General features: G+C 35.3%; 2 protein-coding genes across 13 annotated transcripts in view; both read right to left on the reverse strand.

Moving 5' to 3' along the window:
- Nucleotides 1-9,423: 9,423 nt before the first annotated feature.
- On the reverse strand, nucleotides 9,424-78,530 carry LOC101901100 (homeobox protein vnd). Its single transcript, XM_011296270.3, has 3 exons — nucleotides 78,128-78,530; nucleotides 14,745-15,295; nucleotides 9,424-10,535 (listed from the first exon to the last, which is right to left on the reverse strand). Exons 1-3 carry the CDS (start codon nucleotides 78,364-78,366, stop codon nucleotides 9,703-9,705), a joined length of 1,623 nt encoding a protein of 540 aa, XP_011294572.1. The 5' UTR covers nucleotides 78,367-78,530; the 3' UTR covers nucleotides 9,424-9,702.
- Nucleotides 78,531-124,840: 46,310 nt separating this feature from the next.
- LOC101892137 (amyloid-beta-like protein) overlaps nucleotides 124,841-144,179 on the reverse strand; it is a 331,812-nt gene continuing 312,473 nt past the window's right edge. For 4 of the 12 annotated variants that reach the window (XM_020039921.2, XM_020039924.2, XM_020039919.2 and 1 more), the window contains 6 exons: nucleotides 142,378-142,883; nucleotides 142,152-142,304; nucleotides 137,728-137,877; nucleotides 136,739-137,557; nucleotides 136,490-136,678; nucleotides 124,841-132,967 (listed from right to left, as the gene is read on the reverse strand). In XM_020039921.2, coding sequence (XP_019895480.1) covers nucleotides 132,860-132,967; nucleotides 136,490-136,678; nucleotides 136,739-137,557; nucleotides 137,728-137,877; nucleotides 142,152-142,304; nucleotides 142,378-142,883 — 1,925 coding nt within the window. In that variant the 3' untranslated portion in view covers nucleotides 124,841-132,859. Of the gene's footprint in view, nucleotides 132,968-136,489; nucleotides 136,679-136,738; nucleotides 137,558-137,727; nucleotides 137,878-142,151; nucleotides 142,305-142,365; nucleotides 142,884-144,179 lie in introns of all 12 variants that reach the window. The other 8 variants (XM_011297897.3, XM_011297894.3, XM_020039926.2 and 5 more) reach the window with 5 other exon arrangements.

Consider the following 144,179-nt stretch of genomic DNA (forward strand, 5'->3'; position numbering starts at 1 on the left):
TTAGTTCAACAAAAAACTGGAAAAAAAAGTAATCAGATTCTTCACTCCCGCAGCGATAAGAATACCATTCAGCCCCCAGGCATTGAAATCGCATTACGTATATTGGTCGCTGTGCTAAATTTGGGCGCTTCTATCAGCCGATGGCATCTATCCAATGCTTAATATCGATTTCTTTCATTGTTTTGAATATTGTTGTTCGTAATTGCACTCTGTCGTAAATATTCCGCTACCCCCGACTCCCCAGCCCGGGATTACTTTGTACAAAATATATTAGTTTTATGATATGCTTTATTTTTCGATTGTTTAATTCTGATAAATCAGTAAAATATTTATGGCACTTGAATTTTCTATGGTTTGTTAAAAACAGGTAGCTTTATGGCCCCCTCGATCAGATACTGGCTTGAATTTAAATGAAATTCCATTTTTATTGTAGAGCAAGAATAGATTTTCAAAACATGCATAACATGTTTATATTGGAGGCAATATAAAATACGTCAGAAGGTCGAATTGGTCGCCGGATACATTTTTCAGCTGTTGTTTCAGAGTTTGAAACTATTCAATGTTCCAACTACTGGTTTGATAAAAAATTAAAATTTTAGAGGACTATAACGATGTATACAGTTTGGATCTCATGATTGAGCCCATTTATTTTGAATCAGGAATAAATATGGCTTTCGTATTATTTTACCTCATTGTGTTAGGAACCAATGACAATAGAACAATCTCCGTCTCTTTGTCTGTCAATCGGTTAAAATCATTATAGATCCGTGCAACTGGGAGGTACTATTCTAGGGGCATACTAAAATATGACCCTAAAATTTTTCTAAAAGATGGTTCTTTACCTCTAAAGTTGCCTTAACACGTATTTTTAGCCAAATGGAAGATGTGATCAACTACCTTGAAATAGGTAAAATCAGGAGGTACCTATATGTGGGTGCTACTCCATAGCATTGATCCAAATTAAATATTTTCTATGAAGAGGTTTTCTTTTTCTTTAGAAGCTAAGATGAAAACGATTGAAAAATGAGACCAAAACACCGGAAATAGCTTAAATCAGGTGATACCTTCATAGAGAGATACTCATAATTTGTTGACAGGATGTTTTCTTCTTTCTAAAAACCCAAATAACTAAAACTCAATAACTAAAAAATACTTGAAATCGTGTTATACTCTTTATGGGGGCTATACCAAAACGCAGGCATTTTGGTGAGAATTTTCCAGAAAAAAAGTTATTCGTGATGAAATTCAAGCGTGATTGTGCGATTTCTTTATATTTGTCTGGAGTGGCTATCATTAGAGCACTCCAGCATTTAAATATGAATAAATCTTTTGTGTCTCGTACCATCGCTCGTTACCGTGATACTGGAGCATAGCCCGACGTCAAGGAAGTGGACGTAAGAAAATAGCAAAATCAGCATAAAAAGTTCGAAAAGTAAAGAAGCGTCTTACACCACAACAGAAAAAAATAAACTCAAAAGAGCTGAAAAGTTGCTTTGTTTGGCCGAAAGTGGTGAACTGCTGAATTTGGTTTTCTCGGACAACATTCGTTGTTCAGCAATTTGTAAACAAAATGATCGTGTTTACTTGCAAAGAAGTCAGCTGAAAATGTACACCATCGGTTGGCCACCATAACAACCGATGATCGCTCTCCGCTCGTATTAATCGACCGTGGCATCAGAATAAATGCCGAATATTATAGCGAAAATATTCTGGAGTGTGTATTAAAGCCTTGGGCATGCAAACATTTTGGCCGCAGACCTTTGACATTCCAACAGGACTCAGCACCATCGCACTCAGCACGCGCCACCCAAGAATGGTTTACAAAATGAGGTTCCTCGCTTCATTTTCACCGCACAATGACCACTAAAATCTCTGGATAAAATCCATTGGACTATTGTGTCTGGAGTATTTGGCACTAAAAAATACCAAAGTGTCGATCACCTCAAGCAAGTCGGGAATGGGCCAAAATATCACAGAGCAGCGGGAAGCGAGTGACGGTTTCTTTGGCCGTTTGAAGGCCATATTTCATGCCAAAGGACTAATTCGAACAAATCTAAACTTATTCTAAAAGTTGATGCTATTTCCGACATTTTTTGCTTTCATTCAATAAAATTTAAACAAAAATACATATAAAAATTATGGTGTTTGACTTTGTTGCAGTTTTTTTTTATCGCACCCTGTAACGGGCACAAAGGATATATACAAATAATTTGATACGACCTAAATGTGCCCCATGGAAGTACTGATTTTATACCCTAGATCTTTTTGAACAAAACCAGTTTCAGAACATTTGGAGTAGATCTAGCGATGTCCGTCTATCTTTCCGATTTTGTCCCTATTTGGAACATCGTAATATATCGAAGAAACTTAGATCGAGACAGATGACATTAGCCCATTCTGTTCAGTACCTCACAAAAGAAATCAACTTATTCTGAGAAAATAATTTATCTTCCAAAACGAAAAAAAAAATATCAGTTTTTTGCACATTTTTGTATTTGAAACAACCTTAAGTGAGGACTAAATTGGTTCATCCCTCTTGATACCTTCTCCATAAAGGTTAAAATCAATAAATTTGATCTATGTTTATAAAATGTTGTAGTGAAGGTCGCTGTCCACAAACAAATCAAGCCAAATGCCAAATATTATCGCGAAAATATTCTGGAGGGTGTATTAAAGCGTTGGGCACGCAAACATTTTGTCCGCAGACCTTGGGCATTCCAATAGGACCCAGCACCATCGCACTCAGGATGCGTTACCCAAGAATTGTTACAAAATGAGGTTCCTCGCTTCATTTCCAGCGCAAAATTGCCACCAAAATCTCCGGATACGAATCCGTTGGACTATTGTGTCTGGAGTATTTTGGAAAGCAAGGTTGACACTAAAAAATACCAAAGTGTCGATCACCTCAAGAAAGGGCTTCGCCAGGATTGGACCAAAATACGGCAGAGCAACATTCGGGCAGCGTGTGACGGTTTCATTGGCCGTTTGAAGGCCATAATTCGTTCCAAAGGTGAACAATTCGAACAAATCTAAACTCATTCTAAAATTTAATACTATTTCTGACATTTTTTGTTTTTATTCAATAAAATTCAAAAAATTTAAAAATTATGGCGTTTGACTTTGTTGCAGTTTTTTTATCTCACCCTGTATTGTTCAGAGACAGCTGGCACGACAAGACTACCTAATTTACCTTGGTCTCACCTTCAGATTGTCACCAGATTGTCTGGTATTCTGTCTTTTTAAATAGATGTTGGAAATCATATGATATCCCCTTTTTGATGTTATTCAATATTTTTGCATATCGAAATTTCTTAATTTTTTTTCAGAAAAAGAAATGTCATTTTCATTTGCGAAAAAAAAACTTGGAATAGCGAATTGCCTCGAGGCCATGGCCATTTAAATGTGTTTTACTACGTTTTGGTAAATAAAAAAAAAATACCAACATTTCAAAATTCAATTTTAGTTGGGTTAAGGTTTCAAGTACCCCTGATCGGGACGGACATTCATACAATTCCACAAGTGTTTTTGGTTGTCTTTTTAACTTTCCTGGGCTGTTATGGCGATGATGAGTAATTGAAGTTGGAGTAAAAAATCCAATTGAATTCCATGTGAGTGCAAATATTCCACACAAATAAAAACAACAACCACAACACTACCAGGGGTAGAGGTGTACTACTTTTTTTCTGTGTGGAGCCCCCTGGCATTTGCGCCGACGATGGTGCTGGTGATGATGATGATGGGTTTCCCCCATTAGAATGCTTTATTGTGTGTGTGTGTGCGTGTCTTATTTTCAACACTTGTCACTGCATGCCCTGTTTCACCTCATTGGACTACCTACCCGGCGAGCTGCGTTACGTTGTGACGCTGAAGTACCGATGAGGCGAGGTGACACTTCAAAAATCACAAGAGTTTTGATTTGTATTACCACATAATTTGTCAAGAGTTTCAAGCATTTTGAAGCGTTTCTGTTTTTTTTTTCTAATTTATGGCGGCCACTTGTATTTGTAAAACTCTTCTAAATTGTTTTCCAATTTTTGTTTCTTTGCTTGACTTGTTGATGGATGATGACGCAGCTGCTGTTCGTCCTATCATTGACTGGCTATTAGTTACAATCAAATCGCTGAGTGGGAAAGCGCCATTGTCGTCGTAGTTACTGTTATTAATTTTTAATTTTATTTATTTTTTTTTGTTCACTTCTCAATAAAACATTGTTTTCTGTGCAACATTCAAGCACAGACGCTTGTTCTCATCAGTGATTGATCGATCGATGAGTTGTTATTGATAGCTTTTAGGTTCTCGAAAATGGCTGATTTGCACACATGGATGGGTGGAATATTTTACCGACGGCAGTTGCGTATTTGAGTGCTCAAGTGCCGTCGGTAGAACAAAATATTGATGTCAGAATGTCGATTAAATTTTTGTCTTCGAATTTCAGCTACGGATATTAAAAAAGTGTAAAATGTTATGAATCTAAGCTCAGAGTTTATTAATCTGACGATAATTGCTACATTCAAAGTCTCACGGCTTTGCAGTTGGGAGACCCGGCAAAGTGTTGACTAGATCCGAAAGTGTGTGAATGAATCAGTACATCACCAACGTACAGGGTACGTTTTTTCAGTCCTGTACTTATTTCTAGTATGAATTCCGTCGGATGTGCAAAAATTCAGTCCATTTGGGCTGATATTAGCCATTTGGTGCCCAATAAACCTGAAATCGGAAAAAATATATATAGGAGCTATATTCAAATCTAAACTGATCTGGACAAAATTTTAGGCACTTATTTCTAAGCTGTATCTGATATCTGTTACCAAAAAGCATTGATGTGGAGTGAATATTCCGCATGTGAAGGACTTAAAATGCCAAATCCGATGAAACATATATATGGGAACTATAGCTATATCCCAACCGATTTTCATTAAATTTGAAGCTCTTGTTTCTAGGATGAATTCAGTCGGAATCGCCAAGATTCAGTTCAGGCTGATATTTGCCATTCTGTGCACAATAAACCTGATATTGGAGATATGAGAGCTATATCCAAATCTGAACCGATCTAGAAAAATTCGACAGAGGAATTTCTGGCCTATATCTGATATCTGATACCAAATATCATTCTTGTGGAGTGAATATTAAGAATGTGGGGGACTTAAACACCAAATCGGATGAAACACTTAAATGGGAGCTATAGCTATACCCGATTTTCTCCAAGTTTTATGCACTTGCTTCTAGAATGAATTCGGTCGGATGTGCTAGGTCATTTAGACTGATATTGGCCACTTGGTGCACAATTAATCCGAAATCGGATGAATATACATATGGGAGCTATATCTAAATTTGAATCGATTACCATCAATAGGGTTTCAATAGGGTTCGCCCTTGGGTCAAACAAATATTGTTCATGGTAGAATAAATTCTTGGAAATTCGAACTAGTGTTCTAGTGTACTTAAATTTGGAGTAAGGGTCACTGATGGAGTGTATGAGGGATGTACCAAAAGGTTTTTGAAATCCACATTATAAGTGCGAATGTGTACTACATATGGTACAATTTCGATTTGGTCGAACCGACAGAGCTGGAATTCTGAAATTTAGAAATAAGATTACGATTGCATTGTAGGATTGGCGTATTTACGAAGTGTATGAAATTCGTTATTATTTCGAATTCGTTATAATTTAAATTTTGGGAGATCCGACAGAGTTGGAGTCCTGAAATGTGGAGGTAAGACTACTACTGCATCGTAGGACAGAATTTTGGAAATTCGTACTTACAGGGTGAGATAAAAAAACTGCAACAAAGTCAAAGGCCATAATTTTTACATTTTCTTTTAAATTTTATTGAATGAAGGCAAAAAAAGTCGGAAATAGCATCGGATTTTAGAATAAGATTAGATTTGTTCGAATTAGTCACCTTTGGCACGAATTATGGCCATCAAACGGACAATAAAACTGTCACACGCTGTCCGAATGTTGCTCTGCGGTATTTTGACCCATTCCCGGCGCAGCCCTTGAGGTGATCGACACTTTGGTATTTTTTAGTGCCAACCTTGCTTCCCAAAATACTCCACACACAATAGTCCAACGGATTGGTATCCGGAGATTTTGGTGGCCATTGTGCGCAGGAAATGAAGCGAGGTTCCTCCTTTTGTAACCTTTCATGGGTGACACGTGATGAGTGCGATGGTGCTGAGTCCTTTTGAAATGTCCTAGGTCTGCGGCCAAAATGTTTGCGTGCCCAAGGCTTTAATACACCTTCTAGAATATTTTCGCGATAATATTCGGCATTTATTCTGATGCCACGGTCGATTAATACGAGCGGAGAGCGACCATCGGCTGTTATGGCGGCCCACATCATCACCATGGCCGGCGCTTGTGCTTGAGTTATGGTTTAGAAGGCTTCGGAAATATAGAACACATCTGTCAGAAAAGTTACGAAGGGTACCATATTTGGAATTAGGTGGAAGGATGGAGATAAAATTCTAAAATTTGGTATTCAGATTCCTGTTGGTATCTGTGCTTGAGATTTGGCGGTGGTTTAGAAATGTGTACTATAGTTGTACGAAAATTACTACGTAGTACTAAATTTGGTATTGTGTGAAGAAACATTTCTGAAATTGTGAAATTTGATGTAGATGTCACTGTTTCTGTCTGTGGTTAAGATATGGAGGTGGTTTTGGCAATGTGTTCCATAACTGCTCGGAAAGTATTAATTACTACTAAATTGGATAATGGGCGAAGGGATAAAGCTGCAATACGGAAATTTGATTTTAATGTCACTGTTGGTATCTGTGGTTGAGATATTGAGATTTTTTGGAAAATACCTACAGTAATTGTTCGAATAGTACTAAATAGTCCTAAATTTGGTATTGGTTGAAGGAATAGAGTTGTAATCTTGAAATTTGATGTGGATGTCACTGTTGGTTTCTGTGGTTGAGAAAAGAGGTTGCTTTTGGATATGCGTACTATAATTGTACCAAATATTACTAAATTTGGTAATGAGGTTTCCCTCATATTTAGTAATATTTGAGTTGAAATCCCGTAATTAGATATTAAGGTCACTGTTGGTATCTGAAGGTTGAGATATGGAGATTTTTTTAAAATGCGTACTTTAACTCTGTGAAATGATCTAAATGCTACTAAATTTGATATTGGGTAAAGGGATAGAATAGAAGGGATAGAAGTTAAATTTGATATGGAAGACATTGTAGCCATATATTTCCACAGAATTGTATTAAATATGGGATTTAGGGTTCAAAATGACTTAATTTCCCTCTGTGGGAGAGGATCTTGCTTAAATTTTCCCCTTCCTGACCTATGTGTGATATATGTGTTACGATGTCCAAAATTTGGACAAAATCGTAAACTCTGTTAGCCTTTTATCCCATTTAGTATTTAGAAAATATAAAAATTTTGTGGCGGACAGAAGGTGTTACAAATCCAAATCTTACTCAAATACGTTTGAGAAAAGATTAGACTGATATTGCCCGCCTGGACTAAAGCTCGACACAGTTTTGACAACATTTCTCAACTTTGTGCTTGTTGTATATCTTTTCATAGGCCCATATATACAGGGTGAGATGAAAAAACTGCAATCAACTTCTGAAATTTCTAATCCACTCATTCGACAGCTATTAAAATTATTCCAGTCACGGATCATTATATGGTTTATAAGCGTACAAAAGCATTTTGGTGAAAGATTTTCAGAAAAAAAGTTATTCGTGATGGAATTCAAGCGTGATAGTGTGATTTCTTTATATTTGGCTGGAAAAACCACAAGTGGCTATTGTTAGAGCACTCCGACATTTTAATGTGAATAAATATTTTGTGTATCCTACCATCTCTCGTTACCGTGATACTGGTAGCGTAGCCCGACGTTAAGAAAGTGGACGGAAGAAAACAGCAACATCAGCAGAAATGGTTCGAAAAGTAAAGAAGCGACTTGATCGAAACCCGCATCGCTGTGGCCGAAAATGGCTCGTGAGCTGAACATATCGCAATCTTCCATTCGTCAAATATTGACAAATGAGCACGTGGTAAAACAATTGAAATTCCAAAAAGTGCAAGAACTTACACCGCATCAGAAAGAAAATAGACTCAAAAGAGCTAATGAGTTGCTTCGCTTGGCCGAAAGTGGTGAGCTGCCGAATTTGGTTTTCTCCGATGAGAAAACATTCGTTGTCCAGCAGTTTGTAAACAAACAAAATGATCGTGTTTACTTGCCAAAGAAGTCAGCTGAAAATGTGCACCTTCGGTTGGCCACTAGAACTCAAGCACCGGCCATGGTGATGATGTGGGCCGCCAAAACAGCCGATGTTCGCTCTCCGCTCGTATTAATCGACCGTGACATCAGAATAAATGCCGAATATTATCGCGAAATTATTCTGGAGGGTGTATTAAGCATGCAAAAATTTTGGCCGCAGACCTTGGACATTCCTACAGGACTCCATCACTCTCAGCACGCGTCACCCAAGAATGGTTACAAAATGAGGTTCCTCGCTTCATTTCCAGCTCACAATGGCCACCAAAATCTCCGGATACCAATCCGTTGGATTATTGTGTCTGGAGTATTTTGGAAAGCAGGGATGGCACTAAAAAATACCGAAGTGTCGATCACCTCAAGCAAGCGCTTCGCCGGGAATGGGCCAAAATACCGCAACATTCGGACAGAGGGTGACGGTTTCATTGTCCGTGTGAAGGCCAAATTTCGTGCCAAAGGTGACCAATTCGAACAAATCTAAACTTATTCTAACATTTGATACTATCTCCGACATTTTTGCTTTCATTCAATAAAAGTGAAAAAAAATTTAAAAATTATGGCAGTTTTTTATGTCACCCTGTATATTCTCTTAGTAAAAAACCATTGTTATTTATTTTTTTTAATAATTGTTTTATTTTTGTTATTTATTAACTAAATTAATTAACATTTTCTTAATAAAGTTTTATTGATTTGTTTTCCTAAAAATTAATAACTAAAATTATTATATTACAATAGAATATTACACAATTCATTTTTCATATTGGGCTTTGCGTGTTTTTTTTTTTTTTTTTGTTCTCTAAAATCTATAAATTCCGAAAAGAGTCACTTAAAACTAGGGGAGAAAGAAACAAATGGAAAAGAGGGGAAATTAAAATAATTTCCTGGAAATTTTTTTCTGATTTTTTCTTATTTTTTCGATTTCAAATATTTACACACTTTTTTTAATTTTCTATTTTCAATTTAAGGAAACATTTACAGTTTTTTAAACTTTAATAAAAGTTTTATGATTTTTGGGGGAAGGAAATGGGGTTGTTTTTGTTTTTCCTAAATATGTACAATTTTCATTGGGGGGAGGGGTAGTGCCCCATGGTTTTTGTGCCCTAATTTGTGGCAGAAATGTTTTTTTTTATAAAAATTGTTTTGCCAATGCGAAGGTTTTTTGTTTTGTTTTTAATTTGTTGTTGGTTATTGTCCAATGGTTATTCGAGTCGCTTCTAGATGGCGCTTCATATTGCTTGTATTTGGTTTCCTATACCAAGTGGCATGAATTTTTCAAATTCACCACTCGTTGTGTTAACGCGGGGCCCTCTAACAAATGCGTGTTCATTTCTTTTGGCGTTGACGACAAAATGGCCACCCAGCAGCATTTTTTCCAGTTCAACTCAGTTGCTTTTCATTTCTAACGATAAATAGCCTATAATTCCACTATTAAGATAGTTTGATGATGACGGATCTAGTGCCACCAGGCCCTTTGATGGGCATGGGCAGCATGCATACCAGCTGCGGCCGCCGCTGCTGCATGCTGATAGGCAGCACCATTGGCCAGCACCAAATGATGAGCTGCTGCGGCGTTTTGCATTTGGGCTGCCACACAATCCTGAGGCAATTTCGTGCCATCACTTAGGCAAGGTTTGCCATTACGTACCAGCACTGGTACCGCAACACGACGTGGCGAAGGCAAAGCAGATGGATGATGCGGATGTCCATGTAGGGCAGGATGTTGATCGTACACACCCTTTTCACTTTGGGCCCGTTTGGTCTTGTAGCGATGATTTTGGAACCAAATTTTCACCTGTGTCGGTGTCAGCCGTATGAGACTGGCTAAATGTTCTCGCTCGGGAGCCGAGAGATATCGTTGCTGGCGAAAACGTCTTTCCAATTCAAAGGTCTGGGCCTTGGTGAAGAGGACACGACGTTTGCGTTTTTTGCCGGGCATGCCATCGGCACCGGACCCTGTATTGCTGCCATCCTGATCATTTTCATCATCGATTTCTTCTTCAATGCCATCTTCAATGAGGCTGTCATCGTGTGGATTGGATGAGTTGCCACCGGCGCTGTTGTCATTGGAATTCTTCAGACCATGGCCATTGGCTGCATGTTGGAGATGATGAAGATTGGAGCTATCGCCACCACCCACAGACAAGGCATCACTGTCGGCTGAGCGGCTGTAGGTTTTGTAATCACCCGATAGGGCGGGTGATGTTTGGCAATTTGAACCAATATAGGTGTAGGAGACTTCTGAATTGACGGGTGAAGTGCTGTCCGGACTGGCGGGTTGTTGGACACCTGGAAGGAGACAAGAAGAAGGAGAGGAAAGTTAGTAAATTATTATAAAAGAAAAGGGAAGAAGTAGTAAAAAATGAAATTAGGGAGACTAATTCCAGATTCATTTCAGTTATAAAGACTTTTGTAAATGGCGCCCAACGTGGGATTTTGATGTGGTTCCTGCAACGAAGAAAAGTCCATGGTACAAAAATTTGAAGGTGGACAATCACTTCGTACTCAATGGTTCTTAAAACTGGAAACAATTGCGAATGGCGCCCAACGTGAGTTTGTTATAATGCCTCAGTATAAAAAGTAAGACATTTATGATGGTTTAAAACGTCTGTTACAAAACTGAGGAGTTTTTTTAAGGAATATTTTTTCAAACCACGAATAATTGACAAATGGCGCCCAATGTGGGGCCGCTTCTTAATGGAGGAACATTTTTAGTTGGAAATTTAAAAAAATGCTAACAATGAGAAGACATTTTTAAAAAAAACCTTAACTCAATTCAAATCAATTAACTCAATTCAAATCAATTGCAAATGGCGCCCAACATGGAATATTTCAGATTTAACTTATTATTAATAATTGTCAAGTGGCGCCCAACGTGGGGTTCTCATATTGCACTACCAGACAATAGTTCTTTTCTAAGATTCTAAAAAAATCTCTAGTAAGAGGTAAGGGGCATCCTCATCACCCACCGTAATTGGCCCAATTAATAACAATTTTTTATGTTTAGAAACCTTATGAAAATTAATTTAAGAAAGTGTCAGAGAGAGCGATCGCTCTTCCATATAAAAGGACAAATCATTCGAGAGAAGGCCAGTCATGAAAATATGTTTTCTTTTAAATTTTTTTGTTTTTAGGGGAAATTTGAATTCAAACATCCCTAGATCCAGACATCAAGGGAATTCTGTTTTAATTCCGTAATAAAATTATTCTAACAAAAGGACATTTGAGTCTTTTCTCCACCGTTGTTGTTTTTTTTTTATTTGAATGACAATGTCGCACAAAACCAATATTACAAACCGGAAGGATGGTCCATTAGATCACACCTCTATTTGAGGTTTTCCATTGTTGGGATGTCAGTTTTTGGCTTTTGATTTCTAACGAACAACAACAACAGCAGAAACATCAAACAGAAACAAGAGTACAGCCAGCCAGCCAGTCAGTCATGCAGGCGGTAACCCAGTGAGATAGTGATAGTACGCCTGAACAGGGGAAATTGATGTAAATAACCCACCCTTGGCAGTGGCAATGAAGGTCAGCCTTTAGCCGAGCGGAGGAAGTAACAATTGTTGTTTTATGGCATCACAGAGAACTGGGATTTGAAACAATTGGCTCTTTTGTGTATCGGAACACCCGTAGAGTTATTGAATTGTGTTTATGAATGAACGGCAAGCGAACCAGGTAGTTTGTAGTTCCTGTTAAAATCGAATGAATGGCTAAGAGGAAGAGTTTGTTGTGTGGCAGTCATATATTATTATTAAATGTCTAAGGATTAATTGAGATTCGATTTTCTCTTCTCTCTGGGTCTCTGATTTCCCTGAGGTTGGTTTTCGGGGCTTTGTTGAACAAAGATTGATGGTGTGACTTTTGCCAGCGGTCGCAGAGATGGAGTGAGCGGGAATCAACCCTCGCATGTATGTATAAAATATCCCCCCGCTCTCTTTGATTTTATAACCGTGCTATTATCCTGTTAAAATTTGTTGTCTATGTAAATAACCATGAATTGAGGTTTTGTTTTTGTTGTTGTCGTTGCTGCATGGCATGTATGCGGCTAGGTCATGGGGTGTGTCTCTTGTATTTTATTGATCTTGGCAAAGATGTTTGTTATATTTGTACAAATTAGGCAGCAATTTTCCAGTTTATTTGTTCATCATTTGAGAGAATGATGGAGATTGGGAGAGGGATTCTTCTTGGCTTGTCACTAATTGTAAGTTAAAAAGTTATTTAAGGACATATTTCTCTCAATGGTAGCATTGTTATTAACCTAGTCACTCACTTGAGATGGGTGGCCCATACCCTTGTTGTCTTTACTTCTGTTTTTTTTTGGCAAAAAGGCAGATGTTTTTTTACCGAGTCCTGTTTGTAACGTTCGTTTTTTTTTTTTGGTTTTTGATAGTTAGTGTTTTGTTTATTATTTTCATAAAATAACCACCCCTTAATATGTTGTTTTTTGGGATTCACATTTGCCTGTCGTTGAAGTTTTTTTTTTTTTTTTGTTTTTAATCTTGACTAATAGTCCTTCCTGTATGGGTGCTTCACACTTAAGGATTATTTTGTTAGAGTTTTATATTAGTTGCCATACCATGAATGCTTATTTTTGGCACGCACTTCCTTTTTTCATTTTCTATGCCAGCTAACGAAGGATCTCAACAATATGGGAATTTGTACAGCTGTTTGAACGCGAATAACTGCAGTCAATGAAGCAAGTTATTAACCCCCCTCCCCCACTTCGAAGCAGTATGAATGAGTTTTGTTGTTATTAAGTTATTTATTAATTGGATAAAACAAAATTAGCGGGGTTTTTCGATTTTCGGTTGGCAGGGAAACGAGGAATTAATCATAAAAAATAAAACAATAGGGATATTGAATTTTAAAATACCAAGAATATTGGAGAAGAAAATTAACAAAATGTTGGACAAAAAATGCAAATATTTAAACTAAGGTATGGGAAATATTGGAGAAAAGTCATGCGGCGGCCTTTTTCATTTTGGCAACAGATCCTAGTTAAAAAAATTAACACAGTCAAGCAATCACATTAAAAACAAAAAAACTAACACTAAAAAAGAAAAAAATAAATGGCGCCCAACGTGGGGTTATTGTCCGAGGTTAATTTAAAAAGGAATTTGAAATTATCAATATTTCTCATCGATTAGTAGACATACTCTGGCAATTTTTTAAATTTGAGAAACGGCGCCCAAACAGGGAATTATATTCTTTGTTATTCAAGACTCACTTGTGTTTCAAAAAATTCTGATTATGGAAGATACACTAAAGTCCTAGATTTGGACACAGTTGGGAATTTTTTTTTTGATACAGTTGTGGCGCCCAATGGGAGCCTCACTATTGATGGAAGGAATAGGGAAATAATCCAAATATCACACATTAGTTAAGTTGTAAGAATAATTCGAATAATTGGAAAATGGCGCCCAACATGTGAAATTATCAATATCTCCCATCGATTAGTAGACATAATCTGGCAAATTCTTAAATTTGAGAAACGGCACCCGAACAGGGAATTTTAATTTTTGTTATTCGAGCCTCACATGCTATTGACAATCTTTCAAGAATTTCTGAATATGGGAGACACACTAAAGTGCTAGATTTGGACATAGTTGAGATCAAAGATAAGCTATGTTGATATATAGTGGTGGCGCCCAATGGGAGCCTCACTATTGATGGATGGAATAGGGAAATAATCCAAATATCACACATTAGTTAAGTTATAAGAATAATTCGAATAATTGGAAAATGGCGCCCAACAGCAGCGATAAGTTAGTCAGAAAACACTTCACTTTAGATTATTCAAAAATGTATAACCAGTTGGCAGTAATTTGTATTCCAACTCAGCTTAATTAAGTTAGTCGTTTCAAAAGAAAAAAAATGGCACCCAATGGGAGGCCGTAATGGATAGAGTAGGAAATACATAAATTTTCTTAAAAATATCACATGTGACTCAAATGCTTCTAAAAAGTTCGTTGATATTAAAAAGGCGCCCAACGCAAAAAAAATATTTATTAAAAATCTTGGAAAGCTTAAAAATTATTCTCGCAATTATTTTAAATTGGTTAGTTTTTGGATTTTAAGAAGAATAGACAATCTATGTGTCACTATCCTAAAATTCAAATTTATTAGAGTGCCAATGATTCTTTCAGGGCTAAGGACATCTAAAGATCACCAAAATGCATTTCTTTTACAAATGGCGCCCAACGCGAATATAGAACACCAAGATTTCTATTGGTAATCACAATATCACATTCACCAAAATTACTTTAAAATCTAATAATAACTGGCAAATGGCGCCCAACGTAATTACGAATCAAATTTCATAGCTAAAGAATCTCTGAGTAGAACACAAATTATCATTGGCTACTGGAATCTTAATTATTTTGAACCACAAAAAAGACTGAGAGCTCGTGCGAATCGCTTTAAAAAGACTCGACTCGCCAAAATTTTACAGAAAACGTGTAAAAAAAGATTTCCAAGTCGAACATTTTAACTTACCATACAATTCATTCTCCTTCATCCATGCGGCCCGACCCGTATGCGTCAACATGGTATGGGCCATATGATGATACGACGACATATCATCGTTGAAACCATTCGGAAAACCTTTGGGCAAATATTGTCCAGCAGCTGCCACAGCAGCGGCGGCATTATGATGACTAGCCAAAAGATGGGCAGCCGCCTGGGCTTGAGTAACGGCCGCTGCAGCGGCTGATGTTGCAACATCGCCGCCGTGATGGGCCAAAGGATTGTGCGTTTGGGCCGAAGCTATGTGAGCATTATGATGATGTTGATCTCCAAGCGATTCATTTGATGTTGTGGGCGGTAGAGTGGTACTGGCTGATGTCAGATGATTGCTATTGGCATCGGTAGAGGGCGGGACAGAAATATCATTGGCATGAGCGGCGGCCGCGGCGGCGGCGGCATGAGGATGTTGATGATGATGGACTAGACCATTTTTTAGTTCAGCTGATTGTTCTAGGTTTAATATGTCCGATATGTGGAAACCGGAAGATCTTTGCGATGAGGGTACCTTGGCATCAAAAAGGCTAGAAGAGAGAAAAAGAGAGACAAAATTAATTTCAGATTTAAAATAAATGCGTGATTGGTTTATTGTTCCATGACAAAATTGCTAGTTAGGGCCTGTTTATGGCCCAATTAGGGAAAAGTTAATGTTTTATATAGCTGAGAGAGGCAACAATGTACCTAGGCATGTAATTTAGGGAAATCCTGTTTTAAATACAGGTAAAACGAAACATTTGAAAATGATGCAATGGAAATTGACTTATAAGAGAGAAAGAGAGAGAGAGAGAGAGAGAGAGAGGATAGAATGGCTAGTTTAATTTTTAATTATTTCAAAAAATATATATTTTTGTTTTTATTTATTGTATTTTATCGCATTTCTGAGAGAGGAAGTATATAATTGGTTGTCTCCTTCTTTATTATTTTTAAATATTTTCCTGATTTTATTTCTCGTCTTAAATTTCTTCTTTGCACCTCCCTGAGGTTTTGAAAAAATCGTATTTTTTGTTTATTTCAAAATGTGTCAAAGATTATTTCATTTCACTTCCCAAATTCGCAGATTATTCACACATTTTTCCCGTCTTGCTCACGTCTTTGTATCGGAATAATATAATCCAGTCCTCGCGGCCAACCTAGTTGCTTTGAAATTGAGTCAATGTTAAAACCTCAAAGTTAAACTATTGCCAGTTAATCTTGAAGTAGAGGAAAATTGATTTTCCTTAATTTAATACCATCAACAATTAACGAAAAGCCCTGCTTAAGCCTTACTTTAATTTACAGCATAGGCACGCTTCAGTTTTCCCTCGTCTCGTCGCATCTACCTGTTTGCCCTGTCTGTCCGGTAATTTAGTAAAACCACAAAAGTGTTGTTAATACAAAACACATGTGATTGAGTAAAATTGGGTTTTCCGGTAAACGAAATTTCCCCCGACGACGACGACGAGGAAAAAACCGAAATGATTTTCGCAATTTATTGAAAATTCCCACGCCCCGGACAGGCCACCTACTTAGCTGCAAACACGCAGCACAAATTTAACACCTCAAATGATGATGATCAACTTGGCAGCTTGGTATTTACCTTTTGCCTAGACACACAGGATCAATATCCTGTGGCACACAACGGCGAGAGAAAGAGAGCTAGTTAGACAGGAAATTCCTCTTGTTGCTGCAAGGAATCCCCCGTGTCTGCCAGCACAGACTTTATGTCGTCGTTGTCGTCCTGGACATTTTGCTGTGAACGTCTGGTCAACACATGTTTGAAATTAAAGAAATTTTCTTATGGTTTTTCCTAGCTCACCTGGGGGATTTTTTTGGCTGGCAAATGAAAATTCCATCAATGTTTTTTATGTAACTGTTTATAAGCTGGAAAAATATTTAATCCCAATTTTTGATTGGTAATTCCCCTGCTGTAGAGAGGGGAATTCTATCGCTGTGGGTTTATCATAACACAGTGTGGAAATTACGTGAACATTTTCCTCACATGATTTAAACAATTCGCAGGATTTTCGTGGCCGACGTTGTGTGTGAGGGTAATGGGGGAACTATCAAGAGGACTCGTGAGAGGGATCTAATTAAAGTTGTAGGCAAGGTAATGTGATTAGGAACCTTCCACTTGGTCGCATAGAATGGGGATTTTGTACCTCAATTTGTCTTGGCTAAGATAGCGGGACAAAACTGATTCGATTGGTAACTTTTAATTGTTTCCAATAACAATTTTGTGATCCGCCTTCCGGATTAATTTAGCAAGACAGAATTGTTTTATTTCGTGTTCTTTTAATAAAATAAATATCTGGCAAAGGGCGCCCAACGGGGAGTTCAAAGTGAGGAAAATTGTTCAATTGGTAAGCATATATCATATATGTTTCAAAAAATAAAAATAATGATTTTGTGCAATTGGCGCCCAATGTGGGGTCCTAAATTTGTGTCTGGTTGATAGCTGTATTTGACGTAATTTGGTTTGAAGGGAATACAAGGAAACAGACAAGGATTACAAAGCAGATTGGAAAGCTGCACCTAGAAACATGTCAAATTTTAGTTGGCGCCCAATATGGGGTTCCAAAAGTATGTTCAATTGATTTTTGATTGATTGATTTTTGATTTATTGATTTTTCTGGCATAGTGTAGAATGGAAAACAATCAGTACTATGTATTTACGATTGGAAAGTAAATTAACATATCGGTTTCTAAAAATAATGATGCATTTTAATGGCGCCCAAAAGAGGGGGGGGGGGGCACTTTAGCAGGCAGACAACAATTCTAAACTATTATTATTAAGACATTGACATGAACGATAAACTTTGGAACATTTGAAAAATTATTGGTAAAAAATATTAAAATCTTCCATAATTGACAAGTGGCGCCCAACGTGGGGTAAAATAATGTTTTAAGGGGCTTTCATAAATAAATTCAATTTTTATCCATTTTATGAAGATTAGCATTTTCCAATGTGATTTAAGATATTTTTTGGGATATTTTACATATTTTATGGCCATTGGTGTGGGAAATTTCAGGGGATAAACCATAGACTAGAGACAATCAGGTAGGATGGTGTTGCAATATAATTATGGATTGATTGAGTTTGAACAGAATTCCGATTTATAATTGATATATATCAATTTTGAGGTAAGTCTAATAAAAACGTTAATCTAGCGCAAATTTTTGGAATGTAAACCAGAAAGGAACATAGATAAAATATGATTTGTGGAAATTATGGGAAATTGAGAAGTTTGAGGAGATTCGTGTGGAAACATATCAGTCGGAGTGTCCCAGGCTCGAATTGCCTAAAGTTCAGTTGTAAAATAATTACAAAAATGTTTGGATTTTTAAATTTTCTGCAAAAATTTGTAGTTATAAATTTTTTATGAAAAATATTGACGTATCTGTAACGTACGCGTAAACTTAACGTATCTCGTATTTTATAAATACATAACCACGAAAGCCATTTAAATAAATTTCCCCATATGATTTATGGGTGTTAGGGGAAATTTTTGATTTTATGGCCTTTGGTGTGGGAAAATATCACAGGACTTGTCTGGGGATAAACCACAGTTTACAATAAGCCGAAGGTTAGCAGGTATATTTTTCCTGATATGAATATTAATTTATTATTTTTTATAAAAACAAAAATGAAACGTGATTTTTATTTAATTATAAAAAATACGTTTCAGTAACAGGACCGCAAAGTACATATTACGTAAATGTAAAGTGAAGGTAACATATATTTTTAAATTATATAGCTATACATATTATTTGGTCATAGCTATATTAATTCGAAAATTATAAAAATTCAGAATTTTCGAAATCCAAAAAATTATATCTCCTTTTGGATTTCCCCCTAATGTAGAAATCCCCATTTAGTCCATCAATTTGTATGAGCTATGTACATTCTAAGCTCTCTTTGCAGGTATGTCTCACTTTTAAGGAGTATAGACTCCTTTATAAATATAACACCAAATACAGGATAAACCCTTTGCTAGACTTCAATTTATATCCAACCCCATCTTTAGACTTGAAAACTATATAATTCTCAATTTTGGCGTCCTCCATCTGGGACCCTCCCCATAACGCCAAACTGAGTTTTCATAATATCCCCAATTTCAAACCCAGTTCAATTGGAGATATAACTTCATATCTGAACCCAAACTTTGAATAGCGATTTTCGAGTCTTTTTTTAATTGAAAAGCATTTTCAAATCCTTACCCTGGTAGAGCGTTACGCAAAGCCGCCGGATAGAAAGCCGCTGGCAGCAGGGCATGACCCCATGGCGGCAGCAACATTGGCGACCAGGGCAAAAACGGTGCCGCCGCCACAGCAGCAGCTGCCGCCGAGGGTACCATCAAACTGCTCATGTTGTGCAACGAAGGAAATCCACTGAAACCCGTCGCTCCTGTGGGTATTCTCAGATGATCCTGTTGACCCAATGTGGCACTATTTGTGGGAACGGTTGTGGTGCTCGTTGTTTTGACCGGTTCACGTTTGATGTCGTTGGCGGTGCGCGTTGTGGGTGTAGAGGTGCGTGGTGGAGGCGAGGGTGAACGTGATCGTGATCGGGCCTGACGTTGCCGGGGTGTGGCCGGTGAACACACCGATATATCTGAATCCTTGTGTGGCGAGGCCGCAGGCGAATTACTTTTCTGGCTGTCAGGCGGCGATGTGGATTCACAGGATTTGCGTCGCGTAGGCGAACAACGACCCGCTGAGGGTGAGGGGGAACGTTTCCTTTTTTCAGCCACTTTGAAGCCGGTATTTGAACGTTTAACAGAAAAAGTTATGTCTTCAACAATTTTAAATAATTTGCACTTTTTTGGGATTATCCTTGTTTGTAATATAAATATCCTTTTTCAAAAATGAATATCCTTGTTAATTTGGGGTTTTCTATTTTTCTTTACACTTGTCAATTTATTTTGTTAAAATTTCCTTAATTTTTTTATAAAATTCCCCGTTTGTTTAAATTTCTGTGATGGGTGTTTTGGAGGATTGTTTGGGTTTTTTTTTGTTTTTGCTGTTACACTTTAGTGGGTACTTTCAAACGGATACGTTTTTAAGGACGCGTCTTTATGATGATGCTGATGCTTACAATTTGAAGTGTCATCGACAACTAACTTGTAAACAAGAACTCAACATAATTCCAACCAAATTTCAGCAGTTCGTTGCCGGTGGTTGGCTGAAAATTCCGTGTGTTGACATAGAATTTCCCAACTACCACCACCAGTGCCATCATCATCTTTTGGGCAGAGCAGTCGAGCAACATGCCAATATGACGGCCAAGTCTACAACGGTGAAAAACCCAAACAAATCCACTTTCACCTCTGGCCAACAAACGAAAAACCCATTCAACATCTATAAAATCCCATGGGCTGGTGTATGAGTATGAGAGTGTGTGTGTGTGTGCGCGCGAGCTAAGTGGGCTCTCATATCCTTTTAAGCCGTAAGCACCACTCTCTCTCTCACTTGGTTGTATGGCGGCGACAGTTAGAACGACTGCAGACATCATTAACTTACATGCCCACTTACCCACACACACTCACACATATTTACTCTTCTTCTCAGTGTACAGAGAAGAACCCTTGAGGCCCTCATCAACACCAATTGCCGTCGAGCAGGCATATCCTTGTTTTTGTAAAAAACCCAACAAGTGAGAGCAGTGGCAACGAGAAAAACCCCTAAACGGTTTGTCTCTTTTCCTCTCACAATGGAAATTCTTTGCAATGGCGCGCACACTCTCCAAACAAAATCTGTGCATGAGTAGAGGACACTTGAAAGATGAGAGCTAGAGAACATTCTCATCATTTGAGTAGAGTAGAGTAGAGTAGAGGGAGAGTTATTGTGGCCGTTTAAAAAAAGGGAAATCCTTGTTAGTGCCTCTTCTTATGAGCTGTTACTTCCTTTCTTAATGTATGGCATTGCTGTTGTTGTTGTATTCCTTTTTATAACACATTCATTCATCTACTGGTGTCTCCACAAAAAGCCAGCCAGCCATCCAACCAACCAAACGAACGTAAGCATTCGTAAAACTTGTACGTGTCGTGTCTGGTCGTAGTTTATGTGATTGGGTTATGCTCACCCTGTTTTTTTGTATTTATAGCTGCTGCTGCTGTTGTTGTTCTCCTTCTTCGTCTGTTCTCGCTCTCGATTTGAAGCATTTTTCACTTGTATGTTAAGTACTCGGGCTTTTCAATGCACTCGTAGCAGAGTTGTTGTCCTTATTTCGGTTTTGTTCTGTTTGTGTGTGTTTCTAGGACCCTCCTTTCACATAATGGAGGACCCCATTCTCTTAGCATGTTTTAGTTTGTTTTTTTTTTCTGTTTTGTTATGGTTTTTAATACAGCACGCTTGACCTCTCATCCATTTGAAATATCTACATACTTTGTGCTGTCATCATCATTCTCATCATCAGCAGTTTCTTCTTCTCGGGGAGCTTTGCTGGCTCGTTTTTGTTCCTGTGGTGTTTTATGATTGTATGTATATGGGCCTGCAGATTACGTTTTTTCATTTAGATTGGCTGGCATACCCCACACAGGGTTAATATGGCAGTACGCTGGCCCGACTGTTTTATGTTCTGCCATCCGTTTTATGCCATTATTAAATAGGATTTATATGCAATTTAGTTGAACAGCGAAACAGTGGCTCAAAAATATGTTATTTAAAAATTGTTTTTTTTTATTAAATGATAAAAATTTGGCAAGAATCTAGATAATTCTTACCTTATTGTGTTATGGTGCTTTTTAAGAACAAGGATTTTGTATTGATTTAAAGGGTAATATATTGCAAATAGGTAAATGTTGCTAGAACCTTTCAAATACCTTTAATCGAACGATCGTTTTATGCTAGCTGAAACAAATTTGTAATCACGTAAACCATTGCCAATAAACCCATATCGCTCATTCACTCAAAGGGTAAGGCATCTAAAAAAATGGAGCTTAGAGAAAAATGCATTTTGAGTTATCGAAAGGAGTCACCAGATATTGTTCCTGAAATCTTGCACATACATCAAGCATGGTTTGAAGTATGTAAGACCTTCATTATGTCAATTTACAAGTAAAAATGCTGTAACTCCTTGAGCTCTTCAGATATCAGAAAACGTAAAAAGCAGCCATTTTGAAGAAATTGAAAAACTTCAAACAATTCCGAAAACCGTTTTAACGAAAACTGATTTTTTTGAGTTATCACACTCTTTGAGAATACTATTGATGTATCATTCCAAAATACAGGGTGAGATAAAAAAAACTGCAACAAAGTCAAACTCCATAATTTTTGCTTTTTTAATTTTTATTGAATGAAAGCAAAAAATGTTGGAAATAGCATCAATTTTTAGAATAAGTTGCGATTTGTTCGAATTGGTCACCTTTGGCACGAATTATGGCCTTCAAACGGCCAATGAATCCGTCACACTTTGCCCAAATGTTGATCTGCGGTATTTTGGCCCATTTCCCGGCGAAGCGCTTGCTTGAGGTTATCGACACTTTGGTATAACATCAACGTTGATGCTTAAAACATCAAAATTATTTAACTGGGATGTATCCATACATGGGGATTGTGTGTTTTTTACACATATCTTGAAATTTATTTTGGTTTCTATTTCTGGAATACATTGTCTAGCTTGGCTTGGCCTTTTGTTCGATTATTGCATTGAAGATTTTTCTAACTGAAAAATGACCTTTACAATTAAAAAAACCCCACTAAGAAATAAACTAAACCAGGTTTAGATACCTAAAAACACGTTAAAATGTTAAATTTTGTATGACGAGTGGCGAGTATGTATGACATGTATCCTTAAATGGGGGCTATACCGAAAGTGGAACCTACATTCATATTTCTTTTTGCACGATGTTTAGCTCCCTTCTACAAACTTCAAATATCTGGAATTGGAATGTACTTACACATTTGAGGTTATAGGAAACGTAGACTGTATGATACCCTACACCACTATGCAGATTTAGTAGAGATAATCGTGACGATTACGAAACTTTTTGAATGCGTACTATGGCTTTCGAGAAGATATAATATAGATTCAGAGATGTGGGAGGCATATCCAATGCTGAATCGATTTCCATTAAATTTGACGGAGACATTTATTCCTTTCGCATCAAAAAATATTGCTATAGAGTGCATGGAATGACTTAGGGAAAAATTTTATTAAAAAAATATATATAGGAACAGAATATCGTATTTGCTTCCAAGGATAAATAAATGCGAACTATATATATATTTATACCCTACACCACAAGGTGGTCAGGGTATTATGTCTTTGTGCATTTGTTTGTAACAGGCAAAAGGAAACGAGATAGACCCAAAGTTCCTTTTGATGATCTGTCCGTCTGTCCATGTATTTTTGTAAACAAAATACAGTTCGCATTTATTGTCCTTCCCAGATGAAATTTTGCATAAATCATTTGTTTGGCCCAAGGACGAACCCTATTGAAATTGGAGAAAATCGGTCAAAATTTAGATATAGCTCCCATATATATCTTCGTCCGATTTGTCTTTTATTGTGCACCAAACGTCTAATATTTGTCCAAATAGGATGGAATTTGGCACTTACGACCGAATTGAGTCTAGAAGCTAGTATGTCAAATTTGGTGAAGATCGGTTCAGATATAGCTATAGCTATATATATACTCTCCATCCGATTCAACCGATTCAGTCCTTTGAACTTTAAATTATAATCATAGCGTGTATGAACTTTTAATTGTTATGCGGAGCTCTACTAAATTAGCAAAGTGGTGTGGTTATCATAAAGTCGGCCCCGCCCAACTTTAAGACTTTCCCTACTTTTTTTTTTTTTTGTTTTTGCAAAAATACGTGGGCATACGGACTTGAATGAATCGACCCAACATGTGATTGTTTGGAGATTAGACAAAAGGAACTATGGATCTATTTAATTTACTTCCTGTACCACAGTATGGCATAGGGTATAATAAAAAATGTAAATTCTAGCTCAATTCGTTCAAAAGGTAGAGTGACAGGCGGTCGAATATCTTAAAATTTCATGTTGGAACGCAAGCAATTTTTCGACGCAAAGAATCTAGCGAAAATTGTTTAAGTTAATGTTAAGAGAAGGACCAGAGGAACGAGACATGACAAAAGAAGGAAATTAACCACTTCAACTAAAGAGCTGGATAAGGATCTCATCGCACCCATCAAAGTTCATAAGTAAGATCGATCGTCGTAGGTCCCATAAAGTACAGGGTGAGATGAAAAAACTGCAACCAACTTCAGAATGCTTTCATTTCTAAGCCTCTCGTCCGACAGCTGTTAAAATTATTCCAGTGACAGATCGTTATATTGTTTACAAGCGTACAAAAACATTTGGTGAGAATTTTCCAGAAAAAAAGTTATTCGTGATATAATTCAAGCGTGATAGTGTGATTTCTTCATATTTGGCTGGAAAGCCACAAGTGGCTATCGTTAGAGCATCCCAGCACTTAAATGTGAATAAATCTTTTGTGTCTCGTACCATCGCTCGTTACCGTGATACTGCTAGCGTAGCCCGACGTCAAGGAAGAAGCAACGTCAGCAGAAATGGTACGAAAAATAAAGAAACGATTTGATCGAAACCCGCGTTGCAGTGACCGAAAAATGGCTCGTGAGCTAAACAAATCGCAATATTCCATTCGGCAAATATTGAAAAAAATGAGCTCGGGGTAAAGCCATTGAAATTCCCAAAAGTGCAAGAACTTACACCGCAACAGAAAGAAAATAGACTCAAAATAGCTAAAGAGTTGCTTCGCTTGGCCGAAAGTGGTGAACTGCCGAATTTGGTTTTCTCCGATGAGAAAACATTCATTGTCCTGCAGTTTGTAAACAAAAAAAAAAAAAATGATAGTGTTTACTTTCCAAAGAGGTCAGCTGAAAACGTCCACCTTCGGTTGGCCACCAGAACTCAAGCACCGGCCATGGTGATGGCGTGGGCCGTCATAACAGCCGTTGGTCGCTCTCCACTCGTATTAATCGACCGTGGCATCAGAATAAATTCGGAATATTATCGAAAATATTTAGGAAGATGTGTTAAAGCCTTGGTCACGCAAACATTTTGGCTGCAGACCTTGAACATTCCCACAGGACTCAGCATCATCGCAGTCAGCACGCGCCACCCAAGAATGGTTTCAAAATGAGGTTCCTCGCTTCATTTCCAGTGCACAATGGCCACCAAAATCTACGGATACCAATCCGTTGGACTATTGTGTCTGGAGTATTTCGGAAAGCAAGGTTGGCACTAAAAATTACCAAAGTGTCGATCATCTCAAGCAAGCGCTTCGCCGGGAATGGGCCAAAATACGGCAGAGTAACATTCGGGCAGTGTGTGACGGTTTCATTGGCCGTTTAAAGGCCATAATTCGTGTCAAAGGTGACCAATTCGAACAAATCTAAACTTATTCTAAAATTTGTTGCTATTTCCGACATTTTTGGCTTACATTCAATAAAATTTAAAAAAAATATAAAAATTATGGCGTTTGACTTTGTTGCATTTTTTTTAATCTCATCCTGTATATTGGCCTACGTTTTAGCATAGCACCCAAATAACACCACACCGAAATATAAGGTATTTCCAGGATTTTCACGACATTATTCACCGGAATTGTGTCAAATTTCGTATTTGAAGTTCGCAATGGGCCTATTATTCTACTACTATAATATACTTATCCCGCACCACGCCTTCGTATAGCCCTCATATAAAGGTTTTTATTTGAGAAGTATTTTTCGGCGGATTTTTTTTAATTTTTCAAATTCCTTTCAAATGTTTGAGGGTGTTTGGCCCGACCTTTGTAATTACTTTCTTTTCACATTTTCATAGATCGAGAAGTCAGACCCATAAATATCAGGAACTAACAATATTGGAAGCATTGTTGCCATGCAGGGTTGCGATTAAAAAATCATTTTGCAAAATCACACTATAAGTTTGTGTTATGTTTATAGATGTCACAAAAGAAAATTAATGCAAACGAAAAACGCCATTTCTATGTGAGTTTTTTCAAATTTTGATTTTTATACCCTACACCACATAGTAGTAAGGGTATTATGTCTTTGTACATTTGTTTGTAACATGGAGAAGGAAGCAAGATAGACCCATAGTTACTTTTGAGGATCTCCATAGAATCACTTTCTGAGTTGATTTATGCATGTCCGTCCGTCTGTCCATGTATATTTTTAAACAAAGTACAGTTCGCATTTATTGCCCTATCCAGATGAAATTTTGCACAAATCATTTGTTTGGCCCAAGGACGTACCCTATTGAAATTGGAGATAATCGGTAAAAATTTAGATATAGCTCCCATATATATCTTCGTCCGATTTGTTTTTTATTGTGCACCAAACGTGTAATATCAGTCCGAATTGTATGGAATTTTGCACGTACGATCAGATTGGACCTGATAATAAGTATGCCACATTTGATCGAAATCGGTTCAGATATAGCTATAGCTCCCATATATATTGTTCATCCGATTTGTTATTTTTGTCCTACGCAGCCGTAATATGCACCCTGTAACAACAATATTTGGGGAAATATATCAAATACACCTCCGAAATACATTTGCTACATTTTATCGAGATCGGTTCAGATTTGAATATAGCTCCCATATATAACTTCGTCCAATTTACCTTTGATTGTGCACCAAACGTCTAATATTTGTCCAAATGGTATGGAATTTGGCACAAGCGACCGAATTGAGTCTAGAAGCTAGTATGCCAAATGTGGTAAAGATCGGTTCAGATATAGCTATAGCTCCCATATATATTGTTCATCCGATTTTTTGTATTTTTTTTTTACCCACAGCCGTAATATGCACTCCGTAACAACGATATTCAGGCAAATATATCAAATGCAGCTCAGAAATATCTTTGCCAAATTTTACCGAGATCGGTTCAGATTTGGATATAGCTCCCATATATATCTTTATTAGATTTCAAATTAATTTTTGCACCAAATGAGCAATACAAACCCGAATTTAAAAGATACAAATGCTTCGACATATTTAGTCCTTTGAATTTTAAATTATAATTATAATCATTGCGTGTATGATTGAATTCTCCGATAAAAACTTTTAATTGTTATGTGGATCTCTACTATTAATTATCTACTACTAATTAGCAAAGTGGTGTAGGGTATCAAAAAGTCGGCTCCGCCCGACTTTAGGACTTTCTTTACTGGTTTGCTTTAATTTAATAAAATTTAAAAAAATGTAAAAAATATGGCGTTTGACTTTGTTGCATTTTAGCATAGCACCCATATAACACCACATCGAGATATTAGGTATTTCCAGGATTTTCACGATATTATTCACCGGAATTGCATCAATCAATGGGCCTATTAAAAATATATACTTATCCAGCCCCACGTCTTCGTATAGCCCCCATATAAATGTTTTTATTTCGGCCCGACCGAACTTAGCTGCTTTTTACTTGTTTTCTTTATAATTACTTTCTTTTCACATTTTCATAGATCGATAAGTGAGACCCAGGAACTAACAAAATTGGAAAAATTGTTGCTTTGCAGGGTTGCGATTAAAAAATTATTTTGCAAAATCATACTCTAAGTTTGTGACAGGTATGAGGCTTTGGAAATAGAAATGCTAGAGGTATGTTGATATATGTCACAAAAGAAAATGAATGCAAACGAAAATCGCCATTTCTATATGTGTTTTTTCAAATTTTGATTTTTATTCAAATAAACTCAAATTTAAAATTCTAGAAACACACATAGAATTTTTTCGTTCACAAACCTTTTTTCGACATTTATAAACAGCCCCTAAATTTTACTCTATGCCATTAATGGACCAAATAATTCTCAAATCGTGGAAACATTTATTTATTATTTTTTTTTTTTTGACGTATGGACAATGCAATTGGAAGTTAACGTCCCTTGCATCTACTAAATCCGGTATACTGTAAATATACTATTATGAAAGATCTCGGCATGCTTGAAATAAGCTCATTCCGCTGTTTTCAGTTTGCTTAGGGCATGTTATTTAATAACCATGATCGGTTACATTTCTTTCTGTTGTAACTAATTTCTTGAGGTGAGAATAAGAAACATTCGAAGAACTTTTGAACTTTGGGTGTGAACAATTAAAACTAACAGGAAAAAATAAAGATTTCCTCCTAAATCTGCTAACTCATCATTGGGTGGCACGGGTCATTGCTTCCTATAAAAATATTCTTACATCTTAAATTCTCATTTCCTAAAAATTCTACACAAAATTGTCTTTCTTAACTTTCCCAAAAAATAATTTATTTTTCTTAAATTTGTTCTTATTAAAAGACAAGAAAATTAGCGTCGTCATTCTCATTACCTATTTCACTGTGTCATATTTTCCAACTCATGGGGGTTTCTATATTATAACCTCTCTCACACATGCACACACATTCGAACTCATGGTATTGAACGCCAAAGAGGAAATTCTTTCATATAACAGCAATACTTCCGTTTAATATTAAAACGGAAAAATGTCGGCAATGAAAGAGAATGGAATAAAATGAAATCAAATCAAATAAACGCTGATACCGTGTAATGTGATTAAGGTTTTTTTGTTCATTGAATTGAATTGAAACGATGGAGAGGGTAGTACAGACGATACAATTTATGAACGATTAGCTTAATGTTAAACATTTTTATGTATCTATTTTACAGGGCCGGAAGAAAGAGTTTAAATTTAGCCCAGGGGAAAGTCTCCTCAAACCTTCGACTTGGCCAGGAAATCTGTGAATTTACCTTGCCACGCACATCGCAGGAATGCGAAGTGATTGGGATTTTTACAGACTTGTTAGAGGAATTCCCTTGGCCAATACGCTGCTGATGGCCAACATGTGTGGCACACATGTGCTCAACTCAAAAAACGATGACCTGCTACCATGCTCACAGCGCGCGCTCTCTCTCTCCCTCTGGGAAAAACCTCTAAATTTTGCCAAAATATACCAAAAAAATTCCCGGCTAAAGAAACCATTGGTAATCAAGGATTTTTGCTAAGTGCAAAATCTTGGATTTTGCTAAATTGATTTAGAGAAAATCCAATGCTTTGATTGTTAATTCTCCAATTACCAAAGTAATGTGTTTAAGGAGTTTAGAGAGGGCTCTCCATACTTGCCTACTTCAGTTGTGAGAGTGTGAAAAACTTGTTATGTTATTCTCAATGTAAGCTGGACTTGAGAGGATTATGATAAAGAAATGCTATTGTGGAATTAGGAGATTTTTGTTATTTTTTTATTTGTTTAGTTAATTAATTTACATTTCTTTAAATACATAAATTTAATTTGTAGTTCCAAACTTAAAATATTTGAATTTATTTTAATGCAAACTTTTTTAATGGTATTTAAATAGGAAATTTTACTCTAAAGTCCTTCTATAGACATCTCTTGAAATATTATGCTACAATGTTTTGGATTCTGAGAAATGAAAATTTTATTATGTCCTTATCAGCCTTGATTGCCTTTGTATTTTGACTCAAAAAACCTTTAGACAATTAGAGTATGCATACAAAATGTGCAATTTCCGCACCCTGTATATGCCTGAAAGTCATGTATCCCAACATTACCAAATTGAGGACTAATTCTCAATATTTGTTTATTTCGGTACAAATGTACCAATAACGATTTTGTACATTATATTTATACCCTCCACCATACTATGGAGGGTATATTAAGTTTGTCATTCCGTTTTTTTGTCCTCGAAATACTCATGTCAGACCTGGACATATGGATGTGGTGTCAGAAATATGTACTAGAATTGTTCGAAAAGTATTGCAGAGTACTATACTTGGTATTCAATGAAGGGATAGGATAAGATTTTGAAATTTAATATTTACATTCCTAATGGTATCTGTGTTTAAGATGTGGAAGTGGTTTTTGTTGTAGGTTTGTGAAAAAGAGGTGGTTTCGGAAATAAGTACTATAATTGTACAAAAAATACTGAATGACACTATATTTGGTATTGGGTGAAGGGATGGAGCTGAATTTCTGAAATTTGATATTGAGGTCTCTGTTGGTATATAGAGATGTGTATTTGTACTATAATTGTACGAAAAGTACGAGTTGTTGAGAGAAGGGTCTGGTTTTGGATTTGCGTAATATAATTGTACTAAATTTGGTAACGGGCGAAATTTAAAGTTGAATTTCTGAAATTTGATATTGAGGTCACTGTAGGTACTAAATGCTACTATATTTGGAATTCTGTGACCTGGAATCCCAAAATTTGACATTAAGGTCAATATTTGTAACTCAGGTTGAGGTATGGGGACTGTTTTGAATTATGTGAAGAGATAGAGCTGACATTCTAAAATTTTCAATGGTTTTACTAATACGAGTATTCTCCTCGGTAAATTTGAAAATGGACGATTTTAAAGAATTTCTATTGCAAAAGCTACACATTTCCCCATTATTCTTTCCAAAAATAGAAGAACTTGAATACTACAGGGTGAGATAAAAAACTGCAACAATCTCAAATGCCATAATTTAATTTTTTTTTAAATTTTATTGAATGAAAGCAAAAAATTCGGAAATAGCATCAAATTTTACAATAAGTTTACATTTGTTCGAATTGGTCACCTCCGGCACGAATTATGGCCTTCAAACGGCCAATGAAACCATCACAGGCTGCCCGAATTTTGCTCTGCAGTATTTTGGCCCGTTACCGGCGAAGCGCTTTCTTGAGGCGATCGACATTTTGGTATTTCTTAGTGCCAAACTTGATTTCAAAAAAACTCCAGACACAATAGTCCAACGGATTGGTATCCGGAGATTTTGATGGCCATTATGCGCTGGAAATGAAGCGAGGAACCACATTTTGTAATCATTCTTGGGTGGTGCGAGCTGAGTGCGATGGTGCCTAGTCCTGTTGGAATGTCCAAGGTCTGCGGCCAACTTTTTGCGTGCCCAAGGCTTTAATACACCCTCCAGAACATTTTCGCGATAATATTCAGCATTTATTCTGATGCCACGGTCGATTAATATGAGCGGAGCGACCATCGGCTGTTATGGCAGACCACACCATCACCATGGCCGGCGCTTAACGTCTGGTGGCCAACCGAAGGTGCACATTTTCAGCTGACCTCTTTGGTAATTAAACACGATCATTTTGTTTTTTTACAAACGGCTGGACAACGAATGTTTTCTCATCGGAGAAAACCAAATTCGGCAGTTCACCACTTTCGGCGAAGCGCAACAACTCCATAGCTCTTTTGAGTTTATTTTCTTCCAGTTGCGGTGTAAGTTCTTGCACTTTGCAATGGCTTTACCCCGAGCTGATTTTTCAATAATTGCCGAATGGAATATTGCGATATGTTCGGCCTACGAGCTATTTTTCGGCCACTGCGACCCGGGTTTCCATCAAGTTGACTTTTTTACTTTTCAAACCATTTCTGTTGATGTTGCTGTTTTCTTCCGTCCACTTCCTTGACGTCGGGCTACGCTGCCAGTATCACGGTAACGAGCGATGGTACGAGACACAAAAGTTTTATGCACATTTAAATGCTGGAGTGCTCTAACGATAGCCACTTGTGGCTTTCCAGCCAAATATAAAGAAATCACACTATCACGCTTGAATTCCATCACGAATTACTTTTTTTTGTGAGTACTTTAAAATTTAAACACCTGTCGGGCGAGTGGCTTAAAAATTGCAGTTTTCCATCTCACCCTGTATTCTAATTTACACACAAATTTTCAGACCAATAGCTCTATACGGACGGCTTAACTACTCAACTACTTTTTGTTGCTCTTAAGCTGTGCTATCCAAACACCCGGTAATGTCCTAATTTCAAGAGCAGGAGTGGTCCTCATATCAATTTTTGTATTTGTAGGATTTTTTTTCGATTTGTGTTAATATACTATAAATATTTAGAACATATTGGGACTTTTCATACTATTCTAGTCCGATTTCCCAAAAACATTTTTTGTTACCAAAAGTGACCCTCATAGAAATGTTCGATTTTTATACTCTCAATGTAATTCAGATGTATTTTAAGTCCTTAGATTTTGGTATTGAAAATGAGCCATAAACATAGTTCCACGTATTGGTATAGCCAACATATAGCGTTACCGATAGAAAAGATGTTTTACGTGTCTGTCATAGTTTTAACCCGAATTTGTGTATAAGATCCAAGTATTGGTACCTCCCGACTTTCGGTGATGATTTCAAACACACATTCTATCGAATTTTTTTAAAATTTGTCATTCGGAGCTCGATATGGGTACTACTTCTTGTAACAGAGAATTGCTTATCCCCGTCTTCATTTAGACCCCATACAACGAACGGTACGTCCCTTTGGTATTTTGATTACTTTAGGTACATTTTTAATGGAATAGTTTAAAGTTGTTACTTGGTGTTTATAATAGATATCACCTTCTATAACTGCTTATTATCCATACAGATCCACGTTTCTGTGTACAGCCATATAACGGTAGCACCCAGTATTCGGCATTTTAATAATTTTAACTTCATTTGTTAACACTCCAGCACTTCCAATCGTCAATACTCCATTGGATATTTTCCTTCTCATTGAACCCATTTCCGCCATAAGCTATCCTCATGAACAATTTCACTTTTCTCATGACTCACACTTTTATATATAGATTTTACATTTAGATATACATTCCTATGTAAATACATCTAATATAATAATTTTGAAAATATTTCCAAAATCAAAACTACTTCAATTTAGTTGTTTACATTTGAATATTCCGAAAAAAAACTAAAAGTATTTCATTTGTTTATTACTTTTTTTTTTGTCTGATTTCCCCAATTTCGAGTTGACGCTTGGAGTAATCGAGGTACTCAAATAGTTTCTAGACGTCTGTGAATGGTTACTTGAAAAAGTTTTGCATTTTTATCGTTTCCTGCCAGAAGCAGAAACTAATTTGAAAACTATTGATTTCTAGAATATATGAAACTATTCGAACACATATGGTTGTACATACATGAGTAATGTGTTTTGCAAATAGCTGTACAGCGGATAGTGTTGTTCTTCATTTTTTTCCCTAATATAAAATACGAAAGTCATAAAATGGGGAAAAAACTTTCTACTTTGCTTTGAAATGCAAACATTGACAGCAGAAGCTTTTTGCCCGACACGCCATGCCAATGTTCGTGCAGGTTTGCTGCTCTCTACTTTGAAGGGATAACAAGAATGGTGTCCTTTGATTAGATATTGAATACTCTTGATTGCAATTGGATTTGTTTTTTTTTTTAGAATAAAATGGCAATTAAATCTACCATTTGTTAGGAATGTCAATACATATATTACTACAGTTCTAAGCGGTTTAATGGATTTCTAATATATACCGAATAATGTGAACTGGTATATTCCGATATTTGGATTTTGATTTCCCAATTATTTTTTAGAATATGTTTTTAAAAATCGGACATTAAAAAATCCTTACCAAGAGCAGCGTATTTTTGAAGAATATTTTTTACAAAACTCAATTTAGGAACTCTAAGAAATTAACGATAATTGTTGGTTTCTAAGAAATTATTTTTAAATAATCCAAAATTAAGATCGATGCCATATCTTTCTTAAGAATATCCGTAGCCAAACTATTGAACTTTTTTAAGGACTTAACAGTTAAAAATAGGATTTTTATAGTTTTCGTTTCAAATTTTTGTTAAATTTAATGGATGCATTTGGATCTAAGCCGATTGTAAACAAAGTCCACACAATTTCAGCTGATATTACACTTTTTGTGCACAATGAACTTGAAATCGTATAAAGATATATTTACAGGAGCCCGATCCAAACTTGTACCGATCTCTATAAAATTTTAGCTGAGACATAGCCTATTCTTCCTCTTTAAAATCCCAATAAAAAATATGCTGAAACCCCCGATATGTCAATATTTAAGGAGTTACGGCCTATTTTTTCAACAAAATGAAAATATATGCTAACAAGTAATCAAAGGGGCCCTGTGATACCTTACAACACTACAATATATTGGAAGCCCCTTTATGTCCAAATCCATTTTGAAAGATTTCGTTTTGAAATTATGTCATAGAGCCCCGCCCTAAGCTTTTTGACCGAAAGTTGTAGTTCATTTTACAGTTGGAGTATATTTAGCTGTAAAATGGTCATCCTAAATGTTAGACTTCTTCCATATCCTTAACTCCCCTCCATACAAAATTCCTTGTCGATTGGTTTTCAATTTTAATTTTTTTGGTTTATTTGAACATTTAAATTTACATTTTCAAAAACAATAGGCTTTAATACTGACTCTAACCCTACCCCAATGCAAACATTTCGTGAGGACGATAATTGCGATCTGTATATAATATCCATATCACTTAGTGTTGAGGGGTGTAGAACAAATTTAGAAAATGTACAACTGAAATTGTCAAATTGTTTAAATTGAAAAAATCGCAGTGGTAAAAATTTTCCAAATATTGGAAAATCATAACCAAATATATTTCATTTTTATTGTCATATATTTAGGCGATTTTCTTAGATATTATCCTTTCTGGCAAGAGACTCCGAATTGAATGAGAATTGTGAAAATCAGTCCTGTAGATCAACAGCATTATCAGAATTTTTTCTGTTCTTGGTCCATTTCAACCCCTAAATATTTTGCGATCTATTCTTACCCTAAACCCACCTCCATTTTCATTTTCGGGAGGATCGGGCCATAATTGCGATATGCAACGTAATTACAAATTAACATGGACATACGGACATGCTCGGGAGATAGGAAGATCCATATATAGTCTATAGTTTTCAGGGACCAATATTTCGAGGTGTTACATAATTTTTGACCCAATCGAACACATAGTATTTTAGGGTATAAATATTCTAATTTTTATTGACATATTTTTATGCGATTTTTTTATATTTTATTCTTTTCTACTAAGAGATCATTCTGAGTTGGTTAGAAATGGTAAAAATCTCTCAAGCCGTTCTTGAGTTATGTATGTCAGTTACATAATTTTAGTTTAGGGAAGATAAAAAAAATGCATCAAAGTCAAACGCCATAATTTGTACATTTTTTAATTTTATTGAATGAAAGCAAAAATTTTCGGAAATAGCATCAAATTTTAGAATAGCTTTAGATTTGTACGAATTGGTCATCTTTGGCACGAACTATGGCCTTCAAACGGCCAATGAAACCGTCACACGCTGCCCGAATGTTGCTCTGCGGTATTTTGGCCCATTCCCGTCGAAGCGCTTGCTTGAGGTGATCGACACTTTGGTATTTTTTAGTTCCAACCTTGCTTTCCAAAATACTCCAGACACAATAGTCCAACGGATTGGTATCCGGAGAGGAACACGATCATTTCGTTTGTTAATTTTTTTTCATCGGAGAAAACAAAATTCGGCAGTTCACCACTTTCGGCCAAGCGAAGCATCTCTTTAGCTCTTTTGAGTCTATGCGGTATAAGTTCTTGAACTTTTTGGAATTTCAATGGCTTTACCCCGAGCTCATTTTTCAATATTTGCCGAATGGAATATTGCGGCCGCTGAGACGCGTGTTTCGATCAAGTCGCTTCTTTACTTTTCGAACCATTTCTGCTGATGTTGTTGTTTTCCTCCGTCCCTTCCTTGACGTCGGGCTACGCTACCAGTATCACACTATCACGCTTGAATTCCATCACGAATAACTTTTTTTCTGACAAATTCTCACCAAAATGTACGCTTGTAAACAACATAATGAGCTTGGACTGGAATAATTTTAACAGCGGTTGGATGAGTGGCTTAGAAATGACACTAGTCTGAATTTGGTTGCAGTTTTTTCATTTCACCCTGTAATTTGAGAACCTCTCCAAAAACATTAAGCTTCTATTCAGACCCAGATTTGACTCAAATAGTTTCCTTCGGATGTTTGCAATTGAAACCAGTAAAGAAAGTCTTAAAGTCGGACGGAGCCGACTTTATGATATCCTACACCACTTTGCTAATTTATTAGAGCTCCACATAACAATTAAAAGTTTTTATGGGAGAATTCAATCATACACGCTATGATTACAATTATAATTTAAAATTCAAAGGACTAAATATGCCGAAGCATTTGTATCTTTTAAATTCGGAATTGTATTGCCCATTTGGTGCACAATTTATTTGAAGTCGGATACAAATATATATATGGGAGCTATATCCAAATCGGAACCGATCTCGATAAAATTTGTCAAAGATATTTCTGAGCTGTATTTGATATATTTCCCTGAATATCGTTGTTACGGAGTGCATATTACGGCTGTGGGTAACAAATATAACAAATCGGATGAACAGTATATATGGCAGCTATAGCTGTATTTGAACCGATCTTCAACCAAATTTGACATACTAGGTTCTAGACTCAATTCGGTCGTAAGTGCCAAATTACATGCCATTTGGGCGAATATTAGACGTCTGGCGCACAATCAAAGGTAAATCGGACGAAGTTATATATGGGAGCTATATCCAAATCTGAACCGATCTCAATAAAATTTAGCAAATGTATTTCTGAGCTGTATTTGATATATTTCCCCAAATTTTGTTGTTACAGAGTGCATATAACGGATGCGGAGGACAAAAATAACAAATCGGATGAAAAATATATATGGGAGCTATAGCTATATCTGAACCGATTTCGATCAAATTTGGCATACTTATTCTCAGGCCTAATTTGGTTATATGTGTAAAATTCCATACTATTCGGACTGATATTACACGTTTGATGCACAATAAAAGGCAAATCTGACGAAGATATATATGGGAGCTATATGTAAATTTTTCCCGATTATCTTCAATTTAAATAATTTTCGTCCTTGGGCCAAACAAATGATTTGTGCAAAATTTTATCTGGATAGGGCAATAAATGCGAACTGTACTTTGTTTACAAAAATACATGGACAGACGGACGGGCTGACGGACGAACGGACATGCAGAAATCGACTCAGAATGTGATTCTATGCAGATCATCAAAAGGAACTATGGGTCTATCTCGTTTCCTTTTGACTGTTACAAACAAATGCACAAAGACATAATACCCTGACCACCTTGTGGTGTAGGGTAAAAAAACTAACTTCCCATAGAAATGAAGCAGATGATAAAATTTTATTCAAATGTAAATTATGTCTACAGGACTTTTGGTATTGAAAATTGGCCATATAGGTCCTCATTTTCGTATAGCCCCCATACAATGGTACCTCCCGTTATCCGGTATTTTGATGATTTTAGCGACTTTATTCACAGAATTTTTTTCAAGTTTCTCATTTGAATATTGTAATGTCTTATGAAACTTGTCTATGCAGGTCCACGTCATCGTATAGACCCTAATAAAACGGCTACATACGGTATTTTAAGGATTTTAATAGAATTTTTAACGGTTTTTATGTTTATTTGAAAATTGCCAAATTCGGTGAAGGGTATTTAAAGTTCGGCCCGCCGAACTTACAGCTTTTTTACTTGTATATTCCGATTACTTGTAAGTAATTCGTCTCATTTTCAAATCAATTATTGCACGAGAACTTAACGCCATTTTCCCATATTTTATAGAGCATATTTGATGCATTTGTACCTAGGAATTATCTCATGTCCCGGATGTTTAGCCCATGTAGACTTATGAGTAAGTATGGAAATATAAAGGAATTGTCGATATTGTAGGACCACCGAACTACCTTTTGTATTCCAAAAAATTATTTCGGATTTCTATGATGTTCTTAAGAATTGCTCATAGGTTTTTTGTATAGATTTCTATCCTTACTTTTCAAGTTTCTTTTCTATCGAATGTTTTTTATTCCGCTTCCGGTCTTCTCTCACTTCAGATCGTTTGCAATATCTAACCATATAGGTAGATGGTACCCACAACAAAATGTCATTAAAAATATCCAATTTGTTTCCCATTCTATTCAAACAATTCATTCATACTTGTGATTATTTCACACCTGTCCTCTGAGCCTAAGGACCCACTGTAGAATTATCAACTGCAAAAAAACAACAATAAAAAACCTAACCCATAGATATTTTGTTTTCTAGCACGGGACCCTTGTGTTAGAGTACGAGAGTACATAAGAGGGTACTCTATAAAGGATAGAGGAGACGACACGAACAAAAAACAAGAAATAACAAACAAATACTAACTGACTACTCCATTTGCGTGTCCCGAGCTATGTGAGTGAGTTCTCCAAACTTGAGTAGGATTAAATAAGGAAGAAGCAGAAGAAACAAAAAAATAACAACAACATCATAATGACAATAACTGAAGAGAGGTTATGTTTAGGGAAGATAAACAAGAAAGAGAGGTCTATACAAAGCGAGAGAGAGAGACAGGGAGAATATGTGGAATATTTGGGCAACATTATTGTTAACCAATCAGCGATGAGAAGAGAAAGTGTGTGTATGTGTGTTATAGGTAGCGGGAAATTTATCAAAAAGGGAAATTTCTCTCCACAAGGATTTTAAATGAAAAGGGAATTTTTTTGGAGAGTATGAAAGTTAACGCCTTTCTATTGAGGGTTTGTTATCTTAGAGGAGGGGTAAACATGGTCACTTGCTCTCTCTCTCTCTTTTCCACTTAAATGCCATATTAGAGTACCATTAACCCCTTTCCCATTTTTGTTTTTTGTTTTTCACTTTTCTAATAGAAAAGCGGAAGTTATCATTGGAGTGGCATTGTTAACATTTTAAAAAGGCGTTTTCATTCCATTCCTTCGAGTGAAGAGTGTTGTGTTCTTGTGTAGTTTTTTGTACAGATTTTTGAAAACCTATATTTAGAGCATTGCTTCGCTGTTAACAAGGATAATAATGGACAATCCTTGTTGTTGAGTTTTCAACTCTATGCCATTCTTAAATGTCAAGTTATATACTCATTGTTGCCTGCAGCTGTTTCCCTGTCCCGATTTTCTCTCTTCCAGCTAATTCGTATTTCCCATTTGATGTCTTGACATTTGTTTGCTAAAAGTTTGTACAAAATGTTATAGCATTGTTATCCTACAAATCAGACGCTGCGCTGCTTACCACTGCCATTAGTGTTGGTATCCCCATCATTAGTATTATGTTTAAATGAATGTTGCTACATACTCTACAGCGAAATACAATGACACATAAAACGAGGACATGTTTTGGTGTTCAACTTATGTTTGCTGTAGGAAAAATGCCTTTAAGTTTTTCTCTCGCTTTGACATTTTTAATTTCTTATAAACATAGTTTTGATGAGCATTTTTTGTCACATTGTCCTTGATATCTTCATTTAGACAACATTATTGTTTTACGTTAGCATATTTATACCCTACACCACATAGTTTTAAGGGTACTATGGCTTTGTGTATTTGTTTGTAACATGGAGAAGGAAGCGAGATAGACCCATAATTACTTTTGAGGATCTCCATAGAATCACTTTCTGAGTTGATTTATGCATGTCAGTCCGACTGTCCGTCTGTCCATGTATTCTTGTGAACTATATGCAGGTCGCATTTATTATCCGATTGAGATTAAATTTTCCAAACAACATTTGTTTGGCCCAAGGACGAACCTTTTTTAAATTGGAGATAATCGGTAAAAAATTAGATATAGCTCCCATATATATCTTCGTCCGATTTGCCTTTTATTGTGCACCAAACGTGTAATATAAGCCAGAATAGTATGGAATTTAGCACATACAACCAAATTAGCCCTGAAAATAAGTATGCCAAATTTTATCGAAATCGGTTCAGATATATCTATAGCTCCCATATATATTGTTCAACCGATTTGTTATTTTTGTCCTCCGCAGCCGTAATATGCACTCTGTAACAACAATATTTGGGGAAATATATCAAATGCAGCTCAGAAATACCTTTGCTAAATTTTATCGAGATCGGTTCAGATTTGGATATAGCTCCCATATATAACTTCGTCCGATTTACCTTTTATTGTGCACCAAATGTCTAATATTTGTCTAAATGGGATGGAATTTGTCACTTAAGTGTCTAGAAGCTAGTATGCCAAATTTGGTGAAGATCGGTTCAGATATAGCTATAGCTTCCATGTATATTGTTCATCCGATTTGTTGTATTTGTTACCCACAGCCGTAATATACACTCCGTAACAACGATATTCAGGGAAATATATCAAATACAGCTCAGAAATATCTTTGCCAAATTTTATCGAGATTGGTTCAGATTTGGATATAGTTCCCATATATATCTTTATCCGATTTCAAATTAATTGTGCACCAAATGGACAATACAATTCCGAATTTAAAAGATACAAATGCTTCGGCATATTTAGTCCTTTGAACTTGAAATAATAATTATAATCATTAAATTCTCCCATAAAAACTTTTAATTGTTGTGTGGAGCTCTACTAAATTAGCAAAGTGGCGTAGGGTATTATAAAGTCGGCCCCGCCCGACTTTAGGACTTTCTTTACTGTTTTTTTATTTGTAAAGGAATATAATATTTCTAAGGATGGGGTATTAAATTTATGGAAAATATAAAGGCTTGGTCTTTTAAAGAGGCAGTTGAACCATTTTTTTGTGAGGTCACACATACAATTTTTGGTTTCAATATATTTCACTATTATCTAATACTCAATCGATGATTTAGAGATGGTAAAGAGAGGTTTAAATTTGGCATTACTTGAATAATACATTTAGAGCCTATGAGGTACATAGGATAACTGCTACCAATGTCGGTATGTCCCGCTAGTCGGATTTTTTATTCAAATAAATTAGAATTTTAATAACTAATTGTTAAAATAAACTTTGTTTAATTTTAAAAAAATTTGCTGAGAAAACATTTTTTTTCTATTGAAATGTAAATTTTATCGGTGGAAACGAACGAGACACATTCTTAGGTATAACTGGAGATGTTAAATTTCAAGGACAATCTTACCAATTCTCTCTCATCAGAGTCTTTTTAAATTTTATTAAAGAACTATTAAAGAATACATTAACCCGAATATAATTGTAAATTATTAATTTTATAGGCGCTATTTTTCCTGCCATATTCTGAACCAAAATTATTACGGGTTTTCCTAAAGTCGGAATGTTAACGGAAACGTTATAACTATCCAAAATTTTAAGAAGTTAGATAATCTAAGTCTTGTGTTATGATTGTTCAAACTATTGACCCTTAATGGGAGGGGTTGCGTAGTTGCCCTAAGTCTGATATAAATATTACAATGTGCCAGATTTGGACTATATCGACTATTTGCTTCAAAGTTTACGAGATATTGTATAATTTTTGTAAGATGTTGGCTCTTTCGGATCTTTCTAATCCGAAGAGGTCATATAAAAGTCGGCCGAGAATATCGCTGCCGTACGAGCCAGTGTTGAGAGGTCCCCAAGAACATCCCAAAAACGCCGTTCTCAGCAGTTGGGCATGGCTCGGATTATTCGCATTGATTTGCATTTGTTCCCGTACAAAATTCAATTGACGCAAAGAATGTTGCCTGCGGACAAGCCTCGTCGATTGGAATGGGCCTAAAGAGTCGTGGGTCCGTCGAATATGGGCAACCCTGTATATCAGAATGTGCAGAATTTAATGGAAATCGAACATTAATTTCCAGTTCTATACGAATAATTGATAATCAAAGTGTTGAACTTTTGTGTCGAAGGTTCCAGAAGATATGATTGAGAGAAATATTTAGATATACTAAGTTTGAAATATTTAGATAAGCTAATTTCTTTCGCAAGTTATGAGCGATTTAAATGTTGAAAGTTGTGATCATTTGTAGGGGAGGACCCAGAAGGTGTGGTCCGATATCTATCATCATCATAGAAAATACAGGGTGAGATAAACAACTGCAACAATGTCAATAGCCATAATTTTTACATCTTTTTTTTTAAATTTTATTGAATGAAAGCAAACTGTGTCGGAAATAGCATCAAATTTTAGAATAAGTTTTGATTTGTTCGAATTGGTCACCTTTGGCACGACCTTCAAACGAATGTTGCGCTTGCTTGAGGTGGTCGACACTTTGGTATTTTTAGTGCCAACCTTGCTTTCCAAAATACTCCAAGCACAATAGTCGAACGGATTGGTATCCGGAGATTTAGGTGGTCATTGTGCGCTGGCAAAATAAGCGGTGGCGCGTGCTGAGTGCGATGGTGCTGAGTCCTGTTGGAATGTCCAAGGTCTGCGGCAAAAATTTTTGCGTGCCCAAGGCTTTAATACACCATCCAGAATATTATCGGGTATTTATTCTAATGCCACAGTTGATTAATACGAGCGGAGAGCTGGAGCGACCATCGGCTGTTATGGCGGCCTACACCATCACCATGGGCGGCGCTTGAGTTCTGGTGTACATTTCCAGCTGACCTCTTTGGAAAACGAATCTTTTCACATAGGAGAAAACCAAATTCGGAAGTTTACCACGTTCGTCCGAGTTAAGCAACTCTTTAGCTCTTTTGAGTCTGTTTTCTTTCTGTTGCGGTGTAAGTTCTTGCACTTTTTGGAATTTCAATGGCTTTACCCCGAGCTCATTTTTCAATATTTGCCGAATGAAATATTGCGATATGTTCAGCTCACGAGCCATTTTTCGGCCACTGCTACACGGGTTTCGATCAAGTCGCTTCTTTACATTTCGAACCATTTCTGCTGATGTTGGTGTTTCTTTCCGTTCCGTTCTTGAAGTCGGGCTACTCTACCAGTATCACGGTAACGAGCGATGGTACGAGACACAAAGGCTTTATTCACATTTGAATGCTGGAATGCTCTAACAATAGCCACTTGTGGTAATCCAGCCAAATATAAAGAAATAACACTATCACGTTCGAATTCCATCACGAATAACTTCTTTTCTGGAAAATTCTCACCAAAATGCTTTTGCATGCTTGTAAAGATTATAATGAGCTGTCACTTGAATAATTTTAACAACTGTCGGACGATTGGCTTAGAAATGACAGCAGTCTGAAGTTGGTTGTGGTTTTTTCATCTCACCCCGTATATCCCCACCCGTATATATTTGGCTGGATTACCACAAGTGGCTATTGTTAGAGCATTCCAGCATTCAAATATATATATATATATATATATATATATATATATATATATATATATATATATATATATATATATATATATATATATATATATATATATATATTATATATTATTAAATACATCCCAATTGCCAATTTGTCAATTTTTATATACATATTTATATACATATTTATTTTGCAACATGTGATGTATATAAAAACTGGCAAATTGGCAATTGGGATGTATTTAATAAATTTTCATTGAATATTGTTTGTACGGAGTGCATATTACGGCTGTGGAGGACATATTTAACAATTCAGATGAAAAAAAAAATATATATATATATGGAAGCTTTAGCTATATCTGAAGCGATTTTCATCAAAATTTACATACTTGTTGCTAGGCTTAATTGGGTGCACAGAAAGCGCAAATCAAACGAAGATGTATATGGAAGCTATACCTAAATTTTGACCGATTATATCCAATTTCAATAGGGTTCGTCCATGGGCCAAACAAATAGTTTGAGCAAAATTTAAATAGTAGTAGCTTACATAAAATAAAAAAATATTTCTGTTATTTTTAGATTCTGCCCGAAGATGGATTTTATTGGATCATTTCTACTAGGGTCTGTTATACAAGAGTTAAAAATTTGTAAAAAAAATAATATTCCCATATTTGGATTGTGGAAAATGTTTCATTTCTCGGAAATTTCAAACAATTCAAATAATGATTGATCTTCAAATAATTGCAAAGCAATTTACTTCCGGTTTCAAATGCAGACACTCACACACACACACTTATATACTAGGCAACAATTCGCACTGTTGCCAATTACAAAACCAAACAACTTCCGAATTTCGCCTAGAAGTCAAGATGAATTACAAACCGACAACAACAACAACAACATAGCCCTTCCATCTAAAAGGCAAACAAACAAAAAGGACAACAATCACGCCACTGGAGACACAAGATGGCCAAAATGATGAGTCCTATGGATTGGGCGATTGCAAATGTCAGGCATGGGCAATGAAATGAAAATTGAATAGCTATTCGAAAACTAATAATGGATGTGAAGTTAAAAGAGAATTCAAAGAATTATGCCATAGCACGATTCTTATTTGAAGAACGACAAGATGTTCTGCAATTTGTTTGTAGTTTCTCGTTCATATGAAAGTAACATTTTGTTTTGAGCATCTTTTAAAAATCATTAACAAATGGTTATTTGGGTAGTTATACAATTCTCCCAATATCGAATTTTGAAAATAGAAAATCACTTCCGTGTAACAAATTTTTGAAACAATTAACATTGTTACTCGTAGATGAGACAAAAAAATTGAAAGAAATCGTTTTGTGGAGAAATTGTGTATAAGAAGAACCCGATAGATGAAGTAAAATCAATGACATAGTATGATGGGAGGCTGGATAATATCAATGCCTTTATTCGGGAGACAATGTTGATTTTGAACCAAGATTTTCTTCGGGAGGCCCTGTGGACAGTGGTTACATGTAGTTGTTTATGTTTTGGAAGACCTAGCCATTTTCCATTGAATTGGATGCAATTAAATATCCCAAAATCCTATATATATATATAATAAATTAATGTATATTTGGGTTTTGGAAAGGGCCCTTTATGACAGTAGCCCCAAATATAGGATTTTGGAATGTCCTACCCAAAAGTTTTCACAATATCTCTAATCATTTTCTTTTTTTATAATTACTGTAAAATTATTTAAAAAAAATCCTATGACAAAAAAACCTTTTTTTACCCAAGTGACGAGATGGTAAGCTCAATAGAATACGCGGTAATATGTCCCGAGTTGTACCTGCCAAGCACAATACCTGTAAAAATTTGAACTCATTTCTTAGACTCCAGACTTAATTTACCTCTTTGTAGTCAGGGTTAACCTGGTGCAAATTTTCAAACCACCAGCTCTTGCCGATCGAAATATAACAACGTTGTACCTTTAAGTAATTTGTATACCCTCCACCATAGTATGGAGGTGGATATAAGTTTGTCATTCCGTTTGTAACACCTCGAAATACACATTTTAGACCCCTCAAAGTATATATTCTATGTCGATTTAGCGATGTCTTCCGAACGAATTGAAGTAGATTGATAAAATTTTACTCAAATGTATGCTATGTCTGCAGGACTTTTGGTATTGAAAATGGACCATATTGGTCCACGTCTTCGTATAGCTCCCATATAACGGTATCTCCCGATATTCGGTATTTTAATGATTTCAAATTACCGATTATTTTAAGTTTCGCATTTGAATATTGTAATGGCTTATAACAAATGTTACATATGCAGGTCCATGTCGTCGTATAGACCCTAACATAACAGCTACATTCGGTATTTTTAAGATTTAAACAGAATTTTTAACGGTTTTTATTGTTTTTGAGAATTGCCAAATTCGTTCAAAATGGCGGAGGGTATTCAAAGCTCGGTCCGGCCGAACTTACAGCTTTTTTTACTTGTTGTACCTTTAAAGTACTTATATCGCCTCCTATCACCAATAATGACTCTCATGCAACATTTCCTTGGCTTATGTAGAATATATCCTTGCAAAGAACTGCTCATGCAGATCAGAGTCTAGGAGTAGTCCTCATATAACTGTACCCCCAAAATTCGGTATTTTGATGACTTGTGTCACTTGTTTCACGGGAATTATGTCAAATTTAGTATTTGGAGTTCGTCATGGACACCACCTCCAATGACAGATCCTTGTCTTCAGATAATGGGACCTCCTTATGTTCCGAATTTTGATGATTTTCGCCAAACCTTTCAGCGGATTTTTTTACATTTTTTAAGATCTGTTCAGATAGTGTTTTTACTTATTTTTAATTAAACCGGTGCCCGAGGGTGACTCTAATATAAAATACATACACTTAAGATCACTACAATACCATTTTGTGCCTGTTTGTACTTTCCGTGCCCTTCGAATATTTATTTCCCAAAACGTTCATGCAAATTTTTAAGAATTTTATCTCAACTCCATGGTACTAAACAGGCAAAACTAAATTCCAAACAGTACAATATTTGGTAGATTTTAGTACTTACTTCCGAAAACTCCTCAGTTTTTGCATTTTTGTACGAATGGTATAAAATATCAAAATTGTAATGCTTTTAAAGTATAGAAATTCGGCAAACAAATTTTCGTTAAATAATTTTGCATTGCCAGACAAAGCTTAAAATCGGATTTTAGAAACCTAGCACTAGCTGCATAATAGTTAGTATCATTTTTTGTATTAATTTGCAAAAAGTAAAAAATACAAAGATGTATACCCTCAGCCAATGTTCGATTATTTAAATATACTTTGACTTCTGTTATGATTATTCAAATTGTTGACCCTCTATGGGGTAGGTTCCAAAGGAATGGACCAATATTGTCAATTTCGTGTTGGACCTAAATAAATATGATATGAATATAGCGACATTCTTGTTGAGAGAAATATTTTGATCGCTAACTTATTTGTGACCCTTTGTGGGTGAGGTACAAGAAGGGGTTCGCAGATACATATCATTTTCACAACAGATCTTGTGTTAGCAAAATGTATGTGTGAAATTTGAAGAAAGTTGGATGCTTATTTCGCTTTCTTTGAGCGTTTGGTTTTTTAAAATCTTAGGGGTTTCAAATCTTAGGGTTGTCGATGTACCAGAAGAAATGGTCCGATCTCTACCATATTTTTAATAGATTATGTGTTCATTAAAATATTGAAATGTGCCAAGCCTGAATGGAATCGGATGTTAATTTCGCGTTTTATGAGCTTCATGGATATTTAAAATTGTTGACCCTTTGTGGGGGATGTACCAGATCTTGGGCTGATAGAAATAATGGAATGTGTGAAATATAAATAGAACCAGAATGTTTTGATTGTTCAAATCTTTGACCCTTTGTGGGGTAGCCACCAGAAGGAATGGTCTGATATCTACCGTCTTTATAACAGATCCTGTATTGACAGAAATATTCAGATGTGTCAAGTCTAAATGGAATCGGATATTTATTTTGAGTTTAATGAATATTTAAAATTTCGACCTTTTGCGGGGGAGGTACAAGAAGGAGTGGACCAATTTGTTCCAACTTAACACCAGGTTAATAAAATTATTGGGATGTGTGAAGTTTGAAGACAACCGGACTCTTACATCACATTTTATAAGAGTTGTCATTATTAAAAATGTTAAACCGACATTGTCCATTATCGCACATGACCTAGCACTGACGAAATATTTGGATTTGCAAAGTTTGAGCAAAATCGGATTACCGTTTCTCTTTCTGTGCAGGAAATATATTTTTTGAAAATTTAGACCTTTTGTGGAAGGTACCAAAAGGAGTTGACCGATATATTCCATCTTAATACCAGATCTTGGATTGATAAAAATATTGGGATGCGTGAAATTTGGAGACAATCGGACTCTTATATCACATTTTATAAGAGTTGTAATTATTCAAAATTTTGACCCTTTGTGGGGGAGGTACTTGATGGAGTGGACCGATGTTGCCCATTTACGCACCTGACCTAGCATTGACACAAATATTAGGATTTGCAAAGATGGAGCAAAATCGGATTATCCTTTCTCTTTCTGTGCAAAAAATATTTTTTGAAAATTTCGACCTTTTGTGGGGGAGATACCAGAAGGAATGGACCGACATTGCCCATATCCGAACTCGATCTAAGTTTGACAATAATATTACGATGTAACAAGTTTGGATCAAAGCGGATACTCCCTTCGAGAAGCGGATTTGGTCCAAAGAGACCTAGAGTCTAATACCTTTATTTCTTTGAGGCACGAGTTGGCCGTATCAAACGATATATACCCTCTGTAACCATATGGCTTTGGTCCAAAGAGACCTAGAGTCTAATACCTTTATTTCTTTGAGGCACGAGTTGGCCGTATCAAACGATATATACCCTCTGTAACCATATGGCTGAGGGTATATTTATCACATATCTAATGTAAAGTGAAGAAAGTTACAAATAGAGTCCAAATCTGGCACGTCGTAATATTTATATCATATTTATTTAGGTCCGTCATATATTATTTTAGGTCCACAGAGGGTCAAGATTATTACCAACCCTTTATTTAAGTAAAGTCATGCCACACGTGGCTATAAAAGTTTTTATTTATCTACTTTTAGTGACCCGAAAGTAACTTTTTATTAGAAGATTCTAGTTCACAAAATTTTTTCACCTCTTTAATCACTCTTTCTATCGCCCAACTAAAGCCACTCATCAAACACTCTTTGGCCAGTTTGATCTACAGCTACAGATGATGCAGATGCAGCAAATTGACGATGGCGGCTAGTGTTCTATAATGGCGGCTGCTGCATCCAACCATTGCTGCTAGCACATTCCATCTTCATATCAAAATGTGTCAAGGTGTGGTGTGTGTGTGTGCCTTCAATATAATGGGACATTTTCAATTCAATCAAAAGTGGTTAATTCTGAGGTATGTATGTATGTACTCTCTACTCAACACTGAGAGTTGAGAAGAGCGGACACTCATTTGCCACAATCAAGCGGCTGTGTTTAGGATCAATGCGGAACTGGCAGACAAGCTGATGTTTAGCCTAACGGCTGTTTACACATCCCTTTTATCCTTTTTTCGATTGTCGAATTTGAAGGGTCTTGCAATGGCAAATGCATGTATGTAGGTATGTGCTTTGATGTGTTGGCTGCCTATTTGATTTTTTACGCCTCTATTAAAAGGGCCAGGCTATTTGTCAAACGCCTTGCCTTCAATGAAATTTTCCAGCGAATATGTGTCTGTTATTGTTGCTGGAATCTAAAGAGGGTTGTTTGTAGCCGGAGGGGTTTTTGATAATGTATTTTGTATATCATTGAATTTTAATTCGGCACAGATTTAAGCTGTTCGGAACATGTAGCGTGATTGTATTAACACTCGGCGATCGAAATTATCCTTCAATGGCGAGGATGGAAAATGATGAATGCAATTTCAAGGATAATTAACTTTACGCTACTAACAAGAATGTAGTTAGGTTCCTGAGCAACTGATGTGACCATGATATTCGAAATTTAGGGGTTGCATTGCATTGAATCGAATTTATGAATCATATATGGTTATTGGCAAATGAGGTTAGGGAATAACCTTCCAAAGCGGAACTCTTTGGGCAACGCATTTTGGTATTGAGGTTTGTGTAATTTGTCAATCTTAAGTCGTGACTTGTTCCTTATTACCCTAAGAAGGGAATATTGATTATTATTTTTCTTACTCCCTACAAATTTGAAGATTGGAATAAAGAAACGGAACTGGATATTTAAATATTATTAAACCACGAAAAAAGTAATTTTTCTAAGGATTATATTTGTTTACATAATTTGAAATCTCTGAGAGAATTTCAACACATTTGTCATTACTGCTAAGCCTTTTAAATAAAACGAAAAATGGACGGTATAAAAAAAAATGTCCTTTAGAGATTTGTATAAGGCAATTTTGTAGTAAAAATAAAGCAATTATTAAAAAGATTTTGTCTAGGAAATGTTTTTGATTTCTTTGTAAGAACTACTCTACGATAATCTTAGATTCGGAGGCATAATGTACTTTGGAACACAAAAAAAAAAAAAAAACGAAAAAAATAAATAAATAAAATATGTCAGTTAGCTTTTGCAATCTACTATTACCATGAAACCAAAATATACCTTAGACATGTTCCCTTAAGAACTATTGGGAAGGAGGATGATGATAAAAATAAAATAGATTCATGGGTTTAAAATTAGTATTTCGACGAACGACAAAGTTAATATACCCTCCAAACTAGTGTGAAGGGTAAAAAATAACGACTTAAAAGACTATCCCTCAATAGAATGATTAATCCAATGTTTATACGCAGGCTCTGACTACGAAAAAAACAGTAAGAATAGGTCAAAAGTTATATTGGGAATTTATGTGAAGTAAGTCATACCAACTATGAACCTTATTTAAATGCGTATCATGGCTTTGGAGTAGTCACAATTTGGGAACGATATCCAAATCTGATCCGATCTCGATATAATTTTACAGGGGAATTCCTGAGCTATATTTGATATCTAGTTCCAAATATTATTCTTGTGGAGCGCGTATTACGAGTCGGATGAAACAATTTGCACTAAATTTTACATACTTGCTTCTAGACTGAATTTGGTCGGATGTGCCAAAATTCAGGTAATTTGGACTGATATTGGCCATTTGGTACACAATTAACCCGAAATCGGTTGCAGAAATACAGGGTGAGATAAAAAAACTGCAACCAAGTCAAATGCCATAATTTTTATTTTTTTTTAATTTTATTGAATGAAAGCAAAAATGTCGGAAATAGCATCTAATTTTAGAATAAGTTTAGATTTGTTCGAATTGGTGACCTTTGGCACGAATTATGGCCTTCAAATGGCCGTCACACGCTGACCGAATTTTGCTCTGCGATATTTCGACCCATTCCCGGCGAAGCGCTTGCTTGAGGTGAACGACACTTTGGTACTTTTTAGTGCCAACCTTGCTTTTCAAAATACTCCAGACACAATAGTTCAACGGATTGGTATCCGAAGATTTTAGTGGCCATTGTGCGCTGGAAATGAAGCGAGGAACCTCATTTTGTAACCATTCGTGTGTGGCACGTGGTGAGTGCGATGGTGCTGAGTTCCGTTGGAACGTCCAAGGTCTGCGGCCAAAATGCGTGCGTGCCCATGGCTTTAATACACCCTCCAGAATATTTTCGCGATAACATTCGGCATTTATTTTGATGCCACGATCGATTGATACGAGCGGAGGCTCGGCTGTTATTGCGGCACACACCATCACCATGGCCGGTACTTGAGTTCTGGTGGCCAACCGAAGGTGCACATTTTCAGCTGACCTCGATCATTTTGTTTGTTTACTAACTGCAGGACAACGAATGTTTTCTCATCGGAGAAACGCAAATTCGGCAGTTCCTCCCTTTCGGCCAAGCGAGGCAACTTTTTAGCTCTTTTGAGTCTATTTTCTTTCTGTTGTTGTAGCGGTGTAAGTTCTTGCACTTTTGGAATTTCAATGGCTTTACCCCGAGCTCATTTTTCAATATTTGCCGAATGGAATATTGCGATGTGTTCAGCTCACGAGTCGCTTCTTTACTTTTCGAACCATTTCTGTTCTTGTTGCTGTTTTCTTCCGTCCAGTATCACGGTAACGAGCGATGGTACGAGACACAAAAGATATATTCACATTTAAATGCTGGAGTGCTCTAATGGTAACCACTTGTGCTATTCCAGCCAAATATAAAGAAATCACACTATCACACTTGAATTTCATCAGGAATAAAAATGCTTTTGTACGCTTGTAAACACTGGTATAATTTTAACAGCTATCGGAAGAGTGGCTTGACAGCAGTTTGTAGTTGGTTGCAGTTTTTTCATTTCAGCCTGTATGAACCTACATTCTTCTCCGTAATAAACCAAATCTGGACCGAAAACAACATAATTTGACAAATTTATTTGTAGACCAAATTCCGTTACTCATTCCAAATTTTATTATTTATTTATTTATAAATTACAAACGTTTGATTGGTACAAACATAGTTCTCTTTTTTAGATATAGATTTTTATAGAGTAAATTGTTTTCCTTATAAAATATTTAACATTAAATATTTACTGCTTCCTGAGAAATCAAAATACCAAATATGAGCCAAATAAATTGGAAAATGTTACTAATACCCAATATCCTTTTTTCGTAGTAGAAAGCCAAATACTGGAGTCAATTTAAATATCCTTAATGTTACATAAAAATTATCCTAAAAAAAGTTTGGCCTGAGAACCCAATACCCTTCTCAGGTTCTGATCTACCATCCGAATATTATCACCTCCATTTGGAAATTCTTACTACCAGAAATTCTCACGTTACAACATTGATTTCTTCTAAATCTTACAACCGCACTTGCAAATCTTTTAATTTTTCACTGTCTTTGACAGTCCTTGAAGTTTTAAGGAGAATTTTACATAAACTTTTATAAGGAACGGCTTTAACCCTAAAATGCTAAACATATAATAAATTATGGGTGTTTAGGTAAAATTTAGAATATTCATATATTCTAGGTTCTATGGTTGAATTATATTACAGAAAAAAATGTTATACCCTCAGCCATATGGCTAGATAGGGTATATATCATTTGATAAGCCAAAACGTGCCTAATCGAAATAATGGGTTTAGACCCTACGTCTTTTTGGACCAAATCCGTTTTGAGGACATGTGAAGTCGATCCAGGAGTGTCCGTCTGTCGGCAGATGCGCATGATAACTTTCTATCCGATTTGATCTTAACTTTGTACATTGTAATATTATTGTCAAACTTAGATCGCGTTCGGAGATAGGTAATATAAATTTTGTGCAAGATCTGTGGTGAAGATGAGATATATTGGTCCATTCCCTCGGGTATCTCCCCCACAAAAGGTCAACATTTTGACCCTTTCATTTGTAATGAAGCTCATAAAACATGAAATTAAAATCCAATCACATTCGGAATCAATATTTCTACTAACACAATATCTGTTATAAAGATGGGAGAGATCGGACCATTTCTTTTGATAGAGTTCAAGATTTTGAAGAACCAAATGCTCAGAGAAAGCAAAATAAGCATCCAACTCTCTTCAAAATTCTCGCATCCAAACATTTTTGCTAACAGATAATCTGCTGTGAAGACATACATAATCGACATATAAAGTTAAAGAAGTGGTCGATATGGTCCAATCATGCCACGTTGCAATATTTATATTATATTTATTTCGGCCCGATACGAAATGGAAAATATTGGCACATTCCTTCGGAACCTACTCCATAGAGGGTTAATCGTTTGAATAATCATAACAGGTGTAAAAATATATTTAAATAATCGAACATTGGCAGAGAGTATACATACATCTGTTGGCAAACCCAACAAATACTCTTTAATTTTTTTTAACATTTTTTCTTCTCAAGATCTTGTTAAAAGGAAAATTTTAACCGCTTCGAAAAAGAACCTAAATGGCCTCTTTGGTGACTTGCTAGAGGTTGAAAGTGTCCCAACATAGAATTGCCCGTATTTGCTATCATAAATATCGCGAAAGATGCATGGTTTCCAAGGAATCTCAATCCGAAAATGTCAATACATTTGGATGAGGGACCTTGTCATTCTCTATTTTGATTACATATCCGCGTATACTTTTAAAACGCCATTACACATATCTTCTATTTTCATAATCTACTGATTTTACTCTTTTTCTGTTGCACAGTGTAATTTGTCTTTATAGCCTTCACCACAAGGTGGTCTGGGTATTATAATTTTGTGAATTTGTTTGTAACAGGCAAAAGGAAACGAGATAGACCCACAGTTCCTTTCGATGATCTGCATAGAATCACATTTTGAGTCGATTTATGCATATCCGTCCGTCAATCCGTCTGTCCATGTATTTTTGTGAACAAAGTACAGTTCGCATTTACTGCCCCATTCAGATGAAATTTTGCACAACTTTTGCATCATTTGTTTGGCCCAAGGACAAACCCTATTGAAATTGGAGATAATCGGTAAAAATTTAGATATAGCTCCCATATATATCTTCGTCCGATTTACCTTTTATTGTGTATCAAACATGTAATATCACCCCGAATAGTATGGAATTTTGCACATACAACTAAATTAAGCCTGAAAATAAGTATGCCAAATTTGATCAAAATCGGTTCAGATATAGCTATAGCCCCCATATATATTGTCCATCCGATTTGTTATTTTAGTCCTCCGCAGCCGTAATATGCACCCTGTAACAACAATATTTGGGCAAATATACCAAATGCAGCTCAGAAATACCTTTGTTAAATTTTATCGAGATCGGTTCGGATTTGGATATAGCTCACATATATAACTTCGTCCGATTTACCTTTTATTGTTCAACAAAAGTCAAATATTTGGCCAAATGGGATGAAATTTGGCAGTTACGACCGAATTGAGTCTAGAAGTTAGTATGTTAAATTGTTGGTGAGATCGGTTCATATATAGCTATAGCTCCCATATATTTGTTCATCCGATTTGTTATATATGTTACCCACAGCCGTAATATGCACTCCGTAACAACGATATTCAGGGAAATATATCAAATACAGCTCAGAATTATCTTTGCCAAATGTTATCAAGATCGGTTCAGATTTGGATATAGCTCCCAAATATATCAAATGGACAATACAAGTCCGAATTTTAAAAAAACAAATTCTTTGGAATATTCCGTCCTTTGAACTTTAAATTACAATTATAATCATAGCGTGTATGATTAAATTCTCACATTAAAACTTTTAATTGTTATGTGGAGCTCTATTAAATTAGCAAAGTGTTGTAGGGTATCATAAAGTCGGCCCCGTCCGACTTTAAGACTTTCTTTACTGGTTTCCTTCTGGTTGAGGGTATGAAATGTTTGTCCAGCACGGATTTAATGCTACTTCTATGTATTTATTAATACATGACAATTTTAGATTCCTGTCTAGAATATTACGAACTCTAGCTTGGTTTTGATCTCATAAATTCAAAGTATGGCTTAAACGTTTCAACAGCAGGTTAGTGAAACATTTTAACCTTATTAAACTTCCTTCCTTTCCTCACCTCTACTTCCGTGTAACAGAACACAGCGTGAGCTAAGCGATAACAATAGCCGCCATCGCTGAGCATCCAAGGTTTGCTGGCTTCACAGCTATTTTGAGTTGGTAATCAGATGTCGATTTATTTCGTATCTCTAAGGTATGACTTTAGTACAAGCGGACATTGTTGTGTCGAAAAGGTGTTACTTAGTAAGGATGTGCCTTGGTGTGTGTGTTTGTGTGAGTTTTGGCCATAGATTTGCATATGTGTGTGTGCGTTCGTTCATTCATTCACACCGATGGCTAAAACGTTGTTATGAATGAATTTGTTGTTAGTGTTTTACACTGACCATTTGCCGGAATCCCGTTGAGTTATTGTTCGGCGAGTTTGCATTGAAATCTTTTTTTGGTGGGCCTGCAGTTTTTAGTAAATTGGTTTGAGGGCGATTTTTGGTGGCATTCTTTAAGGCTTATGACACATTTCCTTCGTGCCGGGCCGCTTTGTAAGGAAACCGGCTAAGCTGGAATCATTGTTAAAGCCTTAAAATTAATTACTTTTTTCTTTCCACCGCTCTCTCTCTCTGTGTTTTCTTTCCCGTTTTCTTCGAGGCTCATTTACACTGCCATGGCAATGTGTGGAAGTGTTGTCTGTGCCATGATTTGAAAAAAACTTCTTCTTGGAAGACATTCATGCAAAGTTGTGTGTTCTTATTTATAAAAACATTTGTTGAAATTCTCACTATTAACAAAACTAGCAGAACTCGCAACCGGGCCAATTTTATGCTTAAATAAAACTTCAAGCACACCCCTACCCCGGTTTACACAGAAGCACCTGCTCTTCCTTCATGGCTTGGCATTTGTCGTTAATTGAGGACACTCTTGTGACAAGAGCTTGAATATTGTTTTTCTGGCATTTAGTTTTTCTTTTCTTTTCCTTTTCTTTTTTTTTTGTTTTATTTTGTTTCACAACTGTCATGCCATGATGACATTTATGACATTTAATATATATTGCTTAATATTGTTAGCTCACATGCCCTCGTTCTGTGTGACAGGCCACCAACACCCCCTCATCCTCCCGGCAACTCTTCAATGTGTGTTATTCGATTTTGTCACAACACCTTTAACTTTGGCAGCACTTCAAATTTATAGAGAAATGATTGAATCATTGGTTTTTGATTTCCCCCCAAAAATAATTATTTTTTTTCTTTTGTCAAAAAGGGTTATATTTGACAGTAAATAAAAATTAAATGATGTTAATGTTCTAATAGAATATTACACTGGGCAACAAAATGCAATTTTTTTCTAAGTTATAGGAAAAACTTGGTAGGCTATGGGAGTAGAGCAAAAATGGGAAGACATGTGTATCAGCGTTTTGAAAGATTATGTAGCAAAGCAACCTAAGTAGAGGGGAAAGTTCTCCTCTCTTCCACATTGTTTTAAGTTTCTGGATTAAGATTACATGGAATCCTTGCATTTTACATAGATAGTGTCTTCGTCGAGGCAAGAATACGAGAATTATTTTGTGGTTACATTTTAATACTTAAGCGAGCCATCAAAATGGGTTTTTGCTCCTTTTTCAAAATATGAATAAAAACTCCCTTTTGTACGGGAATATTCTACAACATTTTTCGACATAAAATTACAAATACATCAAAAGTCCAAATTTGACCTTAACACCAAAAATGTATAAATAACACTGTGCAACACAAAAAATGATTACGGGAATAATTCAGTAGATTATGAAAGTAGAGCTACCGGGGTTTAGAAAATTTACATCGCAAAGACCCAAAATAGAAAGGGGGCAATTTACCCATCTTCATGGGCATCTTTGGGCATTTTCGGATTGAGATTCCTTGGAATTCGCTAATTTTAGACATACAGGGTGGGATAAAAAGCTGCAACAAAGTCAAATGCTGTAATTTTTAAATTTTATTGAATGAAAGCAAAAAATATCGGAAATAGCATCAAATGTTAGAATAAGTTTAGATTTGTTCGAATTGGTTACCTTTGGCCCGAATTATGGCCTTCCAACGGTCAATGAAACCTTCACATGCTGCCCGAATGTTGCTCTGCGGTATTTTGGCCCATTCCCGGCCAAGCCCTGGCTCGAGGCGATCGACACTTTGGTATTTTTTATTGCCAACCTAGCTTCCCAAAATGCTCCACATAGTCCTACGGATTGGTATCCGTAAATTTTGGTGGCCATTGTGCCCTGGAAATGAAGCGAGGAACCTCATTTTGTAATCATTCTTGGGTGGCGCGTGTTGAGTGCGATGGTGCTGAGTCCTGTTGGAATGTTCAAGGTCTGCGGCCAAAATGTTTGCGTGTCCAAGGCTTTAATATACCCTCCAGAATATTTTCGCGATAATATTCGGCATTTATTCTGATACCATCGGCTGTTATGGAGGCCCACACTATCACAATGGCCGGCGTTTGAGTTCTGGTGGCCAAACGAAGGTGCACATTTTTAGTTGACCTCTTTGGCAAGTAAACACGATCGTTTTGTTTGTTTACAAACTGCTAGACAACGAAAAAAAACAAATTCGACAGTTCATCACTTTCGGCCAAACGAAGCAACTCTTTAGCTCTTTTGAGTCTATTATCTTTCTGTTGCGGTGTAAGTTCTTGCACTTTTTGGAATTTAAATGGCTTTACCCCGAGCTCATTTTTCAATATTTGCCGAATGGAATATTGCGATATGTTCAGCTCACGAGCCATTTTGCGACCTCTGCGACGCTGGTTTCGATCAAGTCGCTTCCTTACTTTTCGAACCATTTCTGCTGATGTTGCTGTTTTCTTCCGGCCACTTCCTGGACGTCGGGCTACGCTACCAGGATCACGGTAACGATGAGCGATGGTACGAGACACAAAGGATTTATTCACATTTGAATGCTGGAATGCTCTATAGCCACTTGTAGTTTTCCGGCCAAATCACTATCACTCTTGGATTTCATCACGAATAACATTTTTTCTGGAAAATGCTCACCAAAATGCTTTTGTACGCTTGTAAACAATATAATGAGCTGTCACTGGAATAATTTTAACAGCTGTCGGACGAGTGACTTGGAAAAGACAGCTGTCTGAAGTTGGTTGCAGTTTTTTCATCTCACCCATATATATCCTTATCCGATATCAGGTTAATTGCGCACCAAATGGCTAATATCAGCTAATATTAGTAATTCCGACGGAACTCAGCCTCTATCTAGCTATAGCTTCCATATATGTTTCATCCGATTTGGTGTTAAAGACCCTCAAGTGAGTAATGCACTCCACAACAATGATATTTGATACCGGGCATCAGATACTGCTCGAAAATACGTCTGACAAAATGTATGGAGATCGGTTCAGATTTGTATATCACTTCGATATACATCTTCATCTGATTTCACTGTTATTGCTCGCCATACATGTAATATCAGACCAAATTGAATAGAATTTTTATATTCAACCAAATGTTACCATTTGATGAAACTTGGCCCGGTACATCTATTACTCCAATAAATATTTTTTAATATAATCCTTATCGAAGTCATATCATGCTCTATACAGCAATGCTATTTGGTTCATAGTCGGTATGATCTACTTCACATATATCGCCAATATATATTTTTTTTTGTTACGGGAGCTCTACTAATTACGCATAGTGGTGTAGAGTATAATAAGTCAGCCCCGCCCGACTTTTGATCTTCCTTACTGGTTTGTCGTATTCCAAGGAATCTTAATTCGAAAATTTCAAAAAATTTGGAAGAGGGGGAACTTTTCCCCTCTATTTTGGTTAATTTTCGATGAAAACTTTTAAAGTACGCAACTTCTATTTTTTAATCTACTTTCATAATCTGCTGGATTTTTCCTGAAATTTAAAGAAATGAATTTTTTTCGCAAAGTGTAATTGAAAGGAATTACAACGATCAATTCATAGGACATACAGACAAAAAATCAAAGCTCTACCTTTTTTTCGCTTCTTTTAGTATTTTTTATTAACTTTCGTAATGTTTCTCCAAGAGTGTCCCCTATAGAAAATTTCTGAAAGCTAGTTATGCAAATCATCTTAATATCAATTGTTATATATTTAGCATAATTGTTTAGGCCTTGGGTAAAAAAATGTCGAAATACCTTTTTGCCATGCCACAGGTTATTTTACACACATAAATTAACAAGTCAAATTGAGCTATAGCTCCCATATATATGATTAATCCGATTTCCCAAAATCGTAATATGCACTCCATGTCGAGATCGGTTCAAATAAAGGTAAAAACCAGTAAAGTCTTAAAGTCGGGCGGGGCCGACTTTATGATACCCTACACCACTTTGCAAATTTTGTAGAGCTCCACATAACAATTAAAAGATTTTATGGGAGAATTTAATCATACACGCTATGATTATAATTGTAATTTAAAGTTCAAAGGACTAAATATGCCGAAACATTTGTATCTTTTAAATTTAGAATTGCATTGCCCATTTGGTGCACAATTAATTTGAAATCAGTTAAAGATATATATGGGAGCTATATCCAAATCTGAACCGATCTCGATAAAATTTGGCAAAGATATTTCTGAGCTGTATTTGATATATTTCCCTGAATATCGTTGCTACGGAGTGCATATTACGGCTGTGGGTAACAAATATAACAAATCGGGTGAATAATATATATGGAAGCTATAGCTATATCTGAACCGATCTTCACCAAATTTGACATACTAGCTTCTAGACTCAATTCGGTCGTAAGTGCCAAATTCCATCCCATTTGGATAAATATTAGACGTTTGGTGCACAATAAGTGGTAAATCGGACGAAGTTATATATGGGAGCTACATCCAAATCTGAACCGATCTCGATAAAATTTAGCAAATGTATTTCTGAGCTGTATTTCATATATTTCCCCAAATATTGTTGTTGCAGAGTGCATATTACGACGGCGGTGGACAAAGATAACAAATCGGATGAACAATATATATGGGAGCTAAAGCTAAATCTGAACCGATTTCGATAAAATTTGACATACATATTTTAGGCCTAATTTGGGTGTATATGCAAAATTCCATACAATTCGGGCTGATATTACACGTTTGGTGCACAATATAAGCCAAATCGGACGAAGATATATATGTGAGCTATATCTAAATTTTGACCGATTATCTCCAATTTCAATAGGGTTCGTCCTTGGGCCAAACAAAAATGCGACCTGTACTTTGTTTACAAAAATACATGGACAGACGGACAGACGGACTGACATGCATAAATCGACTCAGAATGTGATTCTATGCAGATCATCAAAAGGAACTATGAGTCTATCTCGTTTCCTTCTGCCTGTTACAAACAAATGTACAAAGACATAATACCCTGACCACCTTGTGGTGTAGGGTATAAAAAGAGCTATTTCGCCATAGCTATATATTGGGTACAATCTAGCACGAATTTCTAACAACTCCGCCATATTTGAACTCTACACGCCCACAGCACATCCTGATATCAAGTTTTAGATTTATAGGTCTACCCTTTTCCCAAATGCGAGTGTAAAGTTTACTTTAAAGCGTTTTTATCATTTTAGTACGATTTTCCAAACACTATTTCATTCTGCTTGCTATAGCCGAAGCAGAACACATTAATTCTGAGCCCTTACTGTTTGCTCGGTACCATTGTGCAATGTTACGTACAATTTGGTACCGTTCTAGTGGGAGTTTTTAGAAATCCCGTCATTTGGGTTCCTTTGTGCCAAAGGTTATATTTCATGATTTCAATATTAGAAAACATTCCATATCACGCATATTTAGTACTTTAACTAAATATATGTGATATGGAATGTTCTCGATTTAAGATATCGTTTTGAGTTCATTCATCTACTTTAGGACTCCATTTCCATTTCGTTGGAATATAGCAATGCAGTCCCTCGTTCCCAATATCACTCTCAAGGATCAACTTCCTTATTTAAAGTGTTAAACATTCTAAGATCTATTTTCAAAACACCACTCAGACCAATTTCTCAAATTTCTCTCAGCGACTTTCTCCCTCTCCTTGGGGTTGACACTAATACCCTCACATTATAAAGTCATTTTTTATTACTTCTCACTTCGACATTTTCTTCTCAAGGTAATAAATGACAGTTTAAGATCACGGGGAAAAAGGAAATACGTAATTCAAATACCGGCAACGATAAACCGGATGTCAGATCCTCAAAATAACCGATTCATTCCCAACAATCACACAACCACTGGCAATTGTCATGCCAAAGGGGAATTGTCGATGACGGCAAAGGTGTAAAAAACCTAACAACCATTACTAATCGAAAAAAAAACTAGAAACAAAATAAAACTAGAATTGAATGAAAATAAAACAATCAATAATGGCTTGAAAGGAAGAAAACTATTAAAGACAGAACTAAAGAAAATAAATAATACACAAACAAACAATGCTGACAACAAGGAAAATACCAAAAAGAGACAGAGAGACAATAAATTTTCAATTGTATTATTGGCCGATTTATAGGAAATCAAAACGAGTTCAAAAGCAGTAGAGCGGAAGAAAAATGAACGTTTAAAAAAGTGTATAATAAATGAATGTAAAGAGGATGAAATTGTAAAAAAATAAAAGGAAATGTTGAGAAAAACTATATTTTTTACAATATAGGAATTGTTACTTTTCTTAAAATTTAGGAGGGGGAAGTTAAAAGAACGTAGTTATTCAAAGAACATACTCATCTGGAAAATTTTGAAGAGCTTTGCTTTGTTAATCATTTTGAAAAATTGAAATTAACTTTTCTGAAATTTAAACAACTTGTAGTATTTGTTCTTATGGATCACATCAATCTCTATATTACAATTTCAAAATAATAACCACTGACAAGATTATATAAAAAATGTTCACAACGTTGTATTAATTACTTTTATGTGTAAACGCTTGGTTTCTGTCAAAACATATACACAGTTTGTGAAAGCCTTTAAAATATTCTTGAAAACTAAAATAACCTATTACAAAGTAGATTTAAAGATTACATGATAAAATTCGACAAAATTCAATTTTTTTTTCAATAATTATGGAGAAAGAAAGTCCTAAAGTCGGGCGGGGACGATTTTATGATACCCTACACCACTTTGCTAATTTAATTGAGCTCCACTTAATAATTAAAAGTTTTTATGGGAGAATTCAATGATACACGCTATGATTATAATTATAATTTAAGGTTCTAAATATGCCGAAGCATTTGTATCTTTTAAATTCGGAATTATATTGCCCATTTGGTGCGAAATTAATTTGAAATCGGATAAAAATATATATGGGAACTATATCCAAATCTGAACCGATCTCGATAAAATTTGGCAAAGATATTTCTGAGCTGTATTTGATATATTTCCCTGAATATCGTTGTTACGAAGTGCATATTACGGCTGTGGGTAACAAATACAATAAATCGGATGAACAAAATATATGGGAGCTATAACTATATCTGAACCGATCTTCACCAAATTTGGCATACTACCTTCTAGACTAACTTCGGTCGTATGTGCCAAATTCCATCCCATTTGGACAAATATTAGACGTTTGGTGCACAACAAATGGTAAATCGGACGAAGTAATATATGGGAGCTATATCCAAATCTGAACCGATCTCGATAAAATTTAGCAAAGGTATTTCTAAGCTGCATTTGATATATTTTCCCAAATATTGTTGTTACAGTGTGCATATTACGTCTGCGGAGGACAAAAATAACAAATCGGATGAACAATATATATGGGAGCCATAGCTATATCTGAACCGATTTCGATAAAATTTGGCATACTTATTTTCATTTATCTGTGCAAAATTCCATACTATTCGGGCTGATATTACACGTTTGGTGCACAATAAAAGGCAAATCGGACGAAGATATATATGGGAGCTATATCTAAATTTTTACAGATTATCTCCAATTTCAATAGGGTTCGTCCTTGGGCCAAATAAATGTTGTTTGAAAAATTTCATCTCAATCGGATAATAAATGCTACCTGCATTTTGTTCACAAAAATACATGGACAGACGGACGGACGCACAGACGGACTGACATGCATAAATCAACTCAGAAAGTGATTCTATGCAGATCATCAAAAGGAACCATGGGTCTATCTCGTTTCCTTTTGCCTGTTACAAGCAAATGCACAAAGACATAATACCCTGACCACCTTGTGGTGTAGGGTAGAAATAGTGCGGATAATGAAAGTAGAGACTTGAAATTAAACTTTACATCGTAAAGTAATCTAAATAGAGGGGCAACCTCCCACCTCTTCAACATTTTCGCATTTTTTTACGGATTAAGATTTCTTAAAATCCGTTTATTTAAAGTATAAAGTGTCTGCTTTGGTCGAAAATGTTAGCCTTGAAGCGAGGGGTCTTTTCGCTCCTTTTTTAAATATTGTAAAAAACTCTCTTTTAAACGGGATCGTAGGAAGTCAAAATATTTTATAAAATTATTTGTCATAAAATTTCACTATAGATACTAAAAGACGTCAAAAGTCTATAGCTTACCTATACGCCGTATTTTGTGCAAAAATCTCCAATAAAGCATAATTTCTGAAGAATACCGTCAAAGGCAAAAAAAAAAAAAAAAAAAAAAAATGCTATAAACCACCAAAGAAAGGAAATCTCTGGGTCCATATCAAAAAAAAAAAAAAAAAAAAACATTTATATAGGGTTAATTGTGCACCCAATAGCCATTATCAGTCCAAATGAAATTCAGTATAAAAGCAAGTACATTAAATTTGGTGAAAATCGGTTCAGATATAGCTATATATATATTATATATGTTTCATCCGATTTGGTGTTTAAGTCCATCAAATTCGTAATATGTATTCGACAGTAATGATTTTTGGTAGCAGATGTTTTATAGAGATCGGAAATACCTCTGCCAAATTTTATCAAGATCGGTTCAGATTTGGATATAGGTCCTTTTTATATATTCAACCGATTTCGGGTTAATTGTGCACCAAATGGCCAATATCTGTCAAAAAGTCCCGAATTTTTGTACATCGAGCCGAATTCAATCTAGCAAGTACGTCTAATTTGTAGAAAATCGGTTCAGATATAGCTACAGCTATATCTGAATATATGAATATATATGTTTCATTTAGTGTTTATGTTCCTTACATTTGTAATATGCATTCGACAAAAATGATATTTGGTACCAGATATCTTATAAAACTCGGCAATACCTTTGTCAAATTTTATCAAGAACGGCTAAGACTTGGGTATAGCTTCCATATAGTCTTAATTCGATTTCAGGCTTATTGTGCTAATACCAACCCAAATGGAGTGAATTTCGGAACGTACGTTTGCATTTTGTGCAACTCGGCTCCGATATATTTTTTATACCCTGCAACACTATGTGTTGGGGGTATTATAAGTTTGATTGGGCCAAAAATTATGTAACATCACGAAGTATTGATTTCCCACATAGGAAAGTATATATGGATCTTCCTATCTCGCCGAGCTGAGTCGATTTAGCTATGTATGTCCGTCCGTCCGTCTGTCCGTCTGTCCATGTTAATTTGTAATCAAGCTACAGGTCGCAATTATGAATCGATCCTCACGAAAATGGAGGCGCGGTTATGGCCAGAATAGAACCCTATTGTTTTTTGAGATGATCGCACGATATCTAGGGGTTGAAATGGACCAAAAACAGAAAAATTTCCTGATTTTGCAGTTGCTCTGTAGGCCACAATTATGAACCAATCGACGCGAAAATTAACATGGAGTTAGAGTTTAGGAGTGGGCAGAAACCTACCAACCTATCGGTCATCGGATAATAATTAGCGGGTAAAATAGAACCAAACTTTTATGTAGGAAAATAGGAAAATGTCCACCAAAACGCGAATATTTTCAATTCCAGCCAAATCACAAATACATTAAGAGATCACTTCTGACCATTACAGTGATGCTAATAGCCAAGAAATCGGATATATAGAAGAATAAGTACAATATATATGTAAATATCTGACCTTATTTATTCTATTTTTCACAATTCCCATCAATTCGGAATGGTCTCTTGCCATAGAACGATAAAATCTAAGAAAAATATACCAACAAAAAAGTGAATATCTTTTGTCGAATTTTTTCATTTTTTGTCATATTTTTTATCGCATGCGATTTTTTCAATTTGACTTACAATTTTGCATTATTAATTTTCTAAATTTTTACACCCCCCAACACTACTTTTTGAGGGTATTATATGCGTATTGCAATTATCGTCCGATCCACACGAAATTTTGCATGGGGGTAGGGTTAGGGTCAGAATAAAAGCCCATTGTTCTTAAGGTGTACATTTAGAGGTGCAAATGGACTAAAAAATTTATTTTTCTTTTTTAATTTTTTAGCCGCTCTATAGGTCACAATTGAAAAGTAATCGACGCGGAATTTCATACCAGAAGAGAGTTAAGGACAGGGAAGAAGTCTAGCATTTTGAATGACCATTGGATTTTATTTAGCTGTAAAATAGACCACAACTTTCTTGTGAAATTGTTTTGAATACTTAACGACACTACGGAGTGCGTAAATATTGCCCAAATTCTCCGGGTCAAAAAAATACTTGTTACTTGTTTTTGATATAATCCTTCTCCAAGTGATATCATGCACTCTATAGCGAAGTATAACTGCTCTAAAGCCAAATGTTGGTAGGTGGTATGATCTACTTGAAATAAATTCTTTTTTTTACCGGTGTTCTACTAAATATGCATAGTGGTGTAGGGTATCATATAGTCGGCCCGCACGACTTTTGACTTTTCCTTACTGGTTTATTCATAATTTAACACGTTTCCAATTCAAGACAAAATCTTTGTGAGTCTATAAACAAAAAATGTATGTACCATGAAAAAATATTATAAATTGTTGTTAATAAAAAACCCCTGTTTATTTCTGAAAAAAATAGCACTGATTCGCAAATGTTCTTATAATTTCACTGTGCAACAGCCAGACTGGGTTGTGGACAATTTTAAGTGGACCTGATAGTACAGATATGTAGTACAAAATCCCAAAGAAGTTCCGGGTTCTTAGGCCAAACGCCGTTAAGGCTGTTATATAGTTTTGATCAGGGGACCCTTATAGTTTGAGACGTATTTCGCGCCCTATATCTGTACAGAAAATAGGTAATATCGGTACATTTTCTATTTCTAGGTCTACTTTCATAATCTGTTCGGTTTTCCTAGGATTTGTTTTTTGTGTTGCACAGTATTATAATAAAAACAAGTAAAAAAACATTAAGTTCGGCCGGACCGAATTGTTAATACCCTCCACCTTAGGGTAATGGAAACACTAGAACCAATTTTTAGACATGTTCGTGGGAAAATGTGGCAAATATCATCAAAATACCGAATATCAGAGGATATCGTTATATGGAGGCTATACCAAAGCGTGGTACCGCTATATAGGGCTATACAAAAACGTGGACCTATACAAACAATATTTCGCCACCGGAGTTAGAACCCATGATGACCAACAAGTACCAATTTTTAGACAAAACCATGAAAAAATGTGGCAAAAATCATCAAAATACCGAATATCGGGAGGTACCGTTACATGGGGGCTATACCAAAGCGTGAACCTATACATACAATGTTTTGCCGCACGAACTAGGACCTATTATGGCCTACAAATACCAATTTCAAACAATTTCGTGAAAAAGTGTGGCAAAAATCATCAAAATACCGAATATCGGCATGTACCGTTATATAGGGACTATACCAAAACGTGGACCGACATATCTCATTTTAAATACCAACCATCCTAGACATAATACAAATTATTATGCTAATTTTTGACGGTCTTCGTCAAATAATGTGGGCTGTATCATGATTTCAGCAGACTGACGGATAGACAGACAGATGGACGGACATCGTTAAATCGTTTTAGAATTTTATGCTGATTATGAATATATATACATTATGGGGTCTACGACGAATATTTAGGGGTGTCACAAACGGAATGACAAAGTTAATATACCCTCCTTTTCAGGTGGAGGGTATAACTAGTAAAGAAAGGTCAAAAGTCTGGCGGGATGGACTTTATGATACCCCACACCACTATTCTTATTAAGTAGAGCTATACAATATAAATTAACGTTTATGAAGGCAATTTCATACCAACTGTGATCGTTTTTGAAGGCACTTTAGAGCAGTTTATAGTGGAACGTATATCCTACTGTGAATCGGTATCCACTAAATTGGACGGAGGCTCAACCGATTTCCACCAAAATCCATCCTATAGGATGGATATGTGTCGTGAAATCTTATGACGATATATATGTTGAATCTACATCCAAATCGGAACTGATTTCTGTAAACTTTATGAAGTAAAGGTGAAAGCTATCACCAAATATCGTTGATGTGAAGTGCATATTACGAACCACGAATACCTGAACCGATTTTCACCAAATGTAAAGTACTTGCTCCTATTCTGGATTCGGTCGGATGGGCTGAAATGCATCTTATTTGGTTGAATGTTTAATATTTGGTGCCTAATAAAATTAAAATCGGATGAAGATGTACACGGAAGCTATATCCCAATCTGAACCGATCTCGATCAAATTTGGCAAAGGTGTTTCGGAGCTCGATGAGATATCTAGTACCAAATATCATAGTTATAGATTGCATATTACGAGTTCGAGGGACTTAAACACCAAATCGGATGAAACATATTCATCTGAACCGATTTTCACCAATTTAAAGTATTTGCTTCTAGACTGAATTCGGAAGGAATTGCCTAAATTCACTAATTCACATGTGGATTGATATTAACCTTCTGGTGCACAATAAAAAATCGGTCGGAGATATATATAGGAGCTACAGGGCGAGATAAAAAAACTACAACAAAGTGAGACGCCATAGTTTTCGCATTTTTATTTAAATTTTATTGAATGAAAGCATAAAAAAAATCGGAAATAGCATCACATTTTAGAATAAGTTTAATTTTTTTTCGAATTGGTCACCTTTGCCACAAATTATGGCCTTCAAACGGCCAATGAAACCGTCACACACTGCCCGAATGTTGCTCTGCGGTATTTTGGCCCATTCCCGGCGAAGCGCTTGCTTGTGGTGATCGAGACTTTGGTATTTTTTAGCGCCAACCTGGAAATGAAACGAGGAATCTCATTTTGTAATCATTCTTGGGTGGCGCGTGCTGAGTGCGATGGTGCTGAGTCCTGTTGGGATGTCCAAGGTCTGCGGTCAAAATGTTTGAGTGCCCAAGGCTTTAATACACCCTCCAGAGTATTTTCGCAATAATATTCGGCATTTATTCTGATGCCACGGTCGATTAATACGAGCGGAGAGCAAAGCGACAATCGGCTGTTATGGCGGCCCACACCATCACCATGGACGGCGCTTGAGTTCTGGTGGTGGAGACCAACCGAAGGTGCAGATTTTTAGCTAACCTCTTTGGAAAGTAAACTCGATCATTTTGTTTCTTTACAAACTGGACTGAAGGTGCACATTTTCAGCTGACTTCTTTGGCAAGTAAACACCATAATTTTGTTTGTTTACAAACTACTTGACAACGAATGTTTTCTCATCGGAGAAAACCAAATTCGGCAGTTCACCACTTTCGGCCAAGCGAAGCAACTCTTTAGCTCCTCTGAGTCTATTTTCTTTCTGTTGCGGTGTAAGTTCTTGCACTTTTTGGAATTTTTATGGCTTTACCCCGAGCTCATTTTTCATTATTTGCCGAATGGAATATTGCGATATGTTCAGCGATCAAGTCGCTTCAATACTTTTCGAACCATTTCTGCTGATGTTGCTGTTTTCTTCCTTCCGTCGGGCTACGCTACCAGTATCACGTAATCGGTAACGAGCGATGGTACGAGACGCAAAAAATTTATTCACATTTAAATGCTGGGATGCTCTAACGGTAACCACTTTCCAGCCAAATATAAAGAAATCACACTATCACGCTTGAAATCCATCACGAATAACTTTTTTCTGGAAAATTCTCAGCAAAATGCTTTTGTACGCATGTAAACAATATAATAAGCTGTCACTGTCGGACGATTGGCTTAGAAATGACAGCAGTCTGAATTTGGTTACAGTTTTTTCATCTCACCCTGTACTCTTCAAACTTTATACGAAATTATATTTTTTGAAAATTTATCTTTTAAGGTGGACCAATATTGCATGTCTTCGAAATGCCAAATTTAGATGAAATCGGAGATTTATCGTATGCACCAACAATCTGGATAGACGGACAGATGTCCTCTTCAAAGAAACCTTAAAAAAAGTCTTAAAAAATATTTAAACTCAGGTGCCCATGAAACTCATTAACATTAGAAACAACACAAAATTCCCAGTATCTTCTCCTTTGTGTTGTCTTCAAGATGCTGCAATAATTATTTGTTTCCGTTTTTTTTTTTTTTTTTTTGGTGTTCCATAAAAAAACACAAATGTCAAAACAACGATCAAAAACGAACGATCAACTCTATGGACAACAAACACAAATAAATTCTCAAATTACAACAATGACAATAGCAACAATGTTGTTGCTGTTGTTGTCCATGGGCCATGTTCCTTCAGGGGATCAAGGAAACGATATGGTCGTTTAAATACATTTAAATGGCATTATTGGCAAACAGCATTAGCCGAGATTATCCGAGGGTAGAGGGCGATTATTAGCACCAAAACCCAATTACAATGCCCACCGTACACAAACGTACCGAATTGAGATTTGTGATCAATGGACGTAGGAACACAGGGACGATTAAACTGTGTTCTTAAACCTATTGGGAAAATTGCAAAAAAAAAATAACAACATCAAGTGAGAAGAACCTCCACCACCAGTACCATGCCGACATAAAGAACATGGAAATATCGCACATTGTTGCGGTATTTTCCACACCTCTGGTGCTCACATGTGTTCGCCAGTCCTTCCTCGATCTCGGCAATGCTCGGCTGTGTCTGAGATGCGGGGCATTTTCGACATTGAGTTTGGTGTTTGAGTGTAAAAACCCAAATAACCAACGTATTTGCCCATCAAGGTATGATGTTTGGGCAAGCCGTGAAATGGGCAGACAGACAGAAAGGCAGAGAGACACACATCCACAACAACAGCATCCAGCATCACGGTTGTTGTGAGCCTGACTGAGTGAGGTCTAAGGTGTAAAACTGAAAGAAAGGATCTCCCTGTGTTTGTGTGTTGTCGTTGTTGTTTCCCTTCATTCCTTTTCAGCTATTTATTGCCAAAAATTGTGACAAAGTGGAAATAATTCCCATTGTTGCAAGTTGACATGTTTAACTCGCTGGCTGATGTTTATCCCTCGCCCTGGGTTGTTGTTACGATGCTGCAACATTGGCTTAGTTCATTCTGCCTTGGATTGAATTTCATTCTGATCTCTAGCTCAGAAATTTGTTGTTTTTTTTTGCGTCCCCTCACCCAGAGGTGTGTAAATACATTTCAAATACAAATTTCATTATTTTAATTCGGCTTTCGGCTCAAATTCCTTGGGCTAAGTTGTTTTTCTTGGCGATTATTTTACGGACTTTGAAATAGTTTCCTAACTGAGGCGAAGAGATTTCCCCTTACTTAAACCATTATTTTGTCAATTTTAAGTTGTTTTTACAACAAATCTGGTTTTAACATAATTTTTCGCACCTCGAATCCGAATCCGCACCAGAACTGAACTGAACGACTGATCTGGTTGCAGAGAAATGAAAAGAAAATTAAATTCAATTATCGATTTAGGTGTGTAATGTTACCCAAAGATTAGGCAAGGTGTTGCCACAAAAAGCAGAGGAATTGGATTTGTAAATCATTTTCCCAGAATTGTTCTGCTACTCTTTTAATGAATGAATGGACAAAGCAAGTGTTTTCGAATGGTGTTAATATTATGTTTGAGGATAGGGAACTTGAAAATACATTCGACAGGATCATACAAGAGTAATTCGGGTAGATGGTTTTACAAGTATATAATTTTAGAGAGTGACTGATTTTAAATAGACAAAGACTATAATTTGAAGTCAATTTGACTTAAAAATTAAAAATAAATATTCAATATTAATTTAAGTTACTTTTTCAACATTTATCTTTATCATATTAAAATATACTTTTGGACATTTCCCAAAATTTTGAAAATATAGTTTTACAACTATAATTATATAGTCATATATGAAATAAGGTATATATAGTATGGCGTTTCTGTTGAGTTTAAGAAAACCCCAGTAAGAAAAGACAAAAGTCGGGCGAGGCCGACTATATGATACCCTAGACCACTATGCATATTTAGTATAACTCACGTAACAGAAGAATTTATTTGCAGTAGATCAGGCTACCTATCAACATATGGCTTTAAAGCAGTTACAATTTGGTTTCAGAGTGAACTTATAAAATGGGGTGAAAAAAAACTGCAACAAAGTCAAACGCAATATTTTTCCATTTTTATACCCTCCACCATACTATGGAGGGTATAATAATTATCGATTTAGCCATTTCCGTCTGTCTAACTATCTGTCTGTTGTAATCACGCTATCTTTGGAACAAATTGAGATAGAAAGCTAAAATTTTGCGCACATGTATATTTTGCTCGTAGGCAGGTTAAGTTCGTAAATGGGCCATGTAGGTCCAAGTTATCATGTAGCCCCCATATCCCGATATTCGGTATTTGATGATTTCAGCGACATTATTCACCGGAATTGTTTCAAATTTAGCATTTGAAGTTCGTAATGGATACTACAGCCTAAGACAGAAAATAATCTCTGTAGGTCCACGTCTTCGTATAGCCCCCATATACCATACACCCCGATATTCGGTATTTTGATGATTTTAGCGACATTATTTACCGGAATCGTTTCAAATTTGGCATTTGAAGCTCGTAATGGATACTGCAGCATAAAACAGAAAATGGGTCATGTAGGCCTCGTCTTCGTATAGCCCACATATACCGTACCCCCGATATTCGGTATTTTGATGATTTTAGCGACATTATTTACCGGGATTGTTTCAAATTTCGCATGTGAAGTTCGTAATGGGTACTTCAGCCCATGCCAGAAAATTGTCTGTGCAGGTCCATGTCTTCTTATAGCTCCCATATAACGGTACCCCCTATATTCGGTATTTTGATGATTTTAACAGATTTTTCTTCAAGTTTCGCATTTAAATATTGTAAAAACTTATAACAAAAGTTGCCTATGCAGGTCCATGTCGTCGTATAAGCATTCGGTATTTTTAAGATTTTAACAGAATTTTTAACGGATTTTATTATTTTTTTTTTTTTGGAAATTGTCAAATTTGTATCAAATGGTGGAGGCTATTAAAAATTCGGCCCGGCCGAACTTACAGCTTTTTTACTTGTTCATATTTTTATCTGCCATACTTCCGAAGACGCTATGTGTCTTAAATGTACGGATTCCAAGAAATCTTAAACCGAACATTTTCAACATTTTGGAAGAGGTGGGGTGGGGTACTTGTCCCCTCTTCCTACTTAATCCTTTATTTTGGTAACTTTTCGATGTAAACTTCCAAAACCCTCTACTTTCATAATCCGCTGAATTTTTCCCGTGATTATTTTTTGTGTTGCACAGTTTAATATATAAAACCTTAAAAGTCTGAAAATTCAGTACGATATATGAAGATATGTTAATTTTTTTTTTTTTGGAACATTGAACAGATTTTGCATTTTGAGCACTTAAAAGGCCTAACACGAACGGTTGAAACGATTCTAAAATTTTAAACAACATTTTTCGTTGACAATGTAACTTCCACTTGCTACCCTTTTATGAAAGGCTTTGATAGATAAAATTCGATGTGTAAATTCTGGGTGCATAATTTATAATGAACAATTAAAATTCTTGGGTACCGACGGTATATTACAGAAAATTATTAAAAACAAGTAAAAAAGCAGTAAGTTCGGCCGGGCCGAACTTTGAATACCCTCCACCATTTGGAACGAATTAGAAAATTTTCAAAAAAATAAAATCCAATAAAAATTCTTTTAAAATCTTTAAAATATCTAATATAGGAAGGTGCCGATATATGGGGGAATATACGATATTGTGGACCTATAAAGACAAATCTATGTCTGCGTGTAAAGTACTCACAAGGAACTCCGTGTGTGGATTTTCAGACAATACGATTGGAAAATGTGGCTAAAATTATCAAAATACCGAATATCGCGGGGTACCGTTATATGGGAGCTATACGTTATCGTTAACCTATATAGAGAATTCTCTGTCGGTGGGTAAAGTGCTCACAAAGAACCCCTTGTGTACAAAGAACCCCTTGTGACTATTCCGTTGAAAAATATGGCTAAAAACATCAAAATACCGAATACCGTTATATGAGGGCTATACAATATCGTGGATCTATATAGATAATTCTCTGCCGAGGTACAAAGTACCCACAAGGAACTCCTTGTGTGGATTTTCAGACAATTCCGATGAAAAATGTGGGTCAAATCATAAAATACCGAATATCGGGAGGTACCGTTATATGGGGGATATACGATATCGTGGACCTGTATAGACAATTCTCTCTCAGGGGGTGAAGTACTCACAAGGAACTACTTGTGTTGATTTTAAGACAATTCCATTGAAAAGCGTGGCTAATATCATCAAAATACCGAATATCAGAGGTTACAGTTATATGGGGGATATACGATATTGTGGACCTATATAAATAATTCTCTTCCGAGGTATAAAGTACCCATAAGGAACTCCTTGTGTGGATTTTCAGACAATTCCGTTGAAAAATGTGGGTAAAATCATCAAAATACCGAATATCGTGGGGTACCGTTATATGGGGGCTATACGATATCGTGGACCTATATAGACAATTCTCTGCCGAGGTATAAAGTACTCACAAGGAACTCCTTGTGTGGATTTTCAGACAATTCCGTTGAAAAATGTGGGTAAAATCATCAAAATACCGAATATCGGGGGGTACCGTTATATGGGGGCTATACGATATCGTGGACCGATATAGCCCATCTTCGAACTTGACCTGCCTGCAGACAAAAGAGAGATCTGTGCAAAATTTTAGCTTCCTATCTTAATTCGTTTAGACTGTAGCGTGATTACAACAGACGGACAGACGGACAGATGGACAGACGGACGGACAGGGCTAAATCGTCTTAGAATTTTACGCTGATCAAGAATATATATACTTTGTTGGGTCTAAAATGATTATTTCGATGAGTTACAAACGGAATGACAAAGTTAATATACCCTCCATACCTTTTTTGGTGGAGGGTATAAAAAAGGGAGAAAAAAATAAGAAATCGAATTATGCCGCATTATAATTCTTAAATGATTGATGTAAACACATCTGTAATCCTTTCATTGGGCTATTGCGTTGTTGCAACAGTTTTAAGGCCAAGGAATGACGAGTGACAGACCGACGTGGAACTGCTGAATGCGATGTATTGCTGCAGTGTGATTTTTTAAAATCATCTCTATTGTAGTGCCAGAGATTGGGAAATTAAAATTTCACTAAAGTTTGGAACAAAATGGAAAAATTCTACCCTTACCTTCAGAGATGAGTGAGCTACTGAGTAAATCTTTTATACAAAAGTTTGATTCACGAGGCATAAATGTTTATCCGAGACCCTTCTTCTAAAAGTTACAGCAGAGAAAGACAGATACCGTTATTTCGAATATAGTAAAGCATAGTCATCGATGAATGATCCCGATACATAGAATACGTTTTAAAGCGGAGGTAGGCACAGAGTATCCCACAATTGTAAAAAATAAATTGTTTTGAATTTTCTGTCAAAATGGTTTTGGTGAAATATTTAGTTTTATTCGAGCACTCGATCATGAAGTGCTGTCGGATATTTTTATGAGTACTCCGTTAGAAATATTGGGGTACATAAATATAATTTTGATTTCAGAAAAAGGCATGACAAAGATGGTTATATACTATTTGTGTGATTTGCTCATAAAAAAATATTTTCAGTTCAATAGTGAATAGTCGTTCGTAGTATTTATTCTCTTCCAAAATAATTCATAGTTTATTTAATTGTATAAATATAAGAGCGATTATTTTTAGTCAAAATATGAATTTCTATGAACAAAAGTTTTCGAAGACTCTTCGAAAAATATTCTTTAAAGAGTTCACGTCTCGAAGCTCTTCAAAAAATATTCTTTAAAAAGTCCACGCCTTGAAACTCTTCAAACAATATCCTTTAAAACCACGTCTTGAGGGCTATTCAAAAAATATCCTTTAAAACTTCTCGTCTCGAACTTAAAAAATCCATGCTCTTCCAAAAATACTCTTAAAAAAGTCCACATCTCGAAGGCTCTTCAAAAAATATTTTTTTTGAAAAGTCCACGTCTCGAAGGCTTTTTTTCAACGAATATGAAAATAAATATAAAAATTAAAAAAACACTAACAAAATATTTCTCACTGTGTAGAGAGAGGCAAAGAAATACTTGAATTATTTTTTATTTCAAAACAAATACAATCACAAAATAATTTTGAATTTCTCTGCCTAGCCCTGTTATAAAGCCATCGTGGAGTTCTTATGGAGGGCCCTTTGTCATCAAAGACTCATTAAGGATCCTCTTTCCCTATAAGAAATTTGAAAAGCCTCTACTCGTATCTTCAAAAGACCTGTGAAATAATTTCCATCTGAAGAAAAACTTTGGAGGCTATTCTATATACTCCATCAATAAACGACCAAAGAAGGTCCTCAATCCCCAGGGGACATACAAAAGGTTGTTGGATTACGGAAGATCTACGAAGGGTGTTCTATGCATTCTTTAATTTGAGACCCTTCTAAAAGTTACGAGGGATAGCATTTACATTGTACAATTTAGCTTCTTGAATACCGACGGAATTTAGCAGAAATAATTTAAAAATCAATTAAAAAAAAAAATAATAAAAGGTATCAGTCGGCTTAGCCGACAGATGTATATCCTCAGCCAATGTTCGATTTTTTAAATGTATTTTGACTTCTGTTTTGATTATTCAAATTGTTGACCCTCTATGGAGTAAGTTCCGAAGGAAAGGGCCAATATTGTCCATTTCGTATCGGACATAAATAAATATGTTATAAATATTGGGTCGTGAGAGGTGTGGACTTTATTGTTTATTTCCTTCACTTTATATGAAATATACGATAATTTTTAGAAAATGATAAAATGTGCGAGAGGTGCCAGATAAAGTCGACCGAAAAATTATTAAAATTTCAAGAAAATCGAATATTTATATTCAATTTAATGCGAAATCATAAATTCCATATTCATCGCAGGTTTCTGATTGGGAGAAATATTTAGATATAGCAAGTTGTAAAGAATCGCTGAATTGTTTCGCAAGTTATGACATATAAAAGTATTGATAATTGTGACCCTTTTGTGGTTGAGATACCAGAAGGGGTTCGCAGATATATATATATATCATTTTCACAACGGATCTTGTTTTAGCAAAAATGTTTGTGTGTGTGAAATTTGAAGAGAGTTGGATGCTTATTTCACTTTTTTTTGAGCGTTTTGTTTTTCAAAATCTTGAACCCTATGTGGGGGAGGTACCAGAAGAAATGGTTCAATCTCTACATCTTTCTAACAGATCTTGTGTTGATGGAAATATTGAGATGTACCAAGTCAGAATGGAATCGGATTTTAATTTCGCGTATTATGAGCTTCGTGGATATTGAAAATTTTGACGCTTTTGTAGGTACTAGAAGGAGTGGACCGATACATTCCACCTTCACATCAGATCTTGTGTTAGTAGAAATAATGGGATGTGTGAAATATGAAGAGAACCGGATGCTTATTTCCGATTTTATAATCGTTTTGGTTATTAAAACTCTGATCCTTTGAGGGCCGTATCAGATAGAATGGTCCGATCTCTACCATCTTTATAACATGTCTTGTATTGATAGAAATATGTCTGAATGGAATCGAATGTAAATTTCGCGTTTTATAGATATTCAATATTTTGAACCTTTGTGGGGGAGGTACAAGAAGGAGTTGACCTATATATTCCATCTTCACAGCAGACCTTGGGTTAATAAAAATATTGTGATGTGTGAAATATGAAGAGAACCGGATGCTTATTTCGGATTTTATAATCGCTTTGGTTATTTAAAACTTTGACCCTTTGTGGGGGAGGTACCTGAAGGAATCGTCATTTCTCTACCATATTTATAGCGTGCCTTGTATTGATATAAATATGGAGAAGTGCCAGGTATGAATGGCTTTATGAGCTTCATGGATATTCAAAATTGTTGACCCTTTTGTGGGGGAGGTATTAGAAAGAGTAGACCTTTATATTCCGTATTCACAGCAGATCTTGTGCTGGGATGTGTGAAATATAAAGAAACACTGATGCTTTTATCAAATTTAATGATCGTTAGTCAAAACTTTGACCCTTTGTTAGGTACCAAAAACGAATGGACCAATATCTACCAACTTTATAAAAAATCTTGCATTGATAGAAATATTGAGATGTGCCATGTCTGAATGGTTTGTGGTGAGGTACCAGCAGGAGTGAACCGATATATTCCTTCTTCTTGTCACGTGTGTAATTCGAAGACTTCGACTTTTATTTCACATTTTATGAGAGATATTATTATTCAAAACATTGACCTTTTGTGGGGGAGGTACTTGATGGAGTCGACCGATACTGTTCATTTTCTCACCTGACATAGAACAGATGCAAATGTTAGGATTTGCAAAGTTGTAGCAAAATCGGATTATTCTTTTTCTTTTTGTGCAGTAAAAATATTTTTTTTTTTTGAAAATTTCGACCTTTTGTGGGGAAGGTACCAGAAGAAATGAACCTACATTGCCCATCTCCGGACACGATCTAAGTTTGGTAATAATATTACGATGTACCAAGGTTGGACCAAAACGGAGACTCCCATCGAGAGTTATCGTGTCCACCTGCCAGCCAGACAAGCAGACAGGCAGACGGACGGAAGGACGGACATCGCTAGATCGACTCCAAATGTCCTGAAACGGATTTGGTCCAAAGAGACCTAGGGTCTACACCCGTTATTTAGATGAGTCACGTTTTGGCCGTATCAACTGATATACAGGGTTTCCCATATTCGACGGACCCATCTGGCAACGCCATAACTTTTGACAGAGATGTCACATCGCTCAATGACATACCGCGTCAGTCCAAGCAGATTTTTACCATGAACCAATACACGCTACGCGAGCGCTCTAAAATAGTTGAAATTTACATTCAACAGAAGAAGTGAATTGTGAAAACTCAACGTGCTTTTAAAACATTAAAAAATGTGAGAAGTGCGCCTTCTAAGAACACCATTAAGCGTTTCTACGAAAAATTTTCGACTGGTAAGGCTCTTTCTAATCCGAAGAGGCCATATAAAAGTCGACCAAGGCGATCGGCCGAGAATATCGCTGCCGTGCGAGCCAGTGTTGAGAGGTCCCCAAGAACATCCCAAAAACGCCGTTCTCAGCAGTTGGGCATGGCTCGGTCCACTTTACAACGGATTATTCGCATTGCTGTGCATTTGTTCCCGTACAAAATGCAATTGACGCAAAGAATGTTGCCTGCGGACAAGCCTCGTCGATTGGAATGGGTCATGGGTCCGCTGAATATGGGCAACCCTGTTACCCTCTCTAGCCATATGGCTGAGGGTATAATAATAATTAATTCCGTCGGTCTTGATGACAATAATTTAAAAAATAAAAAAATATGTATTATGGCTATTTTTTTTACAAATGTTATGGTTTACCTAGTACCGAATTATAATTCCAATGCAATTTATTGATGTAAACACGTTTGTAATCCTTTCATCCTTCAATTGTACCCCAAAAGGGTTTACATGACCACAATTGTTTTCAATTCCAATGCATTCATTTTTTTTTCAATACCAATGTCATTGCAATGTGTGATTTTTTTTGTTATCCAATAAAAATAATTTTACAACAACCAAAAATATGAAAATATAACCCTTTTCCTTTTATTCTACATTATACAATTGTGGCCCTAAGGCTCCTTGTTACGTATTATCCCCATACTTACTCATAAACATTCTTATTGTATTCATAATCCTGTGGCATATAATAATCCTGCGGATGATGGTTGTGGTGGTGATGAAATTGCTCATGCTCCGGTTGGTGGTGCTGATGCTGTTGCTGCTGATGGTAGAGGTTAGTGTTGTTCAGCGTTGTTACGGCTGGGCCACCGCTTGCCGATGCCGCCGCATAGTAACCGGAACCATAATCCTCATAATAACCGCTATTTGGATTATAATTCGTCATATCAGTGAACTGAATGGTGTTAATTTTGTTGGGTGTTACGAAAAAAAAATAAATTTGGAAAGGAAGATGTGTTTAATTGCACAGAAAATTGCCTTCAAACTATTTTGTATTTTATTTAATGGATTTCTAATTATTTTCCAATTTGTTTAATAAACTTGGCACAATTTGCTTTTAATATTATTTTAATTATTATTATTATTTTTTTTTTTTTTTTGCAATAATTATTATTTTTATTTATTTTTCTGGCAATTTTATTCTCGTCACTTTGGTCGCCCGTCTGGGATTACGTTTTCGCAATGGGTTTTTAATCCTCTAATTGGTTAATTAAATTAATTCCGTTGCTGTTGCTGTTGTTGTGATTTCGTTTATTTAAAGAAATAATATAACTGCTTGACTTGATCGACAGCTGTTATGACGATGAGACCATTCACGCACAAGAACATAAACTTTGAAGAAGCTCTACCACCACGGCGGCACTGTAGTGGCTTCTAGAGTACCTGTCATAAAATTTCTCAATAACTCCAATAAATTTGTCACCACAAGAGTTTTGTCACCGGCGACTTAATTGTATTAACAATTCCGGCTGGTACTCCAGACCCTTTCATTGGGGTAAAATGAAAATGATAATCTGAAAATCCTCTATTTGCGATCCAGCGCTATCATTTAGACATCTAATTTTCTAGGTTAACTTTGACACACATTAGCGTCCGGCGTTTGTTTCGATCCGTTCCCGGTTTTTTCCGTTTATTTTGCTGGAGCGCGCTATTTCTCCGCACACGTCTAAAGTGGGCGCAACAAAAATTCACTTTAAAAGCCTGCAATCAGTTATTAAAGTCAAAAAGGTATTAAAAATGTGAACACCAAATCATATATTACGCGCACTCGATTGCGCTCTCCACGGCCGGGGCTCCCTCCAATCGCTGTTTTGGGCACCTTTATCGGCGATATCGACGTTGCCAGAGATAGCAATTTTTCCATATTTGCTTTAAGTGTTTCTAGTGGTGTACTTGCCATTGTAGTTGTTGCTGTTGTTGTTGTAGCTGTCATTGTTATTGTTTTTGTTTCCCTACCACGATTTGTTGTAGCTCCATGTCCGTGCTGCTGCTGTTGTTGTTGTTGTTGATGTGTACTTAAACCAAAGTGTCAGCTAGTGTTGGTAGCATATTGTTGTTAGTTTTATTTTATTGTTCCATTCGCATTTGTCTGTATGTATGCATGCATGTCTATTTATTTGTTCGAACACCTCTACATTGGCTGGTACTCCTCTTCATCATTTGGCAGTGTGTTTGCTTTTTACGGTGATATCTGGACATTGTTTGTTTGTATTGACAACAATAATGCTCCTAATAAACACAATCGAGAGTGCGAGATATCGTATTTGGGAAATATCCATCCATGAGTGATAAAAGGGTTAACAATATGAATTTGATCTCGATTGGCAGGGCGATTGGGAGAAATGGAAATTGTAGAAAATTATTTAAATGTGAAAGAGATAGCGTTCGATTTGACTTTAGCGGAGTAATTATCTATGAAGCGTCTTCGATTCATAGAATATGTTTGAAGGCCATCATGAAGTTCTTATGAAGGACCTTTGGTCATGAAATACTCAATCCATAGAATACCTAACAAAAATACTCTTAGAAGATATATGTGAAAAATGTCCCATCTGAAGAAGAACTTTGAAGGGTATTCTATATACTCATCCATAACTGACCAACGAAGGACTTAAATCTTGAAAAAATAATACTTGTGTAGCAAGTATAGAATAATCGAAATGAAACTCTTATTTATAAGTTTATACTGGTTATTGTAGAGTAAACTTACAACAGTAATAATATTTTAAGCATATTTGTATACCCTTTACCTTGGAAAGGAGGTTATATTAACTTTGTCATTGCGTTTGTAACATCCCTAAATATTCGTCATATTCGGTATTTTTTTCACGAATTTGTCTGAAAATCGGTATTTGTAGGTCATAATGGGTCCTGGTACAGTACCTCCCCATCTTCGGTATTTTGATTATTTTTGGCACATTTTTTCACGGATTTGTCTATAAATTGGTAATTGTTGATCATAATGGGTTTTAGAACCGGTGGCGAAACATTGCATGTATAGGTTCTCGATTTAGTATAGCCCCCATATAACGGTACCTCTCGATATTCGGTATTTTGAAAGTTTTTGTCACATTTTATCACGAATTTGTCTGAAAATTGGTATTTGTAGGTCATAATGGGTTTTAGCTCCGACGGCGAAATGTATTTTATGTATAGGTCCACGATTTTGTATAGCACTTATATAACGGTGTCTTATATTCGGTGTTTTGATGATTTTTGCCACATTTGTTCACGGATTTGTATAAAAATTGGCCTCTGTAGATCATAATAGGTTCTAGCTTGTGAGGCGAATCATTGTATGCATAGGTCCATGTTTTGGTATAGCCCCCCATATAACGGTACCTCCCGATATTCGGTATTTTGATAATTTTTATACTCTCCACCATACTTAATTAATTAATTTTGTCATTCCGTTTGTAACTCCTCGATATACTCATGTCAGACCCAACAAAGTATATATATTCTTGATCTGCGTAAAATTCTAAGACGATTTAGCCATGTCCGTCTGTCTGTCTGTCTGGCCGTCTGTCTGTTGTAATCACGCTATCTTTCGAACAAGTTGAGACAGAAGGCTAAAATTTTGCACACATGTATATTTTGCCAGTAGGCAGGTTAAGTTCGTAAATGGGCCATGTAGGTCCAAGTTATCATATAGCCCCCATATAACGGTACTTCCCGATATTCGGTATTTTGATGATTTTAGCGACATTATTCACCGGAATCGTTTCAAATTTGGCATTTGAAGTTCATAATGGATACTACAGCCTAAGACAGAAAATTATCCGTGCAGATCCACGTCTTCATATAGCCCCCATCTAACGGTACCCCCGATATTCGGTATTTTGATGATTTTAGCGACATTATTTATCGGAATCGTTTAAAATTTGGTATTTGAAGTTCGTAATGGATTCTACATCCTAAGTCAAAAAATGAGCCATGTAGGTCCACGTCTTCATATAGCCCCCATATAACGGTACCCCCGATATTCGGTATTTTGATGATTTTAGCGAAATTATTTTACCGGAATCGTTCCAAATTTGGTATTTGAAGTTCGTAATGGATACTTCAGCCCATGCCAGATAATTGCCTGTGCAGGTCCACGTCTTCTTATAGCCCCCATATAACGGTACCCCCTATATTCGGTATTTTGATGATTTTAGCTACATTATAAAAATATTTTTCTTCAAGTTTCGCATTTAAATATTGTAATAATTTATGACAAAAGATGCCTAAGCAGGTCTACGTCGTCGTATAGGCATTCGGTATTTTTAAGATTTTAACAGAATTTTTACGGATTTTATTTATTTATTTATTTATTTTGGAAATTGCCAAATTTGTACCTAATGATGGAGGGTATTAAAAGTTCGACCCGGCCGAACTTACAGCTTTTTTACTTGTTTTTTTTTTTTTTAGGTCATAATGGTTTATAGCTCGTGTGACAAAATATTGTATTTGGTATAGCCCCATATGACGGTAACTTACGATATTCGATATTTTCATTATTTTTGCCACATTTTTCCACGGATTTGTCTAACAATTGGTATTTGACGTTCATAATGGTTTCTAGTCCTGTGGCAGAACATTGAAAATTTAGTTTTACGTTTTTCTACACCACACATATAACGTTCCACGTTTCCCTATATCACGTATAACGATACCCATCGATATTCGGTATTTTAATAATCCTAGTCACATTTGCCCACATAATTGTTTAAAATTTGGTATTTTAGAAGATTTGATAGATGACAATCCATGATGTATAAAATTGTCCATGGAGGTTCCTGTTTCCTGAAATTGAAATGAAATTGATTGAATAATAATCTTTACGAAAAATTCATCCTTACCTTTAGTACTAAATCCGGAAACTCAATCCTAAATTCGCGCGATTTTTCAGTTTTTAAACAAAAGTTTTTTCTCCATAAGTTTTTCTCAATCCCTTTTAATAAGACAAACTATTTTCATAATATTATTCTCAAGATGTGTTGTCGTCTAATATATTTTTTGTATATTGGGAACCTACGAAAGATGTTATGTACCTAGAAGACCTATTAAGACCTAGACGACCTTTTAATTACTAAAGGCATATGGTGCATTCTATACATTTATCCATGGAAGTCCTTTAAAGGGTTTTGTGTAGACCTATGATGAACTGTCATAGGGGAGCGGAAAAATCTTTTATGAGTTAAGGACCCTTGACCATGGAAGACCTGTTATAGATCTTCCCTCCGTAAAAGTTATAGGAAATGACTTTCATAAGAAGGAGAAAAATTAAGAGTGTTCTGTCCATAAAACACTGACGAAGGGTTTATTTCTGTGAATTCTATCGGAAATATTTTCTATCAGTATAAAGGCTTTGTAGGCCTTTGTATTATGAAAGAAGCCTTTGAAATTTCCTCAATCTATAGAAAACCTAGGAGGAGCCTTTTAAATCTGAGAGAGGTCTCTTAAACATCGAAGAAAGGTCTTCTATAATGAGACATATTGAAAGTCTTTTATCTATAAATAAATACTCTTCTAATCGTAGAAGCCTATGAAGTGTCTTCTATATATAAAATAACCATAAAGAAATGTCTTTCTACTGAAGACCCATGAAGGCTCTTCTACCCATTGAAGAGTATTTTAATTGTAGACGACTATGAAAGACTCTTTAAAGATATAATATACAGGGTGAAATGAAAAAACTGCAATCAGCTCATTATATTTTTTACAAGCGTACAAAAAATTTTGGTGGGAATTTTCCAGAAAAAAAGTTATTCGTGATGGAATTCAAGCGTGATAGTGTGATTTCTTTATATTTGGCTGGAAAATAATTGAACCATTAAAACCATGGCTATCGTTAGAGCACTCCAGCATTTAAATGTGAATAAATCTTTTGTGTCTCGTACCATAGCTCGTGTCTCGTACCATCGCCCGGTAGCGTAGCCCGATGTCAATGAAGTGGACGGAAGAAAACAACAACATCAGCAGAAATGGTTCGAAAAGTAAAGAAGCGACTTGATCGAAACCCGCGTCGCAGTGGTCGAAAATGGCACGTGAGCTGAAGATATCGCAATATTCCCTTTGGAAAATGTTGAAAAATAAGCGCGGGGTAAAGCCATTGAAATTCCAAAAAGTGGAAGAACTTACACCGCAACAGAAAGAAAATAGACTCAAAAAAGAGCTAAAGAGTTGCTTCGCTTGGACGAAAGTGGTGAACTACCGAATTTGGTTTTCTCCGAATTCGTTGTCCGGCAGTTTGTAAACAAACAAAATTATCGTGTTTACTTGCCAAAGAGGTCAGCCGAACTCAAGCGTCGGCCATGGTGATGGTATGGTCCGCTATAGGAGTCGATGGTCGCTCTTCTCTCGTATTTAGCAAGACTGGCTCTTTTTTTTTTTTTTTTTTTTGATGCATCCCAATTTATTTAATGCTGAAAAATATTGTGGTCTCTAAAATTTAAAGAAAATTGAACATTTATTTCCAATTCTATGTGTATAATTGTTAATAAAAGGGATGTACCAGAATGAGTGGGAATTGAGATGTGTGACATTTGAAGAGAATCGAATGTTTATTTCGCATTTTATAATCGCTTTGCTTATTCAAAAATGTGACGCTTTCTGTAGGATGTACCGGAAGGAATAAGTCGATATCTACCATCTTCCCAACAGATCACGTGTTAGTAGAAATATTGGAATGCGTGAAGTTTAGAATAAATCGGATTCGCATCGTATTTCACTTGTTATAAGAGTTATAATTATTTCAAAATGTTGACCCTTTTTGGGAGGTACTTGATGGATTAAGTCGATATTGTCAATTTTCGCATTTGACTTAGCACTGATAAAAATATTAGAATTCGCAAAGTTCACACATAATTGTATGATTATTTCTGACTTTATAAGTTAAATCAGTTCCTCTTAAAAATGTGGAGGAGAGGAGTGGACTACTATTGCCCATCTCCAAACTCGATCTAAGTTTGTTTATAATATTACGATGTACTAAGTTTGGGTGAGAGCCAAATAATTGTCCTAAGGCGGATTTGGTCCAAAGAGACCTAGGGCCAGCCCGCCATTTTGATTAAGCACATTTTGGCCGTATCAAATGATATATACCCTCTGTCGTCATATGGAGGAGGGTATAAAAATTCTGTCAATATAGTTCGCCATTTTGACCTCATTCCCATGTTGCTGTATCGTTTTTTCTCAAAACAGACAAGTAGCGTGACACCGACGTACTGTCAAAGTCATAACCAAAACATCGCATCCATTTGAAACTTTGGAGAAAAAAGTTCGGCAGTAAGAGAACAGACATGTTGTGTGTTACGGTACTGCGTTGAAGTCAACCTAGCTACCTAAATTGAAAATATGTTTTATAATATCCCAAGATTAAAAATATTTACAGAAAAATCCAAAATATTATGAAAGTAGAACAAACAAGAAAAAAAGCAAGTTAATACCCTCCACCATTTGGAAGACACTTGAAAAGTTTAATAAAAGTATGAAAAATACCGTTATACCTTTATACGGGGGCTATACGAAGACGTGGACCTGCTGGAAACATCAAACTACCGAATATCGGGAGATACCGTTATATAGGGGCTAAACGAAAACGTGAAACGACATGGCCGATTTTCGAGTTTTACCTGCCTACTGGCAAAATACACTTGTGTGCAAAATTTTAGCCTTCTATCTCGCCTAGCCTCGAAATATAGTGTGATTACAACATACAGATGGACGGACATCACTAAATCGTCTTAGAATTTTACGCTGATCCAGAATATATATATATATTTATACCCTACACCACAAGGTGGTCAGGATATTATGTCTTTGTGCATTTGTTTGTAACAGGCAAAAGGAAACGAGATAGACCCATAGTTCCCTTTGATGATCTACATAGAATTACATTCTGAGTGGGTTTATACATGTCTGTCCGTCCGTCTGTCCGTGTTTTTTTGTAAACAAAGTACAGTTCGCATTTACTGCCCGATCCAGATGAAATTTTTTTGGCCCAAGGACGAACCCTATTGAAATTGGAGATAATCGGTAAAAATTTAGATATAATTCCCATATATATCTTCGTCCGATTTGCCTTTTATTGTGCACCAAACGTGTAATATCAGCCCGAATAGTATGGAATTTTGCATATACACCCAAATTAGGCCAGAAAATAAGTATGCCAAATTTGATCGGTTCAGATATAGCTATAGCTCCCATATATATTGTTCATTCGATTTGTTATTTTTGTCCTCCGCAGCCGTAATATGCACCCTGTGACAACAATATTTGGGGAAATATATCAAATGCAGCTCAGAAATACATTTGCTAAATTTTATCGAGATCGGTTCTGATTTGGATACAGCTCCCATATACAACTTCGTCCAATTTATCTTTTATTGTACACCAAACGTCTAATATTTGCCCAAATGGGATATTCAGAATTTGGTACATGCGACCAAACTGAGTCTAGAAGCTAGTATGCCAAATTTGGTGAAGATCGGTTCAGATATAGCTAAAGCTTCCATATATATTGTTCATCCGATTTGTTGTATTTGTTATCCACAACCGTAATAAGCACTCCCCAGCAACGATATTCAGGGAAATATATCAAATACAGCTCAGAAATATCTTTGTCAAATTTTATCGAGATCGGTTCATATTTTGCACCAAATGGGCAATACAAGTCCGAATTTAAAAGGTACATATGCTTCGGCATATTTAGTCCTTTGAACTTTAAATTATAATTATAATCATAGCGTGTATGATTGAATTCTCCCATAAAAACTTTTAATTGGTATGTTGAGCTCTACTAAATTAGCAAAGTGGTGTAGAGTATCATAAAATCGGCCCCGCCCGACTTTAGGACTTTCTTTACTGGTTACATCTCAAAGTAATCTAAATATAGGGAACAAGTTTTAGGTTTGAAGCCGCACTTCATGTGATTTTAGGTGAAATTCTCCATCAGAACATCATTTCAGAATGACGCATCCAAGGAAAAATATATTCCTCACCAATTTTCAAACATTCTGGGACGTACCCGCACCCCAGATTTTTGACCGGATAAATTTACCCGATATAGAAAATATAGGTATCGTTTGAAAAGGACCCAGAAAAGGTATTAGCACAAATTTCATCATTGTGGAAAGATAAGAGTGTCAGCTACAATTTGGCATCAATGTTGTTGATCACCATAATGGACCCTTTTTCGACTTTTTAAGAGTTTTATAAAAAATCCGGGTAAAAAATATCGAAAATTTGACTTTAACTTCCCAACCGCTTCAAATAACCGCACCTTGTGACTACTTGTTGTATAGGTAAGTGGATCCTTGAATCTTGATCTTGAACCCGGACTTTCGGGTCAAAAACTGGGGTCCCTGTTCCGTCCTCCAAAAAAAAAATAGTTTCCCGGAGTCATGGTAAAACTTCCTACCTCTGGAAAATATATCGGAAAAATCCAAGAGTTTTTACTTAGCTGGAGTTGTTCCTGTGGACTTGCATGGAATTGTTTCGACTTGATACTTTTACATATATAACGTATGCTACTTTCTTGAGCTTGATAGTGAGTTCTCCATTTGCAAAACCCTTTAATGCAATCTCTTTTTTAAATTCCTACTACATAATCCTCCATTTGTATCCCATCTGTTGGCACATTCCTAACTCACCATAGCATAACAATATATCTGCTAGTTTTTGTTTTGTTTGTTTTTAAATATTTTATTCCATGTCAACTGCACCAGTATTCTGACGTCTGTTACAACCATAAAGATTAAAACCCCCCCCCCCCCCCCAAAAAAAAAAAATAAATAAATAAACAACAATGACCAATTCCCGTTAATCTTTCATTCATTAGCAGCAGCAATAAAACACCATTTGGAACAATTTTATTGAGCCTATTTGGCTGGGCTCGGTTCAACAGTAGCGTCGTTATGTTGCTTCTGCTTGATTTACCTTTCACAGAGCCCCTTTCCCCTTCCCCCACCCCGATCCAATTGCCGTGTTTTATCAAATCTCCACCAACAATACTTGTAATAGACCCGGATCAGCAACTACTGTATTACGAACGGTTAACTGATAATTTCCAATCAAGAACAACGTCCCAAACAAATGTGACGTATCGGTGATATGATATGGACGTAACGAATGTTTGCTTCAAAATGAAATTGGTTGATGAGGTATGATTGGGAAAGGTACGTATTCATGTTGGTCGAAACAGATTGCAAAGGGTGTTATGGCGGGGAGTGATGATTTATATGAGAACTATTTGGGAATTTTGAAGCGATTACTTAACTCATTTAAATATTGTGAATGCAATTAGAGTGGATCTGTCAGATCGAAATATAACAATTAATGCAGAAACTTCCCATTATATTTCACTAAGAGTTATATATATTTTACATCTTTAGGAAGAGTGCATGACATAGTATCCTAGAAATATAAGAACATAAGATAATTTTTGTGACCTTTATTTTTGGGTATAGTATTTACAGGATGATATGAAAAAAACTGAAACCAACTTCAGACTGCTGTCATTTCTAGGTCATTCGTCCGACAGCTGTTAAAATTTTTCCAGTGATAGCTCATTATATTGTTTACAAGCGTACACAAGCATTTTGGTGAGAATTTCACAGAAAAAATGTTATTCGTGATGGAATTCAAGCGTGATAGTATGATCTCTTTATATTTGGCTGGAAACCACAACCGCAAATGGCTATCGTTAGAGCACTCCAGCATTTAAATGTGAATAAATCTTATGTGTCCCGCACCATCGCTCGTTACCGTGATACTGGAGCGTAGCCCGACGTTAAGGAAGTGGACGGAAGAAAACAGCAACATCAACATCATGGTTCGAAAAATAAAGAAGCGACTTGATCGAAGATATCGCAATATTCCATTCAGCAAATATTTGAAAAATGAGCTCGGGGTAAAGTCATTGAAATTCCAAAAAGTGCAAGAACTTACACTGCAACTTACACTGAAAGAAAATAGACTTCGCTTGGCCGAAAGTGGTGAATTGCCGAATTTTGTTTTTTTTTTTTTCGATGAGAAAACCTTCGTTGTCGAGCAGCTTGTAAACAAAAAAAAAAAAAAATGATCGTGTTTATTTACCAATGATCAGCTAAAAATGTACACTTTCGGTTGGCCACCAGAACTCAAGCGCCGGTCATGGTCCCTCCCCTCTCCGTGGCATCAGAATAAGTACCGAATATTATCGCGAAAATATTCTGGAGGTTGTATTAAAGCCTTGGGCACGCAAACATTTTGGCCGCAGACCTTGGACATTCCAACAGAACTCAGCACCATCGCACTCAGCACGCGCCATCCAAGAATGGTTACAAAAAGAGGTTCCTCTCTTCATTTCCAGCGCACAATGGATACCAAAATCTCCCGATATCAATCCGTTGGACCATTGTGTCTGGAGTGTTTTGGAGAGCAAGATTGGCACTAAAAAATACCAAAGTGTCGATCACCTCAAGCAAGCGCTTCGCCGGAAATGGGCCAAAATACCGCAGAGCAACATTCGGACAGCATGTGACGGTTTCATTGTCTGTTTGAAGGCCATAATTCGTGCCAAAGGTGACCAATTTGAACAAATCTAAACTTACTTTGAAAATTGATGCTATTTCCGACATTTATTCAATAAAATTAAGTTTTAGTGCAGTTTTTTTTTAAATTTGGAAATTAAATATTGCATTCATACTTTCAATATTTCAATTTTCATCACTCTCCTCATGCAACCCTTTCACTATCCAGATATAACCTCCCAATAAAAACACACACAACTACAACAAAAACCAATCGTATTCTATTTATTCTCAATATCAGTTCATTTCAGTTTATTAATGTTAAACAGTTGTTATTGTAAACATATACGCAGAGGAGATCTTATCAGATTTTTAGTTTTCCTTTTCATACGATTTCCTTACAGTCATTGTTTACTGTGTGCTAAAATATATGTTTCCCCTCCCCCCTCAGCTCCAGTGCGCGAAGACCCCTTGTCGTCTAGCACGAACTAAAGCTTATCTTTTTGAAATGTGGATCGTCGTTCCATTGTGTGGTGTGGACACATTTTTTTGACGAGCTCTGAGATCTCTGACACGATTATTGTTTTAAATGGGCAGTGGGTAGAAAGTGCACCAGTTGGGGTGAATAAGATTCGGCTAATTTTTTACGGGAGAAGAAAGTGGGTAATCGGTTTTATAGGAGATTGTCCAAGAACGGTTGCTTTTTTTTATTTATACAAGGAAATCTATATATATAAAAGAAAGTTGTGTTAGTTACTACGCTTATAACTTAAGAACCGCTGGACTGATTTTAACGATTCAAACAAATTCGGAATTTTCTCCTCTCCGAAAAGGATAATATCCAAAAAAATCGCGTAAAAATGTGATATTTTAACATTTTCATTTTGACTTTTGAAATGTACAATAGTAATGTTTTATTTTGCATGATTTTTTTCCATTTTTACTTACTTTTTTCTAATGTACATTTGTAGTGTTTTTATATATATATATTTTTTTTTTTTTTTGAATTCAAATATTAATACCAATTTATTTAATTGACTTGATTTCTTGAGAAATGAAATTTATGGCGAGTTACATGGAAGCGTAGTACCGAATTATGTGGTGGCGAAACGGAATAGATGATGTCGAAATAATTTAATGGAATCGAATTTTAAAATAGAAGTACATTCTATTGACAAACTATATAAGGATCTTTAAACATTTGCTGTAAAAAAATCAGCGAACAAGTTGAAGATTTTTTCAATGTGTTATTCTTCTTTTGTCATTTTTTTTTTCAATTTGTATTATCTAATTGAATTCAGTAATTTTTTTGCGAACAAAATAAAGAATAATTTTTCACTATATACAAATTTTCACCAAAAAATGAAATAAGTGGGAAATACGATGTCAACTGGCATCTACCTTTCAACTCCAGGGCCGACATCGTGGTTCAGCTGGAAGATGCGAACACATTTGAACAAACAAAAATTGCCGAAAAAGCCTAATGGGGATCATTTCAAAGCGTGGACGGTCACAATAATCCGTCCAATGTACAATCAGAAAAATACCAAATATAAAGGGTGGAAAATAGTAGAGCGAATGGGACTTTTAGTAAGATAAAGATTTCTATCCTTCCAGAAATTCTTCCCAAACATTCAAGATAGGTCATGATATCGATCATAACTCACGGATAAGGACAACCCGATTTCATATTTATATAACCATCGTATGATTTAAGCTATTTTTGGTGTCTTGGTCACTTTTTTAATATTTTAGCCATTATTTGGCATTTTTATTTCTAAGGAGGTAGAGAACCTCTTCGCATAAAGTTTGAAATTTTCAGAATAGGGCCCATTTTGGTCTTGACCACATTCATTAATTGACTTGGCTAAAGGTTGTATTTATGCTACTCTGGGGTAGGGAACCATCATAAAGATAATTGCCACATAGGAATTTATTTAAGTAAAGTCCCCACATTGGCGTATTCCCAAGTCCACTTTCACATCTAATTGGTGGTCAGAAAAAAATGTTGTTTTCTATTGAATTTGTAACCCCCAAGAGAATATTGGTTGGGCCACGTTTTGGTATAACCCTTATATAAATGTATCCCTGACCTGACAGCTGTGACCGTGGTCTTGGCCACGTTTTTCAACTGATTTGGCCATTATTTGCTGCATTTAGGCTACTTTGTGAGTAGAGAACCATCTTACAGAAAAATGTCAACATACGTAAATATTTTGGTACAGTCACCATATAGTCCCCAGGCCCGCCGATCTATAGTGATGTTTACCGATTGGCGGATAACAACGCGGGTATTGTTTAATCGTTATTGAATTTTACCATGAACAAGAACATAGACTTTTTGGGGACTCTAATGCGCAATTTGAGGTGCTATGGTAATGGGTGTAAAAGCGTAATTAACTTTGATTATTCAGAAATTATTTTGCCCTCCTTCCATAGTTATTTATTTCTATTTAGTCGAATCAATATTTATATTAAAATTTGTTCACCTTTATGAGCTAGATTTGTGAAATATTATGCTATGCAAAATTTGCATTAAAGACTAAAACTACGGGCCGGCAACGCGGACCGGGCCAGCTAGTTATCAATATTTGTGAGAAGCTAGCATAGAGCCAGGGGACGGAGGAGGTGGTTTGTGAAATGCGTACTAAGTGTAAGAACAGTAGTAAATGGTGCCAAATGTGGTACATTTTGGATTTGGCTGCAAATTTAGAATGTTAATATTAGGGTCACTGTTTGTGTGAGGGGTTGAGATTTGGAAGTGGTTTTTGAAATATGTACTACAAAGTTCAAAAAGTACTAAATAGTGCTAAATTTGGTATATGGGGAAGAAATATAGCTGGAAATCTGAAATTAGGTGTAAGGTCGCTTTTTGTGCGGTATAGAGGTACCAAAAAGTAGGAAAATCAGTGGAAGAATTGTACTAAAAGGTTCTAAATGTGGTAAAATCTGGATTTTGGTGAAATAATGGAGCTAAAAATTTGAAATGTTAATATTGATCTTACTGTTAGTGTGTAGGGTTGATATTTGAAGGTGATTTTGGAAATATGTACCAAAAAGTTCGAAAAGTACTAAATGGTACTAAATTTGGTATATGAGGAGTTGATACAGCTGGAATTTTGAAATTTGGTTCAGGGTCACTTTTTGTTCGGTAGGGCTAATATGTGGAAGTACCAAAAAGTACAAAAATTAATGTAAGAACTGTACTAAAAGGTCCTAAATTTGGTACAGTTTGGACTTGAGTTAACGGCAGGACCTGAAAATTTTAAATGTTGATATTGGGGTCACTGTTAGTGTATTGGTTTGATATTTGAAGTTTGTTTTTGAAATGTGTACTCAAAAGTTGGGAAAGTACTAAGTGGTGCTAAATCTGAGGAAATGATAGGGCAGGAAATCTGAAATTTGATATTAAGGTCATTTTTGTGGGGTGGGGTTGATATATAGAGGCACCAAAAAGTACGAATTTGGATTTTTGTCATCGGATGGAGCTGGGAATTTGAAATGAGTATATTGGGGTCTCTGTCATTGTGTAAGCCTATGATGGTGAATTTAGAAATATGTACTAAAAAGTTGGAAATGTACTAAATGGTACTACATTTGGTATGTGAAGAAGAAATACAGCTAGAAATCTGAAATTTGGTATCAGGGTCAATTTTTGCGAGGTAGTGCTGATATATGGATGTACCTAAAAGTACGAAAATTAGTGTAAGAACTATAAAGCACAAAATTTGGTACATTTTGGATTTTGGTTAGCCGATGTAGCTGGAAATTTGAAATGTGGATATTGGGGTCTCTGCCAGTGCATAGGGTTGAGATTTGAAGGAGAATGTAGAAATGTGTATTAAAAATGAACGAAAAGTTATACATGGTACTAAATTTGGTATATGAGGAAGGGATAGAGCTGGAAATCTGAAATTTGATATTAAGGTCACTTTTTGTGAGGTAGGGTAGGGCTGATACCTAAAAGTACGAAAATTAGTGTAAGAACTGTACCAAAAAGCACAAAATTTGGATTTTGGTGAGCTGTAGCTGAAAATTTGAAATGTGGATATTGGGGTCACTGCCAGTGTAAGGGTAGTTTTGGAAATATGTACTAAAAAGTTGGAAAAGTATTAAATGGTACTAAATTCGGTAGGTGAAGAAGGGATATAGCTGGAAATCTCAATAGGTTTGAGATTTGAAGGTGAATTTGGAAATATGTACTAAAAAATGGAAAAAATACTAAATGGTACTAAATTTGGCATATGAAGAAGGGATCCGTTGCATTGGTCAAATGGATAAAGGAAGATTTATGAAATTTGATGAAGATCGCTGATGGGTGTAGGATAAACGCGCTAAATGTTTTTTTTTTAATTCGAACTTAAAGTGTACGAAAAGTATTAAAAAGCACTATATTTGGTACCATTTTGTAATAGGTGAACGGGTAGATATTCAAATTTGAAATGTTGATATTGGGACTCTGTCAGTGTGTAGCGTTAAGATTTGAAGATGGATTGAGGTGGGGTGGATTTTGAAAAACGTACCAAGTAATAAATGGTATTATATTGGGTATTTGGCGAAGTGATAGAGCTGGATATCTGAAATTTGGTATTAGGGTCTTTGATGTTGTGCAGGACTGATCATCCAAAGGTTTTATAGAAATTCGAACAGTAAGTGTACCCAAATTACTACAATGCACTAAATGTGGATAAAGGTCAGATAATAAATTTGGAATGAGTATCAAGTTTAGGAACTACGGATGATCTAAGATAGTTTTGGAAATGTGTATTAAGGGTAAGAACTGTACTAAATGGTGATGTAAGGAATCGAAATACGTTCCATGGGAGTGTAAACATCGAACTGGAAATATGAATGTTTGTATCAGAATCATTGTGAGTTGTTAGTTTTCATATAAGATAAAGATAAAAAAACTGCAACAAAGTCGAACGCCATAATTTTTATTTATTTTTTCTTTAATTTTATTGAATGAAAGCAGAAAATGTCGGAAGTAGCATCAAATTTTAGAATAAGTTTAGATTTGTTCGAGTTGGCCACCTTTGGAACCAATTATGACCTTACGGCCAATGAAACCGTCACATGCTGTCCGAATGTTGCTCTGCGGTATTTTGGTCTATTCCCGGCGTCGCGCTTGCTTGAGGTGATCGACACTTTTGTATTTTTTAGCGCCAATCTTGCCTTCCAAAATACTCCAGACACAACAGTCCAACGGATTGGTATCCGGAGATTTTGGCGGCCATTGTGCGCTGGAAATGAAGCGAGGAACCTAATTTTGTAACCATTCTTGGGTGGCGCGGGCTGAGTGCGATGGTGCTGAGTCCTGTTGGAATGTAAAAGGTCTGCGGCCAAAATGTTTGCGTGCCCAAGGCTTTGATACACCCTCCAGAATATTTTCGCGATAATATTCGGCATTTATTCTGATGCCAAGATCGACTAATACGAGCGAAGAGCGACCATCGGCTGCAAATTTTCAGCTCACCTCTTTGGCAAGTAAACACGATCATTGTGTTTGTTTACAAACTGCTGGACAACGAATGTTTTCTCATCGGAGAAAAATAAGCGGTCATAGCCTCAGGACTGTATTTCTGTAGTTTTGCGAAGCTGTTCTACCTCCTTTTTGTACCATGGTCATTACCTATGTTTTAGCATCCGTCTAAGATACAGATATATTTGTAATCTATTAGGAATAATGTACCCCATTTGCCATTTATCAATAGATCACAAAAGCTCACCAAAAAAACTCGATTACCCGTCCATGAAACGAAAAAAATCTACAACCCTATCATTTCGATAGCAATAACCACCCAGACCCCATAGCTCACCTTATATTTAGTACACGATCATGATAAATATATGATTTATGAATATTTGAATATGGTTTTATTTTTCAAAACTTTTTATAGGGCCATATCGTGTGGTCGCTATTGACACAATGATCGAAAACAGCGACGGCGAACAGGCATTTGCCACCGGTTGTTAGAGGTAGGTCTACGACACACTGTCTTGGTGGACATTTGGGGTTTTCGTGATTACACTTCGACCACTGTTGTGGCTGTCAATGTTGCTTGCCACTGTTGACATTGGTGTCAGTTGCCGGCAATGATATTTTTGGGTGTTTGACAATTTTACATTGAAATATCAGAGCATAAATGACGTTGTGAATGAGCGAGTGGGTCTGCTAGTGATTGTTTGTCGAAATGTATTTGTGTTTTGTTATTTGTTTACCTGTCAAAATGCAGTCGAACAAATGGACAGATCCAATGTTAGTTTTAGGGGGTTATTTGAATTTCCTTGTTGTTTGTTATATTTATTTTATTTAGATATCCACTGAGAGATTTGATAATTGTTGAAATATTTATTAAATATGTCAAATGACAATAAATTAATCAATGGAAAATGATATATTGTTGAGGAGGGAATAACGAGCCCTTGTTTCTCTTGATTGCTTGGTTTTGGAAAACTGATCCTGTAAGTAAAATAATATCCTTTATCCTATACAAGCAAATTTTTTGGCACACAGTTTTTTCATGAAATCATAGCAATTTTAGCATTTTTTTACCGGAGTCGGTACTAATCTCAAGATGAACGTAATTTAAAATAATCCCAATTTTTAGTAGAGAGTTCCTTGATAATTTTTATACCCTCCACCATACTATGGAGGGTATATTCATTTTGTCATTCCGTTTGTAACTCCTCGAAATAATGATCTTAGACCCAACAATGTATATCTATTCTTGATCAGCGTAAAATTCTAAGACGATTTAGCCATGTCCGTCTGTCTGTCGGTCTGTCTGTCTGTTGAAATCCCGCTATCTTTCGAACAAATTGAGATAGAAGGCTAAGATTTTGCACACATGTTTATTTTTGCAGTAGGCAGGTTATGTTCGTAAATGGGCCATGTAGGCTCACGTCTTCATATAGCCCCCATATAAAGGTACCTCCCGATATTCTGCATTTTGATGATTTTAGCGACATTATTCAACGGAATTGCTTCAAATTTGGCATTTGAAGTTCAAAATGGATACTACAGCCTGAGACAGAAAAATTGTCTGTGCAAGTCCACGTCTTCGTATAGCCCCCATATAACGGTACCTCCCGATAATCGGTATTTTGCGGATTTTAGCGACATTATTCGCCGGAATTGTTTCAAATTTGGCATTTGAAGTTCGAAATGGATACTACAGCCTCAGACAAAAAATGTTCAGTGCAGGTCTACGTCTTCGTATAGACCCATATAAAGGTACCTACCGATATTCGGTATTTTGATGATTTTAGCGACATTATTCAACGGAATTGCTTCAAATTTGATATTTGAAGTTCTAAAAAGATAGTACAGCCTAAGACAGAAAAATTACTGTGTAGGTCCACGTCTTCGTATAGCCCCCATATAACGGTACCAACCTATATTTGGTTTTTGAGGATTTTAGCGACATTATTCAACGGAATTGCTTCAAATTTGGTGTTTGAAGTTCGAAATGGATACTACAGTTTAAGGCAGAAAATTGTCTATGCAGGTCCAGGTCTTCGTATAGGCCCCATACATCAGTACCTCCTTATATTCGGTGTGTTGACGATTTTAGGTACAATACTCACCGAAATTGGTTGAGATGTCGTATTTGAAGTTCGTCATGGAAGCTACAGCCTGTGACAGAAAATTGTCTATGCAGGTCTAGGTCTTCGTATAGGTCCTATATAACGGTACCTCCCTATGTACGGTATTTTGATGACTTTGGCTACATTATTCACCGTCTATTTCAAGTTTCGAATTTGAATATGGTAGTGGCTTGTGACAAACAATGTCTATGTATGTGCACGTCGTACAGGCCCTAATATAACGGCTATATTCGGTATTTTTAAAATGTTAACAGAATTTTTGGCGAATGTTATCTTTTTCGAAAATTTTTAAATTCGTTCTAAATGGTGGAGGGTATTCAAAGTTCGGCCCGACCGAACTTACTGCTTTTTTACTTGTTTTATCTCTTAAAAGCTCTTGCGAATTCCAAGATGTTTATTGAGGACGTCCTTGCTAAAATTACCTTAAAAGTCCATGATTTTTAATGAAGAGGCCCGTTTCTGAAGTCCACGATTTTCAAAACGGAACCCTGCCTAAGAAAGTTAAAAAAAAAACAAGTAAGATAGTATCAGTCGGTTTTGCCGACAGATGTATACCCCCAGCCTTGAGTTATGCGTATCTGATCTAAAACTGATATAAAAAAATGTTTGTATGTGAGAAATATGAAGATAATTGGATGCTTATTTCGCTTTCTTTGAGCGTTTTGTTTTTCAAAATCTTCAACCCCATGTATGGGGGAGGTACCAGAAGAAATGGTCCGATCTCTACCATCGTTATAACAATTCTTGTGTTGATGGAAATTATGAGATGTACCAAGTCTGAATGGAATATGATGGTTATTTCGCGATTTATAAGCTTCATGAATATTCAAAATTTTGACCCTTTGTGGAGGAGGTACCATAAGGGGTGGACCGACAAATTCCATTTTCACATCAGACCTTGGGTTAATGAAAATACTGTGATGTGTGTAATTTGTAGAGAACCGGATACTTATTTCGGATTTATGATCGTTTTGTTTATTCATAATTTTGACCCTTTGTGGTGGAAGTACCAGAAGGAATATCCCGATCTCTACCATTTTTATAACAGATCCTGTGTTTATAGAAATATTGGGATCCGCCAATTCTAAATGAAATCGGATGGTAATTTCGTGTTTTATGAGCTTCATGGTTATGTTGACCCCTTGTAGGAGAGGGAGTGGACCGATATTGCCCATCTCCGAATGCGATCTAAGTTTGACGATGAACCTTCGAAAGTAATTGGACGACGGACAGACAGATGGACGGACATCGCTAGATCAACTCCAAATGTCCTAAAACGGAATTGGTCCAAAGAGACCTAGGGTCTAAGATGAGGAACGTTTTGGCCATAGCAAATGATATGTACCCTCTCTAGCCATATGGCTGAGGGTATGAAAAGAAAACAAGTAAGAGAGCATGTAAGTTCGGCCGAAGCGAACTTTTAAAAGCTTCATTCGGAAGAATCTTAAAAATTAAAAAAAAAAATCATCCAAAAATACCTCCCTAAAAAATCCCTTAATAATACGATTTTTAGTAATAAAGAACTTGAGAAATTTTTTCTAAAAAATCCATGCTTGATAGTAAGAAAATCATTGATACAATTTTTTTTATTAAGTACACGATTTTTATAAAAGGGGCCCTTGAAAAGTTTTTTTTCCAGCTGTCTGAAAATATTTTATTAAAAATAAAGTCCTTGAGAAAATTTTGTTAATGAGGTTGTTAAAGGAATCTGAAAAAATCCAGAAGTCTTTTAAAGGAAGACCTTGCAAATAGTCTTAAAAATCCATAATTGTTAGCAAGGATGTCCTTGATATTGTTTTCTTATATAGCAAGAAGGTCCTTCAACAAATTTTTAGTAAGGAAAAAAATCTTATTTCAACAATTATCAAATCTTAAAATCCGCCAGGAGTTCCTTGCAAAAATTTCTATAAAAAATCTACGTTTTTTAAGGGGTCATCAAATAAAATTTTCCTAAAAAATCTTGAGAGAAATACCTAAAAACACCATTTATTTATCAATGGGTAAATAAAAATGTTCTCAAATTTTTAGTAAGAAAATCCTTGGATTTTCGTTTTAAAATGAGATAACTTTTATCGATGAAGTTCTCGCAATGTATATGATTCAAAAACGCACTATCTACGCAACCCTTAAACATCGATTTTTAAAAATCCACGATTTGTATATATATAGCTGGCAAGTCGTTGATTTTTTTTAAACAAATCGGTGATTAGTTTTTTTAAATATTTTTAAAAATCACAAGGTATTAATGGGGTATACAAATATTTTTAAAATGTCTACAGTTTATGTATTGAATTGTTTTAAAATATCTGTAAAACCAGTAAAGAAAGTCCTAAAGTCTGAACCGAACTCGATATTTGGCAAGGATATTTCTGACCTCATTTCATATATTTCCCTGAATAACGTTGTTTCAGAGTGCATATTACGGCTGTGGGTATCAAATACAACAAATCGGATGAATAGTATATTTGGGAGCTATAGCTATATCTGAACCTATATCCACCAAATTTGACATACTAGCTTCTATACTCAATTCGGTCGTATGTGCTAAATTCCATCCCGTTTTGGAATATTAGACGTTTGCTGCACAATAAAAGGTAAATCGGACGAAGTTATATATGGGAGCTATATCCAAATCTGAACCGATCTCGATAAAATTTAGCAGAGGTATTTCTGAGCTGCATTTGATATATTTCCCAAATATTGTTGTTACAGAGTGCATATTACGGCTGCGGAGGACAAAAATAACAAATCGGATGAACAATGCAAAATTTCATCTGGATCGGGCAATAAATGCGAATTGTACTTTGTTTACAAAAATACATGGGCAGACGGACGGACAGACAGACGGACGGATGGACGGACATGCATAAATCGACTCAGAATGTGATTCTATGTTGATCATCAAAAGGAACTATGGGTCTATCTCGTTTCGTTTTGCCTGTCACAAGCAAATGCACAAAGACATAATACCCTGACCATCTTGTGGTGTAGGGTATAAATACACAATGGTAGGGAACGCTGGGAAGAATATTTTTAAAAAATCCTTTATTTATAAGTGCAAAGAATTCTGACCAAACAGTTGTTGACAAATAAAGGGTTTTCCACATAACTTTTTTTTATAACCCTATACAAATACTACTGAATGGAATGACTTCAGTACTTTTTTATCAGGAAGTCTTAAAAAAATATTCAAACAAGTAAAATAGTATCAGTCGGTTTTGCCGACAGATGCATAACCTCAGCCAATGTTCGATTATTGAAATGTTGACCCTTAATGGGGGAGGTTCCGAAGCAGGTGGCCAACATTGACCAATTCGTATCTGACCTAAGAGTGACATAAGTATTACAACGTGCCAGATTTGGACTATATCGACTACTTCCCATACTTGTGCTGTGCAAATTTTTGTTAAAATGTGCATGAGGTACCAGACCGAGGTATTCCATTTTCATACTTCATCTAATTCAGACAAAAACCCCTAAAACCGAGCATTTATATCCAATTTTATGCGAAATCATAAATTCCATATCCATATCAGGTTTTTGGTTGAGAGAAATATTTAGATGTGGTAAGTTGTAAAGAATCGCCGACTTGTTTCGCAAGTTATGACAGATATAAGTATTGGTAATTGTGACCCTTTGTGAGTGAGGTACCAGAAGGCGTCGGTAGATGTATATCATCCTCACTACAGATCTTGCATTAGCGAAAACTTTTGTTTGTTTTAAATTTGAGGAAAGTTAGATGCTTATTTCGTCTTCTTTGGGCGTTTTGTTTTTTAACATCTTGAACCCTATGTGGGGGAGATACCACAAGAAATGGTCCGATCTCTACCATCATTATGACAGATCTTGAGTTGATGGAAATATTGAGATGTACCAAGTCTGAATGGAATCGGATGTTAATTTCGCGTTTTATGAGTTTCATTGATATTCAAAATGTTGATCCTTTGTGGGGGAGGTACCAGAAAGAGTGGACAGCTATATCCCATCTTCATAGCAGATTTCGTATTAGTAGTAAAATGGGATGTGTGAAATACGAAGGAAACCGGATTTTATGGTCGTTTTGGTTATTCAAAACCTTGACCCTTTATGGGGGAGGTACCAGAAGGTCTTCGCACCAGACCTTTGGTCAATAAAAATATTGTAATTTGAAGACAATCGGACTCTAACATGACATTTTACAAGAAGGAGTGGACCGATATATTCCATCTTCACACCAGATCTTGGGATAGTAATAATATTGTGATGTGTGAAATTTGAAAAAAATCGGACCATCACATCCCATGTTATAAGAGTTATAATTATTCAAAAGTTTGACACATTGTGGGTGAGGTGCTTGATGGAGAAGACCAGTATTATCCATTTTCGCACCCAATGTAGAACCGATAAAAATATATGGATTTGCACAGTTTGAGCAAAATCGGATGATCCATTCAATTTTTGTGCAGTCAAATACTTTCCTTGAAAATGTTGACCTTTTGTGGGGGAGTACACTGATATTGACCATCTCCGAACTCGATCTAAATTTGATAACAATATGTACCATGTTTGGACCAAATCGGATACTCCCTTCGAGAGTTATTGTGCGCATCAGCCAACAGATAGACACACGGACGGATATCTGAAGTTCGTAATGGATACTACAGCCTAAGGCAGAAAATTGTCTCTGCAGGTCCAGGTCTTCGTATAGCCCCCATATAATGGTACCTTTCTATATTCGGCATTTTGATGATTTTAGCTACATTATTAAACTTTTTTTCAAGTTTGGCATTTGAATATTGTAATGGCTTATGACAAAAGTTGCCTTTGCAGGTCCATGTCGTCGTTTAGTTCCTAATATGACGGCTATATTCGGTATTTTTAAGATTTTAACAGAATTTTTAATTCGTTCAAAATGGTGGAGGGTATTCAAAGTTCGACCCGATCCAACTTACAGCATTTTTACTTGTTTAGTTTTAACTACATATAATGGTACCCTTATACATATAATCGCAATATTTAGGATAAAGTTTTTAAATTTGCTAGACATTACCCCCAGAATCATTGGTACCGAAAATGGATCATATCGGTCCACGTTTTAGAATTATTATGTTTTGGCCATGCCTTTTAATTAATTTCGCCAACTATTGGCATATGGAGTTCTTATTATGTTTTTCTTTTCAAAAAATATCAATATTAATTCAACGTTTACAAAGTATAAAGTTTAAATACAAAAATGGAATCAGTGCTTGAAAATCATGTGACAAATTTTGACAACTCTGGGCAATGATCTGAAAACTGAATTTCTTTCATGATTCCATTTGATGTTCTCAATTTAACATCGTTTCTAACTTTGCTCCCAATTCCATTCAATTTTTGCACATACAAACCGAAACCCGTTGGTTTTTTTTTCAAGTTAAAATAGACGCCGGTTAGGAGGTGAAGGGTAAAATACCATCCATCTTGCACTACTTTGAAGACGACCACACACTTGTCTATCGAAATTTCACGTCAATTCCATGTTGAAGAAGCACTTGTAGATCACCTCAAAATTTATTACTACTCTTGTTTATTCAAGTTCTATTTTGTTATTGTTGTTGTCGTCACATTTTTTGCTTTTTTGTTGCTCCGTCCTAGTGGGACAAGTGCTTTACACAGATTTCATTCGATTAAATGCCGTATTTTGTAACATTTCAAGTGATTTATTGTTTAAAAAACACTTGAAAACAGAAAAACGTTATTTCTTGTCTTGAAAGACGGCAACGACGACGAAGATGGGCAGGCGGAACGGGGCAGAAAGACAGACAACACACTGACCAACATTGAGGCGGTGAAGATAATTGCTCGTGCAAAAAATAATTGGAACAAAAACTGTTGTGTTTTTCTTTTTGAAAAATTAAATAAATATTGAATGGAACAAATTGTTATCTCAAATAAAAATATATATTAAAGTATTTAATTTTCCATAGAAAAAATTAAAAAAAAAAATACCGAATCATCTATCTTCTTCGCATGCAATACTGGAGTGATCCTTCAAAGTGTTCAAATGCTTTGGGGTTTATTTCCTGATTGTAATCATCAGATATCAACTGGTCTTTAATTGTGGGAGTTTCAGGGTCACCGATTAAGGATTCCCTGCAAAAGCTTGAACAAAATGAGCTTGTCCAATTACAAAATCTGGAGACCCATGCCAGCAAACTAAAATAAAAATAAATTAATAAAAACCAGTAAAGAAAGTCTTAAAGTCGGGCGGGGCCGACTTTATGATACCCTACACCACTTTGCTATTTTAGTAGATCTCCACATAACAATTAAAAGTTTTTATGAAAGAATTCAGTCATACACGCTATGATTATAATTTAAAATTCAAAGGACTAAATATGCCGAAGCATTTGTATCTTTTAAATTCGGACTTGCATTGCCCATTTGGTGCAAAATTAATTTGAAATCAGATAAAGGTATATATGGGAGCTATATCCAAATCTGAACCGATCTCGATAAAAGTTGGCAAAGATATTTCTGAGCTGTATTTGATATATTTCCCTGAATATCGTTGTTACGGAGTGCATATTACGGCTGTTGGTAACAAATACAATAAATAGGATTAACAATATATATGGGAACTATAACTATATCTGAACCGATCTTCACCAAATTTAGCATACTACCTTCTAGACTAAATTCGGTCGTATGTTCCAAATTCCATCCCATTTGGACAAATATTAGACGTTTGGTGCACAATAAATGGTAAATCGGACGAAGTTATATATGGGAGCTATATCCAAATCTGAACCGATCTGGATAAAATTTAGCAAAGGTATTTCTGAGCGGCATTTCATATATTTCCCCAAATATTATTGTTACAGAGTGCATATTACAGCTGCGGAGGACAAAAATAACAAATCGGATGAACAATATATATGGGAGCTATAGCTATGTCTGAATCGATTTCGATCAAATTTGGCATACTTATTTTCAGGCCTAATTCTGTTGTATGTGCAAAATTCCATACTATTCGGGCTTATATTACACGTTTGGTGCACAATAAAAAGCAAATCGGACGAAGATATATATATGGGAGCTATATCTAAATTTTTCCCGATTATCTCCAATATCAATAGAATTCGTCCTTGGGCCAAACAAATGTTGATTGCAAAGTTTAATCTCAATCGGATAATAAATGCGACCTGCATTTTGTTCACAAGAATACATGGACAGACGGACGGACGGACGGACTGACATGCATAAATTAACTCAGAAAGTGATTCTATGCAGATCATCAAAAGGAACTATGGGTCTATCTCGTTTCCTTTTGCCTGTTACAAACAAATGCACAAAGACATAATACCCTGACCACCTTGTGGTGTAGGGTATAAAATGTAAAAAAGCAACCAAGTTCGGCCGAACATTTAATACCCTCCACCATGGGGAAGGAACTTGAAAAATGAAAAAAAGTCGTAGAAAAATATCTTTTGAATTGAAACCGTTATGTCATAGGCTGTAGCTCCCATTAGGACCTTAGAAGATGAAATGTAAAACAATTCCATTGAATATTGCGCTAAAAAACAGTGCAGCCAGGGTATCTGTAAAAGGCAATCCTCCTTCAAGTTGAAAAAAAATAAAGAATTTGATTATCAAAAAAAAAAAAAAAAATAAATAAATAAATAAATAAAAAAAAATAAATAAATAAAACTATAAAAAAAGCTGTAAGTTCGGCCGGGCCGAACTTTGAATACCCTTCACCATTTGGAACGAATTTGGCAGTTTTCAAAACAAAAATATAAAATCCGCTAAAAATTCTGTTAAATCTTAAAAATACTAAATGTGGCCGTCATATTAGGATCTAAACGACGACATGGTCTTGTATAGACAAATTTTGACACAGGCCATTACAATATTCAAATGCGAAACTTGAAAAAAAAAAATAAACGGTGAATAACGTAGCTAAAAATCATCAATATAGGGAGGTACTATTATATGGGGGCATACCAAAATGTGGACCTGTACATACAATTTTCTGCCTTTGACTGCCGAATTTAAAAAAATTCCGGTGAATTATGTCGCAAAAATCATTACGTTGCCAAATATAGGGAGGTACTATTATATGGGGGCATACCAAAATGTGGACCTGTACATACAATTTTCTGCCTTTGACTGCCGAATTTAAAAAAATTCCGGTGAATAATGTCGCAAAAATCATTACGTTGCCAAATATAGGGAGGTACTGTTATATGGGGGTTATACGAAGACCTGGACCTGCATAGACAATTTTCTGACATAGGCTGTAGTATCCATTACGATCTTCATATACCAAATTTGAAACAATTTCGGTAAATAATGTCGCTGAAATCCTCAAAATACCGAAAATAGGGAGGTACTGTTATATGGGGGATATAAGAAGACGTGAACCTGCACAGACAATTTTCTGTCATAGGCAGAAGTATTCATTACGAACTTCAAGTGCCAAATTTAAAACAATGCCGGTGAATAATGTCCCTAAAATCATCCATGTACCGAATATTGGGAGGTATCGTTATATGGGGTTATATGAAGACGTGGACCTGCACAGACAATTTTTTATCGTAAGCTGTAGTATTCATCATGAACTTCAAATACTAAATTTGAAACAATTTCGGTGAATAATGTCGCTAAAATTATCAAAATACCGAATATCGGGAGGTATCGTTATTTGAGGGCTGTTGAAAGACCTGCATAGACAATTTTCTATCATGGGCTGCATTATCCATTACGAAATTCAAATACCAAATTTGAAACAATTCCGGTAATAATGTCTGAAATCATCAAAATACCGAATATCAGGGTACCATTATATGGGTGATATCGTGGACCTACAGGGTGAGATAAAAAAGCTGCAACAAAGTCAATCGCCATAATTTTAACCTTTTTTTAATTTTATTGAATGAAAGAAAAAAAATGTCAGAAATAGCATCAATTTTTAGAATAATGAAGCGAGGAACCTCATTTTGTAACCATTCTTGGGTGGTGCGTGCGATGGTGCTGAGTCCTGTTGGAATGTCCAAGGTCTGCGGCCAAAATGTTTGCGTGTCCAAGGCTTTAATACACCCTCCAGAATATTTTCGGGATTATATTCGGCATTTATTATGATGCCACGTTCTATTAATATGAGCGGAGAGCTACCATCGACAGTTATGACGGCCCACACCTTCACCATGGCCGGCGCTTGAGTTCTGGTGTACATTTTCAGCTGACCTCTTTGGCAAGTAAACTTGATCATTTTGTTGGTTTACAAACTGCTGGACAACGTATGTTTTCTCGTCGGAGAAAATCCAATTCGGCAGTTCACCACTTTCGGCCAAACGAAGTAACTCTTTAGCTCTTTTGAGTCTATTTTCTTTTTGTTGCGGTGTAAGTTCCTGCATTTTTGGGAAATTCAATGGCTTTACCCCGAGCCGAATGGGATATTGCGATATGTTCAGCTCACAAGCCATTTTTCGGCCACTGCGACGCGGGTTTCGATCAAGACGCTTCTTTACTCTTCGCTGATGTTGGTGTTTTCTTCCGTCCACTTCCTTGACGTCGGGTTTCGATACCAATATCACGGTAATGTGCGATGCTACGAGAGACAAAAGATTTAGTCATATTTAAATGCTGGAGTGATCTAACGATAGCCAATTGTGGTTTTCCGGCCAAATATAAAGAAATCACGCTATCGCGCTTCAACTCCATCACGAATAACTTTTTTTTCTGGTAAATTCTCAACAAAATGCTTTCGTGCGCTTGTAAACAATATAATGAGCTGTCACTGGAATAATTTTAACAGCTGTCGGTTGCAGTTTTTTCACCTCATCCTGTAGACTACAGGGAGTTGTCAGTATATTAGAATAAAAAACTTTTGAAAACATTGCTGTTAAGATATTTAAAAAATTTATTTAAAATATGTCCATATTTTCGCCATATCTAAAAAGTATAGGAAATTAAAGCAAGTAGCATGTAAAAAAGCAGCTGAGTTCGGCCGGGCCGAACATTTTTTACTCTCCACCATTTGGAAGAAACTTGAAAAATTAAAAACAAAATCCGTCGAAAAATACCGCTTAAATGAAAACTGTTATATGGGGGCTGTACGAAGACGTGGCCCTGCATAGGTAATTTGTTTCATAGTCTGTAGTAACGGTTTTGTGCTTTATATACGAAATTTGAAACACTTCCGGTGAATGTCGCAAAAATCATGAAAATACCGAATATCTGGAAGTACCGTTATATGGTGGCTATACTAAAACATGGACCTATTTGGACAATTCTCTTCTAGGAATCAAAGTACTCAGAAGAAACCCCTCGTGTGGATTTTAAGACAATTCGATTAAAAAATTTGGCTGAAATCGTCAAAATATCGAATATCGGGGTACCGTTGTATGGGAGCTATGGGATATCGTGGACCTATATAGATTCTTCTCCTCCAGGGGATAAATTACTCACATTGAACTCTCTTGTAGAATTTCATTGAAAAACGTGGCTAAAATCATCAAAAAACCGAATATCGGGGGTATCGTTATATAGATAATTCTCTTCCAGAGAATAAAGTACTCGCAAGGAACTTCTTGTGTGGATTTTCAGACAATTCCATTGAAATATGTGTCTAAAATACATAATAAAAAAATAATAAAATACAGAACTCCTCGTGGAGATTTTCGAACGATCTAGCATATCTTCGAACTTGACCTGCCTGCTGACAAAAGACAGATCTGTGCAATATTTTAGCTTCCTATCTTAATTAGTTTTGACTTACCGTGATTACAACAGACGGACAGACAGGGCAAAGACAAATGGTCTTTGAATTTTACCCTGATCAATAATATATATGTACTTTGTTGGGTCTAAAATTATTATTTCGATGATTTACAAATGGAATGACTAACTTAACATACCCTCCATACTATGTATGGTCGCAAAAATCCAGTGTCTACCTATATGGGATCTCCGACTAAACGGAATGACAAATTTCATATATCCTCCTTTCCATTGTGGAGGGCTTGAAAATGTAAGATATATTCTAAAAAATTCTTGCTAACTTCAGTAAAAATATGGAAGGCACATGAGTCGAATGCCTCGTTAATTTTAATGAGTAACAAAAGGATGGCCTGTTGATAAAGTTTAAAAACTTCAAATACCACTTGAATAAATCCAAAGCAGCATTTGTTTAATTTGTAAAACTCTGGATTAAATTTTACGACGCTTCCGTTTTTTTTGTTTTCTTTGCCGATGAAGGTGATTGAATATTCAATCTTTTGATTGGTATTTTGGGAAACCATGCATGCAGCCGCTGTTACAAACATCAATTTTTATTGGAGTGCTTGCGCATAGCTAATAATCGCATTGCCAAATAATATGAGGTACATTTTGACACCAGTAACCCTTTAGAGTGGAATTTGTATCTAATATAATCACTATTCCCTCTACGTACTCGTTGACTAACATTGCAACTCTTCAACTTACATTAGACAAAGGATAATTGTCTTATTTAACCAAAATCTTTTTATAACAGTTACTGATATATAAGAATATTGCACTATTTCGTACCTTTCTTTACTTGAGTTCCTTATAGCATGAATTTCCAAAACTCTCGAACAAAACTTCGATGGCAAAACTAAAACGTTATGCCTTTTAGAACTGTTTATACATTTGAAGTGCGAATTTCTATAAGTCATCAATAGTGACTATTTAAAAAAAAAAAAAAAAAAAAAAACAATGTTGTAAATTTTAGTACTTTTAACGCTATTCAAGTACGAATTTCCAAAATTCTTCTATGTGAAGAAATGAGCTCGGGGTAAAACCATTGAAATTCCAATAAGTGAAGATCTTACACCGCAATAGAAAGAAAATAGACACAAAAGAGCTAAGGAGTTGCTTCGCTTGGTCGAAAGTGGTGAACTGTCGAATTTGGTTTTCTCCGATGGGAAAACCTTCGTTGTCCAGCAGTTTGTAAACAAGCAAAATGATCGTGTTTGTTTTCCAAAGAGGTCAGCTGGAAATTTGCACCTTCGGTTGGCCACCAGAACTCAAGCGCCGGTCATGGTGACAGTGTGGGCCGCCATAACAGCCGATGGTCGCTCTCCTCTCGTATTAATTGACCATGGCATCAGAATAAATGCCGAATATTATCGCGAAAATATTCTGAAAATATATATATATATACACTGGTGACCAAAACTAAAGCAACTTAAATCGCAAAGACAATGAATGTCCTGTAACTTTTACAAAAATAAACAAATCGTAATTATTTTTTCAGTTTTAAATGAGGGGTTTAATTCACTTTTAAGAAACTAAAAATAAAAATACAAAAATAATTTTAAACGAAAAATAATATGTGGAAAACTAAAATGACCCAATTTTTGCTTGGTCAAAACTAAAGCAACTTTTGATTTTTTATTTTAAAATAATCAAATTTTGACTAGTAGTCGATAGCATCCATTATTTTTGATAGCAGCTGCACACCTACAAGGCATTGAATCTATAACACGATCAATTTGATCCTTGGGTGTGCTTTTCCAGGCACCCCGAATTCTTTAGAAAATGTTGTGCTTATTTATTTCCGAATCTCTCTTGATCTTCCTATCTACGATACTCCAAAGGTTTTCTAAGGAGTTTAGGTCAGGTGATTGTGCCGGCCATAACAAAACATGAATTTTTGACTCCCGCAACCAATCGTTGACAAGTTTTGATACAAGTTTGGGATCATTGTCATGCTGAAACACCCAAATCAGCCGAATATTTTACTCAGCGTAAGGGAACAACGTGATGTCCAACAAATCTTTGTAAACAAACAAAGAAAAACAGCGCCACGCCATTTTTGACCCTCCCTCATGCTTCACTGTACCTTTGCAACACTGCGGCTTGAGTCCTTCATTTTTTGGTCTTCTCACCGTAAAATTTTTGACGTCTGAGCCTTTAATATTGAACGTAGACTTATCCCAGAAATAATGTTTTTTCCATTGAGCTTGATTCCACTTAATATTATCGTTTCCGAAAGCCTTTTGGATTTTTTCAGATATAAATGTTTTTTTGATGTCTTACGGGCATGCAGACCAGCTGCCACTACTCGTCTACGCACTGATCTCGAGCTTATATCCAATGATTGCTCTCTCACCAATCCAGTTGAACTCTTAAATAGTTGTTTTTTATTTCTCTCACAATTTGTGGATAAGTACGGGCTGAAGTTTTTCACGGCCTTCATCCGTTATGGACTGTTACTACTGATCCAGTTTCAAAAAACCGACTTAGTATACAGAAATAATTATGAAATCACATAAATATTTATGAAATATTTCTCATAAATCATTTTCTGTGATATGTTGTTTTGATAGTCACTGATAATTTGCTGTTTTATTCAGGTGCTGTATTTGCTTTTAGCCATTTTTAAATTTTTTTTGGGCAGTACTTAGAAAACGAAAAGAAAAACACATACTGTTGTAAAAAACTTCTCAAAAAGGATTTATGACAAGCGAAATTGTCGAAGGAAGCAAAAAGCGATAAATATCACAGTAAAAACAACTGAAATTGCAGCGGTTATATGAATGTACAACAGAGTTGCTTTTGTTTTGTCCAAGCCAAAATCGGGTTAATTGACTTTGCCAAACATTATTTTTTACATAAAAATGAATTTTGGTTTTATGTTTTAGGTTTTTAAAAAGTGAATAAAGTACCTAATTTAAAACAAGAAATACTTTCTCATTTTCTTAATTTTTGAAAAAGTTACAGGGCATTCATTCTCCTTGTAATTTCAGTTGCTTTAGTTTTGGCCACCAGTATATATATATATATATATATATATATATATATATATATATATATATATATATATATATATATATATATATATATATATATATATATATATATATATATATATATATATATATATATATATATATATATATATATATACATATATATATATATATATATATATATATATATATATATATATATATATATATCTTCTATATCTATAAAAGAGGAAAATGTTTGTATGTTTGTTTGTTTGTTTGTTTGTTTGTTTGTTTGTTTGTTTGTAATTTATGGACTCGAAAACCGCTGAATAGATTTTCCTGAAAATTTCCATTTATATTGCAACATCGCCTGAAAGTAACATAGGCTATATACATTTTTGAATTTCCACTTGGAACTGGAGATATAGCATCAGAATCGGAGGTACCTCCCAAAAATTTAGATTTTATATGCACATATATCTATTGATTGGTTGAAGATACAGTATCCAAATTTGGAATACGTAACGGAATTTGGAATAAAAATAAGTTTGCCAAATTATATTGTAATCGGTTCAGATTTGGATATAGCTCCCATATATATTTTCGACCGATTTCGTTCATTTGATGCCTCAAACACAATATGAATGTTCGATTCCAATGAAATTTGGAATGTGTGACGGAATTTAATCCGAAAATAAATTTTCCAAATTATATTGAAACCGGTTCAGATTTGGATATAGCTCCCATATATATTTTCGGCCGATTTCAAGCATTTGATGCACCAAACACGCTATGTATCCCCAATTTCAATGAAATTTGAAACGTGTGATAGATTTTATCTAAAAAATTGATTTCCCAAATTATATTGAAATCGGTTCAGATTTGGATATAGCTCCCATATACATTTTCGGCCGACTTCATGTATTTGGTGGACCAAACACGATATGTATTTCCAATTGTAATGAAATTTAAAATAAGTAACGGCATTGGGAGCCAAAATGAATTTGTCAAATTAAATTGAAATCGGTTTAGATTTGGATATAGCTCCCATATATATTTTCGACCGATTTCATGTATTTGATGCACCAAACACGCTATGTATCTCTAATTTCAATGAAATTTGGAATGTGTAGCGGAAATTAAAACAAATATACATTTGTCAAATTATATTAAAATCGGTTCAGATTTGGATATAGCTCTCCTATATATTTTCGACCGATTTCATGTATTTTATGCACCATACACGATATGAATGTTCGATTCCAAAGAAATTTGGAATATGTAACGGGATTTTGATTAGAAAATAAATTAGTCAAATTATATTAAAATCGGTTCAGATTTGGATATAGCTCCCATATATATTTTCCGCCGATTTCACATATTTGATGCACAAAACACGATATGTAATTCCGATTCCAATGAAATTCGGCATGAGTGGCTAAATTTGGTACAAAAATAAATTTGACAAATTATATTCAAATACGCTCAGATTTGATTAAAGTTCCCATATATATACTCAGCCGATTTCACATATTTGATGCACCCAAAGCGAGAGAGACAAAATCTGGCACCAGAAAAAATTGTCAAATTATATTGAAATCAGTTGAGGTTTGGATATAGCTAACATATATATTTCGGCCGATTTCATATATGTTATGCACCAAATATGATATATATGACCGATACCAATGAAATTCAGAATGTGTGGCGGAACATAATAAATGTGACAAATTAATTGGAAATTAGTTAAGATTTGGATATAGCACCCATATATATATTATCGGCCGATTTCACATATTTGACGCACCAATTTCAATGAAATATGAAAGGTGTAGCGGAATTTGGTGTAAAAGTAATTTTTTTAAAATTATATTTAAACCGGATCGAATTGGGATATCATTTTAATAAGAACCATTGACCCACAACGCCTTAGGCAAACAAAAAAAACAACACAACAATTGATTTGAAATACGCTTATTACGGCGAAGTATGTTGCTATCTCGAATTCACTAATTGCAATAGAAATGCCACTCAACTTCAAAAGATTGCAGTTTACTGCACGCTTGGTATTTGCTATGAAATAAATAAAGGACAAACCCTTCGTGTATGTATGTCATGTTACTACTTTTCTAATGGTTTTGGTTATTTGCGCATTAAAGTAGTGCAATAATTTTTTTTAATTTTTAAATTTGTTTTTTTTTAACCAACATATATTTGTAAATAAAATTTTGAATGCATATAAAATCAAAAGGGGTAGCGAAGCGCACCGGGTTCAGCTAGTATATATATATATATATATATATATATATATATATATATATATATATATATATATATATATATATATATATATATATATATATCTATATCTATAAAAGAGGAAAATGTTTGTATGTTTGTTTGTTTGTAATTTATGGACTCGAAAACCGCTGAATAAATTTTCCTGAAAATTTCCATATATTCTGCAACATCGCCTGAAAGTAACATAGGCGATATACATTTTTGAATTTCCACTTGGAACTGGAGATATAGCATCAGAATCGGAGGTACCTCCCAAAAATTTAGATTTTATATGCACATATATATTGATTGGTTGAAGATACAGTCTCCAAATTTGGAATACGTAACGGAATTTGGAACAAAAATAAGTTTGCCAAATTATATTGTAATCGGTTCAGATTTGGATATAGCTCCCATATATATTTTCGACCGATTTCGTTCATTTGATGCCTCAAACACAATATGAATGTTCGATTCCAATGAAATTTGGAATGTGTGACGGGATTTAATCCGAAAATAAATTTGTCAAATTATATTGAAATCGGTTCAGATTTGGATATAGCTCCCATATATATTTTCGACCGATTTCAAGCATTTGATGCACCAAACACGCTATGTATCCCCAATTTCAATGAAATTTGAAACGTGTGATAGATCTTATCTAAAAATTGATTTCCCAAATTATATTGAAATCGGTTCAGATTTGGATATATAGCTCCCATACACATTTTCAGCCGATTTCATGTATTTGGTGGACCAAACACGACATGTATTTCCAATTGTAATGAAATTTAAAATAAGTAACGGAATTGGGAGCCAAAATGAATTTGTAAAATTAAATTGAAATCGGTTCAGATTTGGATATAGCTCCCATATATATTTTCGACCGATTTCATGTATTTGATGCACCAAACACGCTATGTATCTCTAATTTCAATGAAATTTGGAGTGTGTAGCGGAAATTGAAACAAATATACATTTGTCAAATTATATTAAAATCGGTTCAGATTTGGATATAGATCTCATATATATTTTCGACCGATTTCATGTATTTTATGCACCATACACGATATGTATGTTCGATTCCAAAGAAATTTGGAATATGTAACGGGATTTTGATTAGAAAATAAATTAGTCAAATTATATTAAAATCGGTTCAGATTTGGATATAGCTCCCATATATATTTTCCGCCGATTTCACATATTTGATGCACAAAACACGATACGAATTTCCGATTCCAACGAAATTCGGCATGAGTGGCACCAGAAAAAATTGCCAAATTATATTGAAATCAGTTGAGGTTTGGATATAGCTAACATATATATTTCGGGCGATTTCATACATATTATGCACCAAACACGATATATATGACCGATTCCAATGAAATTCAGAATGTGTGGCGGAATTTGGTTATAATAATAAATGTGATAAATTAATTGGAAATTAGTTAAGATTTGGATAAAGCTCCCATATGTATATTCTCGGCCGATTTCACATATTTGACGCACCAATTTCAATGAAATATGAAAGGTGTGGCGGAGTTTGGTGTAAAAGTAATTTTTTTTTTAAATTATATTTAAATCGGATAGGATAGAGATATGATTTTAATAAGAACCATTGACCCACAACGCCTTAGGCTAACACTAAAAAGCAACACAACAATTTATTTGAAATACCCTTATTACGGCGAAGTATGTTGCTATCTCGAATTCACTAATTGCAATAGAAATGCCACTCTATTTAAAAAAAAATTGCAGTTTCCTGCACGCTTGGTATTTGCTATGAAATAAATAAATCCAAAGGACAAACCCTTCGTGTAAGCATGTCATGTTACTGCTTTTGTAATGATTTTGTTTATTAACGCATTAAATTAGTGCAATATTTTTTTTTAATTTTTTAATTTGTTTTTCTTTATCCAACATATATTCGTAAATAAAATTTTGAATGCATATTAAATCAAAAGGGGTAGCGAAGCGCACCGGGTTCAGCTAGTATATATATATATATATATTTTTTTTTTTTTTTTTTTTTTTTGTGGTACACAAATCTAAGATTTGTGTTAATTTTTAGCATTGTCGGTCAAAGTTAAATACCAAAATTTCACAGTTTTGGAACTACCAGTACAAATATTGGTACTATTTAAAAAGTGGAGTACATATTCAAAACCAAAATCATCTGATGCCTTGAAATATGAATCATAAGATGTGATGAAATGCGATATGTCAAGACTCCACCTCCGTGTATGGTGGGTGAACTTTTTTTATGGAACTAAAGCACCTTCATTCATATGATTCGACTATTCGGTACACCCCACCAGTCTGAATATTTAGCTAGAATTTTGAAATTTTATGAACGAATGCAGCTAAAACCTTGGTATAAGAATTAGGTTTAAGAAGTAGTGCTGATATAAGTAGGTATTTTCGAAGATGTGTGCTAAGGGTAACGATTTGTTTAAATGGGTTGATTTGGAAATGTAAAATGTTGGTATTAGGGTTTCAGCTGGTGGGTAGGGTTAAGATAAAGCGTTGGATTTGATATATTAAATTTGATGATATTAAATTTGATATTGCGTGAACGGATACTGCTTGAAATCTGAAATTTTGCATTAGTATCACTGTTAGTGCGTAGGATAGAGAAGGTGGTTTTAGCAATAGGTACTAAAAAGTTTTGTATTTGGGTAAGGGATTAAGTTGGAAGTCTTTATTCTGGATTTAGAATCTTCTTTAGTGCAATGTGGTTGATACAAGGCGGGGAATTTGGAAATACGAAAAGTGCGAAAAGTACTAAATAGTATTAACTTTGGTATTTGGGGAAGAAGAAATAGAGCTGGAAATTTGGAATTTTGGAGTGAGGGTCTTTGATGTTGTGAAAGTTAATCAAACTACAGGGTTTTTTCGAGATTCAAATTATACGTGTACCAAAAGTACTGAAATGCACTTAATTTGGTAAGATCTTGAAAATTGATATGATATTTCTTTGAAATAGGGTTAATGCGGAGAAGTGGTTTTGAAAATATGTACTAAATGTAAGAACTCTTCTAAATGGTATCAATTTTGGTAAAATTCTCCATTGGGTGAGGGGATAACGCTGGAAATTTGAAATTTTGGTATTGGGGTTTCTGATAAAAAGGTGGTTTCGGGAATGTTTACTACAAGTGCACGAAAAGTACTAATAAGTACTATGTATGCTACAAATTGGTATTGGTTGAACAAATAGTCTTTGAACTCTGAAATTTGGTATTAGGGTCGCCGTTCATATGTAGCCTGGACATATGGAGGTGGTTTAGTAAATATCTACTATATTTTTACTAAGAGTACAAAATGCTACTATATTTGGTATTGGGAGAAGGAATAGAGATAAAATTCGGAAATGTGATATTGAGATATCTGATGGTATATGTATTAGAGATTTGATGGGGGTTTAGATTGCGTCCTTTATTGTTACGATAGGTACTAAAGATACTAAATTTGTTATTGGGTTAGGGGCTGGAATATTCAAATTTAATATTGAGAAATCAGCGATTGATATTCAGAGGAGGTTTTGAAAATGTGTACAAAAATTGTTCGAAAAGTAGTAAGTGGTAATGGAATAGAGTTGAAATCATAAAATTTGATATGGATGTCACTGTTGGTGCCTGTGGATAAGATATAGGGGTGGGTTTGGAAATGCATGCTATAGTTGTTTGTAAAGTACTAAGTAGTATTATATTTGGTATTAGGTGAAGGAATGGATCTTAAATCCTGAAATTTGATATGAATGTCACTGTTGGAGTCTGTTGTTGAGAGAAATAGCTGGTTTTGGATATGCGTACTATAAATTTTCAAAAAGTACAAAATTTGGAAAAGAAGCGCATTAACGTGCTGAAATTTATCATTGAAGTCACTGTTGGAATATGTGATTGAGATATGGAGATTGTTTTGCAAATGCGTACTGTAATTGTTCAAAAAGTACCAATGTAACTAAATTTGATATTGGGTGAAGGAATATAGGTGGAATCCTGAAATTTAATATGAATGTCACTGTTGGTATCTGAGGTTGAGATATGGAAATTGTTTGGCAAATGCGTACCATAATTGTTCGAAAGATATTAAATGGTACTCATTTTAGATGATTGCTGTTGTCTAGGATGGATTGTTTTGGTTATGTGTACTAAATGTTATTAACTTTGTTATTGGGTAAACGGAAAAAGCTGAAATTCTGACATTTTATATTGAGGTTACTGTTGGTTTCTAGGGTTTACATATGGAGACGTTAAAATACTTTTGGACAGAAAAATTGGATACGAGTCCATTGTGCAATGGTTTTACTAATATCCTTCTCTGTAAACCTCAAAATGAATGGTTTTTTGGTGTAAGAGGTAAATATTTTCATATTATTCCTCCGGAATACGGAAAACGTGAATAATATATAGAGTCGTGAAAGAAATTGAAGTGAGGGCAGAGTCCAATAAAAAAATAACTTGACATCGATCAAATAGCTTGGTAGGATCAGAAAAGTAGATTCATGTAATATACTATTATAGTTGATACGGCAAGAAGTTAGAACGCACCAGTCGATTTTTTTCAATACTTCTAGTCTATTTTGATTTCGTTTGATTTCGTTATTTATATTTTGATTTCGTGTTTTTGGGTCATCGATTCCAATTTATGACAGTTATGATTCTACAAATATTTTTCCTTGTAATAAAAACTTGTAACCTCTTTATATATATTATACTTATAAGAAAAATAAATCCAATGAATGTAAGTATGTTATAGGCCTTGTTGGACTTGAAAACGCCAGATGCATATCAATGGTCTGCATTGATCGAATCGAACAATCATTTTCCATCACTTCACCCGTAATCCAATAATTTTTTCCTTAACAACAAGACCTTTTGTGTTTTAATCAAATCTCACACTAACATTTTTTTTAAATAATTCCGGTGAATAATATCGCTAAAATCATCAAAATACCCAATATCGGGAGGAGGAGGATCGAAGACGTGGATCTGCGCAAACATTTTTCTGTCTCAGGTTGTAGTATCCATTACGAATTTCAAATACCAAAGTTTGAAACAATTCCGGTAAAAAATATCACTAAGATCATCAAATTACCGAATATCGGGAGGTACCTTTATATGGGGGCTATACGAAGATGTGGACCTGCGCAGGCAATTTTCTTTTTTCGGCTATAACGTCCATTGCGAATTTCAAATATCAAATATGAAACAATTCTGGTGGATGTCGCTAAAATCAGCAAAATATCGAATATCGGGAAGTACCATGCTGTACCAAAACTTGGACCTACATGGACATTTTTCAATACCTGCAGACATAATATATATTTGTGTAAGATTTTATCAACCAACATCATTTCGTTCTGAAGCTAGAGTGATTTCCACAGACTGACATACGGACGGACATCGCTAAATCGACTTAAAATTTTATGCTGTTCAATAATATATATACTTTGTGGGGTATACGATGTATGTTTCGAGGTGTTACAAACGGAATGACGAACTTAATATACGCTCCATACTATGGTGGAGGGTATAAAAAGCGTGAAAAAGAATAAAATAAGAAAAAAAAAAACACTTGTCGTTGTCTATATTTTCATTTGTCTATGTTTATAATATTTAGTGAATGAACTAACGGAAGGAGTAAGTGAAATCAGGAGAATATTACTGCTTTGAGGTAGCTTAAAACTTTAATCGACTGCAATATATATATTGCAGTTATTGTTTTATCTGAAATATTCATTAAATTCGGTAGACTTTCTTCTATGATGAATTCTGTTTCATGGGCTAATATTTATCTCATCTGGGCTTATATTTCGCATTTGGTGTACAATAAATGTGAAATTGGATGAAGGTGTGCATGCCAATTTTATCCATGTTGTGTCCTTTTGCATCGTACTACTCACAAGGATGTATCAAAGAGTTTAAAAAAAACTAAGTCTGAGAATGACCTAAAATTGCACTTTCAGCTTGTTACAAATTCTGTAATTTATTAGCACTGGCCATAACATTCAAATGTTATCAATGACAACAACCTGTTATTGTAAATAACGAATATTGTGCAATTTATCTCATTTTATCTTATTAATTCAGTGTTGTAAAACGTATTATTTTGAAATCATGAGTAAAAAGAACAATATGCTCTGTGTTTTTACAGAAACCGCCATCTACATATTTCAATGGGGTATTAAATCTCATTGTATCTGGAGTTTAATCTACTTTTTAGGTTTGTGTCTGCAATAGGAACAATCCACGTTGCCAACCTGTAAGAAATTTTTATCTCAACCGTATTCTGTTAGTAAAAGTCGTTATAATTTTAGACCTTCATCAAATTCTGTTATGACAAAACTTTGTAAACCTATTTAGGAGGAAAAAAGAAAACTGCTTAAATATTATCGTCTTTATCGTTATGAAATGTTTTATGTTGATTTTATAATGCAAAATTAAAAAATTTTCGTCTTAAATACTATTATTTTAGGGCGAGTCCTGTTGAGACCTTAAATGACATGGTGAAGCCGGTGTCTTAGCTTAATTTGTATACATTTCGAGGTGGAGTCTTGACATATCGCATTTCATCACATCATCTCATCTGATGCCTTGAAATATGAATCATAAGATGTGATGAAATGCGATATGTCAAGACTCCACCTCGAAATGTATACAAATTAAGCTAAGACACCGGCTTCACCATGTCATTTAAGGTCTCAACAGGACTCGCCCTAAAATAATAGTATTTAAGACGAAAATTTTTTAATTTTGCATTATAAAATCAACATAAAACATTTCATAACGATAAAGACGATAATATTTAAGCAGTTTTCTTTTTTCCTCCTAAATAGGTTTACAAAGTTTTGTCATAACAGAATTTGATGAAGGTCTAAAATTATAACGACTTTTACTAACAGAATACGGTTGAGATAAAAATTTCTTACAGGTTGGCAACGTGGATTGTTCCTATTGCAGACACAAACCTAAAAAGTAGATTAAACTCCAGATACAATGAGATTTAATACCCCATTGAAATATGTAGATGGCGGTTTCTGTAAAAACACAGAGCATATTGTTCTTTTTACTCATGATTTCAAAATAATACGTTTTACAACACTGAATTAATAAGATAAAATGAGATAAATTGCACAATATTCGTTATTTACAATAACAGGTTGTTGTCATTGATAACATTTGAATGTTATGGCCAGTGCTAATAAATTACAGAATTTGTAACAAGCTGAAAGTGCAATTTTAGGTCATTCTCAGACTTAGTTTTTTTTAAACTCTTTGATACATCCTTGTGAGTAGTACGATGCAAAAGGACACAACATGGATAAAATTGGCATGCACACCTTCATCCAATTTCACATTTATTGTACACCAAATGCGAAATATAAGCCCAGATGAGATAAATATTAGCCCATGAAACAGAATTCATCATAGAAGAAAGTCTACCGAATTTAATGAATATTTCAGATAAAACAATAACTGCAATATATATATTGCAGTCGATTAAAGTTTTAAGCTACCTCAAAGCAGTAATATTCTCCTGATTTCACTTACTCCTTCCGTTAGTTCATTCACTAAATATTATAAACATAGACAAATGAAAATATAGACAACGACAAGTGTTTTTTTTTTTCTTATTTTATTCTTTTTCACGCTTTTTATACCCTCCACCATAGTATGGAGCGTATATTAAGTTCGTCATTCCGTTTGTAACACCTCGAAACATACATCGTATACCCCACAAAGTATATATATTATTGAACAGCATAAAATTTTAAGTCGATTTAGCGATGTCCGTCCGTATGTCAGTCTGTGGAAATCACTCTAGCTTCAGAACGAAATGATGTTGGTTGATAAAATCTTACACAAATATATATTATGTCTGCAGGTATTGAAAAATGTCCATGTAGGTCCAAGTTTTGGTACAGCATGGTACTTCCCGATATTCGATATTTTGCTGATTTTAGCGACATCCACCAGAATTGTTTCATATTTGATATTTGAAATTCGCAATGGACGTTATAGCCGAAAAAAGAAAATTGCCTGCGCAGGTCCACATCTTCGTATAGCCCCCATATAAAGGTACCTCCCGATATTCGGTAATTTGATGATCTTAGTGATATTTTTTACCGGAATTGTTTCAAACTTTGGTATTTGAAATTCGTAATGGATACTACAACCTGAGACAGAAAAATGTTTGCGCAGATCCACGTCTTCGATCCTCCTCCTCCCGATATTGGGTATTTTGATGATTTTAGCGATATTATTCACCGGAATTATTTAAAAAAAATGTTAGTGTGAGATTTGATTAAAACACAAAAGGTCTTGTTGTTAAGGAAAAAATTATTGGATTACGGGTGAAGTGATGGAAAATGATTGTTCGATTCGATCAATGCAGACCATTGATATGCATCTGGCGTTTTCAAGTCCAACAAGGCCTATAACATACTTACATTCATTGGATTTATTTTTCTTATAAGTATAATATATATAAAGAGGTTACAAGTTTTTATTACAAGGAAAAATATTTGTAGAATCATAACTGTCATAAATTGGAATCGATGACCCAAAAACACGAAATCAAAATATAAATAACGAAATCAAACGAAATCAAAATAGACTAGAAGTATTGAAAAAAATCGACTGGTGCGTTCTAACTTCTTGCCGTATCAACTATAATAGTATATTACATGAATCTACTTTTCTGATCCTACCAAGCTATTTGATCGATGTCAAGTTATTTTTTTATTGGACTCTGCCCTCACTCCAATTTCTTTCACGACTCTATATATTATTCACGTTTTCCGTATTCCGGAGGAATAATATGAAAATATTTACCTCTTACACCAAAAAACCATTCATTTTGAGGTTTACAGAGAAGGATATTAGTAAAACCATTGCACAATGGACTCACATCCAATTTTTCTGTTCAAAAGTATTTCAACGTCTCCATATGTAAACCCTAGAAACCAATGGTAACCTCAATATAAAATTTATAAAAAAATAAGCTCTATACGTATAGCAACAGTGACTTTATTATTAAATTTCAGTTCTTTAATATCTATAATTACTAAATTTAGTACTTTACGAATTTTTTTTACGAAAAATTTATAGTACGCATTTCTGAAAACAGCTCTTTCTCTCAACCACAGACACCAACAGTGATATACAAATACCAAATATAATACTACTTAGTACTTTACTAACAACTATATCATGAATTTCCAAACCCACTTCCATATCTTATCCACAGGTACCAATAGTTTTATTCATATTAATATCCGAGCTGAAAAGCTCTATTCCATTACCCAATACCAAATTTAGTACAACTTTGTACTTTCGAACAATTTTCGTACACATTTCCAAAACTACCTCTAAATATCAATCGCAGATACCAAACTCGGACTCATACAAGATTTTTTTACCCCAAATAATACTATTTAGTATTTTTCGTACTTTTTTTAGTACGCATTTCCAAATTTCCCGCCTTGTATCTCAATCCAAATTTCAGATTTCCACCTTTTTTTCTTCCTCAAATAAATATTTAGTACTTTGCGTACTTTTTAGAACACAATCCCAAATTCCCCGCCTTGTATCATCCAAACCGCACTAGAGGTGATTCTAATGCCTACGTTTAGACTTCTACTTTAGTTCCTTACCCAAATGCAAAATTTAGTACAATTTAGTACTTTTTTAGTAGGTATTTCTAAAACCTCATCCATATCTCAACCCCACACACTAACAGAGACCCTAATACTAACATTTTACATTTCCAAATCAATCTATTTAATAAAACCAAATTGTATTGTATAATATAGTACCCTTAAGTACAGTCGTTAGCCTTAGTACACTTTTTCAAAAACACCTAAAAAACCAAACTCCTTCTAAAGTTTCCCTTTCCTTACAGTTATGTGCATGTTATATGCCCTTTCCTTACTGTTATAGTTCCTCAAAAAAACTTTCACTCACAATACACGGAGCTCAATTTTGTTGGATCCTCACGCCTTTATTCAAGATTTTAGTCCAGGAAACCGAAAAACTCACTCGTATTTGTAAGAAGAGTAAAACTCACTAGAGTTCGAGCGAGTGAAAGCAGAAACAAAAAATCGAGAAAACTCATTTTTTTGACTTCGCTGGAATACATGCGAGCATATTTTCCTAGATTTTAATGGGAGCAAAATTCCTTCAAAATCGAGCAGATTTTACTCTTGCCGAGCAGTCTTTTAGTTTTTGCTACACAATATCACCTCCCTCTCTTTGCACACACAGGCTGAGCTGTTACCCATACATTCACACACAAATCAGAAAACAATAAGGGCTGTAGATCTCTTTGGACCAAATCCGTTTTAGGACATTTTTTGTCGATCTAGCGGTGTCCGTTCGTCTATCTGTCTGTCTGGCTGGTGCGCACGAAAACTCTCACAGGGATATCCGATTTGGTCCAAACTTGGTACATCGTAAAATTACTGTCAAACTTAGATCGGTATCGGTCAAATTCATCATGTACCTACCCCACAAAGATCAAAATTTTGAATAATTATAAGTCGTATAAAATGAGATATAAGGGTCCGTCTTCTTGTTTTCAAATTACACACATCACAACATTATTGAACCAAGGTCTGGTGTGAAGATATTCGGTAAATGTTGAAAATGAGCTCGGGATAAAGCTATTGAAATTCCAAAAAGTGCAAGAACTTCCACCGCAACAGAAAGAAAATAGGCTCAAAAGAGCTAAAGAGTTGCTTCGCTTGGCCGAAAGTGATGAACTGCCGAATTTGGTTTTCTCCGATGAGAAAACATTCGTTGTCCAGCAGTTTGTAAACAAACAAGATGATCGTGTTTACTTGCCAAAGAGGTCAACTGAAAATGTGCACCTTGGGTTGGCCACCAGAATTCAAGCGCAAGCGCCAGCTATGGTGATGGTGTGGGCCGCCGTAACAGCGGATGGTCGCTCTTCGCTCGTATTAATCGACCGTGGCATCAGAATAAATATTCTGGGGGGTGTATTAAAGCCATGGGCACGCAAACATTTTAGGCCCAGACCTTGGACATTCGAACAGGACTCAGCACCATCATGAATGGTTACAGAATGAGGTTCCAAGCTTTATTTCCAGCGCACAATTGCCACCAAAATTCCGGGTACCAATCGGTTGGACTATTGTGTCTGGAGTATTTTGGAAAGCAAGGTTGGCACTAAAAAATACCAAAGTGTCGATCACCTCAAGCAAGCGCTTCGCCGGGAATGTGCCAAAATACCGTAGAGCAACATTCGGGCATCGTGTGACTGTTTCATTGGTCGTTTGAAGGCCATAATTCGTGCAAAAGGTTTACCAATTCGAACAAATCTAAACTTATTCTAAAATTTGTGGCTATTTCCGACATTTTTTGCTTTCATTCAATAAAATTTTAAAAAAAAATGTGAAAATTCTTGCGTTTGACTTTGTTGCACTTTTTTATCTCACCCTTTATATGTTACCTCGAGCGCATTACAACATTTTCCAAAATTATCACAAATCTAATGTAAAGTAAAGGATGTAGTCGATATAGTCCAAATCTGCCACGTTGTAATATTTATATCAGACATAGGACGAGTGGAAAAGACTTAAGTCTGTTATAAAATGGACATTATTGGACTACTCTTTCGAAACCATTTCAAGCCAGCAATCAAAATATACATTTAATAAAGTGGTCATTGACTGTGAGTATACATCTGTCGACAGAACCGATTAATACTTTTTAACTTCTTTTTCAATCCTAGAACAAACTCTTGCTCTATTTTGAGTGACTCTGCTTCGCCTCTAATTTTTCAAACAGGAGTGACTCCGTAAAAAACTGCTCGCGAGTAAAATTTAGCAAATCTGTGCTCTGTTTTAGACCGAAAAAAAAACGCAAATAACATTTCAATAAAAACGCCCAAAAACATTTACATATTTGGTAATTATTCTTTTTATTGATAATAAACGGCAGAAACAAAACGAAATTTCTTGTGAAAATAAAAGCCCTGAATTATATATATTTTTTTGTGTAACTCATTTTTTTGTTTTGTTTGTTCGTCATTCTTTCATTTTTGTTACGGTAAAAAGGTTATAATAAGCAGTTGTTGGTTGTTGGTTTTTTTTTTTTTTGTTTTCTCAGTTGTTGCATCGATAACTAGGTTTAGATAATGGCTTAATTCTAAGGGGGGAAATAGGGGATATAGGCCGAGCAAAAAGTGTCAGTTTTGTTTTAAAAATGGGGAGTTTTTTTATATCTTTTGGGGGGAGCGGGGCAAGGGCAAAGGGTTTTTGGAACAAGTGTAAATAGGTTAAGAGTAAATACATGAAGCAGGTGCGGTGGCTTTGGTTTATTTTTACTTTTGGTTTTCTTTTTTTAATTTTCATAGCGAAAATGTTTTTTTGTTTTTTCTTCCTTAAATTTTTTGTATTTTTATGTTGTTTGTGTAAAATATTCACCAATCAATGTAGTTTGTTTTATAGATATTGGCTAATAAGATAATTACCTGTTTTTTTGGTTGTTGTCTGTTTTGAATAAATTCCAAATTATCCAATTAGAAAGCAAAGAGAAATAAAAACACAATTTCTAATAGTTTTTTTGTTGGTTTTTATATTTATGCAAAATATTTCAAAAGAAGAAGAACACAAATACTTTTTTCTTGTTGTTGTGGTGGTTAAATGTGTTTGGTTGTTTGTTTTTTTTTTTTTTTTTTGGGGGGGAAAGGGCGAATTTTGTTTTAACTAATCGGAGATGATTTATTTTTGAGAGAAAGGAAAACAAACAAGGTTTGAAAGGTTTGTAACAGATTTCTAGGTTTCTGAGTTAACGGATCAGGGGGTTTGTATTTTTTTGAAACATTTTACATTGAATGGTTGTTGTTGTTGTTGTTGTTGGTTTTGTGGTTTTCTTTTTGAGGGGTTCTCTTTCATTTATTATAATTATTAAATATATTTTTTGTTTGTTTAGCGTACAATTATTGTTGCAATTACAATTGTCTTGAGTACATTTATATATAAGATTTTTTTTTGGTTTTTATTTATTTTTTATTATATATATTTTGTTGTTGTTGTTGTGTATGACTTACATAATGTAAAAGTAAACGAAACGAAATTGGAAATGATAATTTGTTTGTTCATTAGTATTATTATTATTATTATTATTATTATTATTATTATTATTATTATTATTATTATTATTATTATTATTATTATTATGTTTCTTTTATTTATATACGTTAAATTGTTTACGTTTGTCTTTTTTTTATTTATTTTTTGTGTAAAGTTTTTTCTTCTTGTTTTTTTATTTATTTATTATTTTTTATTTAACGCAGGACGGGGTTTTTATCTTGTTTTTCCTTTTTTGCTTCATCATCTCATTTTGCATTTTCAATTTTTTTAATTTTTTTGACATTTTTTTATAAGATTTTAATCTAGGTTTTCTTTTGTTTTCTCTTACATTCATGCTAAGTTTTACATAAATATTTTTTGTTTTTTCTTTTTTTTTTTTTTTGTTGTTTGTTGCTGTTAATAAATTTGAAATGATTAGATGATTTAAGCATAATAATTTTTGTTGTTTTTTGTTTTTTGGTTGTTGTTGTTTCTTAGAGATTCATCATTTGGTTTTTGTTTGACTAGTTTTTATAATACGTTCATTTTTGTTGTTGTTGTTAATGTATTATGAAATAAGTTGTTGTGTGTTTTTTTTTTTTGTGAATGTAGTTGTGTCAAGGATTTTACAAAACATTTGCATACTTTGCTGAATTTAGAAAAACAATTTTGAAATTTAATGATATGGGCTCAGAATTGTAGTGTGAAAGAGAGAGCACATACATTGTAAAGAGAACTTATGGGACTTCGAATTAATTTTAAGCCAAAGTTTCAACTAAAAATTAGTCGGAAAATTAAAGGATATTAGAGAGACTTCCAAGAAAGCTAGTTTCAAATTATTCTGGAGACTTTTTTCTATGGGAAATTTTTTCTTCTCCCTGGAACTTGTTCCTTTTCATCGAAATGTCTCAGCTAAAGGGTTGCTTTATTGGAAGATTACTTTTTTTGACTCTGAAAAAAATAATTTCTTTAACGGCTGATACATCAGATCTGGGCAAGAAGGAAAACCTTAAGATGCAGAAATTTACCTTTCTTTCATAAAAAAAAAATCACTGACAGAAAATTTAATTTTTTTTCTATGAGAATGACAGTCCCAGAGAGGATACCTTCAAAAAGGATTTGAAGTTCTTGGGACCGATTTCTTGCCAGAGAAGAAAATTCTTCAGTCCTGCCAGGAGACTGACTTCCTTATATAAAATTGTCCGGCATGGCTGTTTTCTAAGGAAATATTATGCGGATTTATGAAATTAATATTTGTTCCAAAAAATCCATAAAAACTTATTGTCTATCAATAAACTTTTCCGGTCTCAGGCAAATTTTTCTTCTCCCTGATACTTGTTCCTATTCAACGAAATGTCTCAGCTAAAGGGGTGCTTTTTATTTGAAAATTACCTTTTTTGACTCCGCAGAAAATAAAAAAATCCCTGCAGAGGATTTAGTTTTTTTTCTGTAAGAAAATGGGTTAAGGTCCTTTAAAAAGGGGTTAAGGTCCTTGGGACTGATTTCTCACCAGAGAAGAAACTGCTTCAACCCTGCTAAGAGACTTATGTATGAAACTGATATTTGAATTTGCAAAAAAACCCATAAAAACTTATTTTCCGTCGAAAAACTTTATCGGCCTCAGACAACTGCATTTTCTACAAAAACGACGTTTTTCACAAAGTTCCGAAAATAGTTGGAGAACTTTTCGCCAATATTATGCAGCAAAGCATATTTGTTGTTTGTCTTCAGTGGCCCACATTAAAAGTGGCGCATTATGACAAAATATTGGTGGAAGCCAAAAAATTTCTTCTATAATTCTTCTTCGCTCGACTCAGTTCATTTACGAGAATGTCTCGCCCAATTTACATTTACATTTTTTTATTGAATTTTTTCCCAGAGAAATCTCTCTAGACTTAAATTATTTCCGAGATTGTGGCGCCCAATTTAAATTTACATTTTTTTGTTGGATTTTTTGTCCCTTGTAATAAATGGGATCATAAATATCTCTATGTGCCAGAACTTTGTCTTTCAATCATAGAAAAAAATCCACTGACAGAGAATTAAGTTTTTTTTTTATAAAAATTGCCGACCCAGGGAGGATACCCTTAAAAAGGGTCATCGGGACTTACTTTTTGGCAAAGAAGAAAATTCTTCAGCCCTACTAGAAGACTGACTTCTTTATGTAAAAATTTCCGGTCATGGTTGTTTTCTATTGAAAAATTATGCGGATTTATGAAACCGATATTTGTTCCAAAAAATCCATAAAAACTTATTTTCCCTCGAAAAACTTTCCTTGTCTCAGAGGGCTGCATCTCCCATAGAATCGGCCTTTTTCAGAAAAAAAATCTTGCCAAGGAAATTTCAGAAAAATTGTATTCTTCAGCCCTTGGTAGCAACCATGCCTTTAAGGAACTGTCTTCTTAATATGGAAAAAATGCTATGGAACAAGCTTTCGTTATAGAAAAAAATTATCATTCCAAATTAAAGCATCTTTTTATACAAAAGACTTTGGGAATAAAGAGCTGACTTCCCGCATTGTCGATTTTAATAAAAAAAATCCCTGCAAAAAGCAATTATTTTTCTATCTCTAAAAATGCCACAGATATGATTTCTTTAAGGAGACAAATTTTAAACTCCCAAAGCAGGTTTTTTTGGTACAGAAAAATTGCTCAATATCTTACTGTACAAAAAAAACCTTAGACTTAGGAGAATATTTTTTTCTTTTAGATTATTCCATGTTTCTATAGAACAGATTTCTCAGTTACGGTTAAATAAGTTTTTTAATAATCTCAGTCATATTGGGGTGGCTATTCCATAGTCCATATTGGACCTTATTTTTCCAATAGAGAAAATTACTTTTTAATTTAGAGTTAATCATCTCTGGCAAATAATGTCGATTTTATACTCCAAAATTAAAGGGATTTAAATTTGTTCCAAAAAGTAAAGCATTCTCCCCATTCATAATTCCTTAATCCCGTTTTTTATAGAAAAATTAACCAGTGTCAGATACTAATTTTTTCCAGATAAATTGACACTGTCCTTTCAAAAAAAAAAAAGAAAATTCTCCATCGATTGCCTCCGAGTCACACAAAAAGAATTTGTTAAAAAATCACACAGCAAAGTAACTTTTGTTTTCTTTTTCAATAAACAATTCATAGTATTGCAGAGGGAAATTTGTTTAAATTTTGTGTCGATAGCTTTTCAATTAATACATACATATATTTTACACAATAAATAATTAATTCTTTTTTTGTAGTTAATTTTATGAGTAAATAAATAAATAAATATTAACCTAGGTAATTTTAATAATTAATGTCTTTCAGATTTTAACTTTTACAAAGAAAATATACTTTTTTAGTTGAAAAATCTATTCGAAAAGTGTTTGAGAGTAGAAGAGAGACATTGGACATGGGAGGCATTTTCCATATGACCTTCTGTTTAGAGAAATAGTCAGCAATGCTCATCTGGAGAGACTATCCTTATATCCAAGGTATGCTACAAATTGCCTTATTTTTTAAATCTATGACATTGAAAATATCCTGGATAGTTTCAAAAATATTTATGTTAGATATTTTTTCACCAATATTATGCAGCAAAGTACATTTGTTTGTCTTTAATGGCTCTAGATTAATAATTGCAGAAGATGACAAAATGTTGCCAGGGAGCCACAAAATGACATTAATTAATATCCAAACAAATCTCTCTCATTTCCGAGATTGTGGCGCTCAATGTACGTTACATTTTTTGTCGGAAAATTTTCACCCTTGCATTAAATGTCAATCATAATCTTCTCTTTAGGACATCTCTGAGAATGTGGCGCCCAATGTAAATTACATTGCATTTTTCTCTCTTGTTTGTTTTTTCTTCTCGAATCGTAATTTTCCCTTTAGGAAATATATTTTTTAAATATTTTTCTTTGTGAAAATGTCTTAAAAATAAATATAAATTATAACAAAAATTTGTTTAATACAATTATTTACTTGTGTTTAAATGTACAAAACTTAAGATGAACTGATATGACGGTAAGCTTCATAAGTTGTCAATTTTGTGTAAATAAAATAAAAGTATTTTGCAAAATATTTTATTAAAATGGAAAACAAAGGGAAAGACGAGCTGATAAAAAAGGATATGTGAAGAGATCATGCCATGTATCACTAAGAGCTAAGAAAATGAAAAAAATTCTAGAGATTCTCAAAGGAAAGGACTCTTTTCTATCAAAGATTTAAACAAATTGGATTTACTGATCCTGGAGGTTCAAGATATGAAACTCATAATCCGTTGAAAAAAAAAAAATTAAAACTTCCATCGGTGTCCATCGTACCAAACGTTTTATCTCTATGCCTCTCCCATAAACTGCCTCACTGAGCTTTTGGACCTCTATGTTCCTAGCGGAAATGGACTAGTCATCTAGAGCAGCCTTGCTCACAATATATACATTAGAAGTGGTAAGAGACTCTCTGGCCTGGCAATTTGAGAGATATTTTGTGAACTTTTCGAGGCTGCTCAAGTTAGGCTAGCCAACCGCTACCAACACGAAAGCTTTGATTGTGTATATTTCTCAGACGTGAACATCGAGAGAGTAACTCCCCCTCTCCCACTAACTTTAAGTTAACAGTTAAGCCAGAGTAGGGCAGAAAATGTTCTTCCAATTCTATTCATCACCGATTACATTGGGTGAGTGTGGAGAGAATTTCGCATGTGGAGAGCACAAGCGCCTGCATTTGCCCGACATTGCTTCAAATCAGGGACGGGGCCTTCAATGAACGCAATTCTCTTCACATCCTCAATCAGAAATTGGGAGAATTTAAGAGTGAGACTCTCTATGCGGTACTATTTAAATGACTATGAAATCACCCATACATTCTCATTAACATTGTTTTTTTCTAACACCCTTTTCGGGTTCTCTAACGATCTGTGGAATCGACTGTGTAGACACGACCGGGACTAAATCATTGACATGCAAAACAGGCACGAGTGCCTTCAAATGAGAGTAATTCTCTTCACAACCACAATCAGAAATTGGGATAATATAAGAGTGAGACTCTCTACGCGGCCCTGAATTAAATGACTATAAAATCGCCCATATATTCTCATTAACATGGTATTTTTTCAACACCCTATTCGGGTTCTCCGTAGGCCATAGATCAACGATCAATGGAATCGACAGTATGACAATAACTTCCTCTGTTTCGCCTTCTCAAGGGAAACTAAATCATTGCCATGCAAAAGCAGGCACGCGTGCCTTCAATGAGAGTAATTCTCTCTACACTCACAATCTGAGCCATTGAAAAACAAAGTAACCAGAGAGAACATTAAAGTGCGACTCTTTATCCAGCCTGGACCTATATAAGTAAAGAGACAATACCTGTACTTCAGGTACCTCAATGAATCTGCTATATATCTCGAGAGATTTAAAGGTGATACATGAAACTCGTTGGGATTTCCAAAGAACAGCTATTTTCCCTTTCCGAGACGCTACGATGGCCTAAAAGTTTTAGGGGAATGAAAGTATTAAAAATCCCTTCTGAATTTAAGGTGGCATACTTCAAGAAAAGAGCGTCTGTGGGCACTCGGTGAGAGCACACACTAGCAATTACTCTTTTGCTTGTGTTCTCGCCACTGAGTTTCTTTTAGTGGATTTCAATTTTAGCAATGCATTAATGGCATAGTGCACATTTGTCAAGAGATTATTGATGTTATGATAAGCATATCCAGCTCTACGACATGGTATGGCATGACATGACCTTTTCATTGACCCTTCTTACCCTTCAAATTAAAAAAAATTAACTAAATCTGTATTTCCATTAAATTTTAGTTGACTTAAGTTTTGTGTTTTGATTTTCATGTTTGTTTCTCTTCTTTCAGAGCTTTGCTTTTGAAGTTTTCTTTCTCCTAGCCAAGGTGTAACAAAGTCTGAAGAACCATTGCAAAGTTTGTATTATAGCGTATTTTTGTTGCTGTTATGCTTTGTTATTCTGAGTTCTTTTATTTATGATTTTTTTGTGTTTTAGTTGTCTAGAATAGCAATTCTGGTAATTTTATTTTTTATTCATCATTTTCATTCATCATTCATTTATTTGTTATGTTTCTTGTCATAGCTTAAAAGCGTTTTGAGTAGTAAGCTGCTCGTTAATGTTTTTTTATTTTTTTATTTTCATTAGTTTAAATATATAGTTTTTAATCTGGGAGTTGTTTTATTTGCATTTGGAATTTATTTTCAAGAAGAAATGAAGAAGGAATCGAAGAAATAAAATTGAGAAAAATTTGGAGAGTTTGACATTTGGAATGGGGGCCAGAAAATTCCCTGGCTTGGAAATATGAATTTCAATCCCAATATTTGCCTTGGGCCCATTCCTGACAGCAAATCTCTGTTGTTTCTTATTTACCGTTACACTCTTAAATAGACTTCTTCCCTTCTGTCTTTCTTTTTTTTCTGTTGTAGGAAATAATAATTTATTTTTATTTTTTTTAATAATAATATTTTTTCTTTTGTTGTTTTACATTATGTTTTTGTTGTAGACTTAAAACTAAGTTGTTGTTTTTTATACGAGATTTATTTTTGTTTTTTTTTTTTTTGCATTACACACAATCAATGATTCATTACTTTTTTGGTTTTGGTTTTCCTTAGTATCTCTCTAAACAAGAACGACGTTTAATGTTAGTAAAAGAAAATATCTTTGTTGTTGTTGTGGTTTATTTGAAAAAAATTTCCATCATTTTTTGGTTTGTTAAATTTAGTTTTGTTTTGAATGTTTTGATGTTGCATGGAGTGAATGAGAATTATTGTGTAAGTGTGAGGGGAGATTTCTGAAATTGCTTAGCTTTCAAATATCATTTTTTTTTCTCTTATTGTTGTTGTTGTATATATGTTTGTTGTTTTTGTGTAAATGTTTACTTAACAGCAGTCCTCTGTTAGTTTACATTAAGATATCCTATTGTTTGTTTGGTTTTTGTTTTTTTTTTTTGGGGATCAGAGCCTGGGAAGGGGTTTAATAGAGTTTTGTCTGGTTGTTTTTATTGTAATTATTGTAAGATTTTGTTTTCATAAAAAGTTCTTGGGGTTCTTTTTGGTTTTTCTTTTTTTGTTAAATATTCATCGGAATAATTTGTTGTTGTTGTTGTTTTAATTATAAGTAATTAAGTGTGTTGTTGTTGCTGTTTGTGTTCTGTTAATTTTTCTGCAGATGTTTACTCTTTTACTTCAAAATATTTGTAAGTGGGATTTTCGTAGCCATTGATTTGCATACTCGGCACGATTTTCTCTTCGGGGACCACAGGATGATGGGCGGCGGCATTCTGCAAAAAAAAACAAAGAAAATTGAATTAAATAAAAACATTTCCAGAACTAATAGAACTAAAAATCTAAAATATGGAGGTCGTTCGTTCAGAGTTAAGTGTGGGAGTTTTGTTTTAGTTTTCTAGAGGATTATCTATAGTCCTGATAATCCTCTACAAAATTAAAACAAAATCGTGAATTTTTTAAAAACATTTAATGAGGGATAGTCAAGGCCATTGCCAGGCCAATATTTTTGGATTGTTTTTTTAAAAAAAGTTCTGAAAGACTACAAGGGCTATATTCGTAGATGCAGATTCAGGGCCATTCTTTGAAACTTTTGAATTGAATTTTTTGATTAAATTTTATGAATGCATATTTTTTCATTAGGATTTTTAAAGAGCAAAAATTGGCTACTTTATAGTGACCATAACCCCTTAAATATTGACATTACGGAGTTTTAGCGATTTTTATTCATTGCAAATTTTAAAGATGAAATATAGCCTATATGGTGGCTATAACTCCTTAAATATTGACAAATTTTATGAAGGCCTATTTGTGGATTTTTTAATAAAATTATATGAAGGACTATCTCAGCCATTGTCGTAGATTATTGAATAACATTACACTCATCATAACATATAACCTCCACCATTTTATGGAGGGTATATTAGCTTTGTCATTCGGTTTGTAACTCCACGAAATATTCATAATAGGTCCTACAAAGTACAGGGTGAGATGAAAAAAAATGCAACCAACATCAGACGGCTGTCATTTCTAAGCCGCTCGTCCGAAAGCTGACAGCTCATTATATTGTTTATAAGCGTTTAAAAGCATTTTGGTGAGAATTTTCCAGAAAAAATAGTTATTCGTGATGGAATTCAAGCGTGATAGTGTGATTTCTTTATATTTGGCTAGAAAAACGCAAGTGGCTATCGTTAGAGCACTCCAGCATTTAAGTTTGAATAAATCTTTGGGTCTCGTACCATCGTTCATTACCGTGATACTGGTAGCGTAGCCCGGCGTCAAGGAAGTGGGCGGAAGAAAAAAGGCAACATCAGCAGAATAGTTCGAAAAGTTAAGAAGCGACTTGATCGAAACCCGCGTCGCAGTGGCCGAAAAATGGCTCGTGTGCTAAACATATCGCAATATTCCTTTCTGCAAATATTGAAAAATGAGCTCGAAATAAAGCCATTGACATTCCAAAAAGTGCAAGAACTTACACCGCAACATAAAGAAAATAGACTCAAAAGAGCTAAAGAGTTGCTTCGCTTGGCCGAAAGTGGTGAACTGCGAAATTCGGTTTTCTCCGATGAGAAAACATTCGTTGTCCAGCAGTTTGTAAACAAACAAAATGATCGTGTTTACTTGTCAAAAAGGTCAGCTGAAAATGTGCACCTTCGGTTGGTCACCAGAACTCAAGCGCCGGCCATGGTGATGGTGTGGGTCGCCATAACAGCCGATGGTCGCTCTCAGCTCGTATTTGGCATCGACCGTGGCATCAGAATAAATACCGAATATTATTGCGAAAATATTCTGAAGGGTGTATTAAAGCCTTGGGCACGCAAATGTTTTGGCCGCAGACCTTGGACATTCCACCAGGACACATCATCATCGCACTCAGCACGCGCCACCCAAGAATGGTTACAAATGAGGTTCCTCTCTTCATTTCCAGCGCACAGTGACCACCTAAATCTCCGGATACCAATCCATTGGACTATTGTGTCTGGAGTATTTTGCAGAGCAAGGTTGGTAATAAGAAGAATACCAAAGTGTCGATCGCCTCAAGCAAGCGCTTCGCCGGGAATGCGGTAAAATACCACAGAGCAACGTTCGGGCAGCGTGTGACGGTTTCATTGGCCGTGTGAAGGCCATAATTCGTGCCAAACTTGACTAATTCGAACAAACCTAAATTTATTCTGAAATTTGATGCTATTCCCGACATTTTTTGCTTTCATTCAATAAAATTAAAACAAAAAAATAAAAATTATGGTATTTGACTTTGTTGTAGTTTTTTTATCTCACCCTGTATATTCTTGACGTCTTCTAGGGCCTATGTAGAAGAATTTGATGACATACAATTTTGTAAAATATTTTGATCTGCTATGATCCCAAAAAGGTGAGATTTTGTCAGATTAGTTGATCGGATCATTGCCATTATCGATTAGGAAATTTATGAATCGATTAAGAAAATTTATCCTAAAACTAGCAGAGCTCCATTTGAATTAATAACTTTTATCAACTCTAGTATCCTGGAGATAAATTTCAAGAATATTTTTCTCAAGGAATATCAGAAAATATTCGAAAATTATTTTCAAAACTAAAATTCTTCACTTTTTAGAATATTTTTTTGGGAAATTCAAAAACGTCTTTAGGAGTTCCTTTAAGGACTTTCAGGTATTTTTTTAGAATTCATCTTTCAAGGACTTTATAATAAATATCATGAATATTTTTTCAAGGAGTATCAGGAAAAATTTCGATATATTTATTAAGGATTCTTTTAATGACTCTTAGACCTATAAACGTAATTTTTCAAATATATCTACAATATTTTTTTCAAGGAGTATCAGGAAAATATCTTTTTATAGGATTCTATTAAGGACTTTTAGGGGTATAATCGTTGATTTTTCGAATATTTTTTTAAGGACATAAGAGAATTTAAAAAAAATTCTCGAGAAGTATCAGAATAATATCTGCAATATTTTTCTCAAGGAGTATAAGGAAACAAATTCATTTTATAGGATTCCATTAAGGACTTTCAGAGGTATAATCGTTGATTTTTACGAATATTTTTTTAAGACATTAGAGAATTTTAAAAAAATCTGGAAAAGTATCAGAATAATATCTGCAATATTTTTCAAATGACTACCTTAAGGAGTTTATTATTTTTTATTATTTAAAGTTTTTTTTTTCAAGAAGTATCAGAAAAAAATCAAAAATATTTTTTAAGGATACCTTTAAGGAATTTGAGAGTTATAATCGCTGATTTTTTAGAATATTTCTTTGGAAATTCAAAAGTGTACTTCATGAATTAACTTAAGGACTTTGAGAGCTATAAATGTTAATTTTTAGAATTTTTTCCAAGGACTATAAAAAAATGCACGGATGTTTTTTCCAAGGAGTAGCAGAAAAAATTCAAAAACATTTTTAAGGATTCTTTTCAGGACATTTAGAACTATAAACGTTAATTTTTAGAATATATCTACAATATTTTTTTCTCAAGGATTATCAGAAAAAATAATGAATACAATATTCCTTTAAGGGCTTTTAGAGATATAATTTTGAAGGTTCTGTTTGCAGGATTCTTTTTTGTAGCATAATATTTTAGAACATATTTTTAAGGATTATATGAGAAATTTAAAAAAGAAATGTTTTCGTGTCAGAATAATATCAAGACTTCCTTGAGGACTTTCAGAGTTATAATCGTTGTTTTCTCTATGACAATTCAAGTCAAGATTTTGAAGAAATAGTGGCACAATAATTTCAACGGCTTTCAATTCTAGAACCATAGATTTTCTAAGATCAATATTTTGGACAGGACTTACCTGATCAACTTCAATAAAGCCTTGCGCATGGGGCGAACGTGCTGTTCTCCACTTGGCAACAGCAATGCCCACAAAGATGGCAGCCATAAGAGCAATGCCAGCAAAGGACAAAGTGAAGTAGACATTGCGTCCCTCCTTATTCGCATGCGCAGATGAGGAATGAGAGTATTCTCTGCGCACAGAGAAGCTCTGTAAAGAAAAAGGATATGCTTTAGGTAAATAGGGGTACAGGGAGCGTACACGAAATACCGATTCGCGGTGGCCCAAATCGTGTGTCATGAAATGCTGGACAGAGGGTTCAGCTTCCTGATGGGCGACGGCAGCAACATCCTCGACAGCACGCTGAACGGCCTCGTCATCCACGGTGGGCAGGATGGTTTGGGTTTTGGTGCTGGAATTGTTAACGAAAATTAGATTTTTTCCTGCACATAAAATATGACTATCAACAAACCTGAGTGTGGCTTCAACATATTCCTCTGCTGCTGAATCCTTATCACTGTGGGCCATTTTTGTGGGATCAACCATGGCCTCGTCTTTGCTAGTCTTCGACTCCTCGCTGGTGAATGCCTGAGAATCCTGTTCGGCCTTGACCATATCGTCGACCTTTTTGGCTTCCAAGCGCAACTTCTCCTCGCGCAATTTCTCACGTTCGGCGGCCCGTTGTTCCTTGCGCTGCTTCTCGGCCAAACGCAAACGTTCCTTTTCAGCTACCTTGCGCTCGATTTCAATGCGATATTTATCTAAAATGGCAGCCTCTGCCTCTTCGCTCATGCCCAAAGAGGAGCCGGGGATGTCATCTTTGCTGCGCAAGGCCAAAATGTAATCGTTCATCAATTGGGAGATTTTGTTCGACAATTCGGGATAACGTTTGAGCATTGTCATCGATTGATTGACGGCACGATCGATATCGATGAGTCGTTCCAAAGTGCGTGGTCGTTCCGAGGCAGCAGCTTCCAAACCGCCAGCACCGCCGGAGTTCAACAAATGGCGATAGTGGGCCAAGGCATGGGCACGATCCTTGTGGAGAGCACGTAGAAGTTTCTGCAAGCATTTCTCGACGTGGTGAGCCTATGGAGAGAAATGGGAAAAATTCAGAATTTAGAAGAGACAATTTATAGGAATCGAAAGGGTTGTAAAAGCTCATTGGGATTGTGGGGGGCATTTTATTTTTACTTCACACACAACATATTATGACCCTCATGGAACTACTAATATTTTTGCGGATTTTCTTCACTTACGTTTGGTGGTTGCTCAGTCAAGGCCTGAGTATAGCAGGTCATGGCTTCACGTTTGCGCTGATTGATGTGGGCGAGAACACGCTGCTGATGCATGGCGGCCAATTGGTGTTTCTCAGCATTGCCTTCTTCTTCGAGTGCCTGAACAGAAGTCTAAAATTACATTCCCATATAAAGATATATTGCACATTTAAGAGAGAAAGAGTATCAGAATGATGTGTCGATATACTTCGGATTTCGATTAATGACTTGACTGGGTGATATAAAAATGTTGAAAGTTCTTATTTATTTTGTACCATCTACAAAAAAATATTGCATTGGATCGGATCGGATGGTCGGATAAGTATCTGGTGTGTTAATGTACTAATTAAGCAAAAAGATGAAAGCCTAAATCTCTAATCAAAGAAAAAAATATTCGGCATATCTACAGTGCAGGTTAGCGGGTTTTACTGTTTAGCTATAAAGCCTCTGGGTGGCGGGAGATTAGCTCTGACATGCTGAATTATGTTTTGTTGCTGTAACAAATTTGCAGTTTTAGGATGGACCAAAGTGTGAACTGAAAGTGCCGGGTTGGTGGTTGTGGTGGTGTTGTTGCCAAAAAAATTAAAGTGAATGAGAATTATCGTATACTTGAAGGTGAAAGTGTGATTGACGTGAAATGAAAGTGTTTGGGATAAACTGACATTTCGAGGGAGATTTAAAGGGGTTTATCAACTGTAGAAAGTCAAGAGTGGTGTTATTTATTTATTTTTGTAAGTGGTCCGTAAGACCTTTGGTAAGGTAAAAAAAGTAGAATGAATCAACGGAATTGGGCTTGAATCCTCGTGAGAGGAGTGACTAGCACTATATCGATAATGGATCAACTAAATATGGCCCTGTCTGAGTAGTCCTCGAAACGCTGGAAATTTGATAGATTTTATTCATGAATTCCGTCATGGATGATGATGCAAATATCATCAGAATGCGACACCATTTAGAGTATTGATGTAATATCAAAATTGATTTTGGAGCAACTCTTAGCCGTCCGAATAGTTCCCAATGGTTGAAAGAGGGACGATGTCCAATCTTTTATATTCAAGCCAAAATTAACTATAGAATTGTAATAGGCGAGCACAATTTGAACATCCAAATCCTTTCTGAGCCATTGAAAGAAGAATGGTCGAATGAATGTATCATTTAACGGAGCAAAGGTGACAGGTTCGAAAATAGGGACTTATTTTTATAGTATTAGAAGTATTATTTATATAAGTACGGTATCTCCTATATCAGGTCCTGGATGATGTATTTATGAGGAGTAAAGTTTACGAAAATAGTTTCTAGCCATCTTCACGGTGTCCTATTCTTTGAAAATGGAGAGGGTAGCCCAGCTTCTGAATCCATGCAAAGATGCCAAGAAAGGAGACAAGTAAAAAACAAAAGAAAGTTCTTGGCGCTATTAAAGAAAAAAACAAACAAAAAATAGTTTTTAGGCATTTTTCCTCAACATGTAACATGTTTTATAACCGGTTTATCGATCTTTGGTCAAAGAAGGTGAACTAGTTATCCAAAAACGTTCTTTTGGTTCATTATAGAGAGATAAGCACCGACCGAACTTTAGTGAATGCGAAATAAGCACCCGATTCTCTTCAAATCTCACACATCTCAATATTTTTGTCAACACAAGATGTAGTGTGGAATATGTGGGTTCACTCGTTGAGGTACCTCCCCACAAAGGGTCAACATTTTAAATAATCGTCTCTATTATAAAATATGAAATAAGAGTCCCATGACCTTCAAATGTCGCACATCTTAATTATTTTACCTGCACAAGATCTGGTATCAAAGACGGTTAGAAGGTTCAAAATTTTGAATAACTAATACGCTCATAAATAGCCAAAAGAGCAACCGATTCTTTTCAAACGTTGCACATCCGTGTATTTCCACCAACACAATATCTATTGGTCCTCTATTTAAGGTACGTCGGGCCTTAATTTTGAATGACCTTGAAGCTCATAAAATGCTAAATGAACATTCGATTTCTTTCAAACTCGTCATATCAAAATATTTCTATAAACACTAGATCCGTTGTGAAGATGCTAGAATCGCAGCATAAAATTCTATGTCGATTTAGCAATGTCCGTCCGTCTGTCCGTCTATCCGTCTGTGGAAATCACTCTAGCTTCCGAACGAATTGAAGTAGATTGATAAAATTTTACTCAAATTTATATTATGTCTGCAGAACTTTTGGTATTTAAAATGGGACATGTAGGTCCACGTTTTAGTATAGCCCCCATATAACGGTACCTCCCGATATTCGGTACTTTGATGATTTTAGCGACATTTTTTCACCGGAATTGTTTCAAATTTGGTATTTAAAGTTCGTAAAGGATATTACAGCTTAAGACAGAAAATTGTCTGTGCCGGTCCACGTCTTCGTATAGCCCCATATAACGGTACCTCCCGATATTCGGTATTTTCTTGTTTTTAGAGACATTATTCACTGGAATTGTTTCAAATTTGGTATTTGAAGTTCGTAATGGATACTACAGCCTAAGATAAAAAAATTATCTGTGCCGGTCCACGTCTTCATATAGCCCCCATATACCGTACCCCCCGATATTCGGTATTTTGATGATTTTAGCGACATTATTTACCGGGATTGTTTCAAATTTCGCATGTGAAGGTCATAATGGATACTTCAGCCCATGCCAGAAAATTGTCTGTGCAGGTTCACGTCTTCCAATAGCCAAAATATAACGGTACCCCCCCCCCCCCCTATTTTCGGTATTTTGATGATTTTAGCTACATTATAAACAGATTTTTCTTCAAGTTTCGCATTTAAATATTGTAATAACTTATGACAAAAGTTGCCTATGCAGGCCCACGTCGTCGTATAAGCATTCGGTATTTTTAAGATTTTAACAGCATTTTTAACGGATTTTATTTTTTTTTTTTTTTGGAAATTGCCAAATTTGTACCAAATGGTGGAAAGTATTAAAAGTTCGGCCCGGCCGAACTAACAGCTTTTTAACTTGTTAAGTTTCGCATTTGAATATTGCAATGGCTTATGATAAAAGTTGCCTATGCAGGTCCACGACCCCAATATAACGGCTATATTCGGTATTTTTAAGATCTTAACAGAATTTTTGGCGAATGTAATTTGTTTGAAAATTTCTATATTCGTTCCAAATGGTGGAGGGTATTCAAAGTTCGGCCCTGCCGATCTTACAGCTTTTTTACTTGTTTTATCATACCTTTTTGGTTATTCATGGCTATCTTGCAGATACTGACATCTTCTACTGTTTTCAAATCCTTTTGCGAATTATTATTACATTCCGACTGCCATCAATGACAAACTATTCCGCACGCCTTTAAGAATTTCTCTCCTCCACCCAGTTACCAACTACTCGCGCCACTTATAAAATATCTTGTAATCCCATTTTAAGCATCATAATTCCACCTAAAGGATGCCACCCAGAGATTTGCAAAAGGATAACCGATTTTCGCTTTAAGCTGCTCAAAACCGACTAACCTACTAAAGATGCAATTTTATACAAATATATATATATTCACGTTAATAATTTACATTTAGTGGGTTATTTTGCTTGCTTTTCTGACAGTGGATATGTATTCATAAATATGTATACGAGTATGTATGTATGTATGTGTGTGTGTGTGTTTATATTTACGTCTGAGTTTTAGTAGAAAAAGGCGATAAAGCTTTCTAAGAAATTTATTAACAATCTGATTACTAGCCAATTTATAGAGCCTTATTTGCAGCTGTTCATTAGGTATTATCTAAAATGATTATGAATTTATGTTTATGCGTATGGACGTGTGAGTGAGTGTGTGTGTGTGTACGAGTATGTGTATATGTGTGTATGTATTTGTATATCACCATACTACAAACAAAAAGCGTCATATCTGATGATTCTTTCGCTCCCATTATTATGCACAACTACAAACTAAACTAAAGAAAAACAAAAACAACCAATGAATAAGCAATAACAACAACAACAGCAACAATAGCAAGAACAATAATTATGATTATAATGATAATAAGGAGGATAGGAATAAGGATATTCTAATGGAAATAAGAAATGACAATAGCTAACAGCAAAATTGAAATAGAGTTGAAACCGGGAGGGAGGCAAACAAAAAAAAAAAAAAGAGAAGAACTCAAAATCCAAGGATAATGAAAATGAATGACACGAGAAGGAGGGAAAAAGCTAATGGAAAACTTAATCGAACTGAAATTGATTAACAACGAATGAGAAAAGTTATTAACATGAAACAAAAACCAAATAAGCCAAAGACGAAGAGAAAATATACAAAATGTACTAGGAGAGAGATAGATTAAGATTGAGAGAGAGAGAGAGTTGGAGGGATGAGTGCAACTTAAAATGAACCAAAGAAAATTGAGCGCTGCGAAATTCTTCTCCACCTACCTGGAAACGAGCTGTCATTCTCTGCTTGAAACTCTGGGCAGCCTTGGGATCGGCCAAACGCATATCCTGATATTTCTCCTCCAAATCGGACCAGTCCTTCATCACACGGGTCACCTTTTCACGGTGCGATTCCTCGAGGCGCTGTTGGGCTTCCTTTTTTTAGAATTTATTTGGTTTTGATAAATAAGATGCCTAAGCATGTGAAAACACTTACTTTTTGACTTACTTTGTAGCTCTGGTGTTCATAGTGTGGATCGAAGTGGGTGAAATAGGGATCGGGTGTGGGTTGGCCGGTTGTGGGTGGCATTGGCAGATCACCGTTGTTGTTGTTGCCGCCGCCGCTATTCTTGCCATCTAACATCGATCCACCGGCCTTTTCCATATCCTTCGAATTTGTGGGTTTGTTCGATGGTTTGGCACCACTTGAGCTACCTTGTTGATCGTATGTCGTATCAACGGGATCCTCTTCGTAATTATCCTCACCCGAATCGTATTCAGCATTGACATCATCGCCAGTGGCAGTAGCATCATCGGCAGCCATTTCATCTTCCTCATCATCGGCCAACAAATCATCCTCATCATCTTCGTCTTCGATATCGTCGGCGGTATCCTTCGAGTAGTTGGAATCATTGTCATCACTGCTGATATCATCGAGATCATCAGTCATGGGATTGGGCATTTCCACGGGTGGCATAACAGGCAAATCGGTTTTCTTTACACGAATTTCATCGGCTGGAAATAAAAATCCGAATAAAGTAAACCCATATGTTAGAAAAAGTGAAATGGATTCAATTGTATGTATGGAGGACTAAAAGGCAGCAAGAAGTCCATGTGACCCCTCTCTGTGAGTTGGGATCAAGCACATCTCAGAAGAAGCAATTCTGAATCTGTAGAGAATGTTGGGTAGCTCAATACAAATTAAGGTTTCTCTCAAACCGTCGGTAACAAAAGGTTGTAATTCTGGAAGATCTCGGTCGATCAACGAAAAATACTGACCTTTCTTATAAGAGTGTTAAAATAAATGAGAGAAAAGAAGATGTCATAGTCTCGAATTGTGAAACAAAGTTCGAAAAGGTGCTTGGATAAAATGTGCTTAACGTAGAATAAAATAATTGAAAATAGATTTTGAAAATAGTCGATAGAAGAGTTAAACGAAAGTGGCATTTGGAAAATATAGGATTATGGGCTGAATAGGTTTGGCTTTATAAAAAGTGAGTAGAAGAAAAATGAAGAAAGGTAAGAAAGTAGATAAGAAGTGAGATAGAAGTAAAATGGATTATTTTCCCTTTAAATTTTTTAGATCCTTCAGATTGTGTTCTCTATAGAGGAAAAACATGGTTTTAGTACTGAAGATGGGGGTTTCAAGACCAAGTTCCACATTATGTTAGAGTCATATATAAAGTGATCTTTTAACAATTTAAAATGAACACTTTTGTTGCAGACTTTTAGGCGCGCTCAATAATCCTTAAACTTAAATGAAACGCTATTTTTTAAAGTGTACAAGGTGAGATGAAAAAACTGCCACTCGTCCGACAGCAGTTAAAATTTTTCCAGTTACAGCTTAATATATTGTTTACAAGCGTACAAACGCATGTCGGAGAGAATTTTCCAGAAAAAAAGTTATTCGTGATGGAATTCAAGCGTGATAGCGTGATTTCTTTATATTTGGCTGGAAGACCACAAGTGCCTATCGTTAGAGCACTCCAGCTCGTCACCGACGTCAAGGAGGTGGACGGAAGAAAACAGTAAAATCAGCAGAAATGATTTGAAAAGTAAAGAAGCGACTTGACCGAAACCTGCGTCGCAGTGGCCGAAAAATGGCTCGTGAGCTGAACATATTGCAATATTCCATTCCCCAAATATTGAAAAATGAGCTCGGGATAAAGCCATCGAAATTCCAAAATGTGGACTCAAAAGAGCTAAAGAGTTGGTTGCTTCGCTTGGCCGAAAGAGGTGAGCTGCGGAATTCGGTTTTCTCCGATGAGAAAACATTCGGTGCCCAGCAGTTTGTAAGCAGACAAAATGATC

This window comes from Musca domestica, unplaced genomic scaffold, assembly GCF_030504385.1.
Source record: "Musca domestica strain aabys unplaced genomic scaffold, Musca_domestica.polishedcontigs.V.1.1 13, whole genome shotgun sequence".
In the NCBI taxonomy this organism is placed as follows: Eukaryota; Metazoa; Arthropoda; class Insecta; order Diptera; family Muscidae; genus Musca; species Musca domestica.

Excerpts from the sequence above, each read along its gene's own strand:
- LOC101901100 (XM_011296270.3), bottom strand. The coding sequence starts at position 78,366 with ATGACGAATTATAATCCAAATAGCGGTTATTATGAGGATTATGGTTCC. Across the intron at positions 15,296-78,127 it reads TACAATAAGAATGTTTATGA|CCTTTTTGATGCCAAGGTAC; the intron begins GTAAGTATGGGG and ends TCTCTCTTCTAG. Across the intron at positions 10,536-14,744 it reads GAAGGAGAATGAATTGTATG|GTGTCCAACAACCCGCCAGT; the intron begins GTAAGTTAAAAT and ends GTCTCCTTCCAG.